The 138,631-nt window shown below is 43.4% G+C and overlaps 8 protein-coding genes across 14 annotated transcripts in view; 3 read left to right on the top strand and 5 right to left on the bottom strand.

Moving 5' to 3' along the window:
• Positions 1-5,973: 5,973 nt before the first annotated feature.
• LOC109621592 (zinc finger protein 569) lies at positions 5,974-14,319 on the bottom strand. Of its 2 annotated transcripts, none has more exons than XM_029851747.2 (3): positions 14,061-14,319; positions 7,477-7,682; positions 5,974-7,414 (listed from the first exon to the last, which is right to left on the bottom strand). In XM_029851747.2, the coding sequence occupies exons 1-3, from the start codon at positions 14,196-14,198 to the stop codon at positions 6,004-6,006; spliced, it is 1,755 nt and encodes a 584-aa protein (XP_029707607.2). In that variant the 5' UTR covers positions 14,199-14,319; the 3' UTR covers positions 5,974-6,003. The 2 variants fall into 2 exon arrangements, with proteins under 2 accessions (XP_029707607.2, XP_029707608.2); XM_029851748.2 differs by lacking the exons at positions 5,974-7,414; positions 7,477-7,682 and adding exons at positions 8,811-10,272; positions 10,333-10,535.
• A 3,291-nt stretch (positions 14,320-17,610) lies between these two features.
• Positions 17,611-40,216, top strand: LOC109400108 (zinc finger and BTB domain-containing protein 24). Its single transcript, XM_029851746.2, has 2 exons — positions 17,611-19,249; positions 39,390-40,216. Exons 1-2 carry the CDS (start codon positions 17,748-17,750, stop codon positions 39,886-39,888), a joined length of 2,001 nt encoding a protein of 666 aa, XP_029707606.2. The 5' UTR covers positions 17,611-17,747; the 3' UTR covers positions 39,889-40,216.
• On the bottom strand, positions 40,151-46,747 carry LOC109400109 (uncharacterized). Its single transcript, XM_019672592.4, has 4 exons — positions 46,341-46,747; positions 45,636-46,233; positions 44,912-45,555; positions 40,151-40,415 (listed from the first exon to the last, which is right to left on the bottom strand). The coding sequence occupies exons 1-4, from the start codon at positions 46,658-46,660 to the stop codon at positions 40,334-40,336; spliced, it is 1,644 nt and encodes a 547-aa protein (XP_019528137.3). The 5' UTR covers positions 46,661-46,747; the 3' UTR covers positions 40,151-40,333.
• A 2,791-nt stretch (positions 46,748-49,538) lies between these two features.
• LOC109621629 (zinc finger protein 658) lies at positions 49,539-76,183 on the top strand. Of its 5 annotated transcripts, none has more exons than XM_062846226.1 (3): positions 49,539-49,673; positions 49,755-50,853; positions 62,372-62,659. In XM_062846226.1, the coding sequence occupies exons 1-3, from the start codon at positions 49,574-49,576 to the stop codon at positions 62,463-62,465; spliced, it is 1,293 nt and encodes a 430-aa protein (XP_062702210.1). In that variant the 5' UTR covers positions 49,539-49,573; the 3' UTR covers positions 62,466-62,659. The 5 variants fall into 5 exon arrangements, with proteins under 5 accessions (XP_062702210.1, XP_062702211.1, XP_029707632.2 ...); XM_062846227.1 differs by lacking the exon at positions 62,372-62,659 and adding an exon at positions 72,542-72,708 and having other exon boundaries at positions 49,555-49,673; positions 49,752-50,853; XM_029851772.2 differs by having other exon boundaries at positions 49,555-49,673; positions 49,752-50,853.
• LOC115254340 (RUN domain-containing protein 1) lies at positions 63,121-72,093 on the bottom strand. The gene is made up of 3 exons (XM_062846223.1): positions 69,731-72,093; positions 69,564-69,661; positions 63,121-63,944 (listed from the first exon to the last, which is right to left on the bottom strand). The coding sequence occupies exons 1-3, from the start codon at positions 71,528-71,530 to the stop codon at positions 63,740-63,742; spliced, it is 2,103 nt and encodes a 700-aa protein (XP_062702207.1). The 5' UTR covers positions 71,531-72,093; the 3' UTR covers positions 63,121-63,739.
• Positions 76,184-79,679: 3,496 nt separating the features above from the next.
• LOC109400125 (zinc finger protein 665) lies at positions 79,680-109,642 on the bottom strand. The gene is made up of 3 exons (XM_062846222.1): positions 109,158-109,642; positions 86,928-87,509; positions 79,680-80,496 (listed from the first exon to the last, which is right to left on the bottom strand). Exons 1-3 carry the CDS (start codon positions 109,460-109,462, stop codon positions 79,857-79,859), a joined length of 1,527 nt encoding a protein of 508 aa, XP_062702206.1. The 5' UTR covers positions 109,463-109,642; the 3' UTR covers positions 79,680-79,856.
• Positions 109,643-123,055: 13,413 nt separating this feature from the next.
• Positions 123,056-134,032, top strand: LOC109400123 (uncharacterized). Its single transcript, XM_029856706.2, has 6 exons — positions 123,056-123,293; positions 123,368-123,760; positions 124,330-125,622; positions 125,727-125,807; positions 133,088-133,506; positions 133,585-134,032. The coding sequence occupies exons 2-6, from the start codon at positions 123,412-123,414 to the stop codon at positions 133,993-133,995; spliced, it is 2,553 nt and encodes an 850-aa protein (XP_029712566.2). The 5' UTR covers positions 123,056-123,293; positions 123,368-123,411; the 3' UTR covers positions 133,996-134,032.
• A 2,944-nt stretch (positions 134,033-136,976) lies between these two features.
• The window catches only part of LOC109621593 (zinc finger protein 728), a 2,296-nt gene continuing 641 nt past the window's right edge, over positions 136,977-138,631 (bottom strand). For both annotated transcript variants that reach the window (XM_029851768.2, XM_029851769.2), the window contains exons 2-3: positions 137,565-138,631; positions 136,977-137,493 (exon numbers count right to left, since the gene is read on the bottom strand). The exon at positions 137,565-138,631 is cut by the window's right edge and continues 273 nt beyond it. In XM_029851768.2, the coding sequence (XP_029707628.2) occupies positions 137,074-137,493; positions 137,565-138,631 (1,487 nt within the window). In that variant the 3' untranslated portion in view covers positions 136,977-137,073. The remainder of the gene's footprint in view (positions 137,494-137,564) is intronic.

Here is a 138,631-nt window from a genome sequence, read left to right as displayed (position 1 = left end):
ATTGCTTACTAAACTACAAATGATTGAAAATTGACCCAATCTCACCCCTTAGAGGGGGTGAGAATGGGTCAAAGTACATATTCGAATTCGCCTATCTGAGAATATAAATTAATTTTATTGATCATATCTAGTAAACCTACTTTAAACACAATGTTATCATAACAAATACATATTTAGGTAATACAACCGAAAAAATGGTTGAAATTTGATAAAATAACTTTTTTATGCTGTATCGCCATTTTTAGCCATCATATAATCATCCTCATTTATGTTACAATCAAGAAAATACATCAAACGGCATCTAAATAAAACACGAGTAGTTCGGTTAACAGCCAAAACATTTCTGATTGTATTTCTCATGTGGTATATATTATTACTCGAGAGATACTTGAGCTCTCGCTATCTGATCGAACTCATTCTCTGTACTTCATGCATAATCGAAAGGTAGTATTACACTACCACAACACCTCTTCCCTTAAGAAGCTAACGTATGTTTGTTCTGAAAGCTAATTTATCGCAAAATCCTGATTTTTAAATAATCTATTGATCAATTCTGACGAACATTTAAACACTTCATTTAAATTAGATATTCAGAGTCTAAATAAAATAAAATGACGTATTACAAAAGCTAAAGCATAATAACAAGTTCATTAAAACTTTAAACCGTTAAACTATCACAATACAATGTATACAACGATATTCCAATCTTGACATGGTCCGAGTATGGTGCAACCACCCTACCCTGATAACAAAGACAAGAGAACTGGTCGTCCATTGAAGTATGTATCTCATCAATACAAACTGCACATCCGAAGAATAATAATATAGCACTATCGCTCTCCACCTTCCTTCAGCGTCGAAACAAGTCGGTTGCAGCATGGATAACGATCTCCGGCCTTACTGGATGTTCCTTACACACCCAACAAGAAACCATTTGCTACATTGGTAATTCTGTTGGTATGTATCTATCGTGTCCTGGATCTGCTCACCATTCAATGTCAACATGATTGTCGGATTCTCGCACCTATTGCTCATCGCCGATTATGAAGCTGAAAATGCGACGATCACGTTCGGGTCGGCGACGTCGGCGTTGCGCTGGTGCTGAGAAACATCTCGGGCTCGGGTACTCATGCTCAATATTAGCTCAGACCGCTCAGACTCAACGAAATGTTACTCAAAGATAAAGGCGCACAAAGCTCACCTGATGATATAGTCTGAGGTACTCATGCTCATCATTAGTAAAAGGAACAAACAAAAATAGAACAAAACAGGCAAATAAAAGTCAACAGCAGACTTGCTGGACAAAGACGAATCATATGCGATTCAAAATGGCCTATTAAAAATCAATGTTCTATAACGAATGGAGTTTGTTCTGATAAAATGAGTCAGTGTGAAAAAATGCGTTAAAAAATTTCGTCAGGGAAAAAAAAGCGTTTCTATATCAACCTCCTGAACGAAAAAAAAAAACACAAAGAGATGCCGCTGTGCAAAGTATACCGTATACAAAAATGTACCATACATAGTACAAAAATTACGCGGAAAAAAAATACGAACAAAACGTTGCAAATCTTTTACACAAAATCACGCGCAATCTTGGGGCAAGACACTGTGCTGGAGGGTGCATTTTCCTTCACAGAGTTGCTCAGAATTTCTCTGGATTGCTCCCGTTTTTACTTTAGTGTTGCCTGATTTATCGCAAAATCAAAACAAAATTGCCCGATATCTCGCTTTTCTTGCAGTTTTAGGGGTGTTTTTCAACGAATTTCGTCGATCATTGGTGAATAGAGTTACTCAGAATTTCTCAGAGTTACTCTCGTTTGCACAGTGTCTTGCCCCTAGCGCGCAATCAATAAAAAGCACACTAAAATCACGAAACAATTTACGCACTACAATGCACAAAAAAAAACATTGTGTTTGAAAAAATATTGCAGCACAGTGAGTAAAAAAAAAAAAACACCAAACACAAGGTACATCACAAAAAAAAAAAAAATGAGGATTTGGTGGCCAAGCCATCATTATGATGGAAAAATTTTATCCTCGTCCGCCACTGTTACAATCAAGAAAATACATCAAACGGCATCTAAATAAAACACGAGTAGTTCGGTTAACAGTCAAAACATTTCTGATTGTATTTCTCATGTGGTATATATTATTTCTCGAGAGATACTTGAGCTCTCGCTATCTGATCGAACTCATTCTCTGTACTTCATGCATAATCGAAAGGTAGTATTACACTACCACAACAATTTAGAGTTTCAACTTTCATGAGAGGAGGGGGATTACAATGAGGGAGGGCCCATTGAAAGATTGATTGTAAAAAAAAACATGATAGTTTTAGTATACTGCATAAGAAATGTTTAACCAAACCCTCCGTTATAAACTCTTATGTACATGATCATTGGCCTCTATATTGCTAAAGCAAATCATCCATCTCGAGATAGAGGAACGCTATTAAGTCTATTTTGTAAGCTTACGATATTGCAGTACTCTAAAGATTAGCTGATGATTAGAGGAGCTGTCCAAATGCATGGGTGTATTGTTATAAATGATTTTTGGCACTAAACGTTTTAACACACTCGTTTGACATTTCTTGACATATTTTCAAAACAAAGCGTGCTTTTATGAAGATACGGTAAACATGGCACCACTCTAACGTCAAATGGGGACTGGATAACAAACTGAATTTTTAGTAAAGTTATGTGCACTCGATAACTTGCTTGACCCAATCTCACCCCCATTCTTAATATTTAGACATAGGGTCAAATATATTGAATTTTTAAATAAAAAGAGCAATGACATCCCGCTTTTTTCATTTCATCAACCAGGTAATACCTACAGCTGATCACTTGTAAGAAAATTTATGGTTAGGTACTTGTGTGAAACATTACGAAGGAGAATTTTTTTCAGAGTGATTTACTAGTAGTTGCATCATATATGTTTAGCCACAAATTTAACAAAAAACGATTATTGCTAAACATCTTATTCTGCATCATGACGTGTAAAAACATCTCCTCTTTGAAATAATATAAAGTTTTCAATATAAATTAGCGATAGGGGACTGTCCATAATCCACGTGTTCATTTTTTTGGGACTTCTCAACCCCCCCCCCCCTCGCGTGGTCATTTGTCCATACAAAATTTTTTATTTGTCCATACAAAATGGTCATTGGCCGAACACCCCCCCCCCCCTCATGACCACGTGGTTTATGGACAGCCCCTAGAGCTATTTCAAATTTTATGTTTCTCAAAACGCGAAAAAAAAAACAGTGAAAACATTATTTTGGACTCGACTGAAATTCTCGAGGAAATTCAGCTCATGCGCTATATACCTATTCCAACAACTTTTTCTCGAATTTTTATTTTCGATTTGTGATAACCGAGGTTTCGTGACAATATAATAAAGGTACGAAGTTACAAATAATACTTAACAAACATTTATTGAATTATTATTCTCTCCGATAACAACACTCCGTTTCACACGCGTTTGCTCACCAGTCTTCAGTCAGGCCCGGTCCGAACGATAGTAGTCCAATGTCAATAGCTCGCTCATCGTCAGGGCCGTACTCGGCACCACACGATTGATCCACAGAACAATAAGAGAAAGAAAGCAATCATTGCCCAATTATTGAGTTCTTTAGGGGTACATTTGGGATATATTAATATACATACATGCATTGATTTGCTCAACATCACATTTTAAGACGCGTTGTCCATAAAAACTAGGAAGACTCATTTTTGGCCATCTCAGACCCCCCCTCTCCTCTCGTAGACTTTTGTCCATACAAAATTTTCGAAATTTGTATGGAGCGTAGACTTTGGCCAGAGCACCACCCCCCGCTAAGAGTCAACGTAGTTTATGGAAACAGGCGCTAATCAACAATAATACGCCACAATACTCGGTTTGAGGCTATCGCTCTCCATCCTCGGTCGCGTTCAATGCTCGCCTGGTCACGCTCCACCTGGTCCGCCCGCATCGTGCTCTCTGCGCCCAACGCCTTCTTGTGCCAACCGGAACAGTAGCGAACACCAACTTTGCAGGGTTCTGCCCTCTTTTGCTTATCCTTTTGCAGGGTTGTTATCCGGCATTTTTGCAACATGTCCTGCCCACCGTATCCTTCCGGCTTCTGGATGCTGGGTTCGCCGTAAAGTGCAGCGAGCTCGTGGTCCATCCTTCTCCGCCACACACCATTCTCCTGCACACCGCCGAAGATCGTCCCGCATCGTTCTTAGCACGCGTCGCTCGAGAACTCCGCGTTTCAGGCGGGTGTACACCTCTACCACCGTTCCAATTGTTCTGGCGATAATGTCCATGTCGTCAGCAAACAAATTGACCGGATTTTATGAAAATCGTTCCCCGGCTGTTGAGCCTGGCTCGTCGCATCGCACCTTCCAGAGCGATGTTGAAGAGTAGGCATGAGAGTCCGTAACCTTGTCACAATCCCCGGCGAGATTCGAATGAACTGGATAGTTCACCCGAAACCCTTACGCAGTTTTGCACACCGACATCGTTGCTTTAAGGACAGACTTGTTAGAATCCCAAAATGGCCGCCACAATGGCCGACTTTGGCACCTACTCACGATTTCGAGGGCACAAATCTCTTCGTAAACAAAACCAGCGCACATGAGCTTTTTATTTAAGGACAGACTTGTTCGAATCCCAACATGGCTGCCACAATGGCCGGCTTTGGAATCTACTCACGATTTCGAGCGCACAAATCTCGTTGTAAACAAAACCAGTGCACCTAACCTTCTTATTTTAAGCTTATTACAAGTGAGCAAGAACAGAATAATGAAATGCACTGTTGTTTGAAGCTTGCTTCTTGAGATTTGTGCGTTTGAAGTTCGGATGCGCTATTGAGGCGGGATTTCAAGATGTTTGTCCTTAAAGCTAATTACAAGTGAGCAAGAATAGAATAATAAAATGCATTGTTGTTTGAAGCTTGTTCCTTGATATTTGTGCGTTTGAAGTTTTGATGCTATGTTGAAGCGGGATTTCAAGACGTTTGTCCTTAATCAGCCTAGTCAGCTTTCCAGGAAAGCCGTTGAACAGGCGGGTCTGCTGTTTCCGCTTCTGTTTGTAACGTTCCACGTTCTGTGCTGAGTTGTAGGCCGTTTTCGTTCGTCTGCTCGTGGGCGCTGAACTTTCCAATCGTCGGTCTGAATTCCTCCTCCTGGCCTGAGGGTTTAGATCTCCTATGATGATTTTGACGCCGTGGCTTGGCCAGCGATCGTACTCGCGTTTGAGCTGCGCGTAAAATGCGTCCTTGTCATCATCAGTGCTTCCGGAGTGTGGGCTGAAGCGCGTTTATTATGCTGAAGTTGAAGAATCGGCCCTTGATCGTCAACCTGCACATTCTTTCGTCGATCGACCATCAACCGATCACGCGCCTCTGCATATCACCTTTGATATCACCCATCACAATGAAAGCTATTCTCAGCTCGCGTGTATTGCGGCGGCTCTGGTAAATGGTATTATCTTTGTTTAGTTTAACATACCTCTTGCAGTGCTACGATGCCAAACCCGCGGTCCTTCAGTAGATCGGCGAGTATGCGGGTGCTCTCGATGAAGTGGAGAGATCGTCAGTTTTACGTACCGAGTTACTAATCGCAATCTGCCGCCAAGGCTACCACATTATTTGCTGCTTGCCCCGAAGAATATAACCACTTTTATTTCCTGTCGTACAAATTTGGGACTATTTCTCTAATATTGGAGAACGGGGGCCGGGAATATAAATCTTATCAAACGAGCGGTGAATGGCGACCTCACGGTACTCTACTCGAAAACAACGATATGTATTGATGCAAAATATGATAGATTAAGGAAATAAATAAGTTGATAATATATAAAGAAAAGAAACAAGGCCGAAAACATAATCTTGTATTGTCCGCTTATATGTAAAGCCAATGGAAAGATCTTTAACAATATGTTTCTCGTGAGGGTTTCGAAGCTCTCTATATAGAAGACAGTCTGTAATGCATTTTCAATGTTATCAACACATTTACTTTACATTAATTTATCTGGTGCGAATTCAAAATCAGCATACTTATCTTCCTGGGAATCATCATCATCTGTACCCCAATTCGACTTCTCAGTTTTGGCCGTGCTGGAAACGCCGAGCATCGCCTGAGCCAACGGATGATCACGGTGTTTCTTAGTCCGGAGGTGAGAAATTAGGTTTCTCCTTTCGGTGAACTCGCGTTCACAAATCGGGCATTGGTGCGCTTTGCCATGTTCGTGCTCTTGTACGTGTGCAGTATAGGTTGTTTTGCCTTTGAACGTAGCGTCGCAGATTTCGCATCGGTACACCGTAGGGAAATGAATGTTACCCAGGTGGGCTCCCATGTTGACTGTTATTATTCCACAGAGTTTGCATTTTTTCTGCTTGTTCATCTTGCCCTCTTGCCCTTCAAGTATCGTGTAGTATTCCTTCCAATCCTTGGTAGCCACGTAATTTTTGTCCTCGTGCTTCTTCTCGTGATATCGGTGAGTTAATTTCGAGGAAAATGTCTTTGGGCAGTAGCTGCATTTGAATTCTAAACTCGAATGGAAGGTATCGATATGGTTCTGGACAGCGGACATCGAAGCTAGTTTCTTCTGGCAGAAGTGACACTCGTATTTCTTGAGTTTCTCATGCTTGTTCTGGATGTGCCTGCGCAACTTGCTGCGTTCCAAGAAAACTTTACCGCAAATTTCACACGCCGATCCAGAAGTGTGGATCCTTCTGTGTATCTTCAACGCCACCTTAGAGGAACATACTTTTCCACAGTAGTCGCATGGTGAAGGGTTTGGTTCATTGTCCCCCGTATGATGCATTGATATGTGCAAGTCTACACCACGTTTGCTGGAATATCGCCTGTCGCAATGTGGACACTTTTCTGGATTCATGTGTTGCCGTTTGTGAGAATTCACAGCGACAACCGTTCTGATAACAACCGTCTCCGTCACGCATTCTGTACAAGTAAACGGCAGTACATCCAAATGGCAACTGTTCAAGTGAGCCAACAAGGCTTCAGCCGTTCCATGAGAATCACCTGCGCAAATGTAACATTTAAAATCTGAGAATCGCGGAGCATTGGGATCTCTGTAGTGTCGACGAACATACTTCTTCGGTGGCTCATCTGGATTTCTCTTTCTGCGTAATCCACTTCCCTTTGACGTACTTTTACGTTTGATAACTTTCTCTTCGACCTCTTCATCTAGATTCCACTCATCATCTTCAGCGTCTTGAACGTTCTTATCTGGCATCCACTCATCATCATCTTTAACTGCCTCATCTGCAGTATCGGTTTCCGATTCGTTCTTTTTTACAATCACACCATCTGTTAATGCCGGCTCTGTGACTCCATCTAGTTCTTCGTTATCGTGATATTCCTCTTCCTCTACTTCCTTTTTGATACATATATTATTAACAATCCTAGAATACAAATTCAATAGATTAGCGTAAAAGACGCATAACTTTGTAAGAAAAGAAATTACATATCCTGTTTACATATATCCTCCAACACTTCAAACTCCACCTCTTCCTCTTTGATCTCAATCAGCTGTGGTGGCTTCAGTGCAGACAGCTGCTGTCGTAGCTTCAAATCATTGGTCCGGTAGCCTTCAATGGTTTCGTGCATTTTGACCAACGTACTGGCACAGACCCTACAGATCCTTTGGGGCATGCCATCTCCTGGTTCAACCTGTGTGACGCCAAGCAAAAAAAAAAAATACCGACATCTAAGTACGACCACATCTGCACGAAAGTTTGAAATATCCTCCTAAAAATCTTCGACTTGGTAGTCTAATCTTCAATGCTTCTGATTCGTATGCAGGAGAATTTGCGATTAATTTCCTATCTCTAAGGGCCGATTTCTTCACCTCGGCTTAACCGGTAAGCCAGGCTTATCCGGGAGCGGGACATTTGACATAAGTTCGTTTGGCATAAGGTCATTTGGCACAAATACATTTGGCATAACGGTCGTTTGGCATAACCGAAATGCACCCTTCTTTATTATGCCAAGTGTCCATTATGCCAAATGACTATGCCAAGTGACCTTATGCCAAACGGCCTTATGCCAAATGACACAGACTCGATTTCAAGAACTTCACGGATCCCAGTGCATTATGTAATGCTATTATTTATGGCGAAAACACATAACATTATTATTGTAGATTTAAAGGTTGTCGGCGTCGGTGGTGTAGTGGTAAGCGTGGTTGCCTAGTCGGTCGGGGCTCAATTCCCGTCGACGCTGATGAAATTTTCTGAGACATAAAATCCTCGATCACGCCTTCCCTCGGATAGAAAGTAAAGCCGTAGGTCCCAGCCCATATGTTGATGGTTTCGATATGTTGGGTCCTCTGGTGGTGGTGGCTGTCTTCCTGGGGCGTCGGAATTTAAGGCTTAGCTCCTAGACCCAGCCGACGTAAAACACAACTGGACAAACGAACGGTGCTCGTTGGCCAGAAAAAAGAAGATTTAAAGGACTTTACTACAGGATAGTTTGAAACACCTAAAACATCCCAGACACCTTTTGATATCCTTGGCGAGTCACTGAATTTGACTGAAGTTTATTGTTAAGGGGAAGTAAAAATTGTAACAAGGTTTACGAAGGAACCGTTCGAATATGCTCTGATGTCCACCAAGCCAAGTCATCAGTAGTTTTGCCGGCTATTTCGGTTTTTACCACTGTGTATTATCTGTCCACCGTCAGTTATTAAGTAGGCCTGAAATAATGGGTGACTCCTTCCTAAATTTAAGCTTATTAATAAGGGGAGGAAAAGTGAACAAAAATTCCATGAGATAAGAAAAAACGAGAACTGTTCACAAGTGTATCTGACCGGTTTCGTATAATTTAGTGCAAAAGACAATGATTCCAATACTTTGACAAATAATGGATAATAAGTATCGTTATTTATTTATCTCACATATAATGACCTATACCACGTTCTACCCCAATTTGCGTTTCTTCCCGGGTATCGTCATCATCCACTTCAGAAGTGGACTTATCCCGTTTGGGGGTCGTATTAGCTGTTTTGATCGTACTCAGCATAGCCTGCGCCAGAGGGTGATCCTGGTGTTTTTTAGTCCGAAGGTGCGTAATTAGATTCTTCCTTTCGGAGAACTCGCGCCCGCAGATAGGACACCGGTGCGCCTTGCCATGTTCGTGCTCTTCCACGTGGATATTATAGGACTGCTTATTCCTGAACGTAGCATCGCAAATTTCGCACCGATACTCGGTTGGGAAGTGAACCTTGGCGAGGTGCGGTCCCATATTACTAGTTTCGAATCCACAAAGATTGCACTTCTTCAGCTTGGTGACCTTGCCTTCTTGCCCATCGAGCACGGTGTAGTAGTCCTTCCAATCCTTCGTCGCTACGTAATTTTTGTTCTCGATGTGCTTCTGCTCGTGGGCGCGGTGAGTCAACTTTAAATTGAACGTCTTTGGGCAGTAACTGCAAGTGAATACTTGCGAAGAGTGGAATCTATCGATGTGGTTCTGCACAGCGGAAATAGAAGCCAGTTTCTTCTGGCAGATGTTACATTCGAATTTCTTAAGCTTTTCATGCTTGGTTTGAATGTGCCTTTGTAATTTGCTTCGCTCTAGAAAGACCTTACCGCACATTTCACAGGCCGATCCTGAAGTGTGTAGCCTCATATGATTTTTCAATGCCAGTTTAGAGGAACACACTTTGCCGCAGGTGTCGCATGGTGATGGATTCGGTTCGTTATCACCCGTGTGGTACATCTGAATATGTAGCTTAACATTGTTCTTGGTGGTGTATCGCCTGTCACAATGCGGACATTTTTCCGGATTCATATGCTGCCGTTTGTGAGTGTTCATTGCCAGGACTGTGTTGAACACAACCGTCTCCGTCTGACAATCCGTACAGGTATACGGAAGCAAATTCGCATGAATACTGTTCAAATGAGTCAGCAGTGCTTCGGCCGTTCCATGAGACTCGCCCATGCAAACGTAACATTTGAAATCCGCAAAGCGTGGAATGTTGGGATCTCGGTAACGTATACGTTTCAGTGGTGGATCACCTGGATTTCTCTTCCTGCGTGATTTCTTCGTGGTGGACTTCTTACGTTTGATGACCTTTTCTTCATCCTCTTTATCCTCCTTGCTTGGCTTCCATTCATCTTCATCAAGGTTGGCTTCTTCAGCGCTTTCAGAGTCAGATTGATTTTCTTTTGAAAGCTTCACTGCGTTTTGACCTTCGTCTAGGTTTTCATGATCGAGCTGTTCTTCGTCTGCTTCCTGTTTAATACAGATATTCTCGACCATCCTAAAATAAAACGCAACCAGTTGACATGTTGGATTAGGTTCTTCCTTGTTTCGTACTTACATGTCCTGTTCGCATGTTTTTTCCAGCAAGTCTATGTCAACCTCTTCCTCCTTGATTTCCACCTGCGCTAGGTACTTTTGCCCCAGTTGCTGCCGAAGTTTCAAATCGTTTGTTCGGTAACCTTCGATGGTTTCGTACATCTTCTCCAACGTTTTGGAACACGTTCTACAGATCTTCTGCGGCAATTTATCCCCGGGCTCAACCTGATTCCATGTACAAAAAAAAAACAAAGCGTGTACACCGTTATCGTCTTTGTAGCCAAAGATTTTTCTTTATAAGGTTTTCTAGCGGTCTAGCGGATTTCATGAAAGTTATTCAAAATTCCAAATTTGAACAGTAGTTCGAACAGGTTCGAACCTTCAGTGTTAACAATGTTTTTTTTTATTAAAGCTAATCATCTAGGCGCCCATTGAAAAACAGTACCCCAGCGAAGATTACCGTTCATTTGAGCCTAGCTACTCAGCATTGAAAAGGCCTTTGTAGTTTTCCAGAAATTAGACCCAGTCCCCTAGATTAGTAGATTGGTATCAGACCCTGCCAGCAAGCCGTAAAACATAAGCAGCAAAAAGGAAACACAAGAAATCGAACCAAAATCCAATGACGATTCCAGGGACGAAGAAGGACTTGCTACTGGAAATTGATCAACTTAATCGTGAACACCCAGTTGGTCAATGTCTTCGTTATGGCTAGTTTCCACTTCTTACGTACTGTGCCAAAAAGATAGGACAAGTAATGGTCAAGTAATGATTCCGCTTCAAAATTACTTGTGCAGTTCGCAGATGACAAGTAAGGAAAAAAGTGTAACACTCGTAACGTCTCACGTGCGAATCAAATGGAGCTGTCACTTTTCCTTGCGTAAAAATTGTCCGCGCTATTACTTATTCCGTAAGGAAAAGTAACGTTTCTCCCCATACTGGATCAGTTGTCAAAATTACTTGCGGAAAAAGGTGGAATTTTACTTGAGCGCTCTACTTGGCAACACGAAACTTAGCTTTAGAATAGAAACCAACAGACGTAAACGCGTTTAACAATTCTCGCGAAAATGCATCGTCCTGTTCAAACCATCATCACCTGGTGGACATGTTTCACGAAATACCACGTTGTATAACAACATCAACAGAAGGCGTTAGTGTGAAACATCAAAAGAAAAACGATGCGCATGCCTCTGATTGTAAAAGCAACATCTATGATGACTCAAAATGTTCGTTAAAAGCGTGATCAATGGAATTTTTGCCAATGTTACGTCTGCTTGTCTGTGGTTAGAACATCAACCATGCCATGTACTGAACCGTGATCTTAACCTCTCGATACACCAGGCAGATGATATGTTACTTCGTGTCGATGTACTTCGGTCGGCTGTTCACCTTGCCGAATTCCAGCTGCTTGATAAACAACTGGTTGTCCTCGCGAATATAAATCGGCTTCGTTTGGTTCACGTAGAAGTCGCTCAGCAACGGGACGATCAACTGTACCCTTTGACAACATCCGGCAAGCACTAAAAAATCTACTTCGGTGCTGCTCAACCACAATACATGTTCGCTTTTAGCATGCCCAGTGGATTGGACCACCGCCAAACGTCACCAGGAATCCGGAATCAGACTTTCGAAAATGTGCATAATCGGCCCAGTCACCCATCGACCCAGTGGCAAGCGATGACCTAACTGCTTCAGGACGCCATCGAATTCCCGTTTCCAAGCGCGTTTCGCTTGCTTGAACCCTACAGACCCTTCTGCAGCAAATAGACGGAGCTCTGACTTGTCAGGTTTAACTGGTTGATGACCTAACTGCTTCAGGACACCATCGAATTCCCGTTTCCATGCGCGTTTCGCTTGCTTGAACCCTACAGACCCTTCTGCAGCAAACATACGGAGCTCTGACTTGTCAGGTTGAACTGGTTGAACGTCTTGACGTCTGCAATGTTTCACCAGCACTAGCAGCTGGCTGTTCATAAACCACGTAGACTTTTTGGGGGGAGGTCTGGCCAAAGTCTACGCTCCATACAAATTTTCAAATTTTTGTATGAACAAAAGTCTACGCGGAGGAAGGGGGAGTCTCAGTTGACCAAAATTTGGTCTACGTGGTTTATTAACAGTGTAATATTTTGATTCCGATTGTGAGAGTATTGACCACCATCATCGCTGGCTGACGGTGAAGAATGCATCGAACTCTCGTTTTCGCGCACCCAAAAACGTTCAATCGAACTCAATCCGGTTCCTTCACAAACATACACACATTTATTTGTTCAACATCACATTAAGACAAGACATAATCAACAATAGTACGCCACAATACTCGGTTTGTGGCTGCCGCTCTTCATCCTCGGTCGCGCCCATCGGTCCACCCATCGCCTGCGCTCGATGCCTTCTTATGCCAACCATATCAGTTGCAAACACCAGCTTTGCAGGGTTGTTGTCCGGCATTCTTGCAACATGCCCTGCCCACCGTATCCTTCCGGCTTTGGCCACCTGCTGGATGCTGCGTTCGCCGTAAAGTGCAGCGATCTCGTAGTTTATCCTTCTCCGCCACACACCGTTCTCCTGCACACCGCCGAAGATCGTCCTTAGCACGCGTCGCTCGAAAACTCCGAATGCTTGCAGGTCCTTGAGCATGGTCCATGTCTCGTGCCCGTAGAGGACCACCGGTCTTATTAGCGTTTTGTACATGGTGCATTTGGTGCGTGGGTGAATCTTTTTCGACCACAGTTTCTTCTGGAGCCCATAGTAGGCCCGACTTCCGCTGATGATACGCCTCCGAATTTCACGGCTCACGTTGTTGTCAGCCGTCAGTAAGGATCCGAGGTAGACGAATTCTTCCACCATCACAAAAGTATCCCCGTCTATCGTTACATTACTAAATAACCAGACGGATCCGGTCGTGTTCAAATTCGCCAACCAGCATGTACTATGTTTTTAAGGTATTCATCACCAGTCCGACCTTTGCTGCTTCGCGTTTCAGGCGGATGTACAGCTCTGCCACCGTTCCAAATGCTCTGGCGATAATGTCCATGTCGTCCGCAAAGCACTCAAATTGACCGGATTTTGTGAAAATCGTTCCCCGGCTGTTGAGCCCGGCTCGTCGCATCGCACCTTCCAGAGCGATGCTGAAGAGTGAGTAGGCATGAAAGTCCATCACCTTGTCGCAATCCCGGGCGAGATTCGAATGAACTGGAGTGTTTAGTGACACTAGTAGCGGCGTCGGTGGTGTAGTGGTAAGCGTGGTTGCCTCTCACCCCAGTCGGTCTAGGTTCAATCCTAGTCGACGCCGTCGGTATTTCTGAGACAAAAATATCTGATCACGCCTTCCCTCGGATAGGAAGTAAAGCCGTAGGTCCCGGCCCATGTGTTGATGGGTTCGATATGTAGGGTGTCAGGTGTGTGTGGATGTCTCCCTGACCGTCCGTGTTTAGGCTTAGTACCAGAAATAGGCGGACGTTAAACTAGTGCTGATGCCGAACGGTGTCGGCTCGTCAGAAATAAGAAGAAGAAGAAGGTGACACTAGCCGCACACGACCACCAAGCCACACTTCTTACTTGGGCCGTGATTTGGCGTCTCCGTCCTGAGTCGCACAGAAAATTTAATGGTCACTGTGGTACCACCGGAAATAGGATATCAATGCAAACCTCAACGAATACAGATTGTCCAAAGCTGAGTCCCTTTAACTTCCCTGCCAGTTACCTCAGTCTAAAAGGAATGGATATGTATTTTGAGCCAGTCTAATGGGGACTTACCTCCAGCCGCGTCACGTCCAGGATCATTTGCTGCAACGAGAGCGAATGGTTGGCTGGTTTTCGTTCGAAAAGCGACCGCAGGCGACCTTTCTTTTCGCAACACAGGCGGCATATGTTTTCTACGTCCAAATCACTCATTTTTTCACTTTATGGGCGAGAAGTTCCCCAATTTATCTGGATTTTTCAAGCACCGCACTGATTATCACAACAAACGGGTCTCTTTCCTCTTCCTCTTCTCGAATCGGTGGATGACGTTTTGTTTACAGTGATGCCAAACGCTGGCGAAAGTTGGATCGATTACATTTTATGGCGAACGAACAAAAGCATTCGGGAGGTTGTTTGAATAAAGGCGATAGTGACATGAAGTGATTCTCTCGTTCACATATAAACAAAAGATATTTATTAGCGGATTTCAGGCCAAACATGTCTAAAGGTCCTATCTGCAGAAGAGAGGCTCTCTTTGGTTTCCCTCTCTTTCGTTAATATCTCAGCTGTTTATTTGTATTGTTATTGTGTCCTTGCATTGAACGATGGTCAAAACAATCGTCTTTTAATTTGTACTGCAAAAATAGCTGAAAAGTGTACCATTACATTCACTAGGAAAAAAATCTTCATTCCTTCTATGTGTCCGGGACATGAATTTTTGCAATGGGGGTAAACAAATGTTTTCCATTACACTGAACGAAACCCCCCGCCCAAGATCGACTGAGAGGCGATACGATCACGCCCCTTAACGATATTCGGTCGGAAACCGTATGGTCCGCCGACCAAATGATGTCATCTTAAAACCGGATGACAGCGATATGAAAATAGAATGTCGACCATATGGTCGAGCAACTTTGTTTTTTTAGCGATTGATAACAATAATGTCACCGCTATCTTTTTCAAAAATATGTGCTTGGTATGGCCAGGGTGCCCTTGCGGGCAGGCACCCTTTCAAAAAAATATGACATGTCCAGGATAGGGCATGCGAAACAAAATCGTCAATGTCCCGGGTGTCATGATCAAGGAACTTGTTACGCTATCGATGAATAAATTCGATGCATCTGTGTGGCCTTCGCTCTGCAACTAATGTTCATTCACATAGCGTGCGTCGACTCATACGCGAATAAGATGATCGTCATCCGCTTTTTGGGATGATTGCCGTATGACTGATTCGTCATTCGAAAACACGATTTCGGTAATTTGGACTGGATGGTCGGACAAATCAGTCGATTTCGGGATGGGGTTTTCGTTCAGTGTAGTGCGACTCATACTTTTGATGAGGCACCATACAGCAGCGACTCATACAATTTAGAGCACATACTATTCATGTGCTAATTTGCCTGCATAATCGGGTATTGGTTGCATATACTTTGGATGTGGTTTGGCACATGGATATTTGCCATTAAGTATGAGGCAATTTTCCTGAGTGTTGTAATAATAGACGAGTGCACCGATGAACTGAATTCATCGCGGTCCGAGAATTTTGACACTACAGCGGGGTCGCTTCCAATCAGAAGTGGAAGATTTCCAATCAGAATTGAACAATTCTGATTGGGAACGACCCCGCTGTAGTGTCAAAATTCTCGGACCGCGATGAATTCAGTTCATCGGTGCACTCGTCTATTGAAAGAGAAAGTGAACAAAGAGAGCCTCTCAAATGTAGATTGAAATGTTTGGCCTGATTTGCCCAAAAGTACAAGCGGCCGAGCACGGAGATTTGTTCCACGGCTTCACATAGATTTAGTAAGGGAAGATTCATCGTTTTTCGGGATTTCTAGACCCCCCCCTCCCCCCTCTGTCACGAACTTTTCCTATACCCAATACACGTACTGTCACACTTTTCTTGACCCCCCTCCCCCAAATGTTGGACGTAATTTTTGAACGTTCCCTAAAGACTATTTCAACAGTTTTATTCATATGGCCTAATATCTTTTACAGAAAACCACGGTGCGGAATTGGAAGGTCGGAATGCACCTTTTCCTTATGGTCCACTGCGAGGTCCACTGCAAGAATTTATGCTGGCCTGCTTATTCTCACAGAAAATTTGACGTTTGAGCGGTATCGGCACCTCTCAAACGTCAAGTTTTCGGTGAGAGTATTTATTGCATCTTGCTTTGCTTTATAGACTACCGTGCAAATGTTCAATCGTCTAAAAAATGTGTTCACACGTCAAACACCAAAGAAAGTAGCAAGTAAACAAACCGATTATTCCATGCACCACCCAAAAAGTGTAACCGACGCTTAAAATTTCTAGCAGCGAAACGAACCAATGTATGCTGAAACTGGTGGGAACTCTGGTGCAAGGATGGAAATCTAGTGATCATGATCAGATTTCGAATGTGTCGCGGTCGAACGGCATCGCGCGATCATAGCAACAACGATAACATTTTGTCGTCAAGCATAGTAACAAACTTCTATCCGAGAAGAATGATTCGCTCGGCATGTGCGGGCGCGATGCGATCGTTATCATGAAGTCGAAATGATAAATTAGTGATTTCATTCACTTTTTGAGCATTCTTGGTGATTTAACATCCAGATATGCTTATGAACGTATCATTTCAAATCATGAATGCGGCTTACGGGTGCATAAGTGGCAAACAATGTGATGAATAAAATTTATCATGACTTGTTACATGATCCGATAACGGGTCATCACGCGATAAAGCGTGCATCAGATGCTTTAATTGTTCTGTGATACGAGCACGGTGTGAGGCGTCGGCATCATGCTACTGCAAGAACAAGGCTATCTTGGATTATTCGTATCCTGTATCATTTATCGCTTGAAGTGATTTTCTGCCATCCTTGCTCTGGTGTGACGAAAAATTTCTGCAGGGGGTCGAATACGGTGCAAAAAAAGCAATAAGCAGGCCAGCACTAGGGGCAAGACACTGTGCAAACGCGATCAACTCTGAGAATTTCTGAGTAACTCTTTTTAGCAATGACCGACGAAATTTGTCGAGAGACATTCCCAAAACTGCAATTTTCATTCAGCACATGCAACACTTTGCAGTTTGACATTGATGCCAGATCACACTTTGGCATAGATGGGATAAATTCTGAGGAACTGTGAGGAATTCTGAGCAACACCTCGAACACAGATTTGCTCTCGTTTGATCTGTGCTGCCCCTAGGGCCAGCATAAATTATACGTGCAGTGGACCATAATGGGCCTTTTCAGTTGACGTCTAAAATCAGCTGATTTTGGGGGTCTTTGACAGTTCTCCTATGAAAATGACAGTTCAGCGTTTGCGCCTTCGTCCGGCAGTTGTAAACAATAGAGGCTTGCAGTAAAAACCTAACCTCATCGAATTTTCATACGATTTGTAAACATTGCCCTCAATTTTTTTTAGGGCAAGGACGGCTTTATGGACCGACGCCGAAGGAAAGAAAGAGAAAGAGACAATGCTAAAGTCACTGTGCAAGCGCTCATGGCATACATGGATCTGTCAACTGAAAAGGCCTATAATGAAATCGATGAAACAGCACGACGTTTTTTGATTTTTTTTTTACTGTGGCAAAAGTGGCAAACCATAAATTTTGACAGTTTTTATAGCAACACTCGAACGGTGTCGTCGCGATCGCAATCGCAAACATAAACAAGCAAAATTAGATGCAAGTTTTGTTGTCCGCTGCGTGAAGTGCAAAATTATCGCGTTTTCCGCCTAGCAATTGGGGCCATCGGTTACGGAACGGCTGCCCGAATATGCAGAAACCGCCTGTACGCCGGATTTGCTTCATTCCGGGCTGCGACTCGCAGGTAGGGCAGGTCATTTTTCTCAGCGCCTACAAATCGGACGGACTGCAGCGTTGGTGGAGCGAATCGGCTTGGTCCAGCCAGCGAAAGAGCAAAATCATTCCCAAGAATACGCGGGTTTGCGAAAGGCATTTCGAGGAGCGGTACATCGACAGGAGCTACAAGATGCCTCGGTTGTTCCCGGATGCTTGGCCGACGATGAACTTGGTGGAGCCGACGCCGGAGGAGCTGGCGAAGCACAAGGCAGACGGGCGGGGGCGACCGCGGGAGGTGAAGACAGAGTTTTTCAATCCGAAGGCGATCTGTCGGTTGTGCGGCAGGAAGGAGAAACGATCACTGGAATATCAACTGGAGCATTTGAGGGGTGGAGAGAACGTACTGAAGCTTTGCCTGGGTCAGTATTATGCGAGGGAAGATCTTCCGCGGGGCGTTTGTATAAACTGCATGGATTCTGCCGAATCGTTTGTGGTGTTTGTGACGACGTGCGAGGAGGTTCAGCATAAGTTAGATGTTATGTTCACTGAAGGTGAGGCGCTGAAAATTGAACCGGATATTCCCATTTTGGAGAATATCAGTTTGAAACAGGAAAAGGAGGAAGAATCGTTCGAGGAGATACCGGAGGACCAGTACGAGACGGAATATCTGGTGGAAGTGGTTGAGGATCAAAAAGTGACTGAAGTTAAAACAGAGACAATCAACGAAGTCAGCGAGGATAATGAGCACGAGTTTCCCTCACTGGATGACGATCAAGGAGCAGGATCTGACTCGTCCCATTCACACGAGGAATACGACAATGAAGCCATGAAAAAGTCCCCCAACTATAACATTTCATCTAGTGTTAGCTCTTTCAGTGATTCGGAAATCGACTCGGATGATGAACCTTTATCCAAAAGAATGCAATCCAGGAAAAAGTCCGGCCCGCGACCTAGACAAACAATCAAAATTCGGGAAGATTTGGGCACGCTGGACGTTGTAGATGAATTCCCGGAAGCGGAGAAGAAACCCCGGAAAAAGTCCGTGCCGTCTGTTCCGAGAAAAACTGGTCGTAAACCGTCAGTCGGTCCCGGCGAATCCAGCCGAATATGTCCCATTTGTGGTAAAATCCTGGTACACAAGGGCAACTTCACGTCTCACCTTAAAATCCACAGCGAGAAGAAAGACTACGTGTGCAACATCTGCGGCAAGCAGTATTACATCCGACGGGAGCTCCAAATGCATATCGAGTCCCTGCACGAGAAGAAAACGTTCGTATGTAACATCTGCGGGATCAAGTGCGCCTGGCGGAAGGGTCTGCAGCGGCACATGAAGAACAAGCACTCGGACGAGAGTTCGCTGAAGCACAAGTGTACCTACTGCGGGAAAGCGTTCCTGCTGCCAAACCAGTTGCGGTTGCACGTCATGAAGCACACCGGCGATAGGATCACGTGCGAGATTTGTGGAGCCGGATATAGGTGAGTTTGATTTTATTGTTATAAAATTCCGGCTTTATTCAATATTTAGCAGTACCGTAAACCGGGGTCAAATTGATCAGCGGGGTGAAATTGATCGCTCGGGTACTACATTGTAATTCCATACTAGAAACTCTTAAGCGTCGTAATGATCTTAACACGTACGTCCCCAACCCCCATTTCGACGAAAATTTCAAAATTCAAATGGCTGGTTCTCAGTCATTTTTCAACGGATTTTAAAAATTTTTGCATGAATCAATCACAAATTCCCTCTAGTTTTTGGAACCGTAGTCCACTTTACGGAAGCGGTCATGGTTCCGGAATTATTCCGGGGAGTCGTGGGGTAACCTCCTTATCGCTCATGGTGGCCACATTATAACGTTAGCTGAAACCTCACATGCAACATATCAATCTTCATGATTTTGCAAAACAAGAACTCTAGAAGGCATTTCGCGACTTTCTGGATACATTGGCCACTATCGGAGGTACTCCGGGAACCTGGTGCCCCCGGGGAAGTGGCCAGTTTGTGATTTTTGATGAACCCTGTCTTGCGACATATCATTCTTCATGATTTTGCAAAACAAGAACTCTAAAAGGCATTTGGAGACTTTCAGGACATATTGACCACTATCGGAGATACTCCGGGAACCTGGACCCCCCGGGGAAGTGACCAGTTCGTATTTTTTCTGAATACTGTCTTGCGACATATCATTCTTCAAGATTTTGCCAAACAAGAACTCTATAAGGCATTTCGAGACTTTCTGGACCTATTGGCCATCATCGGAGATACTCCGGGAACCTGGACCCGTCGGGGAAGTGACCAGTTCGTGGTTTTTTGTGAATACTTTCTTGCGACATATCATTCTTCATGATTTTGCAAAACAAGAACTCTAAAAGGCATTTCAAGACTTTCTGGACATATTGGCCACTATCGGAGATACTGCGGGAACCTGGTGCCCCCGGGGAAGTGGCCAGTTTGTGATTTTTTATGAACCCTGTCTTGCAACATATCAGTCTTCATGATTTTGCAAAACAAGAACTCTAAATGGCATTTCAAGACTTTCTGGACTTATTGGCCACTATTGGGGATACTCCGGAAACCTGGATCCCCCGAGGAAGTGGCCAGTTCGTGTTTTTTTTCTGAATACTGTCTTGCGACATATCATTTTTCATGATTTTGCAAAACAAGAACTCTAAAAAGCATTTCAAGACTTTCTGGACATATTGGCCGCTATCGGAGGTACTGCGGGAACCTGGTGCCCCCGGGGAAGTGGCCAGTTTGTGATTTTTTATGAACCCTGTCATGCAACATATCAGTCTTCATGATTTTGCAAAACAAGAACTCTAAATGGCATTAGGAGACTTTCTGGACATATTGGCCACTATCGGAGATACTCCGGGAATCTGGAACCTCGGGGAAGTGGCCAGTTCGTGTTTTTTTTCTAAATACTTTCTTGCGACATATCATTCTTCATGATTGTGCAAAACAAGAACTCTAAAAGGCATTTCAAAACTTTCTGGACATATTGGCCACTATCGGAGATACTCCCGAAACCTGACGCTCGGGAAAGAGGGCCAGCACGTGTTTTTTCAGGATACTGTCTTGCGACATGAAGAATGCTTCATGATTTTGCAGAAAAAAAAGTACTCCAGAAGACCTTTTGGTCATATTGGCCACTACCAGGAGTATTTCGGGAACCTGGTTGAACTCTTGGTAAGAGTTGAGGAACCCAAGTCTTTTAAAATACTACTTTAAAATTAAAGCTATTATTCTCAAACATAGTTGTACCGTACTATGAGTTCGGATATTACTTTACATCTGTTCCAATCACGGAGCTCAGCATTTCACTCGAAACAGATTACTTTTGAGTTTTACTACTATCATCACTTCAAGTAAAACAAGAAAAAAATATTTCCAATGTTCAAAAGACTTCAGCATACACACATGAGACTACACATAATACGTTCTTTATTTGCTCACATTGATTACGACTACATATTAGTTCCATGCATCAATCTTTATTATAATAACAATACATGTCCCGTTAGCCGTGTCAGCATAGCTAGTGGGATAACGATAAATTGCTCCGTGCCAGCATTACTACAACATGAATTTAGTAGTAGCTGGTCATTCGTGGTGCAATGATGTGAATTTACTGCGTGAGCATGGCAAGTGATTCAGAATCCGAAAATTCGAGTGTCGCGGACCCAGATTCGGCCTGGGTGGAAAAGGATATAGAAGAAATTGCCGAAGAGGATCCTTTTGGATCTGACGATGAAAATGAAGAAACAGAGTATATTTCGAAGTGCGGAACTATTGTGTGGCGATCAAATCCAATTGTAAATGTAACTGATGGAAATAGAACTACCAAAGAAACGCGGAAATTCAAAACTGATCTCGGGAAAATTAAATCTCCTCTTCAAGCGTTTCTACTTTATTTGGACCTTGCAACAATTGACATGATTTGTCAATACACCAATGCTGAAGGCAATCATGATGAACATTTCAAAAGTGTGGAACAAGATGAGCTACTTGCGTGGATTGGTATTCATTTGGCTGCAGGAAAAAACCATGACTCCAAAACTCACATCAAGGAGCTCTGGTCGAGCGATGAAGTAACGAGTCGTATATTTTACTCAGCGGTTATGTCAAGAACAAGGTATAGTAGTATTTTTGAACAATCAAAAAATTTTGGAAGTATTTTCTAAATAAAAAGATTATTCAGAAACATGAAACAATTATTCAAAATTTTCATTTGAATGAAACATGGACATAATAATTAATTAATTACAATAATGTAATAAACTTTTATCAATTATTTTCAAGTGGGTGCTTTATCTGTTCATAACCTAAATAATGTTTCTAGTAGCGCGTGAATCTTTATTTTTCCCAAAACATTGTTGAAATGTTTTAAGTTTCTTTTTTTTTGGTTTGAATAATAGTTAGAAGAAAACATTTATTAGGATAGGTGTACTATTTGGTATATGTTTCAAATCAGGTCCTCTTTTACGTCCATCGTTGGCTTAGCGAAACACAATTACCACCGAGAGAATGGAGAAATCAATAATTTTATATTTTTCTAACATCAACTCAAACAAGAGTACTGTATAACAATTTTAAAATGTTAAGTTTTCCCATTGTTTTAGTGGTAGATTTGTTTTCAGCTACCAATGATGGACGTAAAAAAATGTTAGGGTGTACTAAACTCACACCCATAAGATCTGATTGTCAACTACCATTTTGTGGTGAAATAGCATGAATGTGTAAATTTACCTTGGTTTACAAGATAGTTCAGATGTTGTGGCGGTACCACGAATATTTGAAATAGAAAATGAATTAATAAATAAAGTTGTACAGAATTTGAACTAGTCCATTGAATTACCCCCTGTATATAGATCACTCAAGTTGAGTGAAATCGAATAAGAGTTCATGTGTTCATTTGCTCCACTCCGCATACCAAAAACAGAATGAGTGCCCTGTGCAATTCTGGCGCCGAGCGTAAAGCGACATCCAAATCTAAAATCGAGTCTGTGCTTCGGGCATCGACCGGGGTTCAAGTATCGTTGACCCCTCAATTCTTTTATTGATGTTCGGGAGGGATACGAGTTGATTGATCGGGTCTTCAGAGGGAAATGGAATGCTTTCTCCGGACGGGTAGAGAAAGTGGTGTGTGTGAAGGCGATTTTTGACCTTCGCGAAATTCCACTTCGTGGATTTCGCGTAATTTCCGGCGACGAAGATTTTCATATCTCGCGCCTATTCTGAGGATCTTAGAACTTGACTCGTCCACTTCGTTCTGGACTGCGGAAGAGGCGAGATCGGTCCCAGTAAAGTTCCGCGCCGTGGTGTGAAGTTCAAGGTGAACTTAGTGAAACGTGAAATTACTTTGAAGTTTGCTAATTTAGATTTTCTTTCAATTCCCTCAAATAGCAAGTTAGGCAAGTTTAGTGCCATAGTGCGATTGTGCGAAAGGCGGTTTTTAAGTGCGTGTGTAGAACCCTGGATGCGACAGGTAATATAGGTGTACCATATTGTTACAATAGTGTGGTGAAGTCACGTGCCGTGCAACGGTTTTCTTTGAATAGGTTCGTGGCAAGTTGCGAGGCCCGTCACACCACCCCCCCAAAGTCAGCGACCGTTTTCGACCCCGCTTTCCAGCTTCGGAGTTTGGCCCGGCGATACACGTGGGCCGGAGAGGGCAGCGTCCGTCAATACCGCGCCCTTGGCAGGGCGGCAAAATCTCACAGCCCTCTCAATCCTGGCCCGATTGAAAGCTTCCTCTGCAACATTTATTGCGCCATTTTTAGATCCTAATATCTAAAACCCATGATAAGATCTTTTGTGGATCTGAGACAGCAATTCTAGTGTGTTGGTCACCAATGCTCGACTCAGGGATTGAATCAGGAAATTGGATCTTTATCGCTAGGCTCTACAGTGAGCGAACCGTTCGTCTTTCGGAGGCTACCCACAACTTTGGAGTGGTCTTTTAAAATAGTTTTGTGGAGTCTGGCCACTACAATTTCACGCTTGGCTGACCTTATTTTTTGCTGTAGTTCGTCGGGGCCTTTCTGTTGTAAGCTTCCCAAGAGTTTTATTCCACCATGGAACGTCTCTGCTCGAACTAGTTGATTTAGTTGGACAGCTCTCTTGGTAGGCGTTAAGGATTTTGTTTTTAATGGATTTGGACGCATCTTCCAATTGTGTTATGGACTTGATGTAACTTTCTATGATCTACTCTTCGGATTGTAGAATAGAGTAGGATTTCCAATCAGTTTTCTTTAGGATCTTTATATGTTTTTCCATCATTAGACGACCTTCTCATTTTTTCCTGTTACATTTCCACTGCGGCCATTTGTTGGTCTATTGTTCCCATTCGAAGATGATGTGTTTATGGTCTGACATCGATATTTCCTTAGAAACATGCCAGTTTTTTTTTTTATTTTATCAGAAATAGACCGAATACTTCCTGACGAATGGAGTTTTTAAACGTGAGCTTGTCACCAACATTACAAAATGTCAATGTTCTTAGAAGAGAGAAACTGTAACAGGTACTCACCTCCGGTGTTTATATTAGTACTGCTCCATACTGTGTGATTTGTCGGTGGCTGTAGGCTACGAGCGCAGCTATCTCTGGAGAGGGGATTTCGCCCACGTCGCCTGGGAAGTATGCCGAGACTATATGTATACAGTTGTTATGTAAAAATCTATATGTAATAGATTTTTACATAACATATTATGTATACAGTTGTTCTGTAAAAAATATAGTCGCTCTAGGAGAAATCTGGGGTAGGGGTCTCCAGATAGCCTAGTGGTTAAGGCTATGGATCGCCAATCCGAGACGGTGGGTTCGATTCCCGTTCCGGTCGGGAAAATTTTCTCTACTCCCTGGGCATAGAGTATCATTGTACTTTCCACACAATATACAAATTCATGCAATGGTAGGTAAAGAAAGCCCTTCAATTAATAACTGTGGAAGTGCTCTCCAAGAACACTAAGTTGAAGAGAGGCAGGCCAAGTCCCAATGTGAACATCGAGCCATAAAGAAGAAGAAGAAGAAGGAGAAAGTTGGCTGTCATCATATACAGTCTGTTTATAACACAGTCCCGCAAAGAGTGAAACCAAATCTACCTATCGAACTGTCAAATCGGCTACCTATCGAGCACGCCAGCAAAATTGTGAAAACAAAGTCGGGCGAAGAAGAAGAACAACACTCAAAAGAAGTTGTCTTTGCGTGTCTCTATATAGAGCTTGCTGACGTTTATTCACCTCTCTCTTTCAAGCATGCAGGCGGGATAGGATTTGTTTTCATCGGGAAACCTTTCCTGATGACAACAAATCCTATTCCGCCTACATGTTTGAAAGAGAAAGGTGAATAAACGTCAGCAAGCTCTATATACAGTCTCTATCATCATATACCTACCAACTTACATGAGTGATGTGGAATACCTTGTATTCTGGATTTATTGACCAATGGCTCTTGCATGAGGGCCACGGTCAAGGTCACGGTTAAATTCTTTTGGTGAATCTCCGGCAAAGCACACCCGTGGCGCTCTGAGCATGGTGGAGGTTTACTTGTAGAACTTTTTTGGGGGTTCCCGCTTTTTTTCGGACGACGACTGCCGATTTTGGATGTCGTTTGTTGATACAGTTTGGGACGTTTCTCTTTCCTGTAGCGACCTGGCCCTTTTGCTTCTGTGGTCAAACTGTCGCTTTTTGCCAGAGTATCTGTACGCACAAATCTCAATACGAGATTGAGACAAGTTGGCTGTGAGCACATGAAATTTCTTTGAGCATGAGACTCGTAATGTTGGTGCACATCACATTAGCATTGCGAGTCTCAATGAGACGTCTCAATGCGCCAAGCTCCAGGTACAGGGCCGACTTGGTACCAGTCTTGTACATTATCACCATCATAACACAAAAAAGCCGCAACATCAACATTGCCCTTCTTCCTCCATCAACGCTACAGCCGACCGTCTCTATGTTGCTAACGAACACATTCGAGACGAACACATTGATACGGTGGCTGCCGCCGCCACGCTCTTTCTTTGCAAATCTCTTGAGTAGCCGAACGCTTCTTAACAGTCGTTCCGACGCAGAGCTATGTCACTCACTGCTGGGTGACTCTCGTCTGAAAATGCCAGGATGAAGGTCAATTTGTTAAGTAGTATTGCATGGCGCAGCAAACACAAACATAGCACGCCCTATGAATAGTGTAGTGGCCAACTGTTCCTTGTGGAACCTTTCGTAATCGAGGGCCTGATGACACGCAAGCTATCTGGAATTCCGGACCATCCACTAGGCAGCAACGTCCACTCCCAGCCGCTATCGTCACAACACTCCCATTTTCCCGCTCATTTCCAACACGTCTTCTGTCAGTCATCTTCCAAAGTCACTCTCATTAAAGGTATGCTACCTACTCACATATACTAGTATTAGTGAACCAATATCAAGTCCCTACATCCCACCTTTTCTTTAAAACAAGAAACCGAACAACACCATGCTCGTAGAAACAGTATGTAACAGATGAGACATTATTCATATGAGTATTTTGACTAATCAATTCTTTTATAACGCCACACGCTTACACTATGTTCCAAAAAGCTTCCTATGCAGCTTGATGACAACTCACATGGTCATGTAGTTAGATAATCGTCATTCCGGTATTCATTTAGTAAAAAGTAATCGAAACAATCTGATTCTTTAATCCAAAATCCCTTCCTTTTAATTTTTTTTCTGTCAAGTCGAACATCCATTTGTAACACCTTCTGAACACAGTCCCTACTGTTGAACTAATGAACTGGCAACAGCTAACGGGACACATAAGCAAATGTTAATATTTTATCTACATGCAAATACTATACTCTTGGTTGAAATCTGAAGTGACCTGCGGTGCGAAAATTGAGTTTTAGTATATAATCGGTTTAGTACATATTTGAACTTCTAGCTTGAACATGTGCAATACCAAAAATAGATTCAAATTTACTTCGCATCTGCAATTTCGCATGTAGCGCAAGTCGCGACTTCGATTTAGTGCTGCATCGATTATAATCGATTAATTCTTGCTCACTCAATTGTATCTTTACAAGACTTTAAACACAGACAAAAGAGTGGTCGATCGCAAACTGTTATGTCTGGCAAAAATATAAAGCAAGCAATACATATTTAAAATCCAATCAAGTTAGTTTGTAAAGTATCAAATTATTACCTGTGTTGGGTAAAATCTGGGGCCTGCAACATTAGAGGGATAGATGAAACTCCCCGCATAAACGATAACCACAATGGTGTTGGTTTATTAGGGTCATAGAGTCATAGCCTCCACATATGCTTACAGCCTGTCTCTACATATCACACGTACCAAGAAACATTATTGCCATCAAATATTAATCAATAGTATGTATCAAGTTGATTATTAGTAAACTGGTTGTTTTAGGACTTTCTAGCTATATCTTTTATTCAACTGTCAGCATACAATGCTGTTAAAAATCGCTTATGAAATGCAGCAAAATAAGTCAGCATATTCTAAAGAGTGTTTTCTGCATAAACATTAAATGAATCAGTCAGAATTGCCAGCTTCTCTACGATTTTAATCCTCAGACGACTGACGAGTTATATCAATTTAAATGGATTGCATTTAGTCTTTAAAACTTCTTATAAACCAGTTACGATTCACAGAAGAAAATCTCAAAGTTACAAAATCGATTTTCTTATTATCGTGTTCTGTAGGTTCTCAAGGACAAGGTTGTTAGACACCAAAGATGGTCGCCACAATGGCTACGTTGTAATTCGATAAAACTTCAAAAGCACAAATATGATTATTTAGCCGGCCAACGAGACTGAAAATGCTTTGTTGCTTGCTCACTCGCAAAGAGCACTCGTGAGGCAAAATGCATAATTTGGAAAGTGGACGCAAGGGACCTTCACTAAAAACAATATCGTCTTCTTGGGTAACCAATTGATTCAAATCCATTGGTTTTCGAATCGTTTAATTGCAATTCCTGAACATTATTCTTTTCAATGATCCGTTAAACAGCCATCCCTTTGGTCTCTTATCCTTCATTCTAGACATCCTTTCAACGAAGCTCAAATCGACACCTCTATCGATTTTCGAATTAATATCTCGGAGTCACTTCACACATCAACATACAGTAGACATTCGATAACTGCAACATGTTTATGTTTTACTTAGCGAATGAAATTCGATAACTGCAACAACTGACAGACGTCAAAGAACTGTCAGTCGCTGCAAAATGCACCCAATGTGCATACAGAAAACATCGCACTGCAACAAAAGTGCATCTGAAAAACATCGCATCGCTGTTGACATTTGATTTTGACGGATAGCGGTGTGATAACTGCAAAATTGTTGCACTTAGCGGACTTGCAGTGAAAAAGCATTGCAGTTAAACCGTTTGCACCGAGCGAACGTCTACTGTAATTGCTTCTCAAACCGAAATTCCTCTATCGATTCACAAACCGATATACCCCCAACGATTCTCAATACGATATTTCTTCACCGATTCTCAAATCGGTAATTCTTCGATTCTCAAATCGGTAATTCTTCGATTCTCAAATCGATAATTCTTCGATTCTCAAATCGATAATTCTTCGATTCTCAAATCGATAATTCTTCGATTCTCAAATCGAAATCAATTTATCGATTCTCAAATCGATATTCTCTAATCCATCATCAAATCAAAACTTCTTAATCCATTCTTAAACCCATACTTCTCCATCGATCCTCAAATCTACGTTTCTCGATCGATCTCCTTGAAACTCGAATCAGCACTCCTTCGTCAATTCTCAAATTGATACTCCTTCATCGATTTTCAAACCAACAATTCACCATCGATCCTCAAATCGGCGTTCTGCCATCGATTCTCAAATCGATCTCATCGGTTATCGAATCAACATTTTATCGATTCTCAAATCGAAACTCTCTTATCGGTTCTCAAACCGATACGTTCCTCTCCATCGATTCTGAAATCAATGATCCGCTATCGATTCTCAAATCGATTTCATCGATTCTCCCATCAACACTCCATCGATTCTCAAATCGAAACACTTCCATCGGTTCTCAAACCGATACGTCTCCATCGATTCTCAAATCGATAATCCGCCATCGATTCTCAAATCGATAATCCGCCATCGATTCTCAAATCGATCTAATCGATTCTCCGATCGACAGTTCATCGATCCTCAAATCGAAACTTTTTCATCGGTTCTCAAACCGATACGTCTCCTCTCCATCGATGATCTGCTATCGATTCTCAAATCTACGTTTTTGTTTTTAATGTTCTAAACAAAAAACCCTTATCAAATGATTAAATCATTAAATTTTAAAGTTTTGTACGTCCGGCTGACATGAAGACATATATTTGCGCATTGATATTTGAACCCTTTCCTAAACTCATCGTGACAAAAAAAAAAATACTTTATTTATTTGAAGCTGATGCGTTGTTTGTCCCATAATGAGTGCACAATCTCTTACATGATCATTAACAAAGGCAACGAGTAGCGTCGAAACATATGCGAGCGATAAATGTCTAACCTACACACTGAATAGTTCAATACATCATAAACTAATACTCTACGCTTCAATGTATCAGAAACTGCGAAAAGCTCAGAACTATTTCGTGAATCTCAATCGAGAGTTTGCATGATTCGCTTGTCCGCGAATATCAAGAACACAAAAAATACGATTCTCGAACCCCATCACGAATTTAACAGTTACCGTCTGTGTGTTTGATTACTATTCACTGCCGTTCTTTTCACTCGCTAGAAGGAAATCACAGCTACCCACAGCTTTTTTCGGCCAACCAACTAGTTCAGCCATTTTGGCAAATTCATACTGTAACTTACCTTCTGGAAATCACTTGTGGGCCCCGCTACCCATAGCCGCAGGATTTCAAAGCAATCACACAAACACCACGGTATTTATCACACCAGCAAAAAAATCGACACCAAGTGCAAAACATCTACCGCCTCTCACTAGCAGTTTGAATCGAAGAAACTCCTCAGCACCCTTCATTACCTTTATAATAAATAATATGAACCATTTTACGAAGTGACAACAATGTTGATGATGATATTGGTTTTCGCGGGTTAGGATGCTACCTCCTGTCAAAATTTCATTCATAAAACCGGCTCGTGAAATGGAATATTGTAGGCTACGCTGACCCAACTGACGGACACAGCGGTCAGGAAAGCTTTGAAAAACAAAATCACTAGTCCCACTCGCATCACTACCCCCTCTTCACTCTTCACGTTCCGCCAGCTTCAAGCACAATAAAACCTCCACCTCCCTTTCAGCCGGGCACCAGCCATCAAAATTTTCGAACACAAAAAAAAACACTTCCTTTTTCACTCTTTCCACTCCTCGTCGCCAGATGTAGTGGCCAACTGTTCCTTGTGGAACCTTTCGTAATCGAGGGCCTGATGACACGCAAGCTATCTGGAATTCCGGACCATCCACTAGGCAGCAACGTCCACTCCCAGCCGCTATCGTCACAACACTCCCATTTTCCCGCTCATTTCCAACACGTCTTCTGTCAGTCATCTTCCAAAGTCACTCTCATTAAAGGTATGCTACCTACTCACATATACTAGTATTAGTGAACCAATATCAAGTCCCTACAAATAGAATGCAAAGCGTAGAACAAAAACTCGCTTCGGTGTTTCATCGTGTAGTTCGAAAACAAGAGGAGATCGCTGCTGTTGGATGTGGTTGACTCTGCATTGAACGAGGGTTGGCTTGAGTGGCTTTTGCGTGAATCGATTATGTTTTGATGGACTGCGTTTGTCGTATGAAGTGATGGTTAGAGCGAGTGTCATTCGACATTGACCATCCTGAAAATGCACAACCCTGCTTGGTACACTCTCGAATCCTTCACTAGGATTACATTTACATATAATGTTCAACTGGGATTAAGTAGACGTTTTCCGGGGGCGGAGGGGGGATAGGAGTTTGAATTTATGTGGTGTTTAAATTGTCTTAAACTCGATTACCCACGGGGCCTACATGCCCTACAGGATTTTTAAGGCCCCGGTTGATCATCTAGACCCCCGAGGTCGTGTCTTGGTTATTTGGCATGTGCCTTGTTGGTACGAAGTTCGGCTTTTATGTTTAGGTATGTCTCTTTCGTATATCGTGCCCTGGGCTTTTTTGGTCTAGTCGAGGAGTACACTGCCCATGATCGCATATCAGTCCCATATTTGCTGGGTTTCCTATTCATATGGGACAATTATGCGATCATGGGCAGTACAATGATCAACCTGTGTGTGCCCCCCCGCAGTTGTTTCGACTTTTCAGCCACCGGGATTGCTTATGATCCCTGGTCTTCATGGTGGGTATGGGAAGGAGATAGGGTTATGGAAGGGGATGTTCTGGGTCATAAGTGTGCTGGGGCAGATGGAAAGCACCCGGAGGTTGCTTACGACGAGAAAAATGATAACAGGAACAATCCTGGAATGGACTTCTTTGCAAGTGATGTGAGTATGTCTAACGTCCATAATCTTTTGGGAGACTGTTCGCGCCAACGCGAAGGAATACCCGCGAATATTTTGCCCCTAGTTTCCCTATCACACACCCCGTCGTCCACGCCGTCCAACTGTTCATCCACCGATTTCATGATTTCCCCAAGCCGACATGTACGAGCATGCACAAGAGGATCGACAGATCGACAGCCCATCTATCTACAGCGTGTCCTTATGTGCCAGCCGCCGACGACGACCGAACCACCACAGCGTTTATATACGTGGAAGATTCCACCACCGCCACGATCGTTGCATGCAAGCAGCTATCCTTCTCCTTCTCATTCATCTGTCTACCCATTCAATACGCTCGACACCGCCACGGAGAGTCTCGATTCAACCACCGACCGAAGAAGTCAAGTTACAACCACCGCCGAGAAAAGACGTTTTGATTCGCCCCCGACCCTTTACACGTTCCGAACCGAATAACGAAATATAGTATTCTAGTTTAGTTAAGTAGTGAAATATCGTCTTTTTCTTGTACCAGTGCAAACCCAATTTATACAGTCCAAACTTCCAATCGAGCTACCGGTCCCGAATCCGTTCACCCCGAAAATCCCCGTTCCACGACGGAACATATGGTCCTTCGAACCGGATCGAATCAGTGTCGCGAGAAGCTGCAGCCGCAGCTGTGTTGTCCATCGATCGATAGGATAATGCCGTCCGATTGCTGTCGCCGATGATTCAGTTGTTCCCGCCCCAGTAGTACGATCCCGAGATCACAGACAAACCGACTTTTCCGTGACGTGCATTGTCGAAGTTGGTTTTTCTGAAATGTGAAGTGATATGAGTGTCGAAACAAAATTGAACCCGAATGAATCGTGCGCGTGTGAAGTGATCCCCATTCCGAAAATGGCCAATATTGAACGACTGTTCGCCCAACGAAGTCACGTTGAGGCCGAAGTGAAGAAAATCCACGAGCGAATTAGTGATGGAGGCACCAAATCGAGTTCTGTACGATTGAAGAGTTATGAAATCAAACTTCAGTGTCATTACCAGGAGTATGAGCGAGTATATAGTGAACTTTTGTCCGTACTCTCAGCTGAGAGATTCGACGACCTTGAAGAGGATTTCTCGCACTTTGAGGACATCCACAATAATGTCTGCACTCTGGTGAAAAATCTTTTACTTTCCGTCCCGACCGCCAGTGGCACGGGTAACTACAATCGATGGACAACATCCAACAGCTTCACTGCGCCACGCTGGAACACCCCTCCGATCCGAAGCCAAACGCCGAAACCAACGACGGAACAGCCCGTTCCGATTCCCGCTGTAAACGAAACGCCACGCACGTCATTTCCAAACAAATTTCCGATCAAGGTGAGTACGATTATCACAAACCCAAAGCAGTACGAGAAGCCGCCACACGATGAAGATTCCGCCAAGAACACGAGTCCTCCGACGAGCAAGAGGGATTCACGTGTCGGCAACGAGCCGACCGAGTTCGTCAACAGAAAGACCGAAGACTCGAAGACGATGACGATCCCGATGCCAACCGGACTCGGTCCGGTACTGATGCCGTTTCGCCCACCTCCTGGATTCCATCCGACGCCTAAGCGGAACCCGATGCCAACCGGAATGCCTCCGGTGTCCCAGTGCCCGACCGGTGCCTCTCCGGTACCACAGCCGCTCCAGAGTACGACCGGTTCTCAACCGGTATCCCAGCCGCCCTCATCAACGACCGGTTCCCTGCCGGTATTTCATTCGCTCCAGTCCAAGTCCGACACTCTTCCGACATGGAAGCAGTCCCGATGCGTGACCGGATCTTGTCCGGTGCTCCAGATCCCGTACGTGGCCGAATCCGTTCCGACGCCGAAGCTTCCAACCGAGTTGACCGGATTTCGTCCGGTGCGAGACCAGTACCCGTGTGCTGTCGAATCACATCCGAAGCGTCCCGATGTAGCCGGACTTCCTCCGGTATCGATGCCGTTCCTGTCAACAGCCGAAACTTCACCGGTAACTATGCCGGCCCTGATCTCCATCGGTGCCAGCCCGGTGAAGAAGTCAGCCATTACGCCCGTCGATGTTCGTTCGGCGACCAAGCCAACCACGATGTCCGCCGGTTCCCCTCCGGTGGTCAAGACGATCTCGCCGTCCACTGGAGCCAGTCCAGTGGGCAATCCCGCCAAGATGGCCGTCGGTTCTCGTCCGATGGTCAAGCCGACCCCGATACCGATGTCCACTGGAACCAGTTCAGTGGGCAGTTCCGCCCTGAGATTCACCGATGCCTGTTCGGTGATCAATTACACCCCCGTGTCCACCAGTTCCCCTCCGGTGGTCAAGACGATCTCGCCGTCCACTGGAGCCAGTCCAGTGGGTAATTCCGCCCCGACGGCCGTCGGTTCTCGTCCGATGGTTAAGCCGACCCCGATGTCTGCTGGAAACAGTCCAGTGGGCAATTCCGTCCAGAGGTCCACCGGTGCTAGTCCGGTGGTCGAGCCGATCCTGATGTCCACTGGAAACGATTCAGTGGGCAACTACGCCCTGAGGTCCACTGATACTCGTTCGGTGTTCAACTACGCCAAGATGCCCGTCGGTTCCAGCCCGATGGTCATGCCGATCCTGACGTCCATCGGTGTTCATCCGATGGTCGATTCCGTCCCGATGTCTGTCGGTCCCTTTCCGGCAGCCAAACCGACCTTGACGCACATCGAAGCCAACCTGCCATGCCAAAAGTCCACTGGAACGAGTCCAGTGGTGAAGCCGACCGTGATACCCACCGAAGCTAATCCGGAAGCCAAACCCTTCGAAGATTCAGCAGGGGTCTGCCCGGTAGCCAAGCCATCCCCGAAGTCCGCCAGTCTTCGTCCGGTAACCCATTCAGACCCGATGTCATCCAACACTGTTGCAGTGATTAGCAAGACGAATAGAACATCACCGACAGCCGGAATTCGTCCGGCGCTCAAGCGAGTCCAGAGTAGGACAGATCAAGTGCAAACCCCGAAGACAACAGAAACCCGCCCGATGACAAGCCGTGCCCTCATGCCCTCTGGAATCCGTCAGGTCACGAGAACCCATCCGAAGAAGCTGTGGATCGTGGTGGTCCTGAAGATCGACCAGCACCCACTGGATCCACCGCCGGTCAACACGACTGGTGCTTACGAACAGCTCTATTCCGAAGCGTGGCCGAGGAAACCACCAGATGGACCTCCGAAGCAAATCCGACCCAGTGAAGCCTTCGTGGAGCGCGTGTCCCGAACGCGTCCACTCAACGAGCCGACCCAGAGCATTCTCCCACGTATTCTGGCCGGGGAGTATGTTCGCGCCAACGCGAAGGAATACCCGCGAATATTTTGCCCCTAGTTTCCCTATCACACACCCCGTCGTCCACGCCGTCCAACTGTTCATCCACCGATTTCATGATTTCCCCAAGCCGACATGTACGAGCATGCACAAGAGGATCGACAGATCGACAGCCCATCTATCTACAGCGTGTCCTTATGTGCCAGCCGCCGACGACGACCGAACCACCACAGCGTTTATATACGTGGAAGATTCCACCACCGCCACGATCGTTGCATGCAAGCAGCTATCCTTCTCCTTCTCATTCATCTGTCTACCCATTCAATACGCTCGACACCGCCACGGAGAGTCTCGATTCAACCACCGACCGAAGAAGTCAAGTTACAACCACCGCCGAGAAAAGACGTTTTGATTCGCCCCCGACCCTTTACACGTTCCGAACCGAATAACGAAATATAGTATTCTAGTTTAGTTAAGTAGTGAAATATCGTCTTTTTCTTGTACCAGTGCAAACCCAATTTATACAGTCCACACTTCCAATCGAGCTACCGGTCCCGAATCCGTTCACCCTGAAAATCCCCGTTCCACGACGGAACAGAGACTTTGTAAGAGTGCTGTTGATACTCGTTAGATTAGTTCATGTGCTTCCGATGCGCCAGAGTTCCCAAGTAACAATCCTAATTCTATTTGGTTTTATTTGTTTTTATGATAGTTTTATCGGAATATTGCATATTCTAGTTGATCTTATCGGAGTTTCAGCTGAGCACAACCATTCTTCGTCAATATGTGGTTTTAAAAACACCTCCAAGAATACTTGAGAATCAGTTCATAAAACCATAAACACAACAGGAACTGTTGAACTTATTATCAGTTTTATAAGGTTCTTGTAGATATCTTTAATCATCCGTTCTTGATCAAGAGCAACTGTTCTCGCATAAGAACAGTTTGGTACATGAAAAATACAAGAAAAAACTCAAGCATTAGATTTTGATTCTCATCGTTCCATTATTGCTGTCAATCAAGAACACCTACCCGGAAACCCAACCGCGACGCGGTGCAGTGCCAAGTTCCTCCGGTTTCAGTATCCGAAATAAGGTGGGTATGGTCATCCAGGACGTCGATTCCCGTGCAATCCGGGTTCCAATCATCGATCTTCAAAATCAACAACTACTTACCTGATGGAAGTGCTGACCGGAGGAATGAGGCACTGCACCGCATCAAGGCCGAAAAAGGTCTGCCTGGTTGGCAACGGTACCGGTCTGATAATTAAATTCATCGGACGAGAGTCACAAAATCCACCGCGGTGCGAAACTTTATTGTTTGTTTACAATTTGGCGTACATGATTTATGACGTTCTAGGCGGAGTTTGCATGAACCTTCATCAAGAACGTTATAAACCTGAGTAGTCTTGAGTTATACTCCTTACCCTTGCATAAGATGAAATAAATTTAAGACGTTCTTGATGGAGGCCAACCAGGCTGCATTGAGAACGTTTTAAATAATAGTATTTTTGAGTTATGCTTTTAGCTCTGGCTTGAGTTGAAAGAAATTTAAGACGATCTTATGGTGATGTTGATTAAAACCATCGATGATGGACCGACCACCGGCCTAGATTTCAATGGAAGCCATGTTGAGAAAACTCATGAGCAATGTTCGCATGACCAGGAATAATATTTTTCAATATTTTATTAGTGCGTTATAATGGAAGCGCGTTGCAATTTTTGGAACTATCTTGCAACATACGATGAATTTTGCTTGGCATTGGGCATCCTTGTTACACCACGGAAATATGTCCAATTTGTGTAATAAATTAATCAAGGAGAGAGCAATTCGCCTTGAGGACAACTGGGGAAGTACAACAAGTTTTAAGAGAAATTTAAAAACTACTCTTCAAGAGCATCTTAGGATGGGCCTCTTTGGTCTTATGGCGGGTTTATGGTTGAGTTGGTGTCGTTTTGCAGAGCAATTTGGTTTATGCATAGTTTTAAAGAACAGGTGTTGAAGAATACTTCAAAAGCATTATACATAAAATTAATTTTGTTACTTGTGTTATGTACCTTTCATAGCTTCTGAAGCAGGTGATATACGATATGGACTACATCTTTGGTTAGTGATAATGCCATATCAATCAAATGCCAATATTTATTTGACCACCAATACGCCCAAAAAAACCCAAACACCAATACCAATCGTGAGGACAGCAACTGATTGGCGCCACCCAACGATCTGCGAAAGAGTGAGGAAGGGTACAGAACCGCTTTGATTTTCCCCCAAGCAACGTCAAAATCCGAACCGCTCACTTATGCCCACCGCCGCCATTACCGCTCGTGGTTATGAATCGAATCTTCGGATATTTTCGGTCTCGCTATATCTGCCTTAATTCTGGGGTAGGGTCAGGTTAATTGGGGGTCTCCCGTTAGCCTAGTGGTTAAGGCTATGGATCACCAATCCGGAGACGGCGGGTTCGATTCCCGTTCCAGTCGGGAAAATTTTCTCTACTCCCTGGGCATAGTGTATCATTGTCCTTGCCTCACAATATACAAATTCATGCAATGGCAGGCAAAGAAAGCCCTTCAATTAATAACTGTGGAAGTGCTCAAAAGAACACTAAGTTGAAGCGAGGCAGGCCAAGTCCCAGTGGGGACGTAGAGCCATAAAGAAGAAGAAGAAGAAGAAGAAGGTCAGGTTCATAGGATCTAATCTGGGTCACTAAAATAATTCCGGTTCAATTTGTTTTAACTGACGAACATCTCAATGAGACGAGCCTCACGAGACGTCTCATTGAGGTACGTACACAAGATTTTTGATGAGCATGCTATGATCTCAAATCTCACAAATTTTCTTGAGACGCAATTCAAACCAACGCATGGCACACTGTCTCATTCATGTATACATGAGCTTTCAGACACTCTGCTTTTTGCACCCCCTTATTGCCCTGTTTAGATACCTTTGATTTGGTACCACTAGAGCAAGAGGGCCCATATAGCCGAGGCGGTAAACGCACGGGTATTCAGCATGACCATGCTGAGGGTGACGGGTTCGATTCCCGGTCAGTCCAGGATCTTTTCGTAATGGAAATTTCCTTGGCTTCCTTGGGCATAGAGTATCTTCGTGCCTGCCACACGATATACACATGCAAAATGGTCATTGGCAGAGGAAGCTCTCAGTTAAAAACTGTGGAAGTGCTCATAGAACACTAAGCTGAGAAGCAGGCTTTGTCCCAGTGAGGACGTTACGCCAAGAAGAGGAGGAGGAGAGCAAGAGGTCGCATGTAAGCTTCGAGCTTTTCCTTTAGAGGCGGACAGGCAGCCTTTATGGTGCTTTTGGGGCGAGCCGGAGACTTCCTCAGATTGCTCTTGGGTCGACCTTCCAGTTAGCCGAACCTGGCTTCTCAGATTGCTCAGGTCTTGGGTCGGCCTTCCAGTCGACTTGGCGGTATCGGCGGTTAAGGGTGTATTTAGACTTCTTCAACTTTTCCATCGTCGCACCCTCTACTGTGATTCGACATGAATGTCTTTCAGAATGGATAACCACTAAGCACTGTTGTAAACACTTGAAAGGCCATGTAGCAGCTTTTCAGTGTCAATAAGCTCTGCACAAGGTTTTCAAATGCTTATAGGCCCTGCAAACCATGAGCAATAAAGTAGGCCGTATATAGGTATATATCGTTATCTTGTAGGGCTTGCAGGCCCTGTGCCTATAAGTCGAATAAGGGTTTGTGTCAATTGGCGAATTAAAATTAATTTTTACTTAAATTTGACAGTTCAACACTTAAACTTGACAGTTTTCCTAAGGAAATAATTATCGAACTGTCAAGTTTAAGTGAAAATTTATTTTAATTCGCCAATTGACACAGACCCTAAGACTACTGTCAGTGCTGTTGGACGGCTTGTCGTGCATGACATTCATGTCAATCAAAACAGATTCTGAACAAAACAAAACTAAAGACGAAAGATGGGAGTAAAACTTAGCGAATATTATGTTGCTAATTGGTTGCAGCATCAAATTGATCAAATGACTAGGAGTTTCATCGAGGATTTTCTCCTGCATGATATCTGCCTCAAGTATAACGAGCCGCTAGCGATCTGAAGCTGAACTGGAAGGAGCTGCAGTGCCGTGGGTGTTTCCTGTATTACAGGCGATATAAGTTTCCAACTTCTAACTAACATCTAGGAGTTTCCCGGTCATTTTTATTTTTCTGGTATCGTCATGTATTCCCGGTGAGATTCCCTTAATGTTTCTGAATCTGTGCCAATAAATAATGCATGCCACCTTGATTTTCTCTTCCTCCAATACTAACGATTCGCTGTTTTTGATTAAATTTCTTTGCTATTATCGACCTTTCGAGTGCAACTGTTCCTACTTGAAGCTTCAACATTCAACTTTGGTTTAGTTTAAATATGGTATTTTGCAAGCCAATACCATGGTATACTGGTGGAGCAGATGGCAAGCATGACGAGAACCGTGTTTTGAAGAGGAACCCTCGAGATCCTTAACTGGAATCTGGATCGAGCAGCAAAAAAAAATCAATTGAAGTGAAACACGTAAGACGCATAAAAAGGACAGGAGAAAAACTTATTTTTTTTCCTTGTCCCAGTTTTGACAGATTTTTTGTCAGAGACTCGGTACGAAAGATTAGAGTTGGCCGTATATCAACCGAATAATTCGCCGAATGTGGCTTTGAAGCAGCTCTATTGGAGAATATAATTTCTTCTAGCTCTGTTAGCCCTGTTCTATTATCGACTATAGAACCGACTTGATGCCAACTTTTACGGCTTACTGGTTACTTGGGAATACGTCGATATAAGCAGATTAGCAGATAACAAATATATCGGGTTTAACTGTTCTGTCTTCTCTTCTTCCCAGGTTTAACTATATGCTGACGCAGCATAAAATCCGCGAACATGGCATGGAATTTAAGGGTGTCAAGTTGTACAAAACAACCAGTAGATCCCGCAAGAACGCATCCGTCAAAGCGGAAGGTATAGATCCGGTTGTTGCTGCGGTAGTTCCCATCACATCACCTCCTGTGCCCTCCAGCACCCCTCTGCACTCCCACTCCCAGTCAAGTTCCGGTCATCCGATCTCCACAGCAGCACACATGCTCGAACCCAGTCACGATTCCATGCTATCCTCCGAATCATCACAGTCACATACAATCCAGCAGCAGCAGCAACAACAACAACCACAACATCATCAACAGCATCACCAACCACCGCAGCCCCTACAGCAATATCAACATCCGGTTCCAGCGGTTACGACCCAGCTGGAACGGGTGCACTATCCACCGGGATTCGTCTACACTCCTGCCGGGGTACCTCCACCAACTATGATGCTTCCACCCGGTCCTGGATACAATGGCTAGAAAGAAAAGTCATTCGACATAACGTCGTTTGGCATAGTTACCACTGAACTCAAGAGGCCATTTGGCATAATCTCGCCATTTTGATCGACATGTTACTTTATTTTTTTAATATGTATGTAGTTGTTCTTCGAGTTTTTTGTGAAATGGTCGTTATGCCAAACGACTATTTGATGTGTAACTTATGCCAAACGGCAGGATGTCAGATGGCTTGAAGGCAGTGACAGTGATCTGTGGGAAGTCTGCTGCATACAAAGAAGGTGAGTAGAAGACTTTTCGATTTATTTGCTAATAAAACGTTCGCGTATGCGCTAATGTAGGCATAAAAACAGAGGCTCGGCCAAGCCGTTTGCTTGTTGACGGAAAATATGAGAACTTGGCCATTATGAAGGAATGTGTGTGACGACGTATTGGGAATGGACGATTACGGTGAGTTGCATTCTGGGGTTCACTGGATCTTGGCGGGTTCGTTTGCTTTTATCAGGCAGCGCTTGGCACGTTTTCTGTGCTGCTCTAGGACTTCGTTGTTCCTGAAAGTACAAGGTATTAGAAAAAATAATTAGTAATGAATGGAAATTTCAGAAACTACAATGCAAATTAAAAGTTACTGCCTATATTTATCAGTAGCACTCGCAGACCGCGTGATTTACGAAAAGAGTCATACTATCGAGGTATGTATTACAGGCAGTCGTTGAAGAATAGAATAGCAAATACTTATAACAAATAATATATGCCCGCCAAGTGGTAAAATATCCACCGTAATCGCCGTTTTCCATTTGATGCTCATTTTGACCACCACTAGGCACCACCGATTCGTGCAGATTAGCCCAAGATTCCGCGTTAACTTTAACCTCAACACTTCGTAGTACATGAAATTCTATGACATCGGACCTAGGATGTAATCTTGCGGGACTCCTGAGGTTATGTGGAAGCAATTGTTCCAACCAATATTGTGTCGTAAACTTGTACTCGATTCTGGACGTAGCTTCCGATCTTGTACAAGTACCCGGGTATTGATGGCCCATACGCTGGAGCGCACTGGCAATAGCCGCCCGACTGGCCCTATTGAGCGCGTTCCTTACATCCAGAGTCACTATTGTCCCTTAGCGAACCCCCCTTCTCTTACACTGGAGCGCTTTCTCGGCGCTCTTTTAACCGATACTATAGCGTCTACGGCGACCTCCTCTTCCGGAAGCTGATTGCTCGAGAGACCATTTACACCCTCGGTGTGCCTCAACATTCTATTAAGGATGAGCATCTTCCCCGCCAGGTCGATCAAGCATATTGGTCTATATACGAGTCTCTGGGTGGATTACCCGCTTTTGGAAATAGAACCATGCTCTGGTGCTTCCAAATTCTGGGAAAACTCCCTGGTGCAGGCATTTCTGCATAGCAGACCTGAACATCTCGGGAGCCTCTGCAATAGCTACTTTTAAGACCATGTTCGGAATTCCGTCCGGACCTGGGACCTTTACCTACACTAATTTATTTACTATCCCCGCAAGTTTCCCATCGACGATCTTCTCCTAATCGCCAGTCTCAGACCTCGGCTGTACTACGAAAGGAGGCCAAGGACTAAGATCACGACGTGGAAAAAGTCCCTCGATGATCCCCTCCAACATCTCTGGAGACTGCTCTGTAGGAGCCATTACACTTCACGTCTTGGCCATCACGATCATGTAGGCATCACCCCACCGATTCGCATTGGCACTCTGACAGAGACCATCAAAGTAGGCCATTTTACTTGCTCTTATTTCGGTTTTCAGCGCGGCTTTAGCAGCCGTTCGTTTCGCTCTTCGTGCTCACTGCATCCGCCGTCTAGCCCGTAGACAGGCGCGGCGCAAATCCGCAATAGCTCGAGTCCACCAGCAAGGGTGGATTCGCCTACGCATGGTCGCATTGCACGCATGCGAGAGCACCGCTACCAGCTCGTCTCCGCTTAGACCGAGTAGGTTTCGCTCTCGGCAAAGCGCTTCTCTAAATACCTCGTCGTTGAAGTATGATGCCTTCCACCTACGAGGCCCTAGCCACCTCTTCCTCTATCCGCTGCCTGCTGTTCTTGTAGTCCATACTTTAGCGAACCGCCTGGTGATCGCTGTGAGTATAGCCATAATAATCTACCTTCCAGCTAGAACTACTTGTTATGCCTGGACTACATAAGGTAAGGTCGATAATAGACTCCGCTCTATTTCGACTCATGGTACTTTCGATACTGACGCTAGCCAGATCGATATCTAGCATAGCCAGTGCAGGGTCTGACCCCGCTGGTTCGTGAAACGGCTTCCCCATTCTGCGGCATTAAAGTCACCCCCTATTAGGTACCACCGGCCTTCGCCCTGTTAGCGCGGTCGTCATACAGTCCAGCATCTGCGTGAACTACTCGATCGGCCACCGTGGCGGCGCATAACAACTACAGAAGAAGATCCCATTTACTTTGGCGACCACGAAGCCCTCATGGGTAGTAGAAACAGGTGGAAACCAATTCCTGGACGGGGTATTCACCCGTCGTCCATATCGCCGCCATTTTTCTGGACCCATCCGCGACCCAGCTGCCCCGGCGGGTACTAGGTATGGGTCCGCTTTGATGCCGATATCCGTGCTCCACTCAAAAACCGCCTAACAAAGCAGTTGCTAAGCTGCGTCACAGTGGTTCAGGTTCAGCTGCACTGTGATTTGTTCACTGCGGCTTTCTTGAGAGCCAGGAACCTTGGACCACCAGTCGGATGCCTGTTGTTCACGGATTTTTCGTGCAGCCTTATGCCTTATAGCCTCCAGCGCCGAAACTCCTACACAGTTTGCTCCTGTCAGGGCCTTTGCGTTCCAGAACTTGTGTCCTGGTTCAAGACACCTGAAGCAAACCTCCGGGGGCTCACAAAAGGTCAGATAACATATTGACCAGCCCACCATGAGCTTTCCTACTTTAACGAACTTGTTTACGTCCGACACAGGTAGCTGTACCAAGGTTACCCGTGTTCCTGACACTGTTGCCGCAGTGCCGTGACGAGCTTTTCCGCTTCGGTGACCTAGTCTAGGGTTTTCATCTTCTTCTCTACTGTAAAAGCCCTCATCTCGACCCCTTCGCCAAGGACCTCTTTCGCCTAACTTTTGTAGGCGGCGCCCTTGCGCTCCTTTTCGAGCTTCAGCTCCAGGATAACCTCGCCCGTACGAGTACGTCTAATACTGAGACCTGAGACGTCGACACCAAGATCCACGAGCTTGGCGTCGCTTCGCATCATCCTCGACACGTTCGAGTACTTGAACTGTTTGGTCTTGATGACGAGCGCGTCGCCTTTCTCGCGCTTGGCACCTACTCTTTTACGCCTTCTTGGTTTGACGTCCCTAGCTTCCTCGACCTGCGGCTTTATTTTTTTTTTCCGCTCGACCTTCGTCAAAAAGGGGCCCTCCATTTGGTTCGCCCTACTCTGTGATTGCTGAAGGCCTACCAACGGTTGCAACCCCCTGTTCCCTTCCATCTGGGACGGGCCAGCCTTTTCAGGCCCACCCTTCCCAGCTTTCCGGGACGCCTGGCTGGGTCCGACTTGCCGGCATTATTGCCGACTTTCGGGATTAGTATTCGCCTAGCCTTGCGAATATCGTCAGATAGCTCCTCATCGGACGGCTGGCTCTCCCGCTTCTGCGAGTGCTTATCCAAATCGATTGCATCCGCCACACCTTTTGGGCTTCTTGCGAAAGCGTAGAATTCGTAACCTTAGCTTTCACCGGTTCCGCCGCTGCTGCTGTCTTCACGAGTCTCACTTAATCCTGCTCGGCATCGTCCATCGACTTACGAAGTCGCAACAGGGCCATTTTCAGGATCTTACTTATGTTGGACTTCGTGGACGGAATGTCGATGATCTTGCCTAGACGGGATTGGTGGTCTAGTGGCTACCGCTTCTGATTCGTATGCAGAAGGTCATGGGTTCAATCCCTGGCCCGTCCTTTTCATCCTACTTTGTATCTTTCTATCCACTTTCTCTCGCTCTCTCTTCTCTACATATACAACTCATGTATATTCCTATGTTCATAGCCATCGCTAGAACCAGAAACGAATTGAAAAAAAAAAAGTCGTTTCCCTCCCTTCCAACTTCTACTCACAGCACAGTGTATATATAACGCCTATAAGTTATGCAACCAAAGCGTGCTGTGCCGCTTGACCTTATTCACCTTATTCACCACACAATCTATCACGAACACTATAAATATCCCCTATCCATGGATCGCATCACCGACCCAACGGTGACTCCCAGATCTTCCAACCTTTCCGTCTAAAAATACCCCAGTCCGTGCGGGTTGTGGGGACGCAGAGTGCTCTCGGTCTCTAGTAGCAACAACCAGTACACTCTAACATTCCTCTCCCTTCCCCAGCTGACTATAAGGACTTGGCCGGCGCCGTTATTGATCAAATATGCATGAGCTGCTAAAATTGCACTTTGAGAATAAGTGGAATGTCCCAACCTCTTATTCAGTTGGATCTCAGTGCAATTGGTACCAGCTCAGATCAATCACGGAGGAGCAACCATTGACATGTATAGTCAGAATTGATCGTTGATCGATTGATCGTTTTTCAGCTGACTATAAGGACTTGGCCGGCGCCGTTATTGATCAAATATGCATGAGCTGCTAAAATTGCACTTTGAGAATAAGTGGAATGTCCCAGCCCCTTATTCAGTTGGATCTCAGTGCAACTGGTACCAGTTCAGATCAATCACGGAGGAGCAACCATTGACATGTATAGTCAGAATTGATCGTTTTTGATCGATCGGAATGTCGATGATCTTGCCTCGATCGCAGGCAGTCCTCCTCTCTTTTGGTTGATGGCCCTCATCAACCACGCTCCGTTCAGTATCTCCACCGGTTGGCTTGCCGAGGAATAGATCGGAGCTCCCATGCTGAAGCTGCGTGCGCTGCTTTCCGCTCCCATCTCCTCACTTCTCCTTAACGGAGACCTAGCCAACCTCCGTCCCATACAAAAAAGTGTGATCTAGAAGGTAGGGTCGAAAACTCGTAAAGTACTTTTCTGACTTACCTGAATCTCATTCCGCATATCGGGCAGTATGCGTCGCTTCTGTGCATTTCACTGGTGTGAGCCTTGAGCTCCTCCGGTGTCGGGAAAGTCTTCCTGCACTGAAGGCATTTGATGGTTTCGAAGAACCATCCGCTAAGCAGTACGTCATGTTTCACGGTCCTGTGTTCGAGCACATGCTTCCGACTGTGTATGACGAGTTCCGTTTGCTTACTGAACTCCTGCAAACACAGCTTGCATGTGAACTTTTCAGTCCGTTCGCTGGTGCCAGTGTTGCCGGAAGCTGCTTCCTTGCTATGACGGGGCTTCTTTAGTGGGGGTTGGTCTCTTTGCTGATTCAATTCCCGGTCGTCATTTTCATCGTTCTTTATGTCTGAATCAATTGTCGAGATATCCTTCTCCAAGGGTTCCGGTTTAACCAGAATGGGTTTCGGTGTGTCGCTAGTGTCGAGGTTGGATTCGACGGAGCAGTTTTCCGAGGGTTGTTCGTCGACACGAACTTGGATCGGTGCATAAATATGAGCAGTTTCGTTTTTATCATTAGAATTTCCAGCGGTCGGTTCATCCTCTGTTGTGATATACGTGACCGTTTCTTCGGGTGGTGTTGGTTCTTGTGGTGTCTCCGTAGTCGTAGATATTATCTGGAACTGCAATTAGGAATCGGTAAGATCAAGTTTAGCCATGGAAATAGAATTGTACTAAGAAAACATTGCAAATTTCCTCTTACCTCTTCGCTTTCGGTTGGTTCGACATGCTGGTAGACTCTGTTCCAAGGTTCAAATTTCCGGCTCGTGGTGCCTACGTAGGATCGGAGCAACTTTTGCTGTGCGTCCCAGCAACTTTGAACGAATACCCCAATGAACCGTACCATGTTGGTGCATCCATCGCAAACCATCACCGGAAGCAGCTGGTGAATGGAGTCGTTCAGCTCCAGGCACATGTCCAGCACTGGTCGCAGCCGTTGTTCCGACTGTAGTTCGGTGATGTTGTGCTGCATGCAACACTTTATCGTCAGGCCGCACATTCGGCAGTGGTTATTGACCGCCGTCAAACCCGTATCTGCAGCTGGTGGTTTCTTCGAGTTTCTCGGAACTGCACCAGGCATCAATGTCACCCGCGACTTTCCTGCATCACGGATCAGGAAATCCTCCTCAAAATGCAACTCACATACGCCTACGTAACGGTCTCGGTTTTTCAAGTTCAAGGCTTGCTTCCAAAGTTTCACGGATTCCTTGCAGTCCGGAAAGGCGAATATCGTACGTTTATCTGCGTAAGTAGTGTTGCAACCTGATACGGAACATAACGGCGGTGAATCCAGCTCCTCGCTGCAATTGAAACAAAATAGTATCTAATATCTGCTATAGCATTGCGAGAATGTTTGCCGTTTGCCACGAAATGATACCTTTCTTTCTTGTTGGCTAACTCTACTTACCTGATAAACCGTTGGTAGCATTGTTTGAGTTGTTCGCACGATTTAGGATCGGCCGGATCGTCCAGGTTGGCCCGCAGATATTCCACCAGTCCGGGCAGATGCAGCATCGTGAGGGGTATATAGGCAGCGCTGAAGGCTCGGACCAAATCGACCACTGAGGATGCATCCTGCTGAGGTTGGATGGTTTCGTCGGTTGTGTCGATATCCAGTGTTTCCGTTTCCGCTGGCGCGTCGGATGTCATCTGTTGCTGATTGGAACATTCCACTTCTGGACCGATTTCAGCCTCTCTCTGCAGTTTTGTAGTGATTGATGCATTCATTTTTACTGAAACTGTTGCAAAAATTCCCGACTTGTTTGTTTTTGGTGTTGTGTTTTATTTGTTTTCATCCTCTCAAACAAAAGGTTTTTCCTATTTGGAATAAAGGCAGTTTGCCATCACAATCCCGATATCCCGAGTAGAAATTTTGTACTAAAAAAGATGCACGACAAAATTTTATGTCGTTTTCGTTTTTGCGGCGGTGCTACACCGCTTCGTGCTACACTTTTCGCTGAATAAACGAACATTTTCGGTGCAGTTGCATTGGTGTGCGTGTATAAACACCAAAATATTGACAACTTTGCAAACGCTGATTGGTGGACACGGTGTGCACCAGCTACACTCCCGATTTTTTGAGTGCTACACTATCCTGCGTGGTGCAGAAAAAGTGCTGCACCGGTGTAGCACGGAAATCAAAAACGATCATTTTCGGTGCAAAAGTGCTACACCGGTGTAGCTCCACCGCAAAAACGAAAACGACATTAGATTATTTCTTGTCCAAGGGGTCATTCAAATATGACGTCCATCGTTTAGGGGGAGAGCGGGGGGTGGTCAACATTGGTTATCCGTGTTGAGAATGTTGTAGCCGACTTGGTAGCCGATGCGGCGCAGCAACGCTTCTGTAGCGTTCTGCAGCATACACAAACTGGCCGGCTGTTATCTCCATCCCCCGCAGTGTTCCGCGCTCCCCGCACCCACTTACGGCTACACGCTAACACCTTCCTTAACCCTTTATAAGGGAACGTCCATAAATTACGTCACGCAAAAATCGACCATTTTCAACCCCCCCTCCCCCCTATGTCACACTTTTTGTATGAGACCTCTGAAATTTTTGTATGGGTCGTCACATTTTGTTAAAAAAAAAGCGTGACGTAATTTATGGACGTTCCCTAAGGCAGTGGCAACTATATTGCCACCTTATACACATATTTTTTTTCTGTTCGTTTAGAAAAATTTTACAACTTCTGTTTTAACTGATGGGCACATTAGGCCTTTGTGAGCACTCATGATTTTTTTGAGCCATAACTAATATAAATGTTTTTTTAGAACAAAATGTATCTCCAAAAACCGCCATTTCTTGAGTGCATAAAGGTTTATAAGCTCGAACTTCTGTTGTGGTGAGCGCAGGCTTGTAAACATTCGACACTTTTCACTACCTTCGTTTCGTTGCCGCGGTCGGATGTCAGTTTGCTTTATTTCATTCGAGCGCGACTGCTACCTCTTACAAACAACACGAGCGGCAGAACGAAGATCAATAAACAAAAAAGTGGATCAAATCAACGTCGTCTGACACGATGACATATGCCTAATTCCAGCTTTTCGCAAGATTGCAGCCAATTTTGATTAAGATTGGTATAATATTAGTTTATTCGTGTGAGATAAATCGGTTACGACACATACATTTATCCAAAACAGCTCTCTTTATGGGATAGACAGGAATAACAAAAACCGAACCATCTCCCGAAGACGCAATCATGGTCAAGCGCATTCATTCGACATTTTTGTTCCGTACAGTAGTTTGATCGCTTCTGTTGCGAATGTTGGAGAAAAGGCAGCCGAATATCGAGAAAAAGGTGTCAAAGACTGTGATCGCTAACAAGACTGGGTGAGCGTAATGAAAATCGAATGATGGGGAATGAAAGGCCTATGTTCCTTTTACTTGTGGACAAAATTTCAACTTGATTGCTTCATTACTTTTAGAAACTCGGCCTTTTGAAAAAATGTACTATAATAAATGGACATGTACTAAAATTGTCATATCGTCCAAAATAATTGACCAATCGAGTTCAAATCCACACAAGTAACTCATGAATATCAGGGCAATAACCTGTCAAAAAATCAGCATGATTGATAAACGCATCACAAAATAACAACATTTTAAACTTTGTTGACAAAAAGTTGAAATTTAGACCATTTTTTTCATACAAAATCGACCATCGATTTTTTTGAAAATAAAAACCGAGATAAAAACGTTTTTGTTCATTACACCACATGTACTTCGTATTTTAATTTAGAACGAGTGGATTCCGTGTCTGGTTCTCTCGGCCTTATAAAGGGTTAAAAACATTGTGGGATAGACTATATAACCCAAGATTTAACCTCTAAATATAAATATAGCGCATTTAGTTCACCACTGGACTATCGCACTAGTTTTCACGAGTGCGAAAACGCTAATAAAAGTGCGCGATTGCATCAAATCAATTCGGTGTCTTCAGAGCACTTGTTCACCATAGATTGAAGAAATAGTGCGCCGCAGACATCAACCTGATTTGATGCAAACGCGCACTTTTATTTACATTTTCGCACTTATGAAGTCGTAGTTCGCAAGTCCAGTGGTGAACTAAATGCGGTATATTTAATGAGCCATTTTACGAGACGTTTCGGATCAGCTGATCGCTCATTTCATGAATGAAAATTTGACAGGAGTTCGCGTCCAAGCCCGTGAGTGCGAATATCAATAGGGTACTGCAAGCACCTGATCTAACCTCACTTTGTCTGACAGTTCAGCGAGCGTGTTTACAAGGTGTTAGAATTTTAAACGAGTGGCGAAAATTAAATTTACGTTTTCCGTCCCGAAACCATTGGGATACGGAAATCTAGATTATATTCAACTTTACCAGCACAAAATCAATCGCCTAACTACCGTTTTGCTGAATTTGTATCGAAAAAGAATTTTGCCGGATCTCCGCCAGAGACTAAGTCCATGTAAACAAGCTCGCTGAACTGTCAGTGCACGGCTTCGTGACGTCATCTTGCAGTATCCTATATATATATATATCAGCATTGTTGTCGTTTCGTAAAATGCACCTGTAAACTGAAAAGGCCTATTCAGTCATGTTAATTTTATGCCAGAGCTTTTTATAGCTGACGAGACAAACCCCTTGATGCGCGGGCGGTTGACCGGTTTGACAGCTGATGGTTGATTCTTTCGCGTCGCATCAAAACACTGCACCTCTGCTGTTTGGGCTGTTAGCGTCGTTTAATTTTGTGTTAACATCTGGATCGTTTTTCGCAGGTAATTTACGTTATTTACCGTCATAAAATACAACCAATATTTCATAATACCTAAATTTCACGTCAAATACTCGACCAGCAGTCATTATGTCCAAGTGCTGCTCCATTCCGGGTTGCCGATCGCAAATCCGAAACACCACCATGTTCAGCGTCAGTAGGTACTCCAGTCTGGCTCAATGGTGGACAACGACGTCCTGGTACGACGAAGTGGTAGAAGCCTCTGATCCGCGCGATCGTGCCATCTGCATTCTGCATTTCCGCGAAGACCAGCTGGACAAGAGCCAAACCGAGCTGCGCCTGGCGAATCACGTCGTGCCATCGATCAACCTTCCCGGTTCGTTTGTAATCCAATCCGTGCAGGAAAACTATAAACTTCCGCTGCCACAAGCGACCGATTCCGGTAGCTTGATTCTTATCTATTGTCGTTTCTGTGGTAAGAAACAAAAGTGTCCGCTGAAGAACCACCTGGAGGATTTGATTGAATCCGAAGATCTACTGCAGTTGTGTCTTGGTCGTGGACGCTTCCTGGAAGGGTTTCCCAACGGAGTGTGCGATCCGTGTCTCCAAATGCTGAAAACGGCCACCAGTTTTATCAAGAGCTGCGAACAAGCTCAAGAGAAACTACAGAAAATATTTTTCGGAACTTCGCAGCAATCCTTGGACCACGAAGAAGAGGACGATGAAGATGAGACAGATTACTCATTCGAAATGCCGGAAGCCGTTATCTCCCTAAAGGAAGAAATGCATTCAACGGATGCAGAAGAACTCGACACCGAAGATATCCAGCTTCATGAAATGAGACGCGAAGATCCTTTGATCTATCGGCAACAAACGTCCAAAAGAACACCTAAGCCATCGAAACGCGAACCGAAATCCGGTGGAGAGGAACCAGAGGAAATCCGGTGTACAATTTGCGATCGCACCTTCAATCGCAAGGTGGCCCTCCAGGCGCACATGGAATCGATCCACGAGGGCCGGACCTTTGCCTGTCCGATCTGCGGGAAAGTAATGGGCTGGAAGAAAACCCTGCAGCGACACATGAAAAGCCACCAGGAGAACTTCCAGAAGCACAAGTGCGGCCTTTGCGACAAGTCGTTCAGCCGACCGAGCCATCTGCGCTTGCACATGGTGCGGCACACCGGACAGAAGGTGAGGTGTGCGCTGTGCCAGAATGGATACCGGTAAGTTAATTCCTGTTTTTGTTAAATTAACAGATCGCATTTCGCATTTTCTTATTGTGTTTGAAAACAATCGTTCATAGGATCATTCTAGTATTCCGATATTCTTCCCGAGATTAAAGAGATTTCCTGTATCTACCTGGATGTCTTCATAATAAGATAACTCTCAGAAATTCTTCATTTATTTCTCCCGAGAGTCTTTATCAGCTAGATTTTTTTTTTGTACCAAAAATCCTTCAAGGATTCCTTCAATAATTCGTCCAGAAATTACTGCAGACATGGATTCCTTTTATTTTTTTAGGGATTACAGCTTCCGCTCGATAACTGGGTTTTGACCACAGTTCAGTTAGCGAGCGTCGCTCGATAACTGGACTGAGCTCCCGGAGCCGGAGGCTATTGTTATATTTTGTTTTGTTTACTAGTTTACACAATGTGAGGTTAAATTTCGTTTATTTTTGACAGACAACTGCTTTTTAACTGGACTTTAGCCCACACTCTGAAAAGTTTTCACGTCCAACTTACATGAAAACATTGGTAGTTTTCGTCCATCTAACTTTTCATGTAACAATGACCTGACTAGCATGTGGCGGCACTCACAAATGAGGAACTCACGGTTACATGATTATCATGTGAACTTTACGGCGATGGTACGGTGCCTTGTTTGAATGTTTTTGGTGATTTCTTTCAAACAATCTAGAAAAAAGCCACATTATTTTTGCTATCCTTCAATAATGTAATACATTGTATTATGTTATACGTAAAAACTGCAAAAATTCGGTAAAACAAATAATTTACTGATTCCTTTGTTGACATCGTTCATGCTTCAGCTCCAAGCGTCGACTGAGTTTGTGCTCCAAGTAGGTATGTCCGATGGTTTCACTTTATTTCTAAGAACAAATAACAGTTAATAAGAAGAATCTTTTTCAAAATATTATTTTTTGAATTGTGTGTATGATTTATTATCTTATTACATACCTTTTAATTTGGATTTTTACCGAGAAAATCAAATCAACGAGTAGCAAAACTAGTAGGTAAACAATGATGACCGCCATGTTGTGTACTAACTTTCTGCAGCCACTCAATTTTTCACACATGATAATCATGTAACTGGTAACTGAAATCGAGGTGACTCTGACGTGGCTCTACGTAAGAGTCACATGAATCATGTAAGAAGGGCAAAGTGAGTGCAAGATGGCGTCCACGTGATTTTTCATGTAGATTGGACGTGAAAACTTTTCAGAGTGCAGTTATCGAGCGCCCAGTTAAAAAGCAGTCCAGTTAAACAGCAGCCAGTTATCGAGCGGATGCTGTACTACAGAAATTCTTCCAGGAATTCGTTTAGAATGCTCTCCTGGGATTCTCTAAGAAATTCCTCATGGGATTGCTGCCGGGATTCCTCCAGGAATTGCTACTAAAAATCTAAAAATTCCTCCAGAGGTTTTTGCAGAGATTTATCCAGGAATTCATCTGAAGATTTTCCTAGGATTTTTTCTAAACAATCCTCCAGGAATTCATCTATAAAGATTCCTCCAGGAATTTATCCATAGAGATTCCATGAAGTTCTACAGGCATGTTTTCATGAATTTCTCCAAGGATTCCTCCAAGAATTGCTCCAAGGGTTCCTCCAGGGATTGCTACAGGGATGCCCAGAGACTTCTGGGAATTATTCAAGGGAATCTTCTATGAATTCCTTTAGGGATTTCTCCAGGAATTCCTCCTGGGATTCCTTCAAGGATTTCTGCAGGAATTCCGCCAGGAGATTGCTCTAGGAGTTCCTTCAGGAATTCTTCCGGGCATTCCTCCAAGAATCCTTCCAGGAATTCCTCTAGAGATTCCACCAATAACTTCTTCAGGGAATCATTCAGAAATTCGTCCAGGAATTCCTCCAGAGATTTTTCCAGGAATTGCATCGGGAATTCCTGCAGGAGATCCATCAAGCATTCGTCCACGCATTTCTTCCAGAGATTCTTCCCGTAATTATGGCAGGGATTCCCCCAGGAATTTCTTTACAGGTTTCTCGAGGAATTTTTCCAGATTCCTCCAGAAATTTCTCTAGTAATCCAGATGTTCCTTTAGAAATTCTTCCAGGGATTCATCCAGGACTTCATCCAGGAATCCCAGCAGAGATTCTACCATGAATTTGTCCAGATATTTCTCCAAGGATATCTCCGGACATTTTTTCTGACATTTCTCCATGGATTCCTCCCGGAATTCGTCCAGGATTTGCTATAGGTATTCCTTCAAGAGTTCCTTCAGAAATTCCTTCAGGCAAGAACTCCACCAGGAACTCCTCCAGGGATTTATCAGGAAATTCTTCCAGGGATTTTCTACAGGTATTGCTCCGAGAATTCTTCCAGGGATGCTTCAGACATTCTTTCAGAAGTTCCTCTCGGGATATCTTAAAAAACTTATTCAGGAGTTCGTTCGGGAATTTCAGAAACCCTTCCATCACTTTCCACTCAAGAATTTCTCCAGGAATGCGTCCAGGAATACCCGAAGACTTTTTTGAACTAATTCAATCATGGACTTCTAGAGGAACTTCTCCAGCTATTTGTATTGGAATTCTTCAAGATAATTTTCAAGGGGCTCGAGCCAGGAAATTCTCCAGAAGTCATCCAGGGATTTGTTCAGGAATCAATCCATGAGTTTTTTCAAGAACAACCCTCACATACAACAGCTTCTGCAAAAAAAATCTTTCAGAAATTTGTCCTTCGATTCTATCAGGAATATTTCTTGAGATTCTTTTTTTTTCAAGAAATGCTTCAAGAAGTTATCCATGAACTTATTCAGGAGCTCCTCCAGAAATTCCGCTAGGAATACACCAGGGATCTCCCTCCGAAGTTTGTGTCGGGATTTCTCCAGAAATTTCTCTTGGATTTTTTTTTTATAAATGCACCAGAAATTCTTCTAGGAATCCCTCCTTAAATTCTTCTAGATATTTCGTTTTGAATATATTCTAGCGATTCGTCCAGGAATTCCAAAGATTCCATTCTTTAAAGAATTCTCCGGAAATACGTCCAGGAAGTTCTTCAAGAATTTGTTTAGGGATTTCCTTCAGAAATTCTTACAAGGATACGTCGAGTGTTTTCTCCAAAGATAGTTTCAAGGCCTTTACGAGATTACCTTCAAGAATTCTTCCAAGGATCCTTCTGGGAATACGTCGATAGACATTTCTTTAGGATTATTCTCTGAGGTGAGCCGGTGCCGTATATGAGTACATGAAACTAACCTTAGAGAAATTTCGGCAAGGATGCACTCGGAACAATGCCACTGAAGGTTTATTCTTAGAGGACATTCCAAGATTGTCTATAAGCATAGACAAATTGGATGACCAATTACTGAAAGAACTCCAATTAGTCATGGAAAACATTATGAAGACATTTCTAAAAAGTCTTCGGAGCTTCTATTATGTTGGAGAAAATGTTGAAGGAAATCATGAAGAAAATCCTGGATTAGATCGAAAAGTGTTCGTAATTTCCAGAAGAGTTCAGATCAACGTTCAACTATGATTTCTTACGAAAAGTTTGTAGATTATAACATAAAAATAGTATGAGCTGCAGAAGAAATAAAGCCCGAGTAAAGAAAAATCCGTAATCTTCCAGAAATTGGCCACCGCTACCAGCACAACACTGATTCAGAGATTTCTTCTTTGAGAGATTTCTCCCGGGATTCCTCCCGACATTCCTGCATTGATTTATGCCGGCATTCTTTAAAGTATTCCTCCGGAGATTCATTTGGGGATTTCTTCTGAATTTGTTCAGGGATTATAAGATTTTTCTCAGGATTTCATCGGTGATTTTCATCGGGATTTTTTTAGCATTTATTTGCAGGTTTCCTGCATTGATCATTCCTGTTTTTTTTTTTCAATCATTCCTCCAGGATTCTGTCAAGCATTCCTCCCAGGAATTCTTTCTACAATTTCTTTAGGATTTTCTCCCGAAATTCCTTCAGGGATTTCTTCCGGGATTCTTTCACGAATTCTTCCCCAAGATTGTGTCAAGGATTTCCCCAGGATTCTTGCTGAGTTTCTTCCCGAGATTCCTTTCGAAATTTCTTGAGGAATTTCTGACGGGATCCATTTAAGAATTCCTGAATTCCTGACGGGATACCTTTCAGAATTCCTCACGGGATTCCTTCAAGAATTCATCCCGGGATATCTTAAGGAATTCCTCCCAGGATTCATTAATTCTCCCCGGGATTTCTCCATTAATTTCCCAGGTTAGTTTTAGATAATTCAGGAAATCTTCTTGGGACTCCTTTAGGGATGCTTCCGGGGTTCTCTCAGAGATCTCTCCTGGGATTTCCTCCTGGATATTCGAAGGTATTTTTCCCTCTGTTTTCTGGGATTCCTTCAGGGACTTTTCTCGACCTTCCTTCGCGGATTCCTTCCAAAATACTTTCATACAGAAATAATTGTATTCCTTCATTGATTCCTCCCGAGATTCTTTAGGACACTCAAAGACCTCTTTCCTCGGATTTCTTTAGGGAATTCTCTCAAAACTCCATTTTCTGAATAATTGCTGGAGAGATTTTTCCAGAAACTTCTTCAGGGAACCTTTTTGAAATTCTTCGGGAATTCCTCCTTTAATTTCTTCATGGATTTCTCCTTAAATTGCTAAGCTTCCTCCAGGAACTTTCTTAGCGATTTGTCCAGAAATTGAGTGGTTCCTACTGAAAATCTTTGATGGATTTCTTCTTTGGTGCGATTTTTTCCAGGAACTTCTTCAGGAACTCCTTCGTGCACTCCTACAGGAATTCCTCAAAGAACTCATTCCAGAAACTCCTTCAGGGATTCCGCCAGGAATTCTTCCAAGAGTTCCTTCAGGGCTTCCTCATCAAGTTTCTCCAGCGATTCCATCCGAAATTTCTTCTGGATTTCTCTAGGAGTTTCCTCAGATATTCCTTCTGAGATTTATCCAGAAAGTACTATTGTGGTTTCTTATGAAATTCCTTCATTGATTCCTCTAGCAGTTTTTCCAGAGTTTTCTTCAGGGGTTCACCCTGGAGTTCCTCCAGAAACATTTTTCATATATTATTGCACTACGAGATTCACTTCGGGATTTCTCTGGGTTAGCCCAGCTTGCTTGTAGCATTCGGCATTTGAACGATCCATCTCTTTGTCAATGCACAGAAACAAACTTCGTCGCATACGGTAAAACCTTTTGATCTGGAAATTCTGCAAAATATCATCGTACAGCTTCCTCCAGGGGTTCCTCATGATTCCATCTGATCTGAAGCACCTTTTGTGATTCCTTCACGAGTTCCTTAGGTGGTTTCTCCTGCAATTCCTTCAGTGATTCCTCCAGAAACTCCTTCAAGAATTCTTCTTGGAGTCCTTTCAGGAGCTCCACCATGAGTATTTCTAGTCATTCTTACAAGAGATTCTTCAGATATTTCTCCAGAAGTTCCTTCAAGGATTCCTCCTGATGTACACTTAGAGATTCTTCTAGGAGTTCCTTCAGGGATTCCTGCAGCAGTATCTTCGGGGATTTTTCTGTGTAAGCCCAGCTTGCCTGTAGCATTCGGCTTTTGAACGAAGAGTTCGTCCAGAACACTAGAGTGCGCATTGCTGGGTATAGTCTGAGTAAAACGCTGCACTTCTTAACCCATATCTGACCTGCGTCCTATTTATTAAAGAATACATATTGCCACGATCTATGAGCTTCATTTCCAATTCCCTGGCATCTTGACAATGAATGGTTAATAATTTATAGTTCATTTCTTCGGTAGAGTTGTAAATCAATAATACAAAAGTCGTTGTATGTATGATTGTATATTTATATGCTTGTATGTTTAAATGTTTGTATGTTTGTCTATTTGTATTTATTGGAAATGGCCAGAGTAAACGCAGATACGTGTTGATTGGATAACGGTTTATTAACGAATAACGAAAATGAAAAATCTATCTGACACTTCCGTTGCTTGGACTACTTGATCAGATGTCTGTAGATCGGCCTACTCCAACACTCCTCCTCGATCTGCTGCTTCCAATCCACTAGCGGCAGCTAGTTTAGCTAGTCGAACTCCAGATAGTGGCTTCGTCAAAAGATCAGCTATCATATCCTCGGTTGGGCAATATACATATTTCACTTCGTTCTTCTCGCTGATATCTCGAATAAAGTTATACTTGATGGAAATATGCTTTGTTCGGTTACTAAATTTTTCTCCTTCCAACATTTTCAAACAGCTTTGGTTGTCTTCCAGAATGTTCAATTTAACGGGTTCATCCAGGTTAATTAGCAACTGCTTGAGCCATAGCGCTTCCTGTGTAGCTTCAGCTAACGAAACGAATTCTGCTTCGGCAGTTGAAAGGGAAACACATGTTTGTTTGCGACAGCTCCAGCTAACAGTTCCGCCGTTAAACTTGAAGAGTTGTCCGCTGTTTGATTTTCTATCGCCTGTAGATTCCGCCCAATCCGCGTCTGCATAGCCAATCAGTCCTTCTTGGTTCCTGCATCGACTCAAACGTAGACGGTAATTGATGGTTCCTTTTAGATACCTTACTACACGCTTCAGCTCGTTCCAGTCGGTCTGCGTTGGTGAACTCGTTTTTCTGCTAAGGATTGATACAGCTGCGGATATATCCGGTCTTGTGTTGACAGCCAAATACAGCAGTTGTCCTACCAACTTTTGATAGTTGTGGTTATCTGAGAGTGGTTCTCCGGTGTTTTCGAGCTTCTGATAATTAGTATCCAACGGAAATTTTGAGATTTTCGCATCCTGAAGTCCAGTGCTGCTAATAACGTGGTTGATGTATTTCCGCTGGCTGATAAAATAATCTCCGTCCGGGTCACGTTCTACTTCAATGCCCAAATAGTATCGGATGTCACCCAGCTCGTTGATTTCGAAATTTCTTTGAAGTACAGCTACCAGGTTTTTGATCATCCCGTCATTTTCACTAGCTATGATCAGGTCATCCACATAGACTAGTACATAACATCTTTTACCCTTCGTCATTTTCCTGTATAGACACGGATCTGCTTCGCACCGCCTGAATCCTTGTTGTTCGAGTACTGCATTCAACTTCTGATTCCAAGCTCGTGCCGCTTGCTTCAATCCGTATAAACTTCGTTTTAACTTGCATACCTTTTGTTTGTTGCCTTCCGAGATGAATCCTGGCGGCTGATGCATGTAAATCTCCTCCTCAAGTTCGCCGTTTAGGAAGGCGGTCTTGACGTCGTATTGCTTCACCGCCATGTTTCGTTTCGCAGCGACAGCCAGCAACGTTCGGAAGGTTGTTTGCCTTACAACTGGAGCAAATACTTCGTCGTAATCACATCCGAACTTCTGCGTAAAACCTTGGGCCACCAGTCGAGCTTTATGACGAACTACCACGTTGTTTTCGTCACGTTTGGACTTGAAAATCCATTTGCATCCAATGATTTTTCGCTGCGGTGGTGGATCAACTAACTCCCAGGTCCCATTCTTCATAAGAGCTTCGTACTCCTCCTCCATTGCGGTTCTCCATTCATTGGACTTGTCACTCTGCAATGCTTCCACCAGCGTTTGTGGATCATCCGTGGTTTGTTTCATGTCCGAGTGCCTGTTTCGCTTCCTTGCTACTACACTCTGTTCTGTTGCTGCCGTATTGGTTTCAGGTTCGATTGTTGGTCCAGAATCGGGCGATTCCGAGAAATTCGGGAAAAATATACCTTTGCCTCGCAAAATAAAATCGTTCAGCTTGCTCGGTAGCGTACGTTCTCGGCCGCTGCGCCTCAGCATCGGTGGGTCCGACGGATTTGAGGATGTACACGGTTGGACCTCGGGGGCTGCTTCCTCGTCGTCATTAGCGTCTTCGAAATTCTCGTTGGCCTCTTCGTTTTCGTCTTCTACATTCTCGATAGAATTTGCTGGATTCGGTTGAATTTCTCCTTGATCACGTGTTACCTCAACCAAGTCCAGTTTCACGTACGCAGATCCTTCGTCGATCCGGGCCTGACCGACATCAACCAGGAGATTCTTGTCGATTCTTCCTTCCTTCATAAAAATAACATCTCGGCTCTTGACAACAGCTTTTCTTCTCATGTTGAACAATCTGTAGCCTTTAGAATCTTCCTCGTATCCAACCAGAATGCATTCCTCCGCTTTGACGTCCCATTTCTGTCGCTTCTGTCGAGGAACGTGTGCCATGACCGTCGTACCAAATATCCTTAAATGTGCCAGGTCTGGTTTCCTCGTCGACCACATCTCTTCCGGAGTCATGTTATGTCCTTTTGTTGGGGAACGGTTGAGCAAGTAAACAGATGTCGCAACTGCTTCTGCCCAGAACTGTTTTGGAAGATTTGCTTCGAACAGCATGCACTTCGCTCGTTCAACGATGTATCTATTGGACCGCTCCGCCAGACCGTTTTGTTCCGGGGTATAATCAACGGTTGTCTGATGTTTGATGCCAAGTTTCTTCAGAAACTCTTGAAATCTTCCGTTCGTATATTCCTTTCCATTATCTGAGCGAATCGTCAGCAGTTTACGGCCAGTCTGGCGCTCCGCCAGGCTATGATACTCTTGAAATGCTTGCAATACCTCCTCGGCTGACTTCGTTTTCAAAAAATAGACGTACATTCTCCTCGATTTATCATCGGTAAACGTGATGAAGTATCGGTTTCCACCGATCGACGACACCTCCATAGGTCCGCAAATGTCGGTGTGAACTGTTTCTAATATCTCCTTCGCACGGTTTCCTTGCTTTTTGAATGGTAGTCTTGTCTGTTTTCCAAGAGCACAAACCTTACATACTTCGAACATCTTCTCATCGAACGATATTCCTGTTACAAGATCCTGCTTCAGCTGCTTAAGTCCATTCAAGTGTAAATGACCCATCCTTTTGTGCCAAAGTTCCAGATTTGTCAAATCAGAGCATACCAGGACTGATGATGTATCGGCTCTGTCAAACTTGAATAATCCGTTCTTACGAGATCCTGTAGCGAAAACATTCCCAGCGGCATTCACAACTGTGCATCCATCCTTATCGAATATAACCTTGTTACCGTTTTCTACTATTTGACTCACGGACAGTAAATTCGTAGATAGTTCTGGTACCAGTTGAACGTTTCGCACATCGATATCGGGATCCGCCGGACAGCATTCCGATTTCAGCTTCGTATCACCAATTGCTTCCACCTTCATGGTACCTTTGTTCGCAGCAATTACAGTTCCGCTTCCAGGTCGTAGGTTTTTCAGCAAATCTCTGTTTTTGGTCAAATGCGTAGTCGCTCCTGAGTCAAAATACCATTCGTCTCCATCGTCCTTGATAGTAGAAAGAACGGTACAGAAAGCATTTCCTTTCCTCTCACCTTGACGAAACTTGTTCGGGCAATTCTTCGCTATATGACCAAATTTGTGACAGCATCGGCATTTTGGTCCTTTCGACGACGACTGTTCTCCGCGAGGTTCTCCGTATTGCTTGCCACAATGATTGTACTGCTTTTGACGATCCTTGGATACAAATGCTGTACTCACCAATGGTTCTTCCACCTCCTGAAGAAGTTTCGTCTTGATCAAATCACCTTTTATCGCTACTCCAGAACTTGAAATTGCCATCACCATCGGTTTGTATTCCGGAGGAAGGCCAGCAAGTAGTAGTGCTCCTACCCACTCTTCGCTCACGTCGAATCCAATCCCTCGTAGTTGGTGCGATGTTGAAACAATCCGGTTAACGTAGTCGACCATTGACGTGCAGTTGATCAACCTTGTATTGATTAGCTTGCTCAGCAGTCCGACCTTCCGTTCAGTTCCCGAATCTTCAAAGGCATTTTCAAGTTTGGTCCAAGCTTCGTAGGCAGATTTCGCTTCTTGTACATGAACATAGTTCACTGGATCGAGCAGCAATATAATCTTCGCTTTCGCTCTTCTATCCTTCTTCGCATCAACCACCGGCATCGTTCCATCGGCATTTGGTATCGGCTTTACGACATCCCACAGCTCTTCCAGTTCCAACAATGACTGCACTGCAAATTTCCAGGTCGTTCAGTTTTCACGTCCCAACAAACGCTGTATTGCAGGTAGACTTGATACGCTGTAGCTTGTAGGAGCCGCCCAAGCACCATCTCCGCTTCCAAAATGTCCGCCGCTGCTTGAACTTCCGGGGTTAGTCATTCTTCCAATTACTTCGGTTTCAATTCCTGGGCGCATAACCTATTGGAAATGGCCAGAGTAAACGCAGATACGTGTTGATTGGATAACGGTTTATTAACGAATAACGAAAATGAAAAATCTATCTGACACTTCCGTTGCTTGGACTACTTGATCAGATGTCTGTAGATCGGCCTACTCCAACAGTATTATGTATGTATGTATGTATATATGTATGCCGGAACATAGGCATAACTTTGGAATGCGTCAAGAAATTTTAATCAAATTTGGCATACACATTCCTTAGGATGTGGAGGTGGTAGTAGGGGTATTGGAATTCGGGATGGTGGCTTAGGCTCCAAGATGGCGGTCAAAACTTCAGAATACATGCTTTTCAACGGAAATGCTGCTTCGGATACTATGCAATATGGGTATCTATCGATCGGGCTTCATAAGTAGAACTCAAAAATTAATATCCGACGCCATTTTGAAATCCAAGATGGCGGACCATATCCAAGATTGCGGCCACGGAATGGTAGTTTGAGCTATGTTACCATGCAATATGGGTATCTATCAATCGGGCTTGATGGGTAGAAGTTAAAAATCGATATTTGACGCCATTTTGAAATCCATGATGGTGGACCATATCCAAGATGGCGGCCACGGAATGATAGTTTGAGCTATGATACCATGCAATATGGGTATCTATCGATCGGGCTTTATGAGTAGAAGTACCCTATTTCGAAATCCAAGATGGCGGACCATATCCAAGATGGCGGCCACAGTATGGTACTTTGAGCTATGATACCATGCAATATGGGTATCTATCGATCAGGCTTTATGAGAAAAAGGGAAGAGGGTCATGGTAGATGATAGGGTAGCGGGTAGGGTAAACGGTGAAGTGGAGCAGACGGTCGGGTAGAGGGTTTGGGTGAAGGATAGAGTAGAGGGAGTGGAGTAGAAGGTTAGGGTAGAGGATAGGGTAGATGGTAGGGAAGAGGGTAGGATAGAGAGTAGGGTTGAGGGTAGAAAAAAGGTTAGGGTAGAGAGTATGGTAGACGGTACGATTAAGCACAATATAGACTAGAGGGTACGGTAAAGGATAGGACAGTGGTTATGGTAGAGGATAGGGTAGAGGGTATGGCAGATGGTAGGGTAGTTTTTTTTTCGAGATATGTACCTTCAGGACTTGCTTCAGGAATTCTTTTCAGAATTTCTTCAGGCATTCCTTCAGGCATTCTAAAAAAAAATGTGAGGCATCTTGGGCGTTAAAGGGTTAATTTCAGTGAATTTGCCGAGACAGGCCGAGACTTGTTCAAATGTTCAATACCTCCACAAATGCCCTATTAACGTTTCAATCACAAATCTTGTTAAGGATAGTTTTAGAAATCCACCATGAATCTCACTAACCAGCCATGTTTTTTTTCTTCCTCCATATAATATGCGCCAAAAGCGATAACTATAAATTAGGCGAACATTTAACTAAAGCCCACAACATGGATCAGGAAACAGCGAAGGCTTACGTTCAACAGGCGGAAATATGGTAAATAGACTACCATAACACGGTATAACTGACGGAATCGTATACTAAAGTCATGATGGTCATGAACTGATTTTTCGAATTGTGTGTAGTATGAAACTGGCGTGGTGTGTAGAGTTGTGTAGTATTTAGGAAACCGACAAATTAAGATTTAAAGTATTAATGATTACCCACAATAATAGACGTATTTTATTCGATGAATCGTGGACTTATCAATGATGTTATAGAGAAATCCATTATATAACCGTTTCGCTCAACGTCTACTGATCCAGTCGTCATGTCGCTTCCGAATCCACCTTCTTCAGTTGATCGTACTAGTTACCTAAAGTTCTTGGACCAGTCTAATGAGGATTTATCTGGAGACTGGACAGACAACACAGTAGATGTTTCATATACATTATCGAACGTCAAAAGTCTTCTCAAGTGACTTAGTGCACTTATCAAACTTCTACTGTAAAGCAAAGTCCGTCGCATGGATTTAGGAGGTTATTCAATGAAACAATTGAGGATTTTGCGGTCCGTTTCTCTCATTGTTACTTTATTATATGTAATATGGCAACATTCGCTAACACATCCCTTGGGAACATTTCAAATAACCTGACCTGGTCATCTTGGTGACATAAAACGCAATCATTTTTTTTTCTATTTTGTTTGTTTATTTGTTTGTTTATAGTTAACAGATATATCTTTCCTTTTTCCTTGTTGCTCTTTCCAACACGTTGCACTATAGTTAAAGTTTCAGTTGTTCAATAATTATTGTTTTCAATATTGTTGATATAGTTCTTTGGGTTAGTCATATAAAGCTTAATAATAGCAAAACACAACTATACTTCTCCGTGTTCATCTGTATCTGTCTCTCGGCTAAAACAATCTATATGTTCTGTTATGGGTTCTGTAGCAATATTAGGTTCGAACAAATATGTCTTCTAGTTATCGGGTGCTAGATCATTGTGTTGTTAAATTATTCATCGGGATGTTTTGAGGAATGAATGATTGATAGTAGTAGTAAGATAGTCGTTGTGCTATATGTGTGACCATAAGCTCGGGTGTTGGCTGTAATTGGAAAGATCTCCTAAATCGAAATGCGTATGTGTTCGGTAGGGTGTTTCTTACATGACTAGAAAAGTGTATTAGGCAATGCTGTCGAACGGAATGTTTACGGTTGTTTTGCGGAAATTTCTAAAATGTCTTCATCGGTGCCATAAGTCGCGAGGATTTAGAAGACTATACACATGTCGTATGTTTTATGTTTAAGAAGGAAGTTAACAAGAAAAAAGAGTTCTACATAAAAACGTCTTTGATATTTTTGAACTGCCGTATGGATAGATCCACCGGCAAGTCGAACCGATACTGAGTGAGCCGATCGAGAGTTTTCAGTGCATCGCGGAATCCTGTGTTGGCGACGTAACTCCAACTGGTGTAGTAAGAACTGACCAGCTCTTTGCATTGGTAGATCAAGTGGAGCCACTGTGTGAGTTTTTGAGCGCTGAAAAGAAAAAAATAAGAAAGAACAAGTGAGAAATAATGTAATAATCGAATTTCACGTAAAAAAGAGGTCACCACCTCCAGTGTGATGTAGTTCATGGTAGGTAGTCGAGCGGAAATGTGCAGCGATTAAAAGAACTCGAACTGGATCGTCTTGACTGTTGAGAGTGCGACATCTGTCTCCCCATCTATGGGCGACATTGTAAGAAACTTGACAAAATGCATTATACAGTTCACTGTAAGAGTCCGTGCAATAAACATCGCTGTATCGTACGTCGTCGTTTTCCACTGTATACGCGAATACCGAAAATTCCCCGGATCGATTCCCTGGTTCCGCCATCGGTATAGATTCCACTGTATGACCAGTCCGCCGTGGTCCACCTCGCTCTACATTGACGGCCAGGTGGGAGACAATTAAAAGGTGGAAGCAGCAATTCGACAAGCTTCTGAAAGATGCAGAGAACGCAAGGATAACGTGGCTTTCTCAAGTAGGGTGAACGAACAAAGCTGCGTCGAGTTCGAGCTTGACAAGATCAATGAGGAGCAACTCAAGTGCTTGGTTTACGTGTTCGGTCTAACGTCGGAGAAAGACGTCGAAATTCGGGCACGTCTCCTCAGTAAACTCGAAGACAACAACGAAATCACCCTAAAGCAACTGTTCTAGGAATGTCAGCTGCTCATGTCAGCCTGGAACATGGCAGTTTGATGATCGCAACGTTGACTCCTCTACTTACGGCTAAGTCCGAACAGTTTGCAAGTTTGGTAGGAAGCGATTCTGCAAGCGTGGTCAAGAAGAAAAGCGTCCATCCAACCACAGCGGATAGAAGCCAAATACCCTGTGCTGAATTCGTGGTGCGCTACATTACGTCCGGGATTCAGTTACAAACATAACAAGTGATCCAATTTGGACCCGGTGAGGGATACTGCGAGAGCTCCAAGTCCCGGAAGAACCAGACGTTTCAGAAAACCAGAAGTGTCATGTGAGGTGGTAGTCGTTGACGGTTGCAGCGCCGTCGTGTCGTGTTCATTTACCTTTAAAAAACGAGCATTCGGCTGCAACGCGACACTGCCTCCGTCATCATCAGAGGCAAGTGCCGGAAACTCGACCGCTCGGCTCTTACGCCGGCCACAGTGAACGCAAGGACAGCCTCCGACAACATTATACCGTTCGATGGAGAATTCGAATGCGACATCACCATCGGAGAAAGCACGCGGTGTGAAATGATCAGCGTCACTGCAATAAGAAACGTCTCCTTTTCTGTTCCGATCTGGTGGACAACTACAATATGGTCCGTCCTTATCAACAGCCTCAGTTGACACGTATTAGGATTACACACGTCTCAAGGTTTTAAGCGACCAGCTCGGTTTATGCAGTAAAGTCAAAGTGAAGTTGGAGCTGAAAGAAAGCATTCGACTCGTTTTCTGCTCAAAGCATCCGAGGACGTACATAATGTACGGTGCATCAACCAACTCGGGAAACTCGACATCATCACTTTGGTACACTATTCCGCTCCAAACGTCGTAGTCCGCAAGGCTAACGGGTCGAACCGAATTTTCGGAGACTAGTCCACGGGTTTGAAAGCCGTTCATCAAGCAAACCATTATCCGCTTCCATTTCCGGACATCTTTGCCAAGCTGTACGGTCTAGGATCAAGACGATAGCCAAGCTGCCCCCTCAACGACATATCCAAAGTACGGCCTTTCCACATGGCTAACAAGTGAGGCTTCGTGGCCATGCGATTACTGTCACTAAGCAGCGCAGGTTCAAATCCCGTGTCAATTATCAGAAAATGTTTTTCGCTGAACTACAGGGCGTCACATATTAGTTCGTTGTTTAGTGTCGTGCTTCCTTAAAAGAGCGAAAAAGCTCACTGGAAGCATTGAGAAAACTATTACGACAGGTTATAGTCTCCAACATGCGTCATAGTCATAGTAGCCCAACAATTCGCGTCGCTATGCTTGTTACTAAGGTAGTCAATAAAATTTTCATTCCATAGCTAGTACTCAAAGACGTCAGTCGTTTTACTAGTTGCTATGCTATAGGTTACGGGCCCAGTAAGAGGACCGTAGCCAGAACCCAGAAGTAGTCTTGAAGATATTTTCAACCTCAAGAAACATTAAGCAGTGAACCCGAAGTAGAAATGTCACCGAATCACGTTGCTGCCGGAAGTGGAGGAAACGGAAGAACCTCAGCCGATGCAAGAAGCGCTCAAGTTGGCGGAGGTTCCGTGGCGCTGCCGACCATCGAGAAGCTACTCGGCAGAGAGAATTACACGACATGGGCGTTAACGATGCGTATGATTCTCGTTCGCGAAGGATGCTGGGAAGCCGTGAGGGCCGAAACCGTCGAAGCTCAAGCGTTGATGCCGGAGGACCTGAAGCAACGTGCGCTCGCTACCATCTGTTTGATCCTGGAAAGCTTCAATTACAGCTTGGTGTTGGATGCGGCCGATGCGCGAGACGCCTGGAAGAAGCTCGGATCCGCCTTTCAAGACGGCGGCTCGACAAATGGAATCGGTTTGCTAGGGAAGTTCACTTCGATACGCATCGTCAACTGTCAAACCGTTGAAGCCTACGTTGATGAGCTGATGAGCATAAACCACAAGTTAGCCTCGGTGGGATTCAAGGTGGACGATTCCTGGTTAGCAGCCATGCTGCTGTTGAGGTTACCGGAATATTATGAGCCTATGATAATGGGCCTAGAGGCGTCCGGTGTCGCCCTGACGGCGGATGCACTGAAAACGAGAATTTTACAAAACGTCAAGATTGAGCAGGGTCCGACTTGCAGTAACGATCGAAGGTGCGTTGTACAGCAAGCAAGGTTCCAAGAGATGCAAGCCAAAAAGTGACGAGAAGACCTGCTTCAATTGCAACAAGACTGGCCATTTTGCTGCTGTTCCCGGAGAAGCAACAGTCGAAGAATTCGAACATGCACAAGGGTCTTCGTTCCATTTTTGCCATGGGGGTTATCAGCGCTGCAGAATGTTATTTTGACTCGGGCACCACGTGTCACATGGCGCGGCTGGATCAGAAGTTCGTTGAGGAAGCCAAAATAAAGCACACCGTTGGAACGACGATCTAGCAACGAATTTGTTATCGGTGAGTGCTATCTACAAGAAAGGGAAGACTGTTATTTTCACGAAGGACAAATGCGAAGTCTGGATGAAAGCGGAGTTCTGGTTGTCAGCGGAGTCGAGGAAGGTGGATTATACAGAGTCAATCGCTCAGAGCAGTCGTTCGTGGTGGGCGACATCGAGCTCTGGCATCTGAAGCAGATTGCAAACGGAGTCGATTTCCAAGGAGGATCGTTGGAGGGTTGTGTTGCCTGTCTAGAGGGCAAGCACACAAGGCGGCCGTTCCCGAGAAGCATGTCTAAATCGGAAGAACTGGAGGAGTTGGTACACTCCGACCTTAGCGGGCCACTGAAGGTTTCGTCACTAGGTGGAGCTACTACTTCATGACGTTTCTGGATGATGCGAGCATGCGGGTAGCGGTTTATTTCCTGAAAAGCAAAAATCAAGCCTTTGATGCGTTGAAATCCTTCAAGGCTAGAGCGGAGAGGAAAACAGGTAAGAAGCTCGGCCTGCACTACAACGAGGTGCATTCGTCGGTCGTACGGTACGCATCGACCAGATATACGCGGTCACAGCATTCCTGCAGGGCGAGCTGCAGAACGAAGACATATGCTCCAACCAGACGGGTTTGCTGCGTCAAACGGGAAGGTGTGTAAGCTGAAGAAGGTCCTCTACGGCCTTAAGCAGTCTAGCCGCGTATAGGATGCGCAGTTGGATGCGGTGCTCCCAGAGTTTGGACTGCAGCGATCGAGCGTAGATCCGTGTTTTTACTGGACAATTCGCGGAGACAAAATTATGTTCTTGACCATCTACGTGGATGATCTCCTTATAAATAGTCTCAATCACCCTCATTCTTGTTTTCGATCGAATCCACTTTCGAACGTAAATCGTTCGCATTCCCGTTTACGCCAGCAAAATCAAATGGCCTACTGATTCGATCGAACAAAAAACGTTCGAAAGTGGATACGTCCGTAAACAAGAATGAGGGTGAATACATCAAGTATATATAAGACGAACTTGGTGGTCTTGTGGCTACCGCTTCTGATTCATATGCAGAAGGTCCTGGGTTCAATCCTTGGCTCGTTCCTTTCCTCCTACTTTGTATCATTCTATTTAGTTTCTCACTCTCCTTCTCTCTCCTACATATTCATCGCATGTATATTCGTATCGCTAGAACCAGAAACGGATTGAAAAAAGCCATTTCCCTTCCTTCCAACTTTCATCACAGCACAGTGTCAATCTATCATATAACGCCTACAAGTTATGCAACCAAGCGGACTGTGCCGCTTCACAGTAATCTTCACACAATCTATCGCTTTACGCCTGGCACCCTTGCACCAATGCATGATCGGTGCCAAACATAAACATTTCCCACCAACACACCAACATCCGCATGACCTTGTGCAGGCGCAAAGGATTCAACGGCCTGATGTGGGCAAGCGATTGCAATCATCACTTCCCTCCCCTTCCCCATTGACCTGCAACCTGACGCAGCAGGCGCCATTGTCGCCTAAAAATACAAGACCACCAACGCTCACACACTGAAGATGCCTGTTAGTCCCAAGGTCCCTAGCAGCTATCTCATTGGTTCCTTGTGTGAGTGTAGCTGATCTGGCGATACTGGAGTAGCAACTGCGGGCGGTCAATCAAGCTCAAGCTCAATACATCGAGTATAGATAAGACAGCATCTTTTAAACATTTTTTTCCCCTCATCTGTAGAGCCTTTTAACCACTGCGTCCATTATTTAGGAATATTGTGGTATGACCCATATTTAATTTGGTGCTAGTCAAGTATCCTGTCACAATTGAGCTGTGATGGACAATGGTTGATGTAACACCTGATTCCAACTAGGCACAACTCGTTTTATAAAGTTTATTACCCTGTTGGGATTACTTCTCCAAATTTCCAAGGGCTCTAGAAACCCTTTACCAAATATCGCCAATCTGTGATGGTACAGCACTCCGCAGTTGCAGAGTTAATGCTCGGCAGTTTCGTTTTCCGTTTGACAGAAACGACACTCGGAGGATTGGATTTTTCCAATCTTACTTAGATGATATTTACTCGGCCAGTGGCCAGTCATCAGACCAGTAATTAGCCTGAGATCTGTTTTGTTTAGATTCAGTATGGACCTGGCTTTTTCTGCACTGGGTTTTATGAACCTTTTTGCTTGCTTGGATGTATCCGTGGCATTCCAATTAGATTCTACCGTGGACATTTCCCAAGTTTTTAGTTTCATCCGAAGAGCACACTCAGGAACTCCACAGAAAGGTTCAGGGCCTACAAAGCTTGATGCCGCACCCTGTCTAGCTAAATTGTCGGCGTTTTCATTTCCCAGAATTCCACAATGACCGGGCACTCAGTATAAAGTTACCTCGTTCCTACTGGCCAATTGCTTCAGAAAAATAATGCATTCCCACACTAGCTTTGATTGACACGTGAAAGCTTTTAGCGCATTTAGAGCCGCCTGACTGTCCGAAAAAATACAGATCTTTTAAACATACACAATACATACAGAAAGTCTTCAAATTTTGAAAAATATACTTACTTTAGTGCTGCACAGATGAAAGCTTTAAACTGTGAGTTATAACTCCTCTTGTAAGGACTGTGTAGAGCGATTATGGTACCTATCGCACTCAGAAGACTCTAAAATTTACAAAAGAAAATTAATTCAACATTCATCGGCTATCGGTATAGCCTTTTTAAGGTACATACCTGCTTATTTGACTGTGGCCTTCCTTCCACCAGGTCTAGATTGAAGCTTTCGGAAAGTTTCCTAGCAGGTGCCGAATTGTATCGGTCGCCATTTTTGATATTGTAATACAGTAATAACAACTCCCACGCATGCATGTCCGACTCGTCTCCATCACAGTACTCTACTTCGTCCTCCTCATCCTCCTCCAATTGCGTGAACAGATTCATCTCAATGGGTTCTTCCTCCTCCACCGAACTCGAATGGCGCTTTGGTGGTGTAGTTGCCGCCTTGCTCATACTGCCAGTACTCTTTCTTCTGGTGTCTCCGCTATAGAACCGTTCTTCGCTGCTGCCTTTCGAAGGTCCCTGACTGTGGTACCCTCCCCCGGAGAAACAACCCGAAATAAACGGAACTAGGCTGCCACTGCTTTCCGTAATACCTCGTAGTCCATGCTGCATCAGTCCTTGGATAGTTTTGGCCAGCTGCTTCCGCACCACCATCGTTAGTTCGTAATTTTTCCGGCCGTTTGCCGTTCGTGATTCTCCACACTCACTTGCTGTTTCCGATAGCTGAAAATCCTCCTGGGTGGCCATGGCCAGCGAAATCACTTCCTGTACATCGATCTCCAGCTTTGCCCGAATGTCTCCCCAGCAGTTCTCCTTGGAGCGTTTCATCATATTGCGCTGGAAGTGATCGCGGTTCCGTTCGCTGCCACAGTTGAACTGCGACAGGGCAAACATCTGCAAAATCGTGCTGGCTTTGTCCATCAGGCCGAACGCTTTGCTGTTCAGTGTCTCCCGCTTTGGAGCGTCGTCTCGCTCCTGGGATTGGTTGTTTGACTTCGGTTCTTTCTTGCTGTGGGAGGAAATCGAACGTGATTTGGCTCGTTCTTGTGCTTCGGTTCGTTCGGCTGCTTCTGCCTTGGCCAGTTCTTGTTGCTGGTAGAAGCGCTTTTTGATTTCCTCTTTCTCGTTGGTCTGCAGAAAACTGATGAAGCGTTCCAGGTCCTGAATCTGCGTTTTGAGCTGCGATACCAGTTGTTCCTTCATCTTCAGCGGGTTGACCAACTGCTCGTCTAGGGCCGTGTCGACTTGATTTCTCAAGTCCTCGGTAGTCAACTGTGGTAAATCCAGCTCGTTCAGATTTAGGTTGATTTTGTTTTTGATCTCATCGATGATGACCTTTTGCTTCTCCAGGAGAATGGTATGCGGAAGGATACCTGCCCCGGATTCATAGGCGTATCGTTCCAAGTCAATCAACTGATTCTTTAGTTGGTCGATTAAAGCATGCTGCTTTTCACGAAGATGCTCGACCGATTCCGGGCTTCTATCCAAATCTGCCACGATTTCGGGGATGTTTTTCTTTACGGAATCTTGCTGCAATTCCGGTATCCCTAGGAAGGCGAACTCTTCCAAATTTTTCAATAGGTTGTCCCGTTCCTCAGGCGGAGCTTCAACTATTTGTCGCAGTCGCAGTTGAACCTGTGCAAAGTGCGACGTGAGGGCTATCAGATTGGAAGACAGTGCCTCATGCTCGTCCTCCAACGACCGCAGTCGTTCACTCTCCTCGATACCATCGTCATTTCCAACGGCACCACCCTCGTTAGTGCTTTCATCGGTTAGAATGTTATTCGATTCCGAACTAAACGCCGAATCAAAGTCAAATTCGTCATCCGACGTAGTCTTCCGGAACATCTGTTCATTCTCTACGTACAGCATTCCGGATTGAAAGCGAGTTTCCTCGATTTTATCCTCGCAGTCCTCGCTCGTATTCTGCGAGATATTGTCGCAACAGTCGCTGATCTCTATTTCGGTCGACATTGCTACCACATTACCAGTGTTCTAGCACAGGAAATATCAGAAAACTTTAACAAACACCTTATCGAATGCGACCGTAACTAACAATTTCATTATCTTTCTTCAGGACATCGTCATCATTGTCGTCCCACGCAGTCTGGGTCTCCTGTTATGAAAGCAAGTTAATCGGAAAAATCCTCTGGAGTGGGTGACGGAAAGTGAAAACTGTCAGGAGAAAAATATTTTCTCGAGTCGTCCTTAACAAACTAATTGCCCTCACAGATACGCATCACCATATGTGTTTGAAATTTTGCGCCTCGGGACCACTTCCGGTACGCCACTGCAATAGCACCACTCGCACGCCTCGCTCAAAGCCCGATTGCGATGGATGTTTGGCGAGAAAAGGCAACAATTTTTCGTCAATTTCGGTTGGGAAAATTTTCCACCACGAAAACAACACGGGTGAAAATGGAAAACTCACGAATTATTGACGTTTTCCACGGATTTTCCCTTTGGCGTAAATGGTTTTCCGCAAGGATGTGCGCCTTGTCGGAAAGTGCTTTCTCGTCATGCGTATCGTGTGAGTGACAGTCGGTGAGTGCATTTGGTGCGTAGGGTTGCCATCATAACGTTGGCAGCTGTTGTAAACAAAACAAATTACCGGTTAATTCGGTTTTATAATAATCTTTAATTTGAAGAAGAGAGGGTCGACGAAGTGAAATCGATCATGTTACTTTCGCCCTTATTTAAGCTCAATCTAGAAACAACCTGCAAAAAACTATATGTAATGCAAATAGGTATTTATTAAATTTTAATCCCTTCAATATGTTCTTTATCTTTTTATATCTTTTCACATGGCCACCCTATTAGTGAGTGGCTTTTGATGCGCATCTGGGACGCAAAGCCTGGGGCTGGAGATCCTTGTGTTTATATTTACGCTATTTAGGTATCTCTTGGTGCGTAGCATCACGTAGGTATGAATTAAAACATATCTTTTTTTTGTTTTTTTTTTTTCATAAATTCGACTTTTTTCAGACTTCAAAATGCACTAAACAGTAAACTACAATGAAACTGGACAAAGTTTGTCGTATGTGTTCTTCGGAAAAGACCCGGGTCCGGCCAATCTTCAGGGCGTACAAACGGGAGCGATTGCTGGACATCATCAGGGAAGTCGTCCGGATTGACGTGACCGAAGGAGATGGGCTTCCGTGCAACATTTGTAAACCTTGTGCCACCACCCTGATACGAATCCAGTCTAATCTGGAAGAGTTCCGGGAAAACGATCGGCAGCTTAGGAGTAAAATTTTGAGAGCGGTTGACCCGCTGCTTGAAGAAGATGATTTGGATAATGTCCCAGCTGAATGGTAAGTACAATATTGGAAAATGCTTTCAAAAGGTTCAAAACACGGAGAGTTGTCCTATTGGGACAACTTAACTTAAACGGTTGGTCACGTTAGACATAGCCGTATGAAGTCACGTGGATTCTTCGACTTGAACGGGTACAAAAGCGATTTCTGAGAATGGCTTTGCGAAATCTTCCCTGGCGAGATCCGACGAATTTGCCACCATATTTGGACAGATGTCCACTATTAGATTTAGATTCTTTGGAGCGTAGGAGGACGATACGACAGGCAATATTTGTAGCAAAGCTCCTGAATGGTGAAGTAGATTGCCCGGAAATACTTGCGCAATTGGACTTCCGAGTTCCTCAAAGGTGGGTACGGAATTCTTTGTTGCTGCAAATCAGGTACCATCGTACTGCCTATGGTTACCATGCGCCACTGGCAGCGATGATTAGCGCGTTTTTGGAGGCAGAATCCGTGTTTGAGTTTGCCAGAAGTTTAAACCAGCTACGCAATGCTCTCCGAAGAAGAAGATGAAGATGTAATTTTTAATTCGTTAAGTTTTATTGTAATGTTTCTTGTTTTTATTTACCAACTAACTTATTCATGTAGACTTTTGTCGGATGGATTATTAACATAAATAAATAAAAAAAATGAATAAATAGCCACAAACCAGAACAAAGCATCAAATTTAATGCTTTTATTATTATTAGTTTTATTAAAGAGATTTTCAGCCCGAGGCTGGTTCATCCCCAAACCTCAATTTGATGCTATACGTGACAAACATAGCGTCTCAATTGTTATTATTTGCCAGGATTTCTACAGGAGTTTTCCAGAAGTTATTCCACGAATGCTTCTTGTGGAATTCCTCTTAGAAATATACGACCACAGACAAACAGACGTAGCTCTTAATGAAAACTACTCAAAATCTTTTGCCCGGTGTCTTTTTCATGAGCACACTGCCACCTGTTGGTAGAACCGCGCGCGACACTGCGGCCATGATGGATTTCGATTTGGCATTTATTTAACACGCACACTACTAAACAAAGCGCCTGTACATTTCGTTTGCATCATTCAGCAGCGTGTACACTGGCGAACGTCAAAGCGATCGAACACTAGCGCATCTGGAAGGATAGCGCAAATCAAATGAAATTTGAATTGATCGTTAAATGCATGTACCAAGTCGTTTTGAAGAGTGTTACGTTTGTTTGTCTGTGATACGACAGCCCAACAGACCTATCACTTCGAAGAAATCAAACCATCAATCAAACCATCGTCACAAAATCATAATCGCCCAATGCAAATTTTGCTGTGTTTCGAAAATAACTGAGTAGATGACGGTAGCGGGCACGCGTCAACATGAGCAGATTTTCCTCAAATTTTACGAAATTTCTCGTGGGATCTCTCTGGGAGCTTTTGAGATATTGGACAGTCGGACAGTTATATAATTGTTAGGTATTGTTTTATTGATTCATAATTATAACAATAACCTATTGATTGCATCTTACATAAAGTCAATGGAATCATGCATATGAAGGACGTACGCATATTCCACCTAACGTGTACCACCCTAAAATTCTTTCTTATAACACCTTTGACAGCGTGGCACAATCCTCAGGAAAACTGGATGAGATTCTAAAGTCCAAAGAATCCAACGAAACCAAAGCAGAATTTTACCAGACTGAACCACTTGAGTATAAACATGAAGAAGTGTCTATTCCACACGATATAGTAAGGATTAATGAACCTGATTGTAACATAGAACCGATGAAACAGTTAAGTAACGAAGGCAACGAATCAGAAGCAATAAAAATAGAACAAATTCGTATAGAGTTGGTAGCAATAACAGATAATGAGGCTCGACAAGATAAGCCGGATCAGATTAACGATGATAACTTTGTTGATAGCATTCAAGCGGAAGCAAGTGCTATTTCCGGGGAAGATGACTATCCTGGTTCTGATTATGAACCAAGTGAGACCAAACCAAAAGTTGTTCGGAAATCTATCCGTGTTAGCCGAAAGGAACGAGTGACTAAAATTTCCGTTTTATCTTCTGGAAAGAGGAATCCGTCACGTGCACCCAAGTTCGAAGACGACGATCCCGATCGTCCGAAGTTGAACGACCACAAATGTTACATCTGTCGTAGCCAGTCTCTGGGGTCTGCGAAAGCCTTATTGGAGCATTTGACGACACACCTGGATCGTACGCCGTATCATTGTTCGGCTTGTACGATGGAAACCGTAGTTATAAAAAGTGTTCGCTCCCTAAACTATCACCTGAAAATGCATGCCCAACCAATGAAGTGCCAGTACTGCGATCGACGGTATTGTGACGATCGCGCTAGAGATTATCACGTCAAAAGCTTCCATTTGGGGGAAAGTGCTCCTTGTCCGTCCAAATGTAGCGAATGTGGAAAAGTATGCAAATCGATATCGGCTCTTAAGAGCCACATGCGCGATCACCGACAAAATCTACCGTGCGAACACTGTGACAGGATCTTCCATCGTAAGGGCAAACTGAAAGATCACATAGCGAGGGTTCATCAGAAATCCCAGCGCTTCGAGTGTAATATATGCGATCGAGTGGTGCATTCGCTGGATAGCTACAACTCTCATTTGAAAATGCACATGAGCGAGAAAACCTACGAATGCAATCTCTGCCCTATGAAGTTCTACACAGCCGGTAATCTAGGCCTGCATAAGAGAATTCACAACACCAATGCAAACTACAAGCCACACAAAGACTGGAGTGGGCATTACACCGTAACCCAAGAGCCAGGCCAAGATAAAATCTACACCTGCAAACTATGTGGAAAATCCTACACCAAAACGGTCATGAAGATCAACAACCACCTGAAGAACCACTTCAAAGACGTCAAGTGCGATCGCTGCGACCTGAAGTTCGTCAACGAATCCCAGCTGAAGGTTCATTACGTGGTCCATACCAAGATCCGGGAGCACAAGTGCGACATCTGTGGCAAATACTTTCTGCATAAAAACAATCTAACGCAACATATGAAACTGCACCGGAACGAGCAGAACTACGCCTGCGAATTCTGCGGAAAGCTGTTCACTTACAAGGAGGGCATGAAGGCTCACATCCGCAATCATCACCTAAGGGAGAGTCCATACGAGTGCAAGCGCTGTCGGAGGAAGTTCGTCGACCACGCATCGCTGGAACGGCATATCACTGCGGAACATGAACCTCCGGTACAGCAGGTGGATCTGGGTCCGCCACCCGTCATGGGGACCGTGTCCGCACCACAAGTGCCAAGTCTCGATGCGGCAAGTGCAATAGTTTCTGGTGTTCAATAAAGGGAATTTGCGTTGATTATTCTGCGCATTGTTTTTGTTATAGAGAACATCCTTTCGATTTTATTTGCAATACTTAGATACGTAGTCCATAAAAGGCTTTAATTTTTCCTTCATACGACTATGAACGACTATTTCTATACCAAGAAAGCGTTTACGAAAAAAGTTGTAAATCGATAGTTTTTTTTTACTGTTTATCAATAGTTCCACTGAAGTTCAAAGCGTTACTTCCTTACTTTAAAGATCAGACTTAGGCCTAAATAAATATCCTCGTTCACGACTCATGTGGTAGACGAATTTCTCCACTATCTTGAAGGTATCCTGCAAAGGGCCGAATTGAAGATCCATCCTGGGCGATTGCCAGCCATCGTCTAGACCTGTGGCCAGGTCTAATTTCTATCGACTTCCTTTATTTCCTTATTGAGACTGCGCCGCCATGAGCCTCTGAGTAGGCCTCTGCTGCAATGTCCTGCTGTGTTCCAATCGAACGCGTGTTTGCAGATTTCGTTCCCTCCCCTGCGTAGAGTGTTGCCGACCCACCTCCACTTTCGCTCCCGAATTTATGTCGCTATCGGCTTTTGATGACATTGACGATGGAGCTCCACGTTGGAGATCCAATTGTGAGGCCACAATGCACAAATAATATACGATTGCCTCACTCCAGCAACGACCCGGATGGGATCGGACAAAACACCGTTGTGCAGTACTCTGCACGAAAATTTGCCCTGTACTGTGCTTCAATGAGGCCGATGATTTTTTCAGGGAGACCCTTGCGCCTGAGGGCTTCCCACATGTTTCCGTGATTAAGACGGTCGAAAGCTTTTTCGTAATCAATGAACACCAGGTAGAGAGACTTTTGGAATTCATTAAAGATAAAACTGAATCAACAATATTTCTCCATAATACACGTTTCGTGGCTGCCGTTCTCCATCATCGGTCAGACCCGATGCTCGCCAAGTTGTGCTCCACCTGATCCACCCTTCGTGCTCTCTGTGCTCCACGCCTTCTTGTGCTAACCGGATCTGTCGCGAACACCAATTTTGCAGGATTGTTGTCCGGCATTCTTGCAACATGCCCTGCCCACCGTATTCTTCCGGCTTTGGCCACCTTCTGGGTGCTGGGTTCGCCGTAAAGTGCAGCGAGCTCGTGGTTCATCCTTCTCCGCCACACCGCCGAAGATCGTCCTTAGCACCCGTCGCTCGAAAACTCCGAGTGCTTGCATGTCCTCCTCGAGCATCGTCCACGTCTCGTGCCCGTAGAGAACCACCGGTCTTATTAGCGTTTTGTACATGATGCATTTAGTGCGTGGGTGAATCTTTTGCGACCGCATTTTCTTCTGGAGCCCGTTAGTAGGCCCGACTTCCGCTGATGATGCGCCTTCGAATTTCACGGCTCACGTTATTATCAGCCGTCAGTAAAGATCCGAGGTAGACAAATTCCTCCACCACCTCGAAGGTATCCCCGTCTATCGTAACATTACTACCCAGACGGTTCCGGTCGTATTCGGCTACGCCTACCAGCATGTACTTTGTTTTTTAAGGCATTCATCACCAGTCCGACCTTTGCTGGTTCGCGTTTCAGGCGGGTGTACAGTTTTGAAACCGTTCCAAATATTCTAACGATAGTGTCCATGTCGTCCGCAAAGCACACACATTGATCGGATTTTGTGAAAACCGTTCCCCGGCTGTTGAGCCCGGTTCGTCGCATCACACCTTCCAGAGTGATGTTGAAGAATAGGCATGAGAGTCCATCACTTTGTCGCAGTCCCCGGCGAGATTCTAATGAACTGGATAGCTCACCGAAACCCTTACGCAGTTTTGCACACCGTCCATCGGTGCTTTAATCAGTCTAGTCAGCTTCCCAGGAAACCCGTTTTTGTCGATGATTCTCCATAGTTCTGCGCGGTCGATAGTGCCGTGTGCCACTTTGACGTCGATGAACAGGTGATGCGTTGGGACCTGATATTCACGGCATTTCTGGAGGATTTGCCGTACGGTGAAGATCTGGTCCGTTGTCGACCGGCCGTCGATGAATAACTTCCAACGAACTCATTCATTTCCGTCCTCCGCTGCACTGGCTTCGTCGTTTCCCCCGTTGTCGTGATCTCCTGTGCCTACGTTCCTCACGCCATTCAGGTGCTGATCGAAGTGCGATTTCCACCCTTCGATCACCTCACGTCCGTTCGTCAAGAGGCCTCCGTCCTCATCTTTGCACATTTCGGCTCGCGGCACGAAGCCATTGTGGGATGCGTTGAGATTCTAATAGAATTTCCGTGTTTCTTGGGAACAGCAACGCAGTTCCATTTCTCCCGAAGCTGTTTCCGCTTCTGTTATCAGCATCTCATGAAGAGCGAATTTCGTTTGCGTTTGCAAGTTACTGGATCAAAGTTGATTACGTAAACCGTAAAAGATCCTATTCACAGCTGCAATATGCCTTTTCACTTCTGGGAAACGTCTTTGCCAGTACCATCAGAGTCCAGAACAATCCAATCCACCAGCACTTCGCAATAATCTTCTTTTCACACGCGAATTATTAAATTTGTACTTTTCATCCACTATGATATCTACTAGAAATGGGAGAGAACTTCACTGGTCTACGTCGGAAACATAAGAGAACAACTTCATTGCTTCTTGCTTACGGCAACCCTCGACACGAATTCTACCGCTGTTGTAACACAGGGTCAAATATTTGTCCAAAAAGAAACCAACGCTCAAACATCCGGTCCGGTTTTTTTTTTTTTTTTTTTTTTTTTTTTTTTTTTTTTTTTTTTTTTTTTTTTTAAAGACACGGACACGTTCAATGCTTCCAGTGAGCTTTTCACTCTTTGAAGGAAGCACGACACTAGACAACCGACTAGCATGCAACGCCCAGTGGCACAGCCGAAAACTTTTCCTGACAGCTGCGGCGGGAATCGAACCCGCGCTCCTCAGCACGATGTGACTAAGAGCTTGGTGACCCTAGCCACACGACCACAGAGCCGCACGTTTGATTCGATCGAATTTTCATTACCTAGTGTCAAACAGATGTTTGCTCTTTAGTTTATTCCTTGTCAAATATTTATTTGATCCTGTGTACTTAAGGCTAAAGCACAGACAAACAGACGTAACACTGCGAACATGTTTCCATTCAAATCATAGTCACGGAAGCATATTCGCCCAATGCTAAAAGGATTGAGTTTGGCCGACCATCAACTAGGTGGCGGTAGTGGGCAAACGTCAAACTCGAACAAAAACGATGCGAGCGCCACGGGTGGGCAGTTGGCCAACTAAAACTTTTTTAAATAGACTTAAATTGGTGGACGATGGGAATTATCAGAGTGTTACGTCTGTTTGTCTGTGGCTAAAGTGTCTCGAGTATGAGCCTTTGCACGAATTTGCCCTACTACTCATCCCCACAGAAATTTTGAAAACAGCGCGTACAGTAAAAGGGTAAAAGTCAATACAATTGAAAGTGAGTATACGACAAGACCCATTCCATGACGTTATAAGGCTTTCTCTGAAATAAAAAAAACCCAAAACTTTTTGTGCAGTTTAGTTATTATTATTAAGATAGCGCGCTAAGGTTATCTGCTTCAATCATGCTTACACAAATATCGAAATTATTTCATCATCGTGGTTTTTATGCCCGATTTCTAGTTCGTAATCTCCCTAATTCCTTCTAATTTCACGCAAAAACTTCGGTTTAAACTTACGCAATTAATGAACGGCGCCTCTGCTGTGCGCCTGAGCTAGCTTTTTCCGGGCAGCGGCCGCCGCCCTTTCGGCTTCCCTTTCCGCCGGGTGCGCCTGCTTGATGTGATGCCGCATGTGCGAATCGTACATGAAGTCCTTCTCGCAGTAGTTGCACTTGAAGTTGCGTTCCCTCGTGTGCACTACATAGTGGGCCTTCAGTTGATTCACGAAGGTGAACTTCAAATCGCACTGATCGCAGCGGACCTCCTTGAAGTGCAGCCGCACGTGGCTGATGATGGTGTTGATGTATCCGGTGGCAGTCTTTCCGCACAGATTGCACGAGTACATCTTGCTCCCGTCGGCGGCCCGCGCTACGGTGTAGTGGCCTGTCCAGTCCTTTTTCGGCTTGTAGTTGGCATTCTTCTGGTGGACGCGCTTGTGCGTTCTGAGGTTTGCGGCAGTGTAGAATTTCAGCGGGCACAGGTCGCAGCTGTAGTTCTTGTCTTCATTGTGCAGCTTCAGGTGGGAATTGTAGCTGGCAAGCGTGTGGAGAACTTTGTTGCAGATGTTGCACTGATGTCTTTCGGGCTGTGGGCCATGGAACCACTTCACGTGTTCTTGCAGTTTATGCTGCTTGTGGAATACTTTGCCGCATTGGTCACACCTGGGGATAAATAAAAAACCATGCATATTTGAATAATACAACTCTCGCGTTCAGTATCATACGGGCGTATCTACAATGATCGATTTCTCTTCATCGATTTTCTCTTTGGTCAATAGCTCGGCCGCCAAATAATTTCCAGTTATTTTTATTATTCTAAATGCTAGTCCTTGTCGTCCTGCATCGAAAAACATCAAGAGATTATCCGAATACTCAGTGTGTGGATTTTTATCGCGAACCACTGAATGGTCCATGCTCAGCAAGTGATACATTCGCGATTGTAACATTTCATGAACCAACATGCTCGGGAACGCTCCCCGAAATGCTGTTCATTCTCTTGCCCGGTTCGATACGAGAGCGTAATCAAGAGAGAAGATGCTCGATGACGCTAATGAAAGCGATGCATTCGGTAAGAATATTTTATTGCCATAATTCTTTTTTTATTGTGACTACACAACCTGCAACGTCATGAATACAGTAAAATTAAATAGTATTTCACGTTTTTAAAGCGAAAACGCATTAAATACTGATGAAAATAACGATTATTCACAGTTGCCCCAAGCCAACGATGAGCGATCATCGGTAAGTGTTACACTTAGCGATGCCCGCTCATCGCCGCAGCTTGTTTATATCGGAGTATCCTCTTTGTGTTCCTTCGTGAACCATGCGACTCGACGAGAGAACATACACCGCTTGGTAATTGAAACAGAACCAACAGAAGGGAAGAAAAACTGCCGATCGGTTCACTGATCACTTTTTCGTCCAAACACTGCGAATACTGATTGTATTTCCCGAAAAAATCCAAAGAGAAAATCGATGAAGAGAAATCGATCATTGTAGATACGCCTGTATGATACTAAACGCGAGAACTATTACTGAAGGTGGTCCAACGGACATAGCCAGTGTACGCAGAATATGCCACCGCAAGCGAAAAATATGCAACAAAGAAGGCACGGCAACAACGCTTTGTTTTTTCGTTAGCAGATAATGACAAAATCGCTCCCGAGTTTGTTCACAACAAAAACGGTAGGAATATTTGTCTCGATCTATTCACATCGTGATTTTTGCATTGTTTTACAACTGAAACTCAACTCTGAGGTTTGTAAGAGTCTTATTTCGTCCAAATGCTCATGAATTCGATCATGTGGGTCGAAAATTTCAGCAGAAAAGTCGGAATATCAGCACACGCACGGCAAGCGATGTTTGTTTTGTTGCTCTCATTGTCTGCGATTTATTTATTTATTTCGTCAATCATTGTAGACTACAAGCTTAATGTATAAATTTACAGATATTGATACTTATATAGCATTTTATGTGTCATTAGATCTACCATTTAGGACTTTCCTTAGCAGTGGTCTTGACATAGTTAAATCGATTATTTCGCAGTATTTGTTATATGTATTCATTAATGAGTTCATTGGTCCGTTTATTGCATATGAAGTTCGTAGCGATTTGAGCTGAAATATGTTACGTGATCTTAAAGAGCGAAATGGAGCATAAAAATTTAGGCTCGCTAATAAATCTTCCGATTGAGTGCGTTGTGAGATAAGATCGTTTATAAAAGCTATACATGCAATTTCCCTTCTTTTCTTAAGAGTTTCTAAATTGATAAGCAAGCACCGGGACTCATACGACGGAAGAGGATAGGATGCCCATCCTAGTTTTCTTAGAGCAAAGAGTAAAAATTGTTTTTGTACAGATTCAATACGATTTGAATGAACATCTTGATATGGAGACCAAACAACGCTACAATATTCTAGTATTGATCTCACATATGACACATATAGAGTCTTTATTGTGTAAGGATCTTTGAAATGATAGCTGAATCTTTTAATAAAGCCAAGCATACTTTGAGATTTATGAATAACTGAATTGTAATGATCAACAAAGGAAAGCTTAGAGTCTAGTAATACACCTAAATCTCTTACTTTGGTTTGCCTTACCACTTGTTCATTGCCCAGCAAGCAGTTGAAATTGGATGGCTCGCGCTTCCTTGTAAAGGATATTATGTAACACTTTTTGACATTTATATCAAGTAGACTTTTTAGACACCAATTATGAAAAACATCAACCTCGCGTTGAAATTCTACTAAATCTGCCTTGTTCAATATTTCCATATATAACTTCATATCGTCAGCATAAATCAGAACTCTTAGTCGTTTTAAAATGAGAGTTACATCATTAACAAATAAAATGAAAAGTAAAGGCCCTAAATGTGAGCCTTGTGGAACACCAGATGTAGCATTGACGTGATTAGATATCTTTCCTTTAAACTGAACTGACTGTATTCTGTTTGATAAATATGATTCAATCCATGTCAGAAGTTCACTTGAAAATCCCGTGCGTTGTAGTTTGAAAAGCAATAGTTTGATGTCAACCCTATCGAATGCTTTGGTAAAATCAGTGTATAACGCCTCGACATAGTTTCCACGGTCCATAGCAGCAAAAGTGAAATTCACGAACTCAAGCAAATTAGTAGTTGTGGATCTAGATTTAAAGAAGCCATGCTGACTATTTGTAATACCATTTTTGACCTGATTAAATATTTTTTTATTTACAATGGATTCGAATAACTTTGGAATGCATGAGATAATTGCAATTCCACGATAATTTTTGATTTCGGAACGCTTACCGGATTTAAAGATTGGTATTAGAAACGATTGCTTCCATTGCGATGGAAATACACCACTAGCAAGAGAGTTATTGAAAAGCCAAAACAAGGGCTTAACGAAAGAGGTAGCAAGTTTTTTCAAAAGAAAAGGAGGTATTCCATCCGGCCCTGGTCCCTTTGAAGAATCCAACCCTTCTAATGCAGTTAAGATCTCTTGCACTGTGATAGAGCTGACTGAAATATTACTTGTATGTTCTGGCAAATAGTCGAAGTATTCTCGATCGAAAGAATCATTAAATGCGATATAGTTACCTTGAAAAAACTTGGCAAAATTATTGCAGATTTCTTGACTATCACTACTAACAACCTCTTCAAACACCATGCACGACGGAAAGTTATTAGTTTTCATTTTGCTATTGGCAAAACTGAAGAAAGCTTTTGGGTCATTCTTCACGTCATTTTCGATTTTCGTATTGTAACTCTCGTATGCGTTTTTAATTTCAGTATCAAGCAACTCACAAATGTTTATATATTTCTCTAGATTCTCCGCGGAACGATTTCTTTTATAAGCTTTGTGCATTTTTTGTTTTCGGTTTCTTAACTTTTTTATGTCTCTCGTGAACCAAACGGGGTTTTTAGAGTTGTTCGTCATCTTTTTACGTTTCGTCGGGACTATTTCAACCAATATGGCGAATAACTTTTCGTTAAATATGTTCACACTACAACTCATATTCATATTGTTTTTTAATAAAGTTTGCCAATCCGTTTCATTGAGTTTGTTTTGAATGCTATTGAAGTCACAATTTTTAAAATCGAAAACTAATTCAAATCCGCAGTCAATTGGTCGTGTGGAGACAGGATGATTCAACAATGAATATTCTATAGCGATATGGTGTTTCTCATTTTTCCATAAGGGATAAAGGGCTTTGTCTACATGAAAGTTCTCTGTGCAGCTGGTGAATAATAGATCTAAGTAAACATTAAGTTCGTTACACACGTGATTAACTTGATTTAATCCAAGTAGACTGGTTTTGTCAAAAATGAGCTGCAATGTTTCGTTATCACCGATGATAGGAAGCAACAATGATTCATTATCTACATCGACCTTGAAATCAACTGAATTTTGATTGAAATCTCCATATATATGAATATGATTTTCAGGATTCATGTCATTTGCAACTACGTCTAAAGTATTGAAAAACTTCTCATATGAAGGCATTTTTGCATGTTGTGGTGGGAAATACACTGATACAAATATATGAGTCTCGTTACCAAGGCGAACCTTAACCCAAACGTCATCAAATTCTTTATATTTGTTTGTTTCGATTAAATCAGCATCCAACTTAGTATTGACAGCAACGACTACTCCGCCACCAGATTTTTTATCACACCAAGCCAAGTTGCGATCACTTCTGTACACATTATATAAATTTCCAAACACTTCCTCACTTTTTATACTATCTGTCCAGCTTGTTTCGGTGCCTAATATTACATTGTACATGCAAGAATTAACTTTCTTATGTATTTCATTTATTTTATTGGCACCATGCATCCGGTTAAAATTTTGACAGTAAATTAATGTTTCGCTTAAAGTATTTTGATTTACTGGAACATCACGAATGACACTATCATTAAATACCTCTTCACACTCACGTTGTGAAGTCGTCAAGTCCTGTACAGCATCGGGAACCAGAGAAATGTTGTCATGTTTTTCCTCCAAAGGGTACGTCAATTCCGATGAAAATACGTGTGTCTACACGTACACGCTTCGCAAGATCCTGGTTGATTTCCTTCAGCTACGATGTGGTGTGAGTTTTTAGGGCCATCCGGATTCAGCGTTTCTCGTTTTTCAAATCGTATCGTCGGACGATAGTCAAGCGGTGGACGGGAAAATTGATGTTTTGCCGCCGCTAGAAGCTCCCGGTCGGGTGGAAGGTAATTTGAGTCTCTGTGATTCATAACAGAGTTGTCATGATCGTACCTCCGACTTCCAAAGACCGTGCGAGGAAGGTCAGTGTTGGACCTGCTATCATATCGGCTTACATTTACCGGTCGGCGATTAATGGTATGGCAGTTTTTAAAGTTGCTGCTGGAACTCGATGGCATGCAATCGGTTTCACTATGGGGATTGCGAGTAGGTGTGGAGCGATTTGTATTATTCGGTTTGTTATGTCGGCGTGCTTGTTTTTTGCGTTTTCTGGCCCTTTCCGCTTGCTTTTGCTGACTTAAGCGGTGCGACGCACGTCGGTCATAGTCAGTCCAGTCAACTTTCCACACATCTTTTGACCCTAATTTGCGCCAACCGGAATTGGGCTTTATCACAGTGTCAGTATTTTTGGCATCAGAAATTTTACATCGGTCTAGATCAGCAGCTTCAACTCCTTGTTGTGCCAATTCTTGCAAAAGGCTAGTGGGAGAAGCCTCTTCTGTAAATCGCGCGTTATTAATATTTGTCTCCAGGCAATTAACCGCATTTGCCACTGACTTCATTTCATTCAAAATATCATTACCGACAGTATTGGCTAATGATTGTAGCTCTGACAAAGCATCAAGTGCTAGATTTGGCTGACTGGTGTTGTGTTCATTACAATGGGCAGCCATGTCAATAGTTAGACTGCTCAATGTCTGAACTTCGTTACAGATCTTTTTTAAATCATCACATAGATCTTTAGTTAAAGCCTCCACAAAATCTTCAATGTGCTTTTTTGTTGATTTCATGGATATATCAAACAATCCAGTTAAATGGTTTTTAACTGTCGTCAATCCATCGAGTTTGCTTGCCGGGCTATTTTCAACAACGCGTGTTAATGCCGATACAGCATTCACCAAGCTTTTCGATGTACTGTTGTTTATAGCGGTCACCGACTCCTTGAGCTGCAATTCAACGTTATCAAATAGTTCGCCCATTGCACTTAATTTCTTAAGATCTGCAGCTATCCGAAGATTGGAGTCAGTTTGAGCGTTAATTGATTCAATCAGCTGCTGCTGCTGATGGAGCACCTTGCGGGTGTCAATACCAGTTTTTAAATTGTGCTGGCACTCGGCACAAAGGGGAACCATGTAAGACAAAATATAACTCTCTTGATGCCGCTGCACTCCTATGCAAGCAGCGTGATAACTTTTAAAACAAAACTCGCACTTCCAAAGGAAACGGTCGTCGCTGATACTGCACGCTTTTACACTACACTGCATTTTAACGGACGCGCGCGACGTTTGCGAATAAAAAAAAATGTAATTAATTATGGAGCGCTTAAAAATGCGACTGCCCCCGATGACCGATAGAACTGAACCTCCGACATGCGTTTGTTGCGGAGCGCCTTTGTTATTAACATGCACCGCTTAGGACAAAGCGTTTGTTTTTTGGCGTGATCCGTTTTTCGTACCCTGGACATAGCGCTAAGGACGTGCACTTATAACACTTCATAACACTTCACAGTGATATTTCTGATTCGTTGCTATTAGTTGGATCGATTAACATCGTTGATTTGATTTGTCTTTATTTAAGAGACTTTCAACCCTCAGCATCAAGCCGTATTGAGGACGCTTTGTTGACGTTTACATCCACAATAAATGTTAGTTGGGTTGGCTCTGTTAACATCGTAATCCGCTAAAATGCCAATGAGTATGAAGAAAGTCGTTAAGTGAAGTACGAACATGGCGACCGTGACAAGAAGTACGATTTTTGGTTAGATATGAAAAAGGCGTTGAAAGTTATAGATAGTATAACAAGTTTTACCAAATGGTTTTCATTAGCAGTGATGTTATCGTTGTTCGAGAGGGTAAACCCAGAAATTACATAATTGAGCAAGCAGGCGTTACTTACCTTACGTCCTGCTTGTGGTTACGCATATGGCTCTTCAGTGCTGCAACGGATTTGCATATCTTGCCGCACTGCTGGCACGGCGAAGGGCACGGAGCGCCCTCGCCCAAGTGGTACAACCGAACGTGTTCGTCCCGTCCGTGGTAATCACCGTAACGTCGATCGCAGTATTCACACTTGATCGGCTGAGAGTGCATTCTCCGGTGGGAATTCAGTGCCCGAACATCGCGCAGCACAATCGGTTCCGTAATACATTCCGTGCACGTTTGCGGTACCAGACCCGAGTGGGCTGCGGCCAAGTGATCCGCCAGGGCTTTGGAGGTACCCAGCGAGTCACTCTTGCAGATGTAACATTTGAAGTCCGGCTTCGAGTTGGCTCGTTTTTGGCCGTTGGGAGCGCTTCCATCGCAGTCACTGTCATCATCGGAACTTGAATCCGATTCTTCTTCTTCCTTCACTTCAGGAATTGCGTGGTTTTGGCTCACAGGTGGAACCAAAGCGGGTACGTACTGTTGAGTTGGCTGGGTTGTAATACAAGGATTGACGCTGTTCACCGGAACTTCTTTGAATATTAATCCGGAGTTCCTGAAATGTTGATAATAAAGAGTTCGTTAGAATTTATATGTTCATTCTTTATATGGTCGCACAAAGGTTGATAGACACAATCGGTAGGAATTGAAAATAACTTAATAAAATCAGTGAGTACATCTAGTCGAGGATACAAAAGCACAAAAATCGACAGCTATGCTCTGGGATACCACTTTGTAGGCGGCATTCAAAATGGTGATCGCACTGAAGCTCTCACATTCATAATGGTAGTCTCATTCTTTCTCTCCAATCCTCCGGTAGCTATTCGGTTTCTCAGATCCTGACAATCCACCGATGCAGACAGGTGACCAACTTTTGTGGGCCCACCTTGATGAATTCAGCTACGATATCATCTTTACCAGCTGCTTTGTTGGATTTGAGCTGATGATTGGCACCCTTAGCTTCCCTCCGTATGGGGGTGGATTAGTTCCGTCCTCTGCTGCATCGACTAAGTCTTTTCTTCCGTTGTCTTGATGTCCCGTCTGCTCACCATTCAGGTGCGGATATGCTGTTTCTGCTTGCAGTTGTATAGTTACACGTTCTGCCAGGTGCCATGCTGCAACATTGTTGCCTATTCTTTTTCAAAATCGCTCTGCACTCCTTGTCGAACCATTCGCTCCGTCGACCCCGTTCCACATACCCGATGATGCTTTTGGCTGTGTCGCTGATGACTGCGCTTTCACTGTTCTCCAGCAGCCCATGAAAGGTACCATCGAGGTCACCCACGTCTGGTAACCTTGCCTCGTGATTATGCGTGTAGAGCCGACATAGTGGTTTCTGCTTTTAGTGGTGTTGCGTGTATGTACACGTTGCATCACACGAACACTACCTGAGTTACTGGTTGAAAATAGTAAACAAAAATCAGCTGTTCCCGGCAAAACCAAATGGGCATATTTTCAACCAGTAGATTTGCATTAGTGTTCGTGACGCCGCGCTGCGAAACCACTATTCAATTGCTTGAGGTTGAACAGTGGCGGTTGCCATTGATTACGTTACGTAGTTTTGAGCGCAGTTTGACCATCACCAGATGGGGGTCAGTGCCGATGTTAGCGCCACGGTGGGACCTAACATCCATATTGTCGGAGAAAGTGCCGTCCATCGATAGGAACGTGGTCGATTTGTGATTCCGCGTGCTGTGGTGATCTTCAGGTGTAACGATAAGGGAAGCTGTGTTGGTAGAAGGTGCGACATATGGCCATATTTTTGGAGGCGGTGAAATCGATGAGCCGTAGGCCGTTCTACCTAGTTCGTGTGCGCTAAACTTTTCGTCGGTCTGATTTTTTCTTCCTGGCCCACCTGAGCGTTCATAATGATCTTGACGTCGTGGCTGGGCGGTGGTCGTTCTATAGACTAATTTCGTCTTAGGGCCGATTTTTTGTATCTCGGCTTAACTGGTAAGCCAGGCTTACCCATTAGTATGGGACACGCTTGTATGGGAAAAAATAATCCTCGCTCCAGTCGACTTTTTAGATCTCATTTAGGTCCAATATGAACTGTACAAAATTTCAGCGCAATCAGTGAAACTATAATTTAGCGCAAGCGGTACTAAGTTTTCATAGGATTTACTATGGGAAAAGTTACACTTTCAAACAAAAAAATCCCAGAGGTCGCCCTTTGTCTCCTTAATTCAAATCGATCAACGCTTCTTGTAGAATAATCATTTATGAAACTTTCCTTCGAAGACCGCAAAACGATTGGATGCTTGTGGAAAAAGTTATTGATTTATTACTGATTAGTGATCCAACGAACGGCTTTTTGTTTTGTTTTATCAGCAGCACTGCTGCTGCCGTTGTTGCATGGGGTGGCGGGAGGCATCACCACCCCCGAAAACAGCAGCAGCCTAGGCAGCAGCTACAGTGCTGCTAATAAAGCAAAACAAAAAGCCGTTCGTTGGATCACTAATCGGTAATAAATCAATAACTTTTTCCACAAGCATCCAATTCTTTTGCGGTCTTCGAAGGAAAGTTTCATAAATGATTTTTCTACAAGAAGCGTTGATCGATTTGAATTAAGGAGATAAGGGACGACATCTGGATTTTTTTATTTGAAAGCAGAGGCGCCTCGTCCACATGTTCGACCTGTTCTTGGAACGGGTATAGGCTGAGAATAAAACTCGTAAAATAATCTTTAACCGTTATTTTTTTTTTTTTACTTGTTCGTTTATTTGGAAGGCTCGGGCGCCATATGGGCATAACTGAGCCGAAATCTTTTGTTTTTACAATGAATTTACATTTTACAATTTATTACTGCCTTAAAACTATGTTAGTTAGGGAAGCCGAAGTACTCGCGGCTGTTTCGAGGTTAAGGATTGAAAAAAAAAATTAAATTGGGAAGGAGGGATTTATGGGTTTAAAACTAAATTATTTGCTAACTTATACTAAAACATTGATGGGACAAATTGTCCATATCTGTAACGGAACCAAAAAGAAAAGACTTTATCGGTAGAAAACGACAAGAAGAGGACAAACGGAAGGGGGGTGACGACAGACAGGGGCGAACAACAAAACCAAAAGGCGGACAACGAAAACAAGGAACGTACTACATCAAACTCTGACATCAACACGTTTCAAAAACTGATAAATCAGGTTCATGTATTCCAAATCAAGTCCTGCCAACACTTCTCTAACGGGTTTCTGTTGTTTTCCTCGGACCCGGAGAATTTCATGCAGCTCAGATCTGACCTCATGATACTCATTGCATCCCCACACGACATGTTCGATATCCTGGTAAGCCACACCACAGACACAGAGATTGCTTTCTGAGAGCCCAATACGGAAGGTGTGTGCGTTCAACAAATAGTGGTTGGACATCAACCGACACATCACACGAATGAAATCGCGGCCTAAATCCAACCCTTTGAACCATGGCTTCTTCGACACCTGTGGAATGATGGAGTGCAACCATCTACCCATCTCTCCATCTCTCCATTTGTGTTGCCAGCTGATCAAGGTCTCCTGACGGGCCAATGCAAAAAATTCGTGGAAGGCGATTTGACGCTCGTAAATATCGCCTTCGCTAGCGCCCGGGATTGAACAATGTGAAGGGACCCAAGCTATGGTGATGATGTATGAGCGTTTGGACAAAGCACTCAAGACTTGGCGTATTTCTTTCAGGAAGTACGCTGAGTGCTTCATCGGTTTCATTGACCGAACAGCCTCCAGAGAGCTTAGACTGTCGGTAAAAATGAAGTAGTGCTCAGGTGGAAGAGTGCGAATGTACTCTAAGGTGTAGTATATAGCCGCGAGCTCAGCAATGTATACCGAACATGGCTTTTGAAGCATGAAGGTGGCGCTATGAAATTCGTTGTAGACACCGAATCCAGTGGAATCATCGGTTTTCGAACCGTCTGTGAAGAACTGTCTGTCCCCGCTAACATGCCCGAACTTACTTGCAAAAATTTGTGGAATACCTATGGAACGAAAAGATTCCGGTATACCGGTGATCTCATCCTTCATAGAGATATCAAAATCCACAGAGGAGCTGTCGAAGTCTGAGAAGTTGTCACGATTGGTGTTAACCGGAGATGGGCTTACCTCCAGCGTCATGCACCAGTAGTACACACTCATAAAACGAGTTTGGGGATTCTGTTCGAGCAGCTTTTCGAAGTTTTCTATGACTAACGGATTCAGAACCTCGCATCGGATGAGGAACCGGAACGACAACTCCGCAAAGCGGTCTGTCAGAGGCTGTACACCAGCAAGTACCTCTAAACTCATTGTGTGAGTCGAGTTCATGCAACCTAACGCGATCCGAAGGCAACGGTACTGAACCCGTTGAAGCTTCAGCAAGTGTGTTTTCGCCGCGGATTGAAAACAGAAGCTACCGTATTCTAAAACCGATAGAATGGTTGTTTGGTACAGCCTGATCAGATCTTCCGGGTGTGCTCCCCACCATGTTCCGGTAATAGTTCGCATAAAGTTGATTCGTTTTTGGCATTTCTGTATCAGATACACAATGTGCTTCCCCCAGGTGCATTTGGAATCGAACCAGACGCCGAGGTATTGTGAAGACATGCTATGAGCACAGACAAACAGACGTAACACTCTGATAATTCTCATCGTACACCGATTTAACGGTCTTTTTCAAAATTTGATAGTTGGCCAACTGCCCAACTGTGGCGCTCGTATAGTTTTTGTTTGAGTTTGACGTTTGCTCACTACCGCCACCTAGTTGGTGGTCGGCCAAACTTAGTCCTTTTAGCATTGGGCGAATATTTTTCCGTGACTGATTTGAATCGAAAAATGTTCGAAGTGTTACGTCTGTTTGTCTGTGCTATGAGTGATTGTCTTACCCATCAGAACGAGCGGAAACTTAGCCGGTTTGTGTTTTTTAGAAAAGACAACCATCTCAGTTTTCTCCGGAGAGAACTCGATACCCAGCTTGAGAGCCCAAGTAGACAAATTGTCCAAAGTATCCTGTAGTGGTCCTTGCAGATCGACTGCTATTGATCCCGTTACAGAAACAACACAGTCATCCGCAAGCTGCCTTAACGTGCAGTTTTCCATGAGACATTCATCTATGTCTCTAACATAAAAGTTGTAAAGAAGGGGGCTTAGACATGAACCCTGGGGGAGGCCCATGTAGCTAATTCGTGAAACTGTCAAGTCGCCATGAGCGAAACTCATCTGCTTCTCAAACAGCAAATTATACAAAAAATTGTTCAGAATTGGTGAAAGGCCACTTTCGTGTAGTTTGTCGGAAAGAACATCGACACAAACTGAATCAAAAGCCCCCTTAATATCCAAAAACACTGAGCCCATTTGCTGCTTTTGAGCAAAGGCAAGCTGAATTTCTGAAGAAAGCAACGCAAGACAGTCGTTCGTCCCTTTGCCTCTGCGGAAACCGAACTGTGTATCTGACAACATGCCATTCGATTCAACCCATTTGTCCAGTCGAAAGAGAACCATCTTCTCCAACAGCTTCCGTAGACAAGACAACATCGCATTGGACGGTACGAATTATGATCCGACGCGGGTTTCCCGGGTTTTTGAACAGCTATCACCCTCACTTGTCTCCAGTCATCCGGAACGATGTTGTTATCCATGAACTGATTGAACAAGTTCAACAAGCGCCTCTTAGCGACGTCGGGGAGGTTTTTAAGCAAGTTGAACTTGATTCGATCCATTCCTGGAGCGGAATTGTTACATGAAAGAAGAGCAAGTGAGAATTCAATCATTGAAAACGGCCTATCCATGTCGTCCCTATCGTCGGAAACATCACGAATTATTCGCTCCACGGGCACGGAATCTGGACAAACTTTTTTTGCGAACTTGAGGATCCATCGAGGAGAGCTTTCTCGATCCTCGTTGACCGACGACGCGTTACGCATTCTTCTACCGACGTTCCAAAGAGTTCTCATCGATGTCTCGCGCGACAAACCCTCGACGAACCGACGCCAGTAACCGCTTTTCTTCGCCTTGATCAAGTTCTTGAACTTGCTTTCAAGGGAAGCGAACCGCTTGAAGTTTTCGACCGAACTGCGTTTCCGAAACTCTTTGAACGCCGCGGATTTCTCGCGATAGATTTCTGTACACTCACTATCCCACCACGGATTCGGGGGTTTCCTACGAACCGACGGACCTGGCACTGGTCGACGTTGTGCCTGAAGCGCGCTACTGAGGATCAGCTCGGACAGAAACCGATACTCTTCCCGCGGTGGAAGGACTTCTACCGATTGCTCACCGTCGATAATTGCTTCTGCGTACTTCTCCCAGTCAATGTGCTTGGTGAGATCGTAGGCGATGTCGATAGATGGAGGTTGATGTGACCCATTGGAAATAGAAACAACAATCGGCAGATGATCACTACCATGAGGATCCTGGATAACCTTCCATGAACACTCCAGCGATAGTGAGCTCGAACAGATTGAGAGGTCTAATCGGCTGTTTCTAGGACTGCCATCTTGAGCTGGAGGTGCCACTCGTGTAACTTCTCCGGTATTCAAAATTGTCATGTTGAAGTCGTCGCAAAGGTCATATATCAAAGTTGAACGGCTGTCATCGTACAGTTCCCCCCAGCCTGTACCATGGGAGTTGAAATCTCCCATGAGCAGCCGAGGCTCGGGCATAGCCGAGCAGATGTGGGCGAGATCCCTGCGAGATATTGCAGTTCTCGGTGGAAGATATATGGAGGCAACACTGAGGGTTTTACCTCGGATAGTCACCTCACATGCGACGGCTTCAATGTTTGTCATCGGATGAAAATCGACTCTGTAAAATGAGTGCTGCTTCTTAATCCCTAGAAGCACCCCTCCGTACGAGTCGGATCGATCAAGGCGAATGATATTATAATCGGGAAAAGGTAAGGTTACATCAGGTGTCAGCCATGTTTCGGATAGTGCAAAAACATCGCATTGTAAATTGTTAACTAAAAATTTAAAAACGTCTAATTTCGGTGTAATACTACGACAGTTCCAGTGTAGAGCCGAAATCGTATCTTCGACCTCGGTGGTTAAATTAGCCATCGAAAGATACGATTGTCGCAAGGAGGGGCATTTTAGAAGCCAACTGCTTCAAAAGAGGCGTCACACAAGGAAGAAGTCCTTTTACAATGTTCTTCACGGAATCTGAAGCATTGAAGAAGCTGAGGATGATGTCTATGATGCCAGAGAGCGTAAACAATGGCGCACCCTGAGGTTGCTCCTGGTGCTCCGAATGCTGTCTTTCCGGTTGAGAATTCGAAAAACGTGGGACATCTGGGATTTTAGATGTTCCCGGGAGTGATGGAAAGTCTCGTTCGTCCTGGATTTTGAATCCCGGAGGGGAACGTTTTGTGACTTTCTTACCACTCTTGAAATTTGTCATGGTGGGTTGGGGGTCGCTGCTAGGCAGATTCCGAGGTTTTTTGGTGGGTCTCTGGAGCCTCATCCGTTTCCTCGTTTTTAATCGTTATGTGTCCGACAAACTTTTTGCTTTTTTCTTTACCGTGCTTTTCAAATGGGCGCTGGGTACCCGGGTACCCTGTCGGCCACATAAGGGTTAAGTAGATATACCAAAAGAATAAACTAATTTAAAAATCCCACCGCACATACCCCATAACAACTTGCACACATGGCGCAAACATCATTCCCGGTTTATGAAGAACGAAAGACGACCAATGAGAGTATATTACTATTAGACTATATTACTATTACTATTACTATTACTATTAGATTCTCATTGAAAGACGACTCCAAGACATCCACCGGCAGAAACCATATAATAAGAGCATGCGAGAGCCAGCCTTGCACAGCTCTCTCTTGCTCGACTCTTCGAAACTACATGCCACCGGTTCCCCGATTCATGCGAACGATGGATGCTGTTCCCAAACCAACACATTTCTCACTTTTTTGCCTCCGAATGGCAGTGTTCATTCGAATTCATTTCACTTTACTCTGTCGCTCATGCGTTCCCTACTCGTCTAGAACCAGCAGCAGCGTTGTCAACGTTTCTTTCCATTTTTCACTTCCCGCCTGCTTCTCACGCGTACACGCACGCTAAGCGCAATCGACTAAAGTCTTTAAAATCATGTTGAAAATTTACAGTTTTAGAGTGCTATGTTGTATCGTTGTTGGGAATTAAAGGATTATTTTATGCAATTCAGTATCATAATTTATAGTTTATATAACTTATTTTGGTATCATAATGGCCAATTTTTCCGCACTGGTTCATTATGCAACTGAAATGGGTTGCATTATGAAAAAATCATTGCATAAAATTTTGTATGGAACTTGTTGCAAAACTCGATTTTTTCAGCACTCTTCGTATTTATCCAACTCGGCAAGCCTCGTTGGATAAATGTACGACTCGTGCTGAAAAAAATAACTTTTTGCAACTCGTTACATAAATAACTATACCAGTATCTTAAAAAAATGGAATAACGAACATTTTAAATACTTTGCCAAATATGGTTCTAAAATGTGTGTAAATGATTGTTAGCATGTTGCTCGGTATACTCCATTGCACGGTGACGTCATCAAGAAATCGATCTCTTTCTCTCCTACGGGAATTTAGAACACCTGTCAAATTTGACGGGTATTGGTCCTGTTGTTTTCAAACTCTCTGAAAGAGAGAAAGAGATAGGTTTTCGCCGTGAGGTGGTCTATACACTTTAGAGAAAAAAGCGATGGATACCAAAGGCACACAGCTAAACGCAAAGAGCTTCTTCAGTGGAAAGTTTACATGTGTGTAGCAAAACCAGAAATGAATGAAAGCTTGGCTTGGCTGTGGCTTCTCGGTTTGTCGTTCTACGTAGGCTGAGAACAACTTGCGCAGCTAGAGCACATTTTGGCATACCCAATGTCGTGCGCGCTTGTTATGCATTACATCCAGCGTGGATGAAGCTGGGGTGCCGAATGTGCTCTAGCTCGTTGGCAACGGTTTCCAAATTTTAACTTCGAGGCCATGATACGAGCTAAAACAATTTATGGAGGTGGAAATTTCGAACATTTGTGGAAAAGCATGTTGTACATGGTTGAAAAAAAAAATAAGTATCGTCGGTGTGCGAAGAACGTTAGAAAATGACTTCCACCGAAAATGGATTTTCTATGTCTATGTCTAAGTCTATGTGAGATACCAAACTTCGGAAGTCGCTCTAAGGCGCATCTGAATGCGAATCGTATCATTATTTGTGATGAATATTCGGAAGATATTTTTCAGAAAATGGTTAACAAACAAGAAGATAAAAATCAGCTTATGTTAAAAATCACAATACAAAAACAAAACAAAAAACAGCAAGCTTAGTATCAAATAACTCTAATGTGTTTTTATTTAGTAAAATAGTAATCTGTAGAACAGGTCAGTCTGCTAGTCACGAGACGCCTCTGTTTGAAAGTGTAACTTTTCCCATAGTAAATCCTATGAAAACTTTGAACCGCTTGCGCTAAATTATAGTTTCACCGATTACGCTGAAATTTTGCACAGTTCACATGGGACCTAAATGGAATCAAAAAAGTCGACTGGAGCGAGAATTTGATGTTTGTCCCATACCCATACAGTTATACCTGGCTTAACGCTTAAGGCGAAACTGGATCCATTTCCTCACTTTTTGGTTTTTGATTTTTTATTAAATAACGAAGCGATATTTTCAAAATCGGTTTTCGTGCACATGTAGAGTATGGATCAGGGTATCTTCTGATTTTTTTACGCGAGAGAAAATGTTTTTTTTTTGTTTTTGCAGAAACCATTTTTGATCAAAATTTCACAAAAAAATGGTTTCTGGAAAAACGAAAAATATTTTCTGCAGCGTAAAAAAATCAGAAGATACCCTGATCCATACTCTACATGTGCACGAAAACCGATTTTAAAAATATTGCTTCGTTATTTAATAAAAAATCAAAAACCAAAAAAATGAGGAAATGCTTTCAGTTTCGCCTTAAGCCAGGGTGAAGAAATCGCCCCTTAGAGACAACACCTTGACGATTCACCAGATGGTCACTACCACCGGAATCAAACTTAAAAATAATAAAGCTCTTTCTTGGCTTTGGATGTGCCTACTGGCGTAGCCACGGGGGGTAGGTGTTTAGGGTTAAAGCTTTGCGACAAAAAAATTTTCGCCTGCGCCGCTATTTTCAAACTATCAATACAATGGCTCATTATTGTTTACAAAATGTAAGTGTCAAATCAAAAAAGGTATCATTGACCATTGAAAACCCCTCCCAGAGACAAATTTCTGACTACGCTACTGGATCTGCCATAAAGACGACACTAGGGTAACGGTTGAATTTTGGACCCCTAGAGGACATTAATTTGAATTTAAGCTAAAATCAAACAGATTCAGAGGATGTTACACATAATGATGATGTTGGTATGACCGTAAAAGCCTCCACTGTTCATCAGAAATACCCACAAGGTCATTTCTGGCTGAAGATTTGCTAAAAATAACAAATTTTTGAAGCATCAGTTTTCACTATTTTGGACACCCCAATGTAATTTGGACCCTCTTAAGTATATATTTTGGACACCCGGTGTTTAAACCCGCTTGAAACTATTTTCGAAGAATCTGCCACTTGGATATGCTGGATCACATCCTAATTACTTGATTGACAAAGGCTGATTAGACGAACTTTTCGAATTTAATGCGCTAGAATGATAAACGTTTTTGTTTACATCTGCAAGTTTCCCCACCACCACTTTCTCTTTTTGTAAACATGCCGCGACACTCGCACGGATGACGAAATCAACAAAACATAATTTGAAGGCAAATAATGATGTTTCCAGTGAGGAAATAATTGCTGCTCGTGCAGAACAATCTAATTTAGCAAATGATTCTAAAATTTTTCGTCATCTCTTCATTAAATCTGTGTAAGTTATGATAATACGACCCAGGGGGTCCAAAATATATGGGGGTCCAAATTATATTGGTTACCCTAATTCTCGTATCTGCATTTGCGGTTGTGACCAAGCTGGTAAACGGTAGCATCTTTGGAGAACTAGCTCGGTAAATAGATCGAACGAGGACAAGACGGACACTCTGTCGAATCAAAATGCATATACAGGGGGTGGCCAAAATGTTTGGGATAGGCAACTTTTTTTTCTCTCAAAAAAAAATAGTTCAACAAGCTGTAACTTTTCATAGAGTGCATCAGAAATTCTCATTTTATGACTGTTTATCGACCTATTATATGTGTATCATTGGTACAAATTTGAGCTCGATTGGTTAATATTTCGCGAAGCTAGAACCGTTCTCGTAAAACACTATTTTTTAGACAACTAATTTTTGACAACTAATATGACAGTTCATATCTCGGAGACCAGTAAACCGAATTGAATGAAATTTTGAGCGATCATCAGCAATATTTTAATGCTCAAAAATTCTTCAAAACATAGGTACTTTTCAAACGTTGAAAAAAGTTATGATGATTTGATATTTCCATCCATATAGAGGAAAATGAGTCAAATTTATAATATCGCACAAAAAATACTAAATAATGTGTTCTTCCTTTAATCTAAATGAGCTCTAATATATCCTTGAATATATCTTATTATAGATAACTTGGGAACATAAGTAGAAAATCTTTGAATATAAAAAAATTAATGACATAGATTAAAAAAAAAATATTTTTTCGAGAAAGATCCAAAAAGTGTCAATCCATCATAACTTTTTTTAGCGTTTGAAGAGTACTTATGTTTTGAAGAATTTGCAAGCATTAATATATTGTTGATAATCGCTCAAAATTTCATTCAATTCGGTTTATTGGTCTTTGAGATATGACAGTTCAAAAATTAGTTGTCTAAAAATAGTGTTTTACGAGAACGGTTCTAGCACAAACAGACGTATCACTTGGAACAAAATGCGATAAAAATCATCGTCACGAAGACATAATCGTCTAATGTTAATTAAGCTGTGGTTCGCAAACCCACTGAGTAGATGGCGGTAGTTAGCAAACGTCAAACAGGAGTAAAAACGATGCGAGTGCCATGAGCGAGCGATTTGCGAACTACATAATATTTTAATAATCCGTTAAAAAGGGAAACGATGGGAAGTGAGTAGAGTGAGACGTCAGTTTGTCTGTGGTTCTAGCTTCGCGAAAGATTAACCAATCGAGCTCAAATTTGTACCAATGATGCACATATAATAGGTCGATGAACAGTCAAAATTTGAGAATTTATGAAGCACTCTATGAAAAGTTACAGCATGTTGAACTTTTGTGTGAGAGAAAAAAAAGTTGCCTATCCCAAACATTTTGACCACCCCCTGTATACGCAATATAGCTGCAAAATTTGGGCAAGTTGATGCAGCAACATCAACTCGTATCCCAATGGACCCCTGTTACCCCAAATAACAGCAAAAAGAGGAGGAATCTATGCCACGTGCTTCAGGTATCAGGTATCATAAGGGTAAAGAGAGCCTATAGCTCATTGGAGGTAGCTTGTGGCGTCATGCGACTTTCAATATGACATTGAAAGGCACGACATCGAAAGCATTCTCAATATTCAAGAAATAACCCAAGCACAGATGTGTTAATCGACAATGCGTTTAAAGCATTTCACAAAGAACGAGGTAACCAGATGAATCTGGAACCCATTCCTTCTTTATACAACGCACGCGCCCTTTCGAGATAAAACTATGAAATAATTTCACGCCATGAAAATACCCAATAGAAAACTACAAGAGTTCAAAACATGTTTGAAATACTCAAATTTCTCTGGAGAAAAATAAGACAAAACCACATTTGCTCCTGGAGATTTGAAGTAAGCAGCGCTTTTTAGTGCCCACTAAATCGATTCTATAGCTACAATCCTTGGGGCAGAAGCTAGGTAATTGTAGCTATACAAAAGACTGGTTTATCCGAATATATTTTTAAGTTGAACAGATCAGAGTTCCATTCAGGAATACCTCTTGCGGTCCACACTGACCGCAGAGGACAAGCTTCTTTCAAAGCAATAATTATGGTATACCACAATGGAGGACGTTGTAGTAACAAAACCACAATGCAACTCTCTTGGAGTAGCAATGGAAGCGAGTTATCCATAAAATGTGGTCGCAACCAATTAGTACAGGTTCCCTAGTTTGTTGAGCAGGGACGCCTGAATACGCAAAGTTTGCGAAGGAACACTCAAAAGTGCAAAGAAGGTCAAATGGGGACTCCTCATTTGACACATGCCAATCAGTCAACTCATGCAGAGTTGGGTTAGGTACAATTCTATGTTTAAGTTATCCATGTACTGTTGTACTACTTAAATATTTCATTTCCATCAAACTGATGCATCTCAAATTAATGTTTGAGCTACTTAAGATGATATAATCATCGTAGCAATACTGCCAAATATCAGCGAAAAGATGCTAAAAACAAGAGCTTGCTTAAAGGCATCCATAGGAAAAGGTTGAAACATACTACATATTAACGTTATTCAATTCAATGCTTCTATGCCCAATTTATTGAGCAGCGAAATGGTTCCCACGAAATAGAACCGGAAGGAAGCGATGATATAGGGGATGGCGGATGGACGACAGCTGGAAGTTCCGGACAGGAGGAGTCGGCTAAGCACGACGAGCTACTTGAACGGAATCAGGAACAAGAAGTTACGTCCGCATTATTAGACGTACTCGTACGGGTGAGATGATCCTGGAGCTGAAGCGCGATAAGGAGCGCAAGGGCGCCACCTATAAGAGGTTGGCGGAAAAGGTCCTTGGCGAAAGAATAGAGGTGAGGACTCTCACACAAGAGGCGACTCTGAAGGTCAAAGACCTAGACGAGGTTACTAAAGTGGAAGAGCTCGTCACGGCACTGCGGCAACAGTGCGAGGCGCAAGTGGCCGGTCTTCAAGAAAGCCGCAGTGAACTATGTTTATCATTCAAGGATACAATCAAAAACCTAAATGGAACAAGGAATTGATTTTCCACATAGGTAGACCGACTCCTGGAATTATTATCTGAGTAGATAACCAGGATTGCATAGCGGCAAAACTACGAACCGAAGAAGTCGAAAAACCAAGCGCTTCCGACGTTTGGGCCACAGACAAACAGACGTAACACCTTGAACGATTTTCATGGAAATCCATCGCCCAATTCACACTACCTTCATCTGGTGGAAAAGTTGCACGAATCACTGTGTTGTGCCATATCGTCAACAGAAGGCGCTAGTGTGAAACGTCAAACGCATAGAAAAACGATGCGCGCGCCTCTGGTTGTGAAAGTCACGACTATGAAAATTTAAAATGATCGTTAAAAGCGTGGTCGATGGAAATTTCGCAAGTGTTACGTCTGTTTGTCTGTGTTTGGGCTGTGCAGTGCATTTGTGCAACTGTTGTAGCTTTCAGGAGGTGGGACTGACACCAGAGGAGTAGATTCCTGCACATCCATTTCGTTCAATTAAATTTACAAGACTGATGTTCTCATTTTCATCGCTTAATTTGCTGTGTTGGCGGCACGGTTCTGCTTACAATGTTATTTATTGTTGGAAGACTGAACAAAAGTGAAGTCGTAGTAGGGTATCGCGCTACTTGGGCGGTGGTTTTCTTCGTCTGTTATTTTCGTCTGTTTTCCACTGTAACTCGGTCAATTTTGAACCGATTGACTTGAAATTTTGTACACGGGTAGATACTATACCTATCTCACCGCATTCCAAGAATTGTGTCAATTGGTTCAAGATTGACTGAGTTATAGTGGAAAACAGACGAATATAGAAGCCACCGCCCAAATAGCGCGATTCCCTATGCCATGAATATTATAGACTTAAGGATTGTCAGAAATAAATGTATTCTAGTTTTAACCACCACTGAAGACACACGTCTACAAGTTACTTTCTACAGGTTATGGGCCTGTTGCTAGCAAGCTATAAAAATATTCAAGATGACTTCAAGTTCCGGAACTCAACCTACACACCAAAAATCGATTTAGGATTTCAGCAAAATGGTTTGCTGAACTCCAATCAGCAAACACGAGATTTACTGAAAAAATCAGTGAACCGGTTGTGTTTGCTGAAAATCAGCGAAGTCGTCTGATTATCTGAAATTTCAGCTAATTTTTCCGACCGCTCGCCGCTTCGACCAACCAGTTGTCAAAATAAAAAAAAAAGATGGCTGTGCACATCATTTGTTCTACCGGCACGCAAATCCAGTATTATTCAGAGTATCTTCGTTGACAAAAATATTCACAATGCATCATTAAACAATGTTACCCTTTTAAGGTATGTATCAAAGTTTAACACAAATAACTGTTCTATATTCGGGAATTTCCTCTTGCAGATGCCACGCAATGCCCACAAATTGCGAGCCTCCGAGCACGAACGAACCAACAGCATCCCCGTGATCTTCTGAAGTATCAGCTCCCATTACCAACAACCGTACCATCAAATAGCACAATGTATGATTTATTTTCAATAAAACTTCGATTAATTCTTTGCCTTTTCATCAAACAAGTCAGTTAATTCTAAATAAAATATCGATTTTGTTTATATTTATATTATTTGCTATCCACCAGCAAAATATGCTGCCAAATCCTACGCCGGTCCAAATCACTGAGCTTTCAGCAAACCTCAACAATTTGCTGATTTTTTCAGTAAACTTCTGTCATTCACGATGACATTCCATATTACTGAAATTTTCAGTAATTTTTATTGCTGAAATTTCAGCTCGGCAAAAATCAGCAAAACTTTGCTGATTTCCAGCGAAAAAAAATTTGGTGTGTAGCGGTTTCCCTGGAAGCTCATACGGTGGATCAAGCCTTCCTGCTCTCGAAAGATTGACCGGAAGGGCGAATTGGTCATCGTGGAAGTTCGCAGCGAAGACATATCTGCAGCTGGAAGGACTTTGGGACGCAGTGAAACCGAAAAAGAAGGACGACGGAACATTCGAGGCTGTGGAAGAACAGAAGGATCTTCGTGCGAAGCTGTAAATCATCTTGTTGCTGGATCCATCGATCTACGTTCACATCGAGGATGCGGAATCGGCCAGAGAAGCCTGGGATCGTTTGGAGCAAGCATTCAAGGACAAAGGATTGGCCAGGCAAGTAGGACTACTGCACAAATTGCTTCGTTTGACCCTGGAAAGCTGCACAAGCATGGCAGAGTACGTCAACGAGGTGGTGGCTACTTCCAACCAGCTGAATTCGTTGGATTTCAAGATCCCGTCGCTGTGGGTTGGAATGCTGCTACTGCCCGGTCTCCCGAAGCAGTTCAAGCCGATGATTATGGCGCTGGAAAACTCCGGCGTGGCGATCACCGGAGACTACGTGAAAACCAAGTTGCTGCAAGAGGAAGATGATTATCACCATAGCAACGAAAAAAAAAAACAATCAAGCCTTCGCAACCAACAAACGGCAGGATAGAAACGGGAAGCAGAAACAAACGCCTACTGTACCGAAGGGTCCAAAATGCAGAAAATGTAACCGGTTCGGACACATCGCAAAGGACTGCAGGGAAGCACGGAAGGGCGACACGTTTTGCACGGTACCACAGACAAACAGACGTAACACCTTGAACGATTTTCATGAAAATCCATGGCCCAGTTCACACTACCATCACCTGGTGGAAAAGTTGCACGAATCACTGTGTTGTGCAATACCCAAGTAACCACTAAGCCCTGTCGTAAGCGGTCTAAAGGTCATACAAAAGCATTTCCGTGTCAATAGGCTCTATAGAAGATTTTCAAATGTTCTCAGGCATTATAAATAGTAAGCACTGAAATAAGCCGTATATTAGTATATGACGCTATGCTATAGTGCTTGTAAACCCAGTGTCTATGAGCCGAATAAGAAGCCTGACAGTGCTGTTAAAAGGCTTGGCCTGCATGACGTTTATATCAATCAAAGCTGATTTCAAGCAAAAAAAAAACTGAACCCTCGACTGATCCGGAGCAAGACGATCAAATATCCTCGGAAATTTCGTCCGATCAATAGGGTGTTGGAAGCTTGTTATCAGACACATTAAGCATTAAATTGATACAGAAAATCTATAGCTGCTTTCTCGATTATATTTATAATGCATCGGAATGTTAATCTGTGGAGTATCAATTGTTTTATCCACAGACGAACACCAAAACTAATCGATGAGCGATGAGTTCCATTTTGATTATCCTGTTAAACCTCGTCAACCTCCCAAACTTCCCTAGCTGCATCTCCTCCAAATCTCTCTCAGCCATCCATAAAACTATTTTATACATTTTGAATCCGGATGCTTTGTGCCCGATTTCCGATCCGAACATCGGATCATCCGGAACATCAACGCTGTACCAACTTGTTGCCTGCTTTTCTTTAAATACGGTGCTGAGCCAACCGATCTGTTGATTCATCGATGGAGCAGATGGGAAATGTGACGAAATCCATCTGGATCAGGCCGAAAAAATCGAAGAAAAATAAACTTCGATGGAAAAAACATCCGGAACCAAAAAAAATAAGAAGATAAATAACTTTCTTTTTTTTTGCTTTTTTTCTGACTTTCATTTGACAACTCTTTCACCAGAGACTTGGTACGCAGATTGAAGCTGGCCGTATATCAGCCGAATATTTCGCCAAAATTGGCTTTTAAGCAGATCTATTATAGGATGTAGTTCTGGTAAGCTCTGTAAACATTGCTCTTCATGTGAATATAGAACCAACTTGGTGCCAATTTTTACGGCTTAGTGGTTACTTGGGTATCGTCAACAGAAGGCGCTAGTGTGAAACGTCAAACGCATAGAAAAACGATGCGCGCGCCTCTGGTTGTGAAAGCCTCAACTATGAATATTTAAAATGATCGTTGAAAGCGTGATCGATAGAAAAATTTGGTAAGTGTTACGTCTGTTTGTCTGTGACGGTACTATCAACGTTCGACTTGGGAGAAGCAGACGATTGGATTTTCGATTCGGCCGCTTACGCACACATGACGCCAAGCAAGGACCTACTGGAAAGCTTCGACGATGGATGCGGTAAGGTAATGGCAGCTAACGGCAGCATGATGGACATCGTCGCTAGTGGTACGGCAAAGATTTGGCCGGCGTGCCAGAAGGACAAGGACGGTGTTGTGATTAGTGACGTTCAGCTGATCCCTTCTCTGACTGCAAACCTTTTGTCAATAAGCAAAATTGTTCAGAAGGGTTATTCGGTGAACTTCACGAACCAAGGATGCAAGGTGCTGAATACCGAAGGCAAAGTTGTGGCGACTGGCAGCCACGTGAACAACCAATTCAAACTGGACAAGGCAGGCAGCGGACCGAAAACAGCATTTTCCTGTACATCAATTGGAAGCATGGAGCTGTGACACAAACGAATGGGCCACTTAAACGGACAAAACATTAGGAAGCTCGCAAACGGCTTAGCTGATGGAATCCGCATCAACGAGAAGGCTACGAAGGATTGTCGAATCTGTCCGATGGGGAAGGAGGCTAGGCTACCATTCGGCAAGGAAGGATCTCGAGCTTCGGAAGTGCTGCAGTTGGTTCATTCCGACATCAACGGACCGATGGAGGAGACCTCTCTAGGGGGTAATCGTTACTACATCACCTTCATCGATGACAAAACTCGGCGCATGTTCGTATATTTTCTGAAACGAAAATCGGAGGATGAAGTCATGAACGTTTTCCGAAACTTTCACGCTATGGCGGAGCGCCAGACCGGAAAGAAGTTGAAGCCCATCTGGACCGATAATGGTAAGGAATATACTAACAAAGGCTTTCAATCTTACCTCAATTCGAAAGGAACCCGTCACGAGACCACAAATGACTATACTCCCGAGCAAAATGGCATGGCGGAACGTGCTAACCGGACGATTGTGGCGAAGGCACGGTGCTTGTTGTTCGAGTCCAAGCTCTCGAAACGTTTTTGGGCCGAAGCCGTGTCAACCGCTGTCTACTTGACCAACCGATCGCCAACCCGTGGTCACAACATGACGCCCGAGTAAGCCTGGAGTGGAAAGAAGCCAACACTGTCGCACGTGCGTATTTTCGGAACGAAGGCCATGGTTCAGATTCCGAAACAAAAGCGACGCAAGTGGGATCCAAAATCGTTCGAGTGCATCTTGACTGGTTTTGACGAGAAGACAAAAGGGTTCCGTCTGTACGACCCGCAGAAGAAGACGACCATCAAGAGCCGTGAGGTAATATTCTTGGACGAGGCAGCTGCTGAAGCTAGCGGACCGGGATCGGTGCAGCGGGACAAACCTTCCTCGCTGATTCGACTGGACGTTCTAGACTTTGCGGAGATGTCACTTTAACCTGTACCTACTCAGCCCGAGTCAAATGCCTCAAGCAATACTGGTTCCGATGATGACGGCGACGATGATTCTGAAGATTCAACTGACGAGAGCGATACATCTACAGCTACATTGACTAACCTTGTGCTCCCTTTACGACAAACTTCAGAACCATCTCGGTCAAAGGTGTTGAGGTGCAGTGGACGGGAGCACGTACTGCCAGGCAAGTTTAAAGATTTTTCCATTCAAAGTGCTGGTATTCCTGGTTTGAAAACTTCACAGATAGCCATTTCTGAGGACGATGCGAGCGATTTCGAAGGCTTCACTGATGACGATGCGCCAAACCATGGGTGCGTTGCGATGACTACCCGGAGGAACCCCGGTCACACCAAGAGGCTTTCCGACGAGACGACAGCGAGTGCTGGAAGCTTGCGATGCAGGAAGAATTCCAGGCACTGGTAGACAACACTACCTGGACTCTCACCGAACTGCCGAAGGGGCGGAAACCCATAAAGTGTAAGTGGGCCTACAAAACAAAGCTGGATACAGATGGACGAGTGCAACGACACAAGGCGCGACTGGTAGTAAAAGGCTACTCTCAGCGAAAGGGGGTAGACTATGACGAGACCTACGCCCCTGTCGTCCGATACAGTGCGCTGAGGTACCTATTTGCCCTAGCTGCCAAACATAATCTTGCTGTGGACCAAATGGACGCTGTGACGGCGTTCCTGCAGGGCGAGCTGGACGAGGAAATTTATATGGAGCAACCACCATGCTTCGTCGATGGTCGCAACAAAACGCTGGTCTGCAAACTAAATAAAGCTCTGTACGGACTCAAGCAATCAAGTCGAGTCTGGAATCAGAAGCTTGACGCTGCTCTGAAGAAGTTCGGACTGATTTCCACGGAATACGATCCCTGCGTGTACGTGAGAAACCGAGGAGGAAAGATTGTCATTGTGGCTATCTACGTGGACGATCTGATCATCATGAGCAACGATGAAGTCATGAAGAATAAGCTGAAGAAGCATCTCAGCAACACTTTCCGGATGAAGGATCTCGTAACAGCGAAGCATTGCGTTGGGATTCGGATCGAAAAGACGAACGACGGTATCACTCTGGACCAGGAGGCGTACGTCGAGACCGTTTTGAAGCGGTTCAACATGAGCGAATGCAAGCCCGTCAAGATTCCGATGAACGCAAGCGAGAAGCTTTCAACAGAAATGTCGCCAAAGACCGACGAGGAGGTCGCCGCGATGAAGGACGTTCCATATCAGGATGCAGTTGGATGCCTCATGTATCTGGCCCAGTGCACCCGGCAACGTCCTCAGCAGGTTCAACCAAAACCCTGGTCCGAAGCACTGGATAGCCGTGAAACACGTTCTCCGATACCTTCGGGGATCATCAAATACGGGGATGCTACGGTGATCTGATTTTGTTGCCGCTTATCATGCGCAACTAGTGCTCATTAATACCAACATTCACTCAATAAAGCAGCGGGAGGAAAAAAGGAAAAACGCACTTTGGCGAACAAAGTTTGTGAAAAGAGGTGTTGTGTGTCTTTTCACAAGCAATTCTCACTCTCTGTAGGAACTTTACCTAAACATCGACACTCTGAAATTGAAAATTATTAATTAATGCCGCTTTTTCATGATCAACACTTTTATGAGATCTAATGTGATGTAAGCGGATATCGGTGCAAAATCCCTCGTAAAAAAGGTAAACATTCAAATTTCACGACTGTGTTGGTGAATATTTTGGCTGGAGCATAAATTTATGCTCCACGTAAGGAGGCACAATCCAACCTGTCAAACTCCATAGTGAAAAAATAGATTGCCGTCCCCTTGTCATCAAAGCAGAAGTTGCACTACAAGCGAGACGCCAATCTGGAGGTCGTCGGGTACTGCGATGCTGACTGAGGATCGGATCCAGAGCAGCGTAAATCCACAAGCGGATACGTCTTCCTTGCTTCAGGAGAAGCGATATCGTGGTCCTGCAAAAAGCAACCAACAGTTGCACTTTCGACGTGTGAAGCGGAGTACATGGCGGTATCAACCGCCGTAGAAGAAGCATCCTGGTGGCGCGGTATCTCAAGTTTGTTTGGAGAGACGCAGGCAATCCAGATAAACTGCGACAACCAAAGCTGCATAGCCATAGCGAAGAATGGCGGGTACAATCCCCGCACAAAACATATCGACATTCGACATCACTACATCAGAGAAGCCCTCGATCGTGGAGTTGTCAACCTGGCCTACGTGAGTACGGATGAGCAGATAGCAGACGGACTAACGAAGCCATAGGGCACTGCACTGTTTTGATTTTGTATGGGATTTTGACGTTTCGTGGCCTTGTTGTTTACAACATTTCTGTAAGAGTGAAAGAGAAGGAGATAATTTCATGCACTGCCCTATTGCAGAAACCGAAGTTGGAGTATTTCCGAAGTTGCATGGGAATCACTATGACTTCAGGAGGAGTGTTGGAAGACTGAACAAAAGTGAAGTCGTAGTATGCCATGAATATTATAGACTTCAGGATTGTCAGAAATAAATGTATTCTATAGTTTTAACCACCACTGAAGACACAAGTCTACAAGTTACTTTTACATTTATGTACCTATATTGTTTGTCTTTTTTTCTCTCTCTCTCTTCTTGGCGTAACGTCCTCCTGGGACAAAGCCTGCTTCTCAGCTTTGACCATTGACCATTCTGCATGTGTATATCGTGTGGCAGGCACGAAGATACTCTATGTCCAAGGAAGTCAAGGAAATTTCCTTTACGAAAAGATCCTGGACCGACCGGGAATCGAACCCGTCACCCTCAGCATGGTCATGCTGAATACCCGTGCGTTTACCGCCTCGGCTATATGGGCCGTCTTTTTATGTCTTTTTTTCGTGATACATATATTTATGAAATAGTATAAAATATTTACATATAAACCAGCTTTGACTCACATCTGTGAGTTGTTTATAACTGTGGGATCACTGTAACAGGTGAAACCTGTAACAATATACTCCACCGTCTTTCGCTCCCTGAACCATTGTGCATTCCCCCATAGTAACTTACATTGCCCCGGCGGCATAGGTTGTGTTGTCGCCACCGAAAACCATTCCGAAAATTCGCTGCCGCAGCGCCCGCTCGTTCGCCCGGAACTGATCCACCAGGTGTTTCATCTTGGTCAGGATGCCAACGCACGGTTCGCATATATTGGTCGGCAGTCCATCGGCCAGGCTAATCTCCAACCGCAGGACTTCGCTGATGGTCTGCGGCAGCCGCAGGTCCGTGTAGTCGTAGAAAATCGAACGCACTGAGACGTGCTCCGACGAGCACATCCGGCAGATTTTGCTCAGATCCATGATGGGGTAGGCCATCGTTACGGCCCGGGTGCTTCCCGTTCGATGGCAAATGTTAAGTACACCACAATTTTTACCAAATAAAGTTCACAGTCTCTTCTGCACGGAACGCACGCACGAAAAATATGTGTTTTGTTGTGTTATGACATCGACGACATGACGCTGACGCATCCTCTTTGAGTTACCGCTTCGAAAATTGAGAACCTCGCAGTGAGTGCCGTCTAAATCAGTGGTTCTCAGACCAATTCGATTTGCGGGCCAATAGACGAGTGCACTGATGAACTGAATTGGCTTCTTTAGCGGTGTTGAGATAATTCCATATTCTGAATCTGCATGCCAAAAACTGAGCCGAAATCCAAATTTTCATGAATTTTAATGCCCGGCAACCTATTTTAAAATCAGTTCGAAGTTTGTATGGGAGCGATTTGTCGAATCACCCCTCGTCGCATTTTGTACTGAGCGGAGCTGTCAAGCAGTTGCCCAGCTGTCAAAAGGTGATTTCAAAAAATCTCTTTGAAATTGATTTTAGATACCAAAATAAAGTTCTAAAAATCTGGAAAAAATCATAGCGACTCAGAAAAAGGTGCTCTTTTGTTTAAAAATAAAACATCATTGATTTTTTCTTAATTTAAAAACCCAATTCATCGCGGTCCGAGAATTTTGACACTACAGCGGGGTCGTTCCCAATCAGAATTGTTCAATTCTGATTGGAAATCTTCCACTTCTGATTGGAAGCGACCCCGCTGTAGTGTCAAAATTCTCGGACCGCGATGAATTGGGTTGTTTAGTGAATAAAATATTGTTATTTTCTGTAGCCTGATCGAAAGAGCTCATTTTTCTAAGTATAACGGTATTTTATCGGTTTCCAATACCTTTGTTTTGATGGTTAAATTAACCAAACAGTTTTAATTTTCGTGGATAGAATGACAGTTCAATCGATAAAGTGACAGTTCGACCCGAACAAAAAAATTTCCCCATACAAACTTTAAATGCATTTTAAAAATAGTTCCCGGATTCCAAAAATTATGAAATTTTGGATTTTGAGTAATTTTTGGGCGGAGAATCCGATTATGGAACAATCCGGATACCCCTAAAGAACCCAATTCAGTTCATCGATGCACTCGTCTATATTTATTTAAATATTTACTGATTCCTGTAAAGGGAAGGTTCATTTATTACGTCCATCGTTTTTCGGGAATTCCAGACCCCACCTCCCCCCTCTGTCACGCTATTTCCCTATACCTTATAGAAGTACTGTCACATTTTCATAGACCCAGAGGTAACCCGTGAAAACCAATATCATCATCAACATTGTTGTCACTTCGTGAAATGGCTCATTTATTCAAATTTTCTGTGGAAGTGAGCAGTAGGGCAGATTCGTGCAAAGGCTCATATTGGGTGTTCTTTTCTCCTTTTTGGCGTAACTATGATAAAACCTGGTCATAATCATGCGCAAATGCATTATTGCTTGTTTACAATATAATTATTTTTCATTGAATATATCACCTCTATAGCACTTTAGTACGCCTCCAACAATCCAGCATGGATTTGCTACCTTCAGACAAAATATCAAGTAGGCCCGCAAACTCGAACAGAGCGACGCGTTGGTCTTAAAAACCGAGGCAGACACGGATTGTAGCAATTTGTTTACCAAAACAAAGCCCCTAACAAATCATCCGTTCCCGTATCCAAACTCCTAGTGATTACTCGTAGTAACGCAGAGAATTCCTCGGTTATTGGCCTAAGCGAGAATCACGTCATCACTTCCTTCCCTATCCTCCAATTTGGGTTTTTTAATTAGGAAAAAAAAATTGATTCTTCAATTTCATGCGAAAGAGCACCTTTTTCTGAGCCAGTATGATTTTTTTCAGATTTTAAGAACTTTATATTGATACCTAAAATCAATTTCAAAGAGATTTTTTTAAATCACCTTTTGACAGCTGGGCAACTGCTTGACAGCTCCGCCCAGTACAAAATGCAACGAGGGGTGATTCATGAAATCGCTCCCATACAAACTTCAAATTGATTTTTAAAAAGGTTCCCGTGCACCAAAATTCATGAAAATTTGGATTTCGACTCAGTTTGGCGTGCAGATTCAGAATTTGGGGTTATCTCAACACCCCTAAAGAAGCCAATTGACCTGCATTCGGACGCGGCCGGCGCTGGTATTGCTTTTTAAAAAAGTATTGGGATACCAGCATTTACACAATGAGGAGAAGGCTAGTCCCAAGCATTATCTGTTGATTCTTTGTGTAAATGCAGCTGTCCTTGCAAAAGGGCAGTGCATGAAATTATCGCCTTCTCTTTCACTCTTACAGAAATTTTGTAAACAACAAGGCCACGAAACGTCAAAATCCCATACAAAATCAAAACAGTGCAGTGCCCTATAACAGAGGAGCAACCGCGGGCGGTCAATCATGCTCATGCTCATGCTCAGTACAGAAAACTCGAACAGAGCGACGCGTTGGTCTTAAAAACCGAGGCAGACACGTACACTCAGCGAAAAAAACTAGCGAAATTCATTGAAATACCTTATGAAAATTTGCTATTACTAATTCTTATGGATGACATAAGAATACCTTATGAAAATTGGGTTTTTAAATTAAGAAAAATATATTGATTTTTTGATTTTATACGATAGAGCAGCTTTTTCTGAGCCCCTATGATTTTTTTCAGATTTTTAGAACCTTATTTTGGTACCTAAAATGAATTTCAAAGAAATTTTTTGAAATCACCTTTTGACAGCTGGGCAATTGTTTGACAGCTCCGCCCAGTACAAACTGCGACAAGGGGTGATTCGACAAATCGCTCCCATACAAACTTCAAATTGATTTTTAAATATGTTCCCGGGCTCCGAAATTCATGAAAATTTGGATTTCGGCTCAGTTTAACATGCAATTCAGAATATCGAATTATCTCAACACCGTTAAAGAAGCCAATTGATCGTGCTTACTATGACAAATTTCATAAGATAGACTTATGAAAAGAACAAAAAAATCTTAAAATGATGCAGACTGGATTCGATCCATGAACGTCGGGATCACCGAGCCCGTGTTTTATCCACACGGCTACCGACGCTTGAGAATACCATGTTGCTAAACATGAATAAAAGCCAAGCTATGAGACGATTTTACGTCATAGAGTGACCTTATGGAATTCATCCGAATCATTATGAATTATTTAAAGGCCGTTTCATAAGTTGGGCCTTATGGAAATCTTAAGGTTATTTGGCTGAGTGTACGACGGGGTGCTGAGGGTCATGCGAGGCGAAAATCGTCTCTCATCGTTGAGCGCACCTAGACTAAGAGATGATGCTTGTGTAGAAAAAGGAGGCGGCCAAGGAAGGCATCTCCTACGAAGCTCAAGAGAAACTGGGCGAAAAAGTGCAGGTAAAAGCCTTGGAGGAGGCGATTCTCCAGTGTGAAAACCTGGACGCGATCACCGACGCAGAAGAGCTCGCCACTACATTTAAACAGCGCAGTGTTAGGTAGATACACCAAGTGCATCACGAAAGGGTCCGGCAGGCACGCAGATCGCCACGATAAACCTCATGTGGGAGAAAGAACAAGGCAACTGCAGTCGACAATGTGCCCGCTCAGCATCTACGAGCCGCCAGAGGTGTGCTTCAAGTGCTTCGAGCATGGACATAAGTCGTGGGCGTGTAAAAGCCCCGACAGGAGGAAACTCTGCAGGAAGTGCGGAGTAAAAGGCCTCATCGCCAGGAAGTGCAACTCGGCAACAAAATGCCTGATTTGCACGGCAAACAAGGGCCTCACGACGAGCGGGCCCATATGTTCAGGCACGCGAGAAGGTCGAACCAACCGATGATAATGTAAGTTACACAGCTAAACCTGAACCACTGTAAAACACAACAGCTGCTGTGGCAGTCTGTCTCGGAGTGAAGTACAGACATCGCCCTACGGACCCATAGCGGATAAGGCTTCCACGGCGAATGGCAGGCCAACCAACAGCAAGTTGCGTTGGCTCTCTTTCCATCCGGGAACTTGAGTCCAACGGGTAATCAATACATAGTACTAGCCAGGACCCAAGTTTCCAGGAGAGTACTCTTGTACGCTCCCCTGGCTCAAAAGTATTCCTCAAAGCCCAGTTTCGACTCGAAATTATCGAGTTCTAAAGGAATCGCTCAAGAAAGTTTTTGAGCGATTCCTTAAAGAAATTTTCTACAGATACTGCTATTTGGGATGTCAACCGTGTACTACGATCGAAGAAAAACGTTTTTTTGAACGATTTAAGCAAAGTCCAAATAAAGTCGTAGCAGTCGGTCTCAAACTGGGTACCACTTCTAGTACTACATTTGGTCCCCGGTACCCAAGTTTGACGTTCGGCTGACTACCTCAATTTTAACTAACTTTGTGAGTGTTAGTGACAGTAGCTCATGGATGATGTACTAGCTCATGACAACAAACGAAATTTAATGTGTCAATCAAAATAGACTATTTCGGAGAAAAGTGAAAAAGGCCTGCATGCAGTCAGCTCCAAATAATGTCAGGCTTCGAAGGCTACAGCATACTGTAAAATTCATAGAAAATGCGAGAAAATTTTCAGCTCAATACTTGTGCGCAGTACAAACTGAAAATCTTCACCTCGAAGACTCATCGACGCATTTGTACATCATGCGGAAGTGACCACGAAGTGTGGGACGAACTGCTACAATAATGTTCGCGGAGAAACGAAACATGTTCAGATGAGGTCTTAAGCCGCTCGACAAGGAAGTTGGGGTTCTATACGATCGGGAAAGGTGTGAACAACCAAAGAGTTTAGGCAGGGATGGAGAAAACCCGGCCGGTGAGGTTCAATAAGTATCTGCTGCAGGGAACCATACAACGGCATGTACGACGGAAGTAAAACCAGAAACGGAAAAGTTGGGTTAATCAATTTATTGGTTTTGGAATAAAATAAATCATTCTAATTACTGAATCAATGTAACTCATAGTATGAAGTAGAATAAATAGCATCTCGTAAAACAAACTGACTTTGCTACAACCCTCGCTTAGTCGTGTCTGTAGATGCGTCTAATACCCCAGACAGACATGTGATACGAGTGTGATTCCTGTACAACGGTACGCAGTGTCAAGAAAATTCTAACAAGACTGACTTGAACTGAGAGAATTTTCAGTATGGCACTCATTTCAAGCGCAATTGTACAGTGATTCTTGTATCACATGTGTGTCATAAGTATAAGTGGGCATTGCACACCGATTTCCCGACAGACAAGGGGAGGCCATCTACCAGTTTTTCCGAATCTTGACATCCGCTGAATTTTTACTACAAGGAGATCTAGGTGTTGGGGTATCACTTCCGTTTCCTAAAATAAAATAAATGCAAAATTGCTTAAAGAAAATGATCACTAAATACGTTACCCATCAGAATCTCAAGACTTTTTCCTGTTTACATATGTATTGTCTATCCGGTTGGAATCAAGACCGACATTCAATCAAAAATTGCCATTTTCTTGGTCCACAAGTGTCGCAACTGTTTCGCATCTAGTGCGCTGTGTTGCTGACAACAACGGGAAGGATGCGCACTACATTTGACATGATTAAAAAACGTCGCGAGTTGGGTCGCGTCGCGATTTGATTGTGCGAAGTCCGGTTTGGTGGCGGCCCGACAATATAAACAGTAGTTTGTACTCATAGCAACAGCGGAGTACTAGGTTTTCCATTTGTAAAAAGGTGCAAGGTATTATTATACGAAGGTATTATTATTTTTTGGTCTAGTACTTCATGAACCCCGAAATTTCACACCAATTGTTGAAATCAGGCACGTGATATTGGAGATAAGCACTGTCGCTGGAAGGTGGCAGCAGCTCTTCCTCTCTGGAGTCACCATATGTTGACGACGGGGCACTTACACTCCGTGTGGTGTTTCTGTCAGCTGCCGCGACGATCACTTGGCGATGACGACGACGACGATGATGGTAATCACACCACATCAGATGCACGGTACCGTTGCGAAGGGAGACGGTATTCGTTTCCGCGTGTGCCGATCAACAGGCAAGAGAAACGCGCTGAACTGAACTGTCGACGACCGAAACTACTTACTGATACTCGGAGGATTGAGTGGTAGATAATTAGAATCGATTGGTCCAAATCGAATGTGGGAGCGATCAACTGGCCTTCCTAGATCCGGTCAAATTCTTTCGCATTCGAAGACGTGACTTAGTCGGATGAGGAAAAGTTGATCGCAATGCATTTATATTTTTCTAGACCCATGCCAAAGTTACTCGCATTCGGAACCGTGGCGTACCAGAGTGAGAAAATAAATGCTTGCCCACACTTGAATCGGTGTCAAACTGGCCTTTTCAGACTCTTGCCAAAGTTACTCGCATTCGGAACCGTAGCGTGCCAGAGTGGAAAAAGTTTGATCGATTCAGTATGATTTAGGACTTCCTCGATTCTAAGTACCAAGTAACTCTTTTCAAAGACTTAAGTTTTCCAATCAAGCTCCAGCCAACTCCTTTCGCATTCGAAGGCTTGGGTAATAGGAGGGATTAGAAAAGATTAAGCTTCTCAAAGTGCTTGGTAAGAAGGATTTCGAGTAGCAAGTAAATGAGCGTTCTGTAGCTTGTGACGTACAAGGCAAAACTGCTACTGTCTTTATTGTTCGATCGCCTTTTATACTCTCGTCCAGACATTATTCGCACCCTCTTTTAACATGTTTCTTCCTGATTCCTACGTAAAGCATATTAATTATATGTGTATCGTCCAGAAACTATGCTCACCCTCTTTACATCATTAATTAACTCATGATTCATCAAATTCTAACTTGTATACATATAATCCTGCAATGAATCTTTCTAACAAGTTTTGCTAACAAATAATTAATCCCTGATCAAAACCTTTTCTGGTACTTTGACCATTACAATACATTGGGGTTGTGTTCTTGACTTTACGTTAGTTGTGAGCATAGATAATTGATTACAATTTTATATCCTATCGGTGCATGTCCGGAACTAACAATTACAAATGGCGTAGCTTGTATTCTAGTTTAATGAATTTCACAATGTTGCGTAATTATATATAATGCTTATGTGTAAGTGGTTAGTTCTATCCGATTGCGCAACATTAAATCCGATGGTGAAATTCCATACCGCGCTTGCGCATTTACGCTGTGAAACCGTGAACATACTTGAATATGATATCGTTTCTAATATGAATCAGAATGATTCATCCCCATGTATGCTATGAGTATGCGTTCCGGGCTAATCGATTACTACGCACGCGCAGTTTGTTTCGTTCTTAATCAGTCATCCTCGATGCTGCGCTATCGTAGCATATCGTATACAACGTTGTGTGAAAGGTCGCTCGTTTTCAATTCGATCTAATTGATTTTGCATATTGCAATTTACACTGGTTATCATGAATATGTGACCAACACGATTCACAAAACGTTACCTCTACGATTATTATACAAGCTTTTGCGTTAGATTATAATAAGCGATTTGTTTAATGCTAGATGTAGGAAATGATTGGAATTAGTGTGCTCTAGTTGTTAGAAATTGATGAACTTCACGCGTCGCGTTCGTAACATTCCAGCCCTCGTAAATCTACTGAGGAGATTTACTAAATACTTGTAGATAAGCGACGTGGTTTCCAAGCATTTCCTTTACAATTGTTGATTATATTTTTAAATATACTTGTCAGTGTATTATAACATGATTTTTCATAATTTTTGTTATTATTCTGTTTCTTGGGTGTTAATCCTGATTAATTATTTAGTGTTTATTATTGGATACACACTAGCTCTTTATGACTCATCAATATTTTCATTTTGATTGATGACTTGGAGTTCTTCAACTACTTCCATATATTTAGTTCTGTTATTTTCATCTTTTGGATTTCTTGTTTCTTTCATGATTTTCTTGTGAGATAGGAAATTAGTGAGTGAGTCCCAGCATGACAAAACTAGTTTCCAGGTTAATCCATATATATCAAATAAAATAATTCCATGAATCAACGTATCAATTAAGGGTTTGGTAAGCAAGTTATAAGGTATAAACTTGGCTTCGGTGGAATGATATTTTCGTTGATGACGATTAAATCAAGTTAATAACATGTTCTGGGATTCTCACTCATTAATTCTGCTAGTAAAAGCTTTTTAGTGTATCCTTTTTCCAAGAAATCTTCTCATTTACCCTATCTTTAATTCTGGGCTTTTCTTCAGTGACCTTTCTAATGATTTTAATCTGTTTAGGGCGTTATTGTAACTAGGAGGAAAACATGATTTATCAACTTTCCACAAGAGACCATGTTCGTAAAGTCGATCTTTATGATTAAAGGTTTGATAAAGAATTTGCTATGCCCATTCGTTATCTTTTGATTTAGGAAGGTCCTCAATGATTTTCACTCCAAAATTTTCTAGTGAACAAAAATCTTCTAACATCTTGGAAAGATTTCCTGATTTCTTTTCTTCTGTTATTGATAATGAAAAATAATCATCTTCCTTACTAATCTTACCAAAATTCAGCCAGCCGAGTTTAACTCTTACCGCAATAGGTGAGTTCTTATCAGCATGTCTTCTGTCCGTTGTGATCAGGAGATGAAGATGCCAGCCCGACCAGTATAGTTGGTTTTGCATCATGGTCCATCGATGTCCAAGTCTGCCAATATACTCGAAACGTCCTTTGATGTGCTTGTTCCTCAGTGATTGCTATGGAAGTTGTAAGTCCGGAATGGTTCCAACACCTTTCATGAGGTACTGCTTGCATTTTCCTAGTGTTTGAATATTTACTCGTTTGTTTGGAGTTTCCTTTGATAAATTCTGCGTCCAAGTGAGGCATAATGAATCAGATCCTCTATCAAGCCCCAACTGATCTGCGATGGCTTCGTCGATTAAGCTGAGCGATGATCCAGGATCCAAAATCGCAAATGTTTTGATGACTTTGTCCTTGCTGCTTAGTTTCACTGGTAGTATGTGAAAGTACACATCCTTCTTATATCCATGATGACTATTCATTCGTTGATTGAAGTTAGCATTTTTCAACTTGTTGCACGGATAAGTTTTATGATTGAAGTTGCAAACGTAGCACAAATCTTTTTTAGATGTGGTGTGCATATGAATTCTGGATTTTGCAGGATTCGATGATGTCGACGTTTTTCGAAGTTCCAGCTGAAGGTAACATCAATCGAAGCGTAGATGCATGTGGTTTCAACCACGTGTTCAAATCAATCAGTGTAGGTTGCGATTGATTCCGTTGTACTAATTCCGTCCAACTGATTTGCAAATTGAATGGTAGTTTTTTCGTGATATTCTCAATTAGTCGATAATCACGTAGAAAATCTACTTTCTTCAACGATTCCATATTTGTGACGAGATTGTTCAGAGTGTCTGATAACTCAACAGGATTTACTTGCATTTGGTGAATTACTTGCATCAAGTCACTTAGCAGCTGTCTATAAACTATTTCAGGTCTTCCGAAGGTTTCTTCGAGTCGTTTAATAATTTGAGGTATATTAGCTGCGCTGATCATCAAATTGGCAACGCATTTCGCTGCAGATCCGCTCAATGCATGTTCCAATCGGTTTAAATTTTCCAAATTTGTGAATGCTCCTTTTGTTATAGTATCATCATAGATACTTTTAAATTTTGGCCAATCACGTGGCGCTCCATTGAAGTCTGGAAGTTGAATTAGGCCTTGTCGTTTAAGATATGGTGTTGCATCATTATTTCTTATTAACGCATTACTGATCGATTGATTTATTTGCTCAGACAGGCTGTGTTTTTGTAACTTATCCAGCAAGTCATTGCGTTCCATTTCCAATTGTGTGCATTTTATGCATAAAAATTGTTCTTCTTTAGTTGGTTTATGATCAAGCTCGGCGCAAGTTAAGTGAAACCAACGGTCACACTCATTGCAACATACCATATCACACACTGTATCATCCTCGTTACAAAGACGGCAATGGCCGTTCTTGTTCAATACGAACCTTATAGACATGTTTGCTGATTACCAGGTTTGCTTAGGAATTTCCTTGAGTTCACTTAGGTCTCGTTGCATAAAAACTCGCCGTCCAAGACTGTCTGCCCAGTGTTATTATATCGTACTACCAAAACTTTGTGAAATTCAGTTTACTTTCACTAATTCTTCACGATTGTTCTGTTCAATGATGCCTTCCCTGGAGGGAGCTAGTCACTATGGCACGACTAGACCAACGGGTGATTTTCTGTTCACACGTATTCTTCACAATATCGTTGAGCTCAATGTTGATTATAATTCTTTGATGTAATCGATATTGTTCAGTTCAATGTTGCCTTCCTTAAGGGAGCTAGCCACTATGGCACGACTAGACCAAATTATGAATGTCAGTTCACTTGAATTCTTCTTGATATCGTTGAGTTCAATGTTGCCTTTCCTGGAGGGAGCTAGTCACTATGGCACGACTAGACCAAATTGTGGTATCAATTCACTTAAATTCTTCACGATATCGTTGAGCTCATTGTTGCCTTCCCTGTGGGAGCTAGTCACTATGGCACGACTAGACCAAGTTGTGTTTGCTATCGGCTCGAATTGTAACCGTTTCACTTGTGACTCTGCACAACTCTTAGACTACACTCCTGGCGGCAGTAAACCACGCTACAATTCGAAAGATACCACTTCATACGTTAATGTCACTTGACTTCAAAGTTAAGATGCCGATCGCCTGGTAGGCTTCAGTTTGTAACCGTATTTATTGTGTCTTAGCACAACACTCAGACTGCACTCCTGGCGGCAGTAAACCACGTTACAAGGTCGCAAAACACACACTTTGATTATATTTCTTCGATGCAATCGATTTGTTCACTGCCGTACTTGTCACTTTGCAGAATTACGGCAGTTTAGTTCAATATTGCCTTCCATAAGGGAGCTAGTCACTATGGCACGACTAGACCAATTTGACCTGCTCAGGTCAGTCACATAAAAAACAATCGTGATTTAGTTTTCTTCTTTGTTTTGGGCTGCTGGGTATTCGTCTTCTTAATCACTTGGTTATCGTGGATTGACTTCTTCTTGTTTCGTTATGAATGTCAGTTCAGAGTTTCGATCCGATAGAATTGTAACCTATAATTCGTGACTATGCATAACACTCCACGTTACAACTTGAAAAACACTATTCTTGATTGTTCTTGATTATTCGTGAATGTCAGTCAGTTCACAGTTCGGATCCTAAACGTCACTGTTTGTTGGCATTAATTTCTTCTCACTTTGTAACCAGTTCATTCACGTTTGTTCACGATGAGTCTTCCACAATTTTGGTACTATTTTTCAGCAAACATAATCCATAAGTTCTTTTTTCTTCGTTCGTGGTTACTAGCACTCACTGTTCAAATTTTCACTGATCTACCACTGCTCAGTTTGTCCGAAAACATTGTGATCCGGTATCGCCTTTCCACTTCAGCGCGCTCCTGGAGTTCGATTTTCCTCTGCCTTGACAGACCGCCAAATGTTGGCAGTAGCATTTCCTCTCTGGAGCCACCATATGTTGAAATCAGGCACGTGATATTGGAGATAAGCACTGTCGCTGGAAGGTGGCAGCAGCTCTTCCTCTCTGGAGTCACCATATGTTGACGACGGGGCACTTACACTCCGTGTGGTGTTTCTGTCAGCTGCCGCGACGATCACTTGGCGATGACGACGACGACGATGATGGTAATCACACCACATCAGATGCACGGTACCGTTGCGAAGGGAGACGGTATTCGTTTCCGCGTGTGCCGATCAACAGGCAAGAGAAACGCGCTGAACTGAACTGTCGACGACCGAAACTACTTACTGATACTCGGAGGATTGAGTGGTAGATAATTAGAATCGATTGGTCCAAATCGAATGTGGGAGCGATCAACTGGCCTTCCTAGATCCGGTCAAATTCTTTCGCATTCGAAGACGTGACTTAGTCGGATGAGGAAAAGTTGATCGCAATGCATTTATATTTTTCTAGACCCATGCCAAAGTTACTCGCATTCGGAACCGTGGCGTACCAGAGTGAGAAAATAAATGCTTGCCCACACTTGAATCGGTGTCAAACTGGCCTTTTCAGACTCTTGCCAAAGTTACTCGCATTCGGAACCGTAGCGTGCCAGAGTGGAAAAAGTTTGATCGATTCAGTATGATTTAGGACTTCCTCGATTCTAAGTACCAAGTAACTCTTTTCAAAGACTTAAGTTTTCCAATCAAGCTCCAGCCAACTCCTTTCGCATTCGAAGGCTTGGGTAATAGGAGGGATTAGAAAAGATTAAGCTTCTCAAAGTGCTTGGTAAGAAGGATTTCGAGTAGCAAGTAAATGAGCGTTCTGTAGCTTGTGACGTACAAGGCAAAACTGCTACTGTCTTTATTGTTCGATCGCCTTTTATACTCTCGTCCAGACATTATTCGCACCCTCTTTTAACATGTTTCTTCCTGATTCCTACGTAAAGCATATTAATTATATGTGTATCGTCCAGAAACTATGCTCACCCTCTTTACATCATTAATTAACTCATGATTCATCAAATTCTAACTTGTATACATATAATCCTGCAATGAATCTTTCTAACAAGTTTTGCTAACAAATAATTAATCCCTGATCAAAACCTTTTCTGGTACTTTGACCATTACAATACATTGGGGTTGTGTTCTTGACTTTACGTTAGTTGTGAGCATAGATAATTGATTACAATTTTATATCCTATCGGTGCATGTCCGGAACTAACAATTACAAATGGCGTAGCTTGTATTCTAGTTTAATGAATTTCACAATGTTGCGTAATTATATATAATGCTTATGTGTAAGTGGTTAGTTCTATCCGATTGCGCAACATTAAATCCGATGGTGAAATTCCATACCGCGCTTGCGCATTTACGCTGTGAAACCGTGAACATACTTGAATATGATATCGTTTCTAATATGAATCAGAATGATTCATCCCCATGTATGCTATGAGTATGCGTTCCGGGCTAATCGATTACTACGCACGCGCAGTTTGTTTCGTTCTTAATCAGTCATCCTCGATGCTGCGCTATCGTAGCATATCGTATACAACGTTGTGTGAAAGGTCGCTCGTTTTCAATTCGATCTAATTGATTTTGCATATTGCAATTTACACTGGTTATCATGAATATGTGACCAACACGATTCACAAAACGTTACCTCTACGATTATTATACAAGCTTTTGCGTTAGATTATAATAAGCGATTTGTTTAATGCTAGATGTAGGAAATGATTGGAATTAGTGTGCTCTAGTTGTTAGAAATTGATGAACTTCACGCGTCGCGTTCGTAACACCAATGTATGGGACATGAACGACTTTATTTGGACTTTGATTTAAGGGCTGTTTGCTGTTCAGAAGGATTTTTTCGGCCTATCTTGATGCATGAGAAATTCCTTACCTAAATCGCTCAAGAAACCGTTTTTCTTCCATCGCAGTACGCGGCTGCGAAGAAATTCTAATTCAAAATGGCAGTCAGTGTAGAAAATTTCTGTCAGGAATAGGTCAAGAAGTACTTCGAAACGTTTCTTGAGCGATTCCTTTTGAACACGAAACTGGGCCTTGGGCAAGAAATTTCCCATGCATCAAGATAGGCTGGGAAATTCCTTCTGATCTGCAAACAGCCCTTAACGGGCGTATTGCGAAGGTAAGGAAGAGAGAATAAGTTTTTATTGGATCGATCCCTTGGTCGATCCTTCGCATCGCATTCGTATCAAATGTCTGTCCGGGTCACCCTGCATCAATCACCACCCTGTTCATATGATGCCACAACAGGTACATCGTGAGAACGGTAACTCACGCGGTACTCCATTTTTGGCACTATAAATACAAAACAACGCTCCACAAGCATATTTATCAATCTTCGATTTTCCACAAAATATATAAGTAAATTATATTTTTCCTGATATAATTCAAAAAGTTATTGTATTACTAATTAATTAGTAATAATTCTTTTGCAGTATTTAAAAGGACCCACATCGTTCTCCTTTCACCGTTAGCGGAAATGGATGACAATGCGCCTAAAATCCACACCATCAAGCCCTATTCCAAGGACAACATCAGCTCGTGCCTGGATGACATCAAAACGGGCCGGATGACCTGCTATTTGGCCAGCAAGCGGTATGGCATTCCGGTGTCCACTCTTCGGTATCGGTTGAGCGCCCGCTGGAAAAAGTCGATCACGCCGGGACCATCGACGATTCTCACGGCGACGGAAGAACAGGAGATAGTCGACTGGCTGCAGGACATGCAGAGTCGGGGATTTTTCATGACGCGGGCGGAGTGCGTTTCGAAGGTTTCCCACTACATGAAGTGGGTTGGGCGCGAGGCGGCGTTCAAAAATGCTCAGCCAGGTATGTAGGGTAGGTAGGGTGGGGCCTGGGCCAAGTTTATGGGAAAATTAGGAATCACGCAGAGGGAGAGTGGTCAATAGAGAGACACAAAGGGAAGGATTAGGCATTGAGCCAATGTGTAGGAATTTGATGATGTAGTCATAAAATGACGAGTGGATGATTTACTTCGGTGTCCCGATACAAGTGCTCGTTGTTAGGGACAACGAGAAGATATGATCATAGTAGTCGAGAACCCTCTGGAAAGGGAAAATTTCAAGAGACGTTGTGCAAGAAGGTCACCGACAGTGTCTCGCGCGGTTATACCAACAGGTGGCAGTGTGCTCATGAAAAAAAAAAACACCGGGAAAAAGTTTTCGTGAATTTCATTTAAGAGTTACGTCTGTTTGTCTGTGGTATCACTCTGCTACATTCTATCTAAGGTCACATCTATCAGCCTAGTTAGTTTCGCCGGAATACCATACCCTGACATCTGCCTAATTTATGTTTACTGAATATTTTCGAAATTTTTCTAAGGATCATCAGTAGAGTAAATATCCGATAAAATATACACTTTTTTTTCTTTATTTCAGGAAGAAGATGGTGCGAGCTGTTTTTGCGACGTAATACTAACTTCGCCCTGTCGAAGGTAACGACTACGCTTACTGCCGAATATATTCGTAATTGGTTCCGAGCGGTGAAGCAAAGGTTTGTCACGAACAATCATCTCGAAGTACTGGAACAACCGGCCCGGATCTTTATGGTGGAGGAAGTTTTTTTGTACTTCCCTGGGAAAGCCAGAACTATGGCGGATATCGCTGTGATGTTTGGTTTTGGAGCCTCTGGTTCGATAGTTCATCCCAATATACTTGTTTCCACTGATCGAGCGCCCCATGATTTCAAAATGCTCGATCTCCCACCTGGATGGGGTGTGAAGGTGTCCGAGCGAGGATGCTTGGATACACAAACTTTCCGCAGCTACATTTTGGCCGTTTTCCACCCGTACCTAGTGCAGCAAGGCGTCAGACTTCCGGTTGTGCTGTTCGTCGATGGACATGCTTTGTCCCAAATAGCAGAAATAGACGACCTGTGCCAGTCACTGGGCATTATTCTCGTTTCTCTATACAATTCAAGTAACATCAATGCTGTGAAGCAGCCAACCAGCTGGGGAATATCCAATGTAGTAAGGACCAAATGGCAAAAGGCTCTGAATATATGGCGTTCGGATAAGCAAAAGCCGATGCTCACTTTACCGTATTTCGGTATCATTTTGCAAAGAACCATGGAGCAAGAAGGTAGCATTTATAGTGAGATTCGCAATGCATTTTTGAGTTCCGGTTTGTACCCCTTCAATACCGAAGCCATAGATTACAGTAAATTTCCTACTAGCACCACAGCTGAAATCCTCACGCCACCTGACGAATCTATGTCTACCGATCTATTGGACGGCTTGCCTGGTTATTCTGAACCGCCACTTGACGAATCTGTATCTTCCGATCCATTGGACGACGTCTCTGGTTCTTTTGAACCAGCAAAACAATCAGAGCAAGAATCGGAACCCGTCGCGTCGGAGCAAGTTAGCATCAGTATCGATAGAATCTACGAAGCGTACGACTTGATCGATAGTCACACGAGGACAAGGATCCGAGGAGATATTCGTAGTCTCACGCGTGAGGAACGCATCATCCGATTTTTCTACCGTGAGTTCATCCAACCCAACGTCCATTTCAACGACAGCCCTTTGGAGGAAAGTGCCGTGGCGAAAGGGGAACTTCAGTTGGGCGAAATGATGGTTGTGAAAAGTGAGCCACCAGATTTCGATTGCGGAAACGAAGAAAGTGATCAAGTTGCCTCATCACTTGATGCGGCGCCAGTGATGAAAGAAAGTAAGTTGAATTTTACACTCGCTAAGTCTAAATAACATCTTAAAGTCGCAAAAATTTCAAAATCTAGTCCACGTGGGTTACAAACGGTCCCATTTCTCTTTCAGCTGTTCCAGAAACCCAAATCAACGTGGATACCGTTGCTGAACAATTGAACGCTGAGACTGAACCACCATCCAAAGATGCAAGTATGTTCTGCCGTATGTGCGGTAATCCCCATCAAAACAACCAAAGATACAATAACAAAGACATTCAAATTGAGCCCAAAATGAAAGCCATCTTCTGGCTTTTCAGGCGCACATGAAAATGTTACATTGTTTTCCCGATCAGCTTAGATAGCTGTGTAGTGTCGGTGTCGGTTGGTTCATAGGAGTCCACAAGTCAGATGACCTCTAATCCATGGTTTTATGCGACTTAACGCTTACCGTGCTTAGAAATGAAAGGTGATTCAGTGGGTTTATTTTTTGCTCAAAACTTCCGCTTTGGGTTGAAAAGTGCCGGTCAAAGAAGATCAAATTTTGATTCGTCTGAGATAAAACGGTTCACTTTGCAAGCGCTGATCCTTACTACGTTAACCGGAACAATAGCGCAAGGGAACTTGTGTGTGTTTATATTTTCAGTAAAAATAAAATGGTAAACACGCGTGTCATGCCTCGAGCATGTGTGCTTGTCAACAACGAAATTGTCGCTATACTCGTTTCTGAGCTGACTACCAGAAATGTATTTTATGTTACAATTGACGTAGGGTATGTGTGCCATCAGTAATCTCACGCTCCCATATTCATCCTGTTCGAAAACAAGCGATTACGGCACCGATTGATTCCGTTCTTTTTGTTTTCACGGATTCTCACTTCTAACAAAAAATACAAAAATAAGAAACAAAAGAAACAGCGCTTCAATCCTTCGTTTTTCGTAGGATGAAAATGGGAGTCACATGCTTAATAAGGGAACTAATACCCTATTTATTAGGAATCTAAACAGGAAATACGTCTATTGTTCGGCTTGTTTACCGCAAGATGAACCGTCCTCTACGCAGAGATGGCATGCTCCTCAGTGCGAAACGTGAGAAGAGAAAACATACACTCAGTGCCGGATTTACAAATGTGGGGGCCCGGGGCCACAGTGTTGTGGGGGCCCCCAACATATTTTTTTAATGTAGAAAAATCCAGAAAATATGCAAAAACCTTTAAAAAATTAGGGTCATTATTGGAGAAATTTATCCAGCTTAATTAGCATAACATAGATCCAGATATGAAAATTTATTCTGAAAACTATAGTAAAAGAAATTTCATCAAATAAATAACGCTTCATCCAAGAGTGTTTATAGTATTCGATTCCATTGATCAAGTCAATTCATGAGAAAGTCCTTCAAGAAATTTAAAAATAGATTTTATGGGAGACATTTTCGATAAATTTCAAATAAAATTTATAGCGCTACCTTTGGGGCCGTTATTGCAAAAGCTCTAAATAGAATTTCTTGCGGAATCATTGATGAAATCTAGGGGATTCTGGGGTAATACGCACCACTTAAGGAAGATGCGTCCAAATGCATATAAAAGGGCAATAATTTATTGGTTTATTGCATGCATTCATTGCATATACTTTCATTCTAAGAGAAACCAAACAAAATTTCAGCCTTAATACAGTTCAGCTCTTGAAAATAACGTTTTTTGTAAAGACTAACATTACGGCTTCGTATGTTTACGCGGGGCAGTATGCACCCTTGCTCGGGGTAAAATGCACTACAACAATGGGGCAGGATGCACTCAAACAAAGGGGCAAGACGCACCACAACATTGAGGCAAGATGCACCGTCGAGTTTAGAAATCTTTTTACTTCTTAGACAAAATGCATGTTTTATAAGGTTTTAAGACAAACAATAGCTCAATTTTGATTGCGATTACTTACAGAGCACTCATAGATATTATTACAGCTTGTTTTCTATAGGTGCGTTTTACCCCAACCAATGGAGTGCATATTGCCCCAATCAATAGCAAAAAATAAAACAGTTTAAAACATATAATTTACGTAGATTACTGTTTAAGTTATTTTTCCTATGCTTAGCACTGCCCTCAATGAACTGAATAAACACAACAGCATTAGATGTTTGGTCGGTTTTCACCATCAAATCATTCGACAAACGATCGGGAAAATTACATCAGAATCGTGCTTTTCAATTTTATTCATTTTTCTCACTAATTACGTAACGCAGATATGTAAAATTTTCCAGATGCTCATTTATTAAGACGTTCAATTAGACTGATAAGGTTTCAAAGCTCTAAAACCGATAATCCCTGAAAAACAAAGGGGGTGCGTTTTGCCTCGACAGTGCGTATTACCCCAGATGCCCCTATAGAGTTGCTAATCGATTACCAGGTTTCTTTTTTTGTGGAACTCAAGCATAAGCATTTCTAACGCGACTTCGACAGGAGTTTCTGGTGAACGCGCAAAATATTTGTTAAGAACTCTTTGTGAAACTTCAAGAGGCAAAAAATCCATAGTGGTATTTTAAGCGGAAATTCTACTTAAAACTGCTGAAGAAATTTCATCGGAAATCCATAATGAGTTCCTGATGGAATTTCTGTTTTATTTTGAATAAAATTATAAGCGAAGACTACTTTATCAAGCAGACATACACCTCTGTTATTATCCCATACTAACGGCAAGCGTCACCGACGGCACCGCCGCCTGGTGAGCTAAGGTGATACCTTTATGTAAAAGTGTAAGAGTGTATTGGTGCGAGTATGAAAATATACACACACAATCACGAATAGTGCACCTTCATCCGGGGTGGCGCTGCTAGCAGTGACTCCCAATTTTCAGCTGCAATTTTCATAAGGAAACTATGGATTTGTTAAGAGTTCGTTGTAAATTACACATTAAAGCCAGGAAGAAAAATTCGTCATGAGTTTAATCATCTTAATGAAAATCAGACCAGATCTTTGCAAAAACATTCACCTAAAATTCTTGCTAGTACCTTCAAAGAAATGTTTCATCAATTCTGGGATTCGATTTGAATAATTTATAAGTTTGGTAGGCGGAATCAAACTCTATAACTCTAAAAATTTGTCTTTATTCTGATAGAAACACTTGCAAATATTCAAAGAACTATGTAGGAAATGTTTGAATGCAATACCAAAAATTTTCGACAGAAAATTACACGATTTTTCAGCAGAAACTTTTTGACTGCCTATTCCATAGAGTTTAAGATTTCATCCAGAATTCAGGTGAAGATGATCATTCCGAACCATAAAAATCTTAACAACTTTCAGAGGAAATTTGAAATTTTATAAAAAGACAGATATCTGCTTCTTTGTAATTTGAAGCACAATATTTCACACACATCTTGAGAGTAGAAATACTTGTGATAAAAATAAAATCATGATGTTCCTACTTTTTTTTCGGTTCCCATTTGAAGTTTGATTTTGTGGGGGCCCCTAAAATGTGGGGGCCCGGGGCCATGCCCCCCCTGGCCCCCCTTAAATCCGGCCCTGCCCAATATTTCACACACATCTTGAGAGTAGAAATACTTGTGATAAAAATAAAATCATGATGTTCCTACTTTTTTTTCGGTTCCCATTTGAAGTTTGATTTTGTTCCTACTTTTTTTTCGGTTCCCATTTGAAGTTTGATTTTGTGGGGGCCCCTAAAATGTGGGGGCCCGGGGCCATGCCCCCCCTGGCCCCCCTTAAATCCGGCCCTGCACTACACTCTACACACGACTTTCAACGAGAGCGAGGGTGAACTACGCAACTTTTTTCACACACAAACCAGCCGCTCACTCTCTGGCATCCATCAGCAGCACACTCAAAATGAGTGCTCAAAGAAATGTTAGAACAAGCATGTTTTTCAGTTTCTGCGTGCACATTTTGTGCGCACAGAAAATGTGCACACAAAAATTCGTTGAGTGCGCATTCAGTCGTGTTTCCAGTGCAATACTGTGTGTACCACAGGGAGTATGAAAGTATTATTACGCCGTCTAGTAGCAAATGCATCTGCTTGTCTAAGATATCACATAAATCACAGACATAAAGATGTGACACTAACGAAATTTCAATCTCATATATCTCATGATCCTGATTACTTCGAGAGTTGGTGTCTTCGGCAAAGTTGTTTGGCTGGTCAAGGACTAACCGATAATAAAACTTAGGATTCAAAATTCCACCGCTAGGCGGTGCTAGTGAGTTAACAAATTTGGTTTTTCATATATATCAGGAAAATTAGCAAAAACTTGCAACTAGCGCCGCCTAGCTGCAGAAACTTGAACCAAACGGTAATTATTCTGAAAGCCCATGATCTACCAAACAATATTGCCGAAGACACCATCTTTCTACAAAATCAGGATGCAGAGATACAGTCCGGATTCGCTGGTTGGGTCACGACTGTGCCCCGATTAGCGAATCGTGTTCGTTCGTTGGGGTAACTGACAACTGATCATAATGCTCTAGACACACACAAGTGACGAGAAATACGTCACGGAACACTCACATACTTGCGTAAACGTTCTGTATACAGGAGCTGTGATGCGACGGTGGGCAGACGTCAAACTCGTTTTGACATCTATTTTGACATTGACAGTGCTTTTTAGTTGGGTTTTGCCCCAACCAGTGAACATTCAACCATCGAGATAGCCCATCTAACGAGCTCTCAACTTTGCCGAAGACACCAACCCTCTAAGTAATCAGGATCATGAGATATATGAGATTGAAATTTCGTTAGTGTCACATATCTATTTGTCTGTGATTTATGTGATATCTTAGACATCTGCTTGTCTGCTTGTCAACACTGACAAATTTTCCATCCCATATATCTCAGGATCCTGATTACTTAGAGAGTTGGTTTCTTCGGCAAATTAGTTCAGCTGGTCAAGGCCTTTCAGAATATGGGCCGTATGATTCGTGATTCACCGCTAGGCGGCGCTAGAGAGCGTACAAGTTTTACATTTCACATATCTCAGTATTCTGATTCATTAGAAAGATGGTGTCTTCGGCAAAATTGTTTGGTAGATCAAGGGCCTTCAGAATAATTACCGTTTGGTTCAAGTTTCTGCAGCTAGGCGGCGCTAGTTGCAATTTTTTGCAAATTTTCCTGATATATATGAAAAACAAAATTTGCTAACAAACTAGCTCCGCCTAGCGGTGGAATTTTGAATCTTAAGTTTTATTATCGGTTAGTCCTTGACCAGACAAACAACTTTGCCGAAGACACCAACTCTCTAAATAATCAGGATCATGAGATATATGAGATTGAAATTTCGTTGTAATTTTTTGCAAATTTTCCTGATATAGGGTCTGGGACCATTTGGGCAGGAGCACCTATTTTGGGCACTTGCTGCTATAACTTAGTCAATTTCAAACCGATTGACTTGAATTTTTGAACATGGCTAGATACTGTGCGTATCTGATCGTGTCTCATAAATCAAGTCATTCGGTTAAAATTAACTGAGTTATAGCAGCAAGTGCCCAAAATAGGTGCTCCTGCCCAAATGGTCCCAGACCCTATATGAAAAACAAAATTTGTTAGCTCACTAGCACAGCCTTTTGGTGGAATTTGGAACCAAAATATCCTTCAACTGTAAGTTCTTGACCAGCTTAAGACGTCTGCTTGTCTCTGATATCACAGGATTTGATACCCCTTAGCGGGTTTTGGACTCACTGGCATGCTTTCGGTTCGCCAAATGCTCAAACAACACTGACCCCTTTGAACACACTGCGTGTGCACTGAGTTCTGTATTTTCTGCGTGCGCGCAGAAATTGCGCACTGGGATTATGATCTGCGGGCTCTCATTGCTCTCACGCAGCACTCTAATCCACAAACGTCGGTATGTGCCAACTCCATCGGACGACTGGATCTAGCTCTAGAAAATGGCAATCTCACCTGTTTCGCTTTCATGCAGGATTCACCAATTTCGTTTGCTTCCAGATTCTTCCCGATGTCCAAGCCTTCCACCATTTTGCATTGAACCAGTTTTGCCAGCCGATGTCACAGAACCCGCCGTGCTCCGGAATCAGCAGCTAGAGCCAACTCGCTTGATGGAATCAACTCAGCATTCAGTTCGTACAGCTTAGTCCTTCTCGTAGCTGTGCAGACTCGTGAACCATCTGCTCTCGTGATGCTTGCTTCGTTGCGTGTGAATGTGGTGCGCATACCCCGTTCGCCGGCTTTCTTGACAGAGGTTCAGGGTCAAATCCGGAATATACAGAACATCGTAGATGACGCACCGCAGTTGCTTGTCATCCACCGTTGCAAGCATCCTCACCTCTCCAACATTTTCACTCACCAGATGTTGACCTGGCTTCGCTACGGTGATGACCACGGGGCGCTCCAAGCGATGGACGTTGAACAGGTACTCACTATTTCCAACCGCTATCGAGGATCCAGCGAAATTTTCCGTTGCTCGTGCTCTTCGAGTCGTCACTGCCCATAAATGCAACGTCGTGCTGCGTGTCCGCAGAATTGCCTTCTCCTTTGACTTCTTCTGCTTTGCCGGTGATTTTCCTGTACTACAATCCTGCTTACGACCGCTTCCCGGGCAGTCCACTCGCTTGTGTCCTGGTTTGCCGCATGCATAACAGTTGAAGCCGATTTTTCCAGGTTTTTCAACAAACGCCGTACCAGACTCCGAACGCACTTCAACCAGCTGCCGCTTGATACCTTCAATCAGCAACCTTGTCTTCACAAATTCCAACGAGCACTGTTCCACTGGCAAGGTTTCCCGCACTGTTATCATCTGGTCGTAGGACTTTAGCACTTGACTTTAGGACTTTAGAACTTGACTCCAGCTGACTCCAAATGTCGAACTTTCTTATCGAAGGCAACGACGTGTTCCTGCAGGGGGTGTGTTTCGTCATACCGCACTACCGGATGCAGTGCACCAGTCCTAATTCTTACAGGTAGACTTCCATTTTTAAACTCCAGTTTGAGAAGTTGGCTCCTTCGAAGAGGTACACCCGTTGAACTCTTTCATCGCTCATTGCGCTTCCGATTGTCCGAATCGCACTTCCGAAACCGAACTTCGAAACGACACCCGTACCGAACTTTCACCTTGCTCGTGAAAGTTTTCTTCTTGGCTTTGACTACGCCAAACAAACCGAAGCTGTTATGGAAATCAGGTGCTCTGGGCCCATAACCTGATGAGCGGAGGTGTTATCCCAAGAAACAGAGATAGATGAATAACAGTTACTCAAGCCAAAGTTTGCTTAAGAATTGTTTGTTCAACTCTTATAAAGCTAAAATGTTTGTTGGGATTACAGCAATGGTTTATTGGCAAAAGAGGACGATACATGGGTTGGGAGGGTATTTATATGTAGTCTTGTAACAATTATCAAAGCCCACTAACTAATTAACCTAAGGCTTACTTCTCAACAGAAATTTCTCTAATGGAGGAGAGCGTACCTCTGGAGCCGACCTGCTGATACCTGACATCACACCAAATTCAGAATATATATTTCTTCCATTTCTCTTTCAGCTGTTACAGAAACCCAAATCAATGCGAATACCTTTGTTACTCAATCGAACCAAGAGACTGAACCACCATTCAAAGACGCAAGTATGTTCTGCCGTATGTGTGGCAATCCCCATCGAACCAGCCAAAGATTCAACAACAAAGACATTCAAAGTGAGCCCAAGATGAGCGCCGTCCTACAACTTTGCTTTGTGAACTACGAAGCTTTGCATTCCGTAGAGTCGGTATGCGCTGCGTGTTATCGGGAAATTAGTGTCTTCCGAGTATTCCTACAAAATTGCCATGAAGGACAACGGAGGCTCAATGGAAAGCTTAAACAAATTCCAGACAGCAACACTGAACCATCCAATCAACTTCAAAGCATGACCATCCGTGTCCAAACATGGCAGTGCGAGAAATGTGAGAAAGCCTACGATACTAAGGTAAGCATCAGCACATATGTCTATAGTATTGTATCTACGTTTTCCGACAAACCATGTTCTGAACTGATGTCTTTCCAGCTTGAGCTCCACCAGCATGTCGTAAACGATCATGGTGAAGTCTACTACACCTGCGACATCTGCCAGGCGGTTCTCAAAACTAAAAACACTCTGTACCAACACCGACGCATGCTTCATGGCGAGCTGAAGAGATGCGACTACTGCTCGAAACGGTTTTCAACCGACAAAAAGTATGAGAAACACCTTCAAGAAGTGCATCTTCTGGTGCAAATGGGAGATGCTACAGCGGGAGTGGTGGGTCAGCCCCCGAATGGCTCATACATACAGGGAGGAACAAACCCTGACGGAGCGGGCCAAGTCTATGGATCGATATCGAGTGGTACATCAATGAATAGTTGTTCGCCTAGCGTTATTAAGTACGAACAGCACGAATATGGTGAGGAGGGAGGGTTTAGTGGAAATATGCAATAAAACAGATTCACCCTTTCTAAGGACAAACGCCATGGAATCCCGTTTCAACAGTAAAATAAGAAGCTCAGGTGCGCTGGTTTTGTTTACGGAGAAATTTGTGCCCTCGAAATCGTGAGTAGGTGTCTAAGTCGGCCATTTTGGGATTCCAACAAGTCTGTCCTTGAACGTCCATGTATAGATTTCTTCTGAATTATTTTTTCGCTGCCTTTCCTTTAATGAACCTGTGCTTCAAGTTCTCTCACGATTGTGGTTAAAGGGTGTATTGTACAAATGGGTGGACTCTTGCAGCCTTGTGCCTTATGGCCTTCCGCGCCGTATCTCCTACACAGTTTGCGGCAGTCAGAGCCTTTGCAGTCCCATGACTTGTGTCCTGGTTCCAGACACCTAAACCAAACCTCCGGTGGCTCGCGGAACGTCAGATGACATACAGTAAACGTTCGATAACTGCAACATGTTTACGTTTCACTTAACGAACGAAAATCCGATAACTGCAACGCCTGACAGTGTCAACAATTGGTTTAAACCATCAACTGACTTAAAATGAACGTGAACTTCATCCGACTGTTCATTTGGGCTAACATGGTGCACCATTTTGACATTTGGCGATGCGATAACTGCAAATTTGTTGCACTTACCGAACTTGCAGTTAGAAAGCATTGCAGTTAAACCGTTTGCACCGACCGAACGTCTACTGTACATACATACACCAGCCTACCCAAAGCCTACCTTGATCACAGACTGTGACAGACATGTCTGTGCCTTGATTCTCCCTACTTTTTACCACAGTGCCGTGACGAGCTTTCCCGAGCTTCAGTGACTGCGTCAAGATTTTTCACCTTCAGAGTTACTTCTTGCGTTAGAACTTTTGTAGACGGCGCCCTTGCCTTCCTTATATCGCGCTTCAGCTTCAAGATCACCTTACCCGTACGAATACGTCTGATAATGCGCAAGTCCCCTCCCAGATCCACGAGCTTGGTGTCGCTCCACATCGCCTTCAAGACGTCCGACTACTTAGACTGTTCGGTTTTGATGACGAACGCGTCGCCTTTCTCGCGCTTGGCACCTACTCTTTTACGCCTCCTTGGTTTGGCGTCCCTGAGTACCTCGACCTGCGGGTTTTTCTTCTTCCTCTTCCGCTCGACTTTCGTCCAAAAGACCCTCCCCCCCCCCCTTGGTTCACCTACTCTGTGGTTGCTGAGGGCCTAACAACGGTCGCATCCTGAACGGTTCCCACCCGTCTCAGCTTTCCAAGACATCTGGCTGGGGTCCAACTGCCGGCATTACTGCCGACCTTTGGGGTTAGTATTTTCCTAGCCTTGGGGCACCGTAAGACAGCTTCTAACCTAACGGCTGCCTCACCCGCTTCTGCGAGAGCTTATCACGAGCAGTCGCATCCGCCATACCTTTTGGACTTCCTGCGAAAGCGAAGGCCTCCGTCTTGGTGTAGACTTTGTAACTTTTACTTTCGCCGGTTCTGCCGCTGCTGCATCGTCCACCGACATACGAAGTCGCAACAGGGGGCCGTTTCACGTCCTAACTTTATGTTGGACTTCGTGGACGCAAAGTCGACGATCTTGCAAAGCTGCTGCTCAGTCACCTCAATCGCGGACAGTCTTCTCTTTTGGTTGATGGCCCTCATCAACCACGCTCCATCCAAAACCCCAACCGGCAGGCTAGCCGGGAAATGGATCAGAGCTCCCACGCTGGAGCTGCGTGCGCCGCTTCCCGCTCGTACACTCAGCGAAGTAAACTACCGAAATTCATCAAAATACCTTATGAAATTTAGCCATAACTGTAAAGTATGGATGCCATAAGAATACCTTATGGAAATTGAACATGCTTGACTACATTTTCACAAAACCCGGTCAATTTGTGTGCTTTGCCAGAACATTTGGAACGGCGTGGTAGAGCTGTACGGCTGTACGCCCATCCAAAACGAGAAGCAGCAAAGGTCGGACTGGGGGTGATTCGTCTAGTTAGGAAGTACCGTTACGATAGCCGGAGATACTTTCGAAGTAGGAGGAGGAAATTCGCCTACTTGGGATTCTCAATAACGGCCTAAAAAAATGTAATTCGTGAATTACGAAGGTGCAGGAGAACGGTGAACCTAGCTTCTAGAAGGCTGCCAAACCCTGAAAGTTTCTGCAAAGTTGCTGTCCGGCATCCTTGCAACATGTCTTGCCCATCATAGGGCACATTGCAAGAATGCCGGACAGCAACCCTGCAAAGTTGGTGTTCGCTACTGATCCGGTTGGCACAAGATGGCGTGGAGCGCGGAGAGCACGATGAGCGGATCAGGTGGAGCGTGATCTGGCGCGCATTGGGCGTGACCTAGGTTAATCGGCGATGTCCTCTTCGAACGACAATGTCAGGAGGAATGAGCATACGATTTAATTCATAGAAACGATCTAACAGATAAGGGTGAAACATGGTTTTCCGAAAGAATTGATTAGGCTGATAAAGCTGATAGGCTGTGACATCTTTCGTAACCGTAAACGGATTGAAGGAGGGTGATGCGCTTTCAAATTTGTCGTTTAACATTGCTCTTGAAGAAGGCATTAGGAGAACTAGCGGAAAAGGTCATGTAGCCATGTCACACGGTCGCACCACGGGGAGCCCAAGCTCAGCAAGTATCAAGTAAGGAGGTCAAGCTTTCTAGTTTGGGGGGCAGTGGCGATTCCCTAACCTCAAATCTACCTGTGCACCAAGTATAAATTCTTGAATTTTTTGAACAAATTTGCTTGTAATAATTAGAAAATGACAACAATAGCTGCTTTCACTCATTTCTATTTCGATTTTGATCATAAATTCTCCGCAATTGCAAGTTTTAGGGTCGGTGCACAGGTAAAAAGTGAGGTTACGCGACGCCACTGTTGGGGGGATATTGTTTGAAATGGTACAGGCTGATTATTATAATGCATCATGGATGTTCACAATATCACTTGAAGCGCCGCCCAAAAATTAAGCAATGTTCGCAAAAGTTGATATGTGGACACACAGGTCCTTTGAACTAGGTAGCTCCATTGTCTATTTTTGCGTTATAAATAGTTTTGCATCACAAATAAATTTACCTTACTACTATTCGAATGTTTCAACAACCATCACTGCCTCCTGTTTGATGCCGTTCTTCGAATCAACTTCTATGGTCAACTCAGCTTCGGACACGACTTCTTCTTCGATGATGTCCTGGTACACACCGGTTTCTTCCTGTTCGTACTTATCCCAACGAGCTTCTCGGTTGCCGTGCATTTGTTTATGTTCTTGAGTCTCTTCGGATAGCACCATTTCTTGCGGCCGATGCCTTCGTTGGACGTGCTTGTTCAACGAATTTGTAGTGGTGAACCTCTTTGGACAGTAACTGCACGCCTTCTGTAGGGACACGTCATGTATACGCTTGTGGCGTGTGTAAGTGATCTTTGATTTCAGGACCATGCCGCAATTCTCACACGTGTAAGTTATCCTCTCGTGTTCGGACAAAACGTGCTTTTTCAGATCTGCCTGAAATGTTCGGAAGATTAACGGTTAGTTATGTATAGCCAAGGTCCCATAATGATTTCATCTAACTCTACCTTTGTATAGTACTGTTTGTTGCACCGGTCGCACTGCCAATCCTTCTGCTTCAAATGGAACTTCATGTGAACCTCCAAAGCGGCGGGACTGGAAATCATTTTGCCACAGATAGTACACATGGCATTGCTGGACGTTTGAGTCGCGCCGGTTTTACCCTCGGAATCACGTCCCTGGTTGGTACTTTTATGGCTGGGCAGATGGTATCTCAGCTTGGCCGCTGTGGCAAACTTTTCCGAACAAATTGGACAGGTGACGACTTTGTTAGATTTTAAGGAGCGTAGTTCTTCCGGATAGTTGTCATCTTCCACGTTGCTGTCATGCATCTTCATAAGGTGATACCGATAGCCAGGCAGTGTGCTCAGAAGCTTATCACACAACTCACAGCGAAACGGTCCGCGTCGCTTCGAGTCTTCACTTCCGACCAACGTACATACGTTTCGATGCTTCGCCAGGTGATTACGACGTTGAAACACCTCACCACAGTCGAAGCATTCCCAGGTTTTCGTTACCCCGGGTCTATCTCTGGCATATTTGTATTTAACAATCAGCTTGTCAATGTATCGATCCATACGAGCAATTTTCCTTTCTTCCTTTCCAAAGTCATCTTCGTTACTTTGGTTGGTCGTCTCGTCACTGTACTCTGTGTCTTCCTCGTCATCTTCGCTTTGCTCAGGTATAGGCACCTCCATCTGTTCACTTAGCTGATCTAGAAGCCTATGTTGTCCTTCGTGACACTTTCGAACAAAGTTCACTATGGATTTGATTTCACTATAGCAACCGAGACAAACTGATGTAGCTTCTTCGAGCGTTTGATTATCCAACATACACATTTTGAACACATCATCGACTTGTTGTTCATTTTGCAACTCTTCCAAAGCATACGTACTGTCCTCTTCAGTTTTAATTCCACATACACGGCAGAACATATCCGCTTTCAAGGGCGAGAACTCCAGTTCCATATCCACAGCTTCATTGAGTAACACTTCTTCAACCTCTAATGCGTTAGACCCATCGTCCCTTGCATATAACCTTCCTCCACCGGAAGACAATGGTTTCGAAACGTTAT

The sequence above is a fragment of the Aedes albopictus genome, chromosome 1 (genome assembly GCF_035046485.1).
Source record: "Aedes albopictus strain Foshan chromosome 1, AalbF5, whole genome shotgun sequence".
NCBI classification, from domain to species: Eukaryota; Metazoa; Arthropoda; class Insecta; order Diptera; family Culicidae; genus Aedes; species Aedes albopictus.
The sequence above is the reverse complement of the archived record's forward strand: the minus strand, read 5'-3'. Positions and strand labels throughout refer to the sequence as shown.

What these genes read in the sequence shown, in the direction of transcription:
- LOC109400108 (XM_029851746.2), top strand. Translation starts at nt 17,748, where the DNA reads ATGCAGAAACCGCCTGTACGCCGGATTTGCTTCATTCCGGGCTGCGAC. An exon ending in ATTTGTGGAGCCGGATATAG is followed by an intron (nt 19,250 to 39,389) that starts GTGAGTTTGATT and finishes TCTTCTTCCCAG; the next exon opens with GTTTAACTATATGCTGACGC.
- LOC109400109 (XM_019672592.4), bottom strand. Translation starts at nt 46,660, where the DNA reads ATGAATGCATCAATCACTACAAAACTGCAGAGAGAGGCTGAAATCGGT. An exon ending in TGCTACCAACGGTTTATCAG is followed by an intron (nt 46,234 to 46,340) that starts GTAAGTAGAGTT and finishes TTTCAATTGCAG; the next exon opens with CGAGGAGCTGGATTCACCGC. An exon ending in ATATGCGGAATGAGATTCAG is followed by an intron (nt 40,416 to 44,911) that starts GTAAGTCAGAAA and finishes TTGTACTTTCAG; the next exon opens with GAACAACGAAGTCCTAGAGC.
- LOC109621592 (XM_029851747.2), bottom strand. Translation starts at nt 14,198, where the DNA reads ATGAGTGATTTGGACGTAGAAAACATATGCCGCCTGTGTTGCGAAAAG. An exon ending in TGGACGTGACGCGGCTGGAG is followed by an intron (nt 7,683 to 14,060) that starts GTAAGTCCCCAT and finishes GGCGTCACACAG; the next exon opens with GTTGAACCAGGAGATGGCAT. An exon ending in GATATATGTAAACAGGATAT is followed by an intron (nt 7,415 to 7,476) that starts GTAATTTCTTTT and finishes TTTGTATTCTAG; the next exon opens with GATTGTTAATAATATATGTA.
- LOC109400125 (XM_062846222.1), bottom strand. Translation starts at nt 109,462, where the DNA reads ATGGCCTACCCCATCATGGATCTGAGCAAAATCTGCCGGATGTGCTCG. An exon ending in ACCTATGCCGCCGGGGCAAT is followed by an intron (nt 87,510 to 109,157) that starts GTAAGTTACTAT and finishes TCAACATTTCAG; the next exon opens with GAACTCCGGATTAATATTCA. An exon ending in AACCACAAGCAGGACGTAAG is followed by an intron (nt 80,497 to 86,927) that starts GTAAGTAACGCC and finishes ATTTATCCCCAG; the next exon opens with GTGTGACCAATGCGGCAAAG.
- LOC109400123 (XM_029856706.2), top strand. Translation starts at nt 123,412, where the DNA reads ATGGATGACAATGCGCCTAAAATCCACACCATCAAGCCCTATTCCAAG. An exon ending in GTTCAAAAATGCTCAGCCAG is followed by an intron (nt 123,761 to 124,329) that starts GTATGTAGGGTA and finishes TCTTTATTTCAG; the next exon opens with GAAGAAGATGGTGCGAGCTG. An exon ending in ACCACCATCCAAAGATGCAA is followed by an intron (nt 125,808 to 133,087) that starts GTATGTTCTGCC and finishes TTTCTCTTTCAG; the next exon opens with CTGTTACAGAAACCCAAATC.
- LOC115254340 (XM_062846223.1), bottom strand. Translation starts at nt 71,530, where the DNA reads ATGTCGACCGAAATAGAGATCAGCGACTGTTGCGACAATATCTCGCAG. An exon ending in GGCCACAGTCAAATAAGCAG is followed by an intron (nt 69,662 to 69,730) that starts GTATGTACCTTA and finishes TGTAAATTTTAG; the next exon opens with AGTCTTCTGAGTGCGATAGG. An exon ending in TTCATCTGTGCAGCACTAAA is followed by an intron (nt 63,945 to 69,563) that starts GTAAGTATATTT and finishes TTTTCTTTTCAG; the next exon opens with CGCTCAAAAACTCACACAGT.
- LOC109621629 (XM_062846225.1), top strand. Translation starts at nt 72,572, where the DNA reads ATGAAACTGGACAAAGTTTGTCGTATGTGTTCTTCGGAAAAGACCCGG. An exon ending in GATAATGTCCCAGCTGAATG is followed by an intron (nt 72,871 to 74,450) that starts GTAAGTACAATA and finishes CACCTTTGACAG; the next exon opens with CGTGGCACAATCCTCAGGAA.